Source organism: Hypomesus transpacificus, chromosome 13 (genome assembly GCF_021917145.1).
Source record: "Hypomesus transpacificus isolate Combined female chromosome 13, fHypTra1, whole genome shotgun sequence".
NCBI lineage: Eukaryota > Metazoa > Chordata > Actinopteri > Osmeriformes > Osmeridae > Hypomesus > Hypomesus transpacificus.
Genome location: NC_061072.1, coordinates 3,352,992 through 3,458,211, shown reverse-complemented (window position 1 = coordinate 3,458,211; position 105,220 = coordinate 3,352,992). Strand labels below are relative to the sequence as shown.

Below are 105,220 nucleotides of genomic sequence, written 5' to 3'. Positions count from 1 at the left end.
GATGAGAAGCACTGACAGATACAACAAGATCAAGATGCACCACTTGTCAGTGGGATGAAGAAGGTGATGATCAACCAAATGATAATTTTACTATTGGAAGCATGAATGTGACTGACACCAGTACTCATGTTAAGTTCCATGTAAGCCTTGACCAGGCAGCTTCAAGTGACCCCGAGCCTGTATCAGATTTCCTTATTAGTGCCAGTTTGGCTGGCTTAACCTCCTCCATGCACCATGGACACCTTTGCCCCTGGCTTGGTATCCTTAATTATGAAAGCCCATCACAGTTCAGATACTGGCTAATAAGCATTGCATTTTCAAAAATGTGATGCTTGGATCAGGTCTTCCGGAATCAAATGAAACGTCTGAAAGATTGGTTCTCTCTTGGCAAACAGCCTTAGGTTAAAGTCACGTTGTCGTTTGTGGATCATTTGTTGGAGGGATCGAGTCATTGGCCATCTTGTGATCTGTTTTTTTTAGTGAACCACTAACTGATCAGAGGCTTGTGTATACTCTGTATACTGTAATTAAAGGATCTTCAGGCAAGGGTTTCAGAGAATGTGTGTTTGCAGGTGAGAGCCACTCAAGACAACGGTGCCCCACTTCACGAATGTGCTGTACAGTTGCCCACCCACACACATGCTTTGTCTAAGCCCTCTTACAAATCGGCACTAGAGACACACTCAGAGACATTGACTTCACCTGCAGTCTTCACTATTATATTCCTGGGCTTAAAATATGTGGGCCTCTAATACGGTAACACCCGTATCCACTCTTTTCATACACTTTCACATACACTACCCTCTCAGCTAACTGCAACCCGTACAATTTAATCCCATTTGGTGGTTAACTTAAATTCATCCAATTTCACAGATTAGTAGTCGTGGTGTCCATGCAAAAAATGTGCTCGGTTATGCTCCCAAAGTCTCTTTTCTCCCAGGTTGAGTGAGACTGTCACAAATAGTTTAATAATTCAACAGAATAAAGTTAGTGCAAAGAATTGTTATGGCAGTATGCGTTACAGATGACCTACTGCAGTGCAGTAGGTGCGTGCTTTGCCTGTTCTCATTAAACTATGTATATATCCGATTTATTGTTACCTTTTTTCAAAATAAAAAGTTTGCTTGCGGAGGATCAAACAGATCTAGTAAATATTTCAGAGTCTACGCAATGCTTATTCACTGAAGCATACTGTTCCACCATGTATAGTTTCCATAACAACCATACAACACTGTGGACATGAAAATGTTTCCATAATTAGACCAAAATCAGTACACATGCCGAGGTGTTGCAATTTTGTGGGCTTACTGCAAGATTTGTTTTAAATCTGATGATGAAAAGTTTTTAGAAAGGTATTTTCATCATCCATGAATGGATGTAGTGGATGTGGATGTAAGAAACAAAATCATAATTGATGGCTGGGACACAAAACTGTATCATTTGGGGTGCAGATGGCAGAGCGGTTAGGGAATCGGGATATTAATCTGAAGGTTGCTGGTTCGATTACCGGCCGTGCCATTGAAGTTGTGTCCTTGGGCAAGGCACTTCACCCTACTTGCCTCGGGGGAATGTCCCTGTACTCACTGTAAGAATGACTAAATGTAAGTGTTTATCTGAAATCTGAACTGTTCTTAATTATGTGAATGTTGGTTGGCAGTAGGTGTTAGTATGACATCATTTAGATTCACTATTTACTATATTAAACTAGAACAGTGACAGGATTTCACCTTGTGCGCATGCTAAGCAAGTTTGTTAAACCACATCTAGATATTAGTCATGCTCTGAAAAGCTGGAGTAATTCTTCCAAAAATAAAAGGTAAATAGATATGGGTGGGTATATTAGTGGGTGGACAGAGAATATTAAACCACTCCTACCTCTGACAACATAGATCGGTCTTTTTTATGAAAATGAACACAGTGTGTTTTAATTTACTGACTGCATTAGCTAGCTCCTCTCCAACCAAGCTTGATGTTGTCTCTTTGGCAGCAGCAAAGTTATTAATGGTGCAATAACAGGAGGCAAGCCTGGGCACAGAATATTTTATTCACTTTCAGATTGTGTAATGATTTTCCACAGAGAGGAAAGCTGGCTGTGATATTTCACTGCAGTTTTTTCTTCAAAATGGAGAGGAGGAGGAGAAAATCGCTGCCCTTTAGCTTAATTGACTTATATCCGTCACGGTTGACATTTAAAAAGTAAGTGGGGGAAAAAACATCAGAAGTGTTATTCACATTTTAACACTACAGGTGTTGCATGAAAATGTAACATGCAGTAGCCTAACACCTGTATATACAGTGCACTCCAAAAGTATTGGAACAGTGAGGCGAATTCCTTTATTTTTGCTGTAGACTGAAAACATTTGGGCTTGACATCAAATAATGAACGTGAGACCAGAGATCAACGTTTCAGCTTTTATTTCCAGGTATTTACATCAGGATCTGATGCACAACTAAGAAAATATCACATTTTGTTTGAATCCACCCATTTGTCATGTGATCAAAAGTATTGGAACAGATATACTTAAAACATATTTAAGTGAATAAGACTTAATATTTAGTTGCAAATCCTTTGTTTTTAATAACTGCAGCAAGTCTGTGACCCATTGACGTCACCAAACTTTTGCATTCTTCCTTTTTGATGCTTTCCCAGGCTTTCACTGCAGCCTCTTTCAGTTGTTGTTTGTTTTGTGGGGTTCCTCCCTTCAGTCTCCTCTTAAGCAGGTAAAATGCATGCTCTATAGGGTTTAAGTCTGGAGATTGACTTGGCCAGTCTAATACCTTCCATTTCTTGCCCCTGATGAACTCCTTTGTTGTTTTGGCAGTGTGTTTTGGGTCGTTATCTTGCTGCATGATGAAGGCTCTGCCAATCAGTTTGGTTGCATCTTTCCTTAAATTGGCAGACAAAATGTTTCTGTAGACTTCCGAGTTCATTTTGCTGCTGCCATCATGTGTTACATCCTCAATGAAGATTAATGAGCCCGTCCCACAAGAAGCCATGCAAGCCCAAGCCATGACATTACCTCCACCGTGTTTCACAGATGAGCTTGTGTGTTTGGGATCATGAGCAGTTCCTTTCTTTCTCCAAACTTTAGCCTTTCCATCACTTTGGTAAAAGTTAATCTTTGTCTCATCAGTCCATAAAACTTTGTCCCAGAATTTTTGAGGTTCATCTCTGTACTTTTTGGCAAATTCCAGCCTGGCCTTCCTATTCTTCTTGCTAATGAGTGGTTTGCATCTTCTGGTGTAGCCCTTGTACTTTTGTTCATGAAGTCTTCTGCGAACAGTAGATAGTGATACCTTCACTCCTGCCATCTGGAGGTTGTTGCTGATCTCACTAACAGTTGTTTTAGGGTCTTTCTTTACAGCTCTCACAATGTTTCTGTCATCAACTGCTGATGTTTTCCTTGGTCTACCTGTTCGACGTCTGTTACTTAGTACACCAGTAGTTTTCTTCTTCTTCAGGACATTCCAAATGGTTGTACTGGCTATGGCCAATGTTTCTGCAATGGCTCTGATTGATTTTCCATCTTCTCTAAGACTCACAATTGCTTGTTTTTCACCCAAAGACAGCGCTCTGGTTTTCATGTTGTTTTCACCTCTGAATACAGTCTGCATAGACAAAACCTATCTTACCCAATCTGAACCTGAGTGTAGACATTCAGTGGTATTTATTGATTGAATAATGTATGTAATAGGACACACCTGGGCAACAAAACACACCTGTCAGTCACATGTTCCAATACTTTTGCTCACGTGACAAATGGGTGGGTTCGAACAAAAAGGTGATATTTTCTAATTTGTGCATCAGATCCTGATGTAAATACCTGGAAATAAAAGCTGAAACGTTGATCTCTGGTTTCACATTCATCGTTTGATGTCAAGCCCAAATGTTTTCAGTCTACAGCAAAAATAAAGGAATTGGCCTCACTGTTCCAATACTTTTGGAGGGCACTGTACCTCTAACATACACCTTTCAGCTGTACAGTAACATGACTTTTATTTATGATATGGAGGTAAGTACAGTGAAGAACTCAATGTCAAATATGTCTCATTGTAAAACAGTGAACGGAAATCAATTTCACCATTTGAATTCTTCGTGTTAAAATGAGAAAGTTAGGGATGTAGTAGTACATGAATAATGTAGAAGTTGCCTACAAATGGCTTTTTACACATTCATATTTCAATCTGGAGGATATTTACCATCCTCCTGGTCTGTAGAGAGGCCATGGAAGATGGTCAGAGGGCACAGGGAAGCTTTGTACGGTGGCCCTGAAGTGTAAAACACAACGGCAAATAGCAAAACACAACGGCAAATAAAAACACAATGGCAAATATTAAAACACAAAGGCGAATAGGAAAACACAACGGCAAATAGAGAAACACAACGGCGAATAGGAAACACAACGGCGAATAGGAAGACACAACGGCAAATAGGAAAACACAACGACATTAACTTCTGACGGAAAAGGTAGGGTCTATCTAGCAGAAGACGGACTCTCCAAATTAGACAGACTGTCTTTTAACAGGAAGGAGCGGTGAAAAACACGAACAGCATATGTTTGAATGGTTTTCGACGGGACAGACAGCACCACCATCTCGATTTAGTGACATTTTCAGTATACTAACACATAATATCAATTGGTTACTGGTGTGTTGCATCATGTATATGTCTCATACTTTATTAACATTCATGTATTACATGATTAACCTATAACAATAGGCAGCCATATTGTGAAGCAGAGCTATAAATGGCAATGCTAGCTGCGTACTGTAGCCTAATGATTGAGGACTAATTGTTCTACTGAACATTTAACTTTCGACTGTTGAAGTAAATGGGACTTGTTAAACATGTTTTATTATTCATCAGTCCACTTACAATTTACCACATTAACAACATGTGTTATGTTCTGTGTACTTATATGTTATGCCAGGTTGCTTTGCTTCTTGTCCTAAGAATTTCCGTGCCCTGTTGGACCCTGTGTTGTTCGGTGCACCTGACAATAAAATACTTGAACTTGAGCATTTATATTTGTAGTAGCCTACTTGATGAAAGTTGAATCTAATCTAGATCAATCTCACCAGCAACTGCTCAATTTAAGACAAGAAAGGAGTTTGGTAAATAGAACAGAATATACAAGGCAAGCAATTGCATTCATTAAAACATTTTATTATACAATATGTCCAGTGAGAGGGTAATTGTTTTTAGTGCGTGGACCTGAAATTTCTGCCGAGCGTTGAGAGCTAGCTGGACGATAGGAACCCTTTATCTGCAATTCATTGTTGCTAGCTCTAATCACTAACTACGCTAATAGAAGACTAACTTTGTATGCCAACGAACACAGATAACTAGAACTAATTTGACAAACGTGACTTCAAGTGCTTATACTCATCCTGATGTTGTGATTAGTTGACAACATATTAACTATCACGTGGTATGTAGCCTATGCTTTGCATCAAAATCAATAGGTGCGTTCGACATGACCCGACTTCATGCAGCGCTGCAGCCGGCTGACTTGAAATAGTGAATTCTGTTTAGACTTTTTGTCCGACTTGAGACGGTGCCGAGGACACGTCACTGTGACGTCGCCACCGAGGTACCGTGAGATCGATTCGAGAACTGCCGGCTGTGTAGCCGAGCGCATTTTCTCAAGAGCAACTGCACGGGTTCAAGTGACGCGTGTTTTGTAATATTCGGACACCTTCAGTTTCGCCAAAGCTCAAATCCGGACCAAACTGTTGAATTTAATAAAAAATGTATGGAAGATAGGGTTTTACTCCGCCTCTTCACTAACGGAAAGATTACGTTTAATTATAAATAGAGTAAAGTAAGCAAACAGCGCTTAATCGTCCGTGACTGACGTCAACGCAGCATACCACGAGAAGCTGAAATGTCCGACTTCACAGAACCGTTTTCAACTCCTCCCCGACTGCAAGCGGCCACTCTCGCCGGTCGTTTCATGCAGCTGCAGTCCATGTCGAACGCACCTATTCTTAAAAATAGCAAAAGTATCTTAGAGGGATTCATGTTTTCAAAATAGGCGTTCTGCTTCCTGTTAAAAGACAGACACTCCGTCTGACGAGCTCTCCCTCACGGCCCACATTGCTGCGGTCTCCCAGTCCTGTAGATTCACCCTCTACACCATCCGGAAGATCAGGAGATACCTGTCTGAGCACTCCACCCAGCTGCTCGTCCAAGCACTTGTCCTCTCCAAGTTGGACTACTACAACTCGCTGCTCGCCGGTCTCCCAGCACGCGCAACCCGCCCTCTTCAGAGGATTCAGAACGCAGCGGCCCGCCTGGTCTACAACCTACCTAGACGCTCTCACGTTACCCCGCTCCTCATCTCCCTCCACTGGCTACCCATCGCGGCCCGCATCAGATTCAAGACCCTGATACTGACCTTCCGAGCAGTGAACGGGACTGCACCCGACTACATCAAGTCTCTCCTGCAGCCTTACACCCCCACCCGCCACCTACGGTCTTCTTCAGACAACCGCCTGGTGGTCCCACCACTCAAGACTGCCCGGTCCCAACACAAGCTCTTCTCCTGCCTTGCCCCTCAGTGGTGGAATCAACTCCCCACCTCCATCAGAGACACAGACTGTCTCTCCACCTTCAAGAGAAGGCTCAAGACGCACTTGTTCAGGAAGTACAACGGTACTTAGGAATGGTTTGCTGAACCCAATGCTAGTTTCCCCAAGGATCACAATGACTCTTGCTTAGAGACTCGTTGCTCTTGTTGGTTAGTGGTAGCTGATTCAAACTGTTGTATTCTATTTTAGTTAATCTTATTTTTATTTTACTGTTGCTTGCTTTTCTACAGGTACACTTGCACTTACAGATTCATGTTGTTTAAATTGTAACTTGCTTAACTACATGCTCTTATGGTTTTTCCCTTTGGCACTTATTTTTTGGTTGTTCACAATGTGTGCTTCTTGTTTTGGCTACCCGCAATGCTTTGGGGCTATCTTGTTGTTATTATCAGTGACCTATACACTTTGTAAAGCTCTCTCTTGGAAGTCGCTTTGGATAAAAGCGTCTGCTAAATGAATAAATGTAAATGTCCAATCAGGAGGGTCCGTCTTCTGCTAGATAGGCCCTACCTTTTCCGTCAGAAGTTAATGTCGTTGTGTTTTACTAATTGCCGGTGTTTTGCACTTCAGGGCCACCGTAGCTTTGTCTGGGGAAAGCTGAGTTACGGGGCACATTCAGGCTGGCTTATTGCCCAAGATGTTTTATTGGTTGAGGAGGCAATTCTTATGAAATTATTTTACCTTTATAGGATTTGTTATGTTTTATATTATAATAATCAGCCAACTATCTTTCCCTCTCATGATTAATGGTCAAAATCATAGAATATTGTTTAAAAAGGTCAAACTACATAGGAAATGAGCTGATAGATTGAGAATATTATTCCACTAACTCGGTTTTTCTCCTCTCCTTTCTGTTGGTTTGAATGACCTTTCTTCACATTAAGCATTCGAACACACTTAGCTACATCACCAATTATCCAATCACACACGCTATCACAGGTAAACATTCTCCCTGTGCTCAATATAATTTAGATGTCACTGGTTATGAATCAATACATTTGTGAGGCACTCCAGCCACAGGCCTTATTATTGATTCCATGTATTAGCCTGTGGAGCTTTTTGGGGGGCGCTTAATTGTTTTCTGGATGGAGGTGTCCTAACATTTTATCCTAGCTTAGTTAGGGTAAGTACTATAGTATTGTGCTGTGGTAGGAAAATATGACACGGTAGGACAAATCAACAGAACAGTAGCTGCAATTGGCTCTTACAGTCCAGCAGACAGCAAAGCTCAACCTTAATGGTTTAGCTGTGTTTTGGGGCAGGTACAGTGGTGTGAAAAAGTGTTTGCCCCTTCCAGATTGTTATTTTTTGCAATTTTTGCCAGAAAATCTCATTTTTGCCAGAAAACATCTTGATGATCCCCAAGACTTAGGAAAATACTCTGTGGAGTGACGAGTCAAAAGTTGAACTTTTTGGAAGGTGTGTGTCCCATTACATCTGGCGTAAAAGAAACATCACATTTCAGAAAAAGAACATCATACCAACATTAAAATATGGTGGTGGTAGTGTGATGGTCTGGGGCTGTTTTTCTGCTTTAGGATCTGGAAGACTTGCTGTGATAAATGGAACCATGAATTCAGCTGTCTACCAAAAAATCCTGAAGGAGAATGTCCGGCAATCTGTTTGTGACCTCAAGCTGATTAATCATAGAAGTATACAACAAGAAATCTGGAAGGGGGAAAACACTTTTTCACACCACTTGTATATGGCATTGAGGTACAGTTGGTGACTTTTTGTCTGAGGTACAGTTGGTGACTATTACTCTGCTCACACTTGAAAGTACAGAATTGACAGTGGCCTAACGATTGCTGTACTCTTATGGTGTTACTCCAAAGGTTTCACTCTCCCATTTGCTTTTGTTGTTTTTGTCTGCACCTGCTAGAAGAGCACTGAGTTTAGATATTCTTTCCTGAGGATACGTACATGTCAGCGGATTCCATCCTGCTTCGTCCAGCTAGGCTTGACACTGCAGTGACAGCACAGCAAAGTTTCTTCCCCCTGTTTCAGAACAATTTACTGCCAGCATGTCACAGGGAGGCTTCACTGTGCATCCAAATTCTATGCCCCCCTCCCCCCACCTTCAAAAGATGACTCTCTTGTTTCTTTGCAGCCCAAGGGACTCTCTCTTACTTTCTTGACAGGAAGTTACAGCTGGAAAATGGCACACATGGGGACATGGTAATTGTATCACCTGCTAAATTACGGTTATATATGTCAATATGACACATGTTTCAACATGTGTCATATTGGTAGCTTACATATGGCTGAGCCATTTCTTAACTGCATCACTTAACTGCACCCCCCCCCCCTCCAGGCACATAGTGAAGAAAGGGTAGGGGGGATTTGAAGTCCTTTTTTGAAAAGGGCAAAACTACAAGCTTCCTGATTCTGTTCTCCTGCATGGATTAAAGCTGTGATGTACATGTGAGAGTGGAGCTGTCATGCCACACACACCAGGAGGATCAGAGAAACAAACAGGCCAGATTCACTTATCACACACACACACGTACACACGCACACACACACACACACACACACACAGCAGCAGTGCACACATGGCCGGTTGAGAGACACTGTGTGTTAATCAAAGTTGAACAGCTAAACACATTCCATGCCAAGGAGGAGGAAAGGAGATGTGCCTTAGAATACCTAATCAGCCCAAGGAGGTGGCTGTGTACATCTACACAAATGCTCATGCACATTCAGCCTACCACATGCACATAGTAGAGTACATAACTATACAGTGCATCCGGAAAGTATTCACAGCACTTCAGCACTTTTCCACATGTTATGTTACAGTCGTATTCCAAAATTGGTTAAATAATTTTTTTTCATAAAAATTCTACACACAATACCCGATAATGATAAAGTGAAACAAGTTTTTGTTGTTGTACATTTTTGCTAATCTATAAAAAAAAAAAAATGAAAAAATCACTATTCATTAGTATACACAGCCGTTGCCATGACACTCAAATTTGAGCTCAGATGCATCCTGTTTCCACCGATCATCCTTGAGATGTTTCTAAAACTTGATCGGAGTTTGGTAAATTCAGTTGATTGGACATGATTTGCAAAGGCCACACATAAGCGCAGCTAGTTCAACAGGGCAATCGGGCAGCGAGCGTCATCCGCTCATTACCACACCTGTGTTAGCCAGCACAAACCCATTGGGCCACGTCCAATAAGACGGCATTAAATGGCAGAGCGGATACGCACACACGCACACACTCACAACGGTTTTTGTATGATCAGTGCTGCTGCTGCCGTCCACCATCCCCTTCTCACCCATGCTGTCTGTATGTTCTATCCATCAGGGGGATTATATCTCTATTGCTCCCTTCGTCTATTGTCATGTATGTGCATCGAGAAGGCAGGGAGTGCTTCCCTTAGATCATCCACTCCGCCAAAGTCAAACCTATATGTCCATGTCATGTAACAATAAATGCTAAAATCTAATACGTGATTGTTTTGACTGAACTGTCCAGATAAGGTCCTACAGTTGACAGTGCAAGTCAAAGCACAAACCAAGCCATGAAGTCCAAGGAATTGTCTGTGGACCTCTGAGACAGGATTGTTATGAGGCACAGATCTGGGAAAAGATACAGAAAAATTCTGCAGAATTGAAGGTCCCAATGAATGACAGTGGCCTCCATCATCCATAAATGGAAGAAGTTTGGAACCACAAGGACTCTTCCTAGAGCTGGCCATCTGGCCAAACTGAGCAATCAGGGGGAAAGGGCCTTAGTCAGGGAGGTGACCAAGAACCCGATGGTCACTCTAGAGCTCCAGCGTTGCTCTGTGAACAGAAGAAGGACTTCCAGAAGGACTACCTTCTCTGCAGCACTCCACCAATCAGGCCTGTTTGGTAGCACGGCCAGACGGAAGCCACTCCTCAGTAAGGCACATGACAGTCCACCTGGAGTTTGCCAAAAGGCACCTGAAGGACTCTCATACCCCTTTTCCAACAACGCATTTTGGGTGCCGGTTCGGAGCCGGTGACTAATCGCGAACCAGTTCTTCCTCTTTCGACAGACTGGGAACCAGAAAAGTGGTTCGTACGTGGTTCGTACGTGGTTCGCAACGAGCACCACTTCGGAGCTGGTCTAGTTTACGAACCAACAAAGAACCGCTTGGGGCGGGGTTACCGTGACCAAAAAAAACGCTTTGGCCGCCATTGCTCTAAGTTTTCACAATTCATATTTCAGCTAAACGGTACTTGTAAATCAGAATCGGAATGAAAATGTATCGAGAAGGGGGCAGTGTAGTTGCTGAAAATGTGCTTATTTTATTGATGAAACTGCTAATTTGTAAATTTGCTCCGACTTTTATTATTCTCGATTGTAATGCAAACTTTTGGGATGTTCGCGCAATGTGGCTGCAGAAAACCGGGAAAGGATAGCATTTTTAATGGCAAAAGGACCACACGGATAATACAAAAAGTTAGATTTAAAAAGACCAAAAAGGTCGAGGAGGACAGCCTTTAAAAGAGAAAGCGATTACCCATTGATCTGTCGCATCAGAATTTTGATTTGGGTCACGAAAGTCTTGAAATCTGAGTGATAATGTCGCCCGGTACAGACCGCATAGTCGAGCGGCAACCATGTCTTTGTCATGTCACTAACTTCATAATTTTACAGTTTTACAGTCAATTTTACATTTTAAAAGTCGACAAGGACAACTTTCAAGAGATATGGGAATTCTGCTTTTAGCCAGCTGGTCCGATTGTTTTTCTGACTTGTTCAAACTGGCAATCTGAGTGAGACTGCGTCCCCGTTACACTGTTTTGACGTTAGCCTCAGTCAGACTCGCTCACTGGCAGTGTGCACAATGTTGTGATTCACTCAATTTTACACCAGAAACGTCAGGGAGGACTGCCTAATGTAGATACGAGCCTGATGAAGATAGCCAGCATCTCGGATTTCTTTAACCAAGCCTGTTTAATTCGTCATTTGCCTGAGAAAGCGACCTCCTTTAGCCAGGCTAGTTTTGGCCGATCACTTGGTCAGGCTATTTAAGGGTATTGGGGTCAAGTGAATTTTGTGCATAGACAAGTGAAACGTAAATGTATTTGTCCAAAGGCCAAGAGCCTCAAAAAGTTAATATCAAGTCCTGCAATCCAGTGGCCAGAGATATATGATGACCTGATCGACACTCCAAGTGTAATAGACAGGGGAGAAGTTCGTCTTTTACAACCGACATGCGCAGTTGAGACTGCTTGACAGTTGTGTGACGTAGGGTGATAATTGGTCTATGCAAATGGCAAATTGAACAAACACGTCGGATGCGCCGTGTTTGGATGCCGATGTAGGTTCGCAAAACCATGAGCAACAACAGCAACGAAACGTCCGCCATTGTTGATGTTGTGTTTGGCGCTACCGCGCTAGCGTTGCTGGGAAATATGAGACGTATACAGTGATGTAATGACGTGGTTCTGTGGTGGCTCTCGCCCGTGGAAAAGCAAACCGGTTCTTAGTAAGCTCCGTTCTTGAACCAGCTCGGAACTGGCTCTAGCACCAGCTCCGAACTAGCTCCCGGTTCACTTTGGTGGAAATGGGGTATCAGCCCATGAGAAACAAAATTATCTGGTCTGATGAAACAAAGATTGAACTCTTTGGCCTGAATGCCAAACGTCATGTCGGTAGGAAATCAGGCACCGCTCATCACCTGGCCAATGTCATCCATACAGTGAAGCATGGTGGTAGCAGCATCATGCTGCCAGGATGTTTTTCAGCGGCAGGAGCTGGGAGTCTAGTCAGGATCAAGAAAAGGATGAATGCAGCAATGTACAGAGACATCCTTGATGTTAACCTGCTCCAGAGCGCTCTGGACCTCAGACTGGGTCGAAGGTTTATCTTCCAAAAGGACAATGACCCTATTCACACAGCCAAGATATCAAAGGAGTGGCTTCGGGACAACTCTGTGAATGTCCTTGAGTGGACCAGCCAGAGGCCAGACTTGAACCTGATTGAATAGAGAGATCGGAAAATGGCTATGCATCCACCCTCCGCATCCAACATGATGGAGCTGGAGAGGTCCTGCAAAGAAGAAAGGGAGTAATTGCCCAAAAATAGGTGTGCCAAGCTTGTAGCATCATACTAAAAAAGACTTGAGGCTGTAATTGCTGCCAAAGGTGGTACAACAAAGTATTGAGCAAAGGCTGTAAATACTTACTTCATAATTTATGCAAATCTATAAATAATATTATACAAACGTTTTTCACTTTGTCATTATGGGGTATTGTGTGTAGAATTTTGAGTATTATTGTTTTTGGAATAAGGTTGTAACATAACAAAATGTGGAAAAAGTTAAGTGCTGTGAATACTTTCTGGATGCACTGTACATCATTCATTTTTGTTATTATATCATTATTATGATATAGTTATCATAGTTATCTCACCCATACAGCGCACAGAGTTTATCTAATCTAACGATAAAGAACATGGTGTGTTAACGGTCAAATCTGAAAGATCCTTTGTGAACAGTGACAGTGACAATGTCTAATTGGGTATAAGCTCCCTGTGACTTACTGCAGAACCTCGTCCAGGCCGTTTGCTGTGTGTCTTCTTCGAAATATAAACAGCACAAATGAATAGCAAGGCTTTCACATAATTTTGGATTTTCTATAGACTCCTCATTGAATGACCAGATTCCTATTCATTTATTGAAAACAGTCCTGAGGATCTGCTGTTATTTTGTTTAGTATCCGCAAATCAATGAACACAGACATTCATCCCTTCCCGACATGCAAAGCAATCCCCACCATTCGATCGTCTGGTTACGTCTAATGAAAGACACTGACATGAATTAATATGAGTTGGAGACAAGAAAGACAACCATTTGCATTGCATGCAGTTGATGTTCTCAAACAGGGACAGAGGTTCTGAAAGGGGCGCGTTTCAAATGTTCTTTCAAAAGCTTTGACCTTATTACATCCTTTGTTTCCTTTGTATGGCTCCCCTACACAGATCCTGGCACATGTCCAGGTTAAAGGACCATGATGTGCGGAGTCTTGACTCACTCGTCAAGCTCTTAGAACCCATGGTGGGTGGAAACTATTAATACACTGCAGTGGGCGTTTTGGAGTATGTGAGGTTCAGCTAGCTTGTCATCATATATGTTCTTACCTTCAAACAGCCAAGTGCAGGATCTGGTCTGGTACTAAATACCGCATCCTGTCTCCAGACCACAACACACAAGGTGGAGGTTATGGAGGGACGGGGAGCAACTCTCATGATCAGATAAGCAAACCAGAGTGATCAGAACACAGGATGTAGCAGCTGAAACCAATCCCACATGTACACCATGTTTGCGAGGAGATGTTACACAGGAGATAGTGGTCTGCATGATGCGTGGGAATACAATGTGTTCGCGAGGATTTTCTGTGTGTCCACAGTAAAATGTACTGTGAAGTGATTGCGGCCATCATAATGTGGTAGTCCATTTGGATTGAATATAAATGCACTCAAGGTCAAAGTAACAAAGCAGTAATATTATTTTTAAACATATGCCCAAATAGTCAAAGTGATTTATTTGCTGACATTGTCAGTAGTTGTGCTTTGTGTCTTTTACAAAGAAACCACTATTTCCAGCCTTTATAGGGTGTTTTACCCCCCATCCCTTCCAAGGACGAAGTGCAGACATGGGAGATGACTGCAAGTAATCAGGCTCCATCCTGTTGTCTCTGATCTGTGGAGCACAGTGGAATGTACATACTGTAGTTCATTCTCAAACACAAAAAACCTACCTGTGTGTGCACTCTACCCGTCACTCTAATACTCAAAGCATCTTTCGCTTTGCAACAACCCCACTCTCAGGTTGGTTGCAGTTTATCAATGTGTGGCTCAGCCCTTCTAGATATCGCTCAGAGTCCCTTTCACACACACTGACACAGAGAAAGACACAAAACATGGGAGCAATTCATTTTTTGTACAACAGGACTATTCCCCCCAGGCCCATCCCCCCCAGACCCCCTCCCCATTACCTTCAGAGTAGAGTCACAGTGGGGCGTCACTATGGCCCAGACTCGGCCTGCTCTGGAGCTCAAGTTCACTGTAAAATTCAGACTAGAGCTGGCCCAGACTCGAAACCACCACCAGTGTTCCAGACCAGTTTACCTCCCAGCAGGCACCTGGAAAACATGATGGAGGCAGACATCAGGCACTGGAGAGAATCACAAGATCTTACTGAGCTGGACCGCAATGATCTCAGCCAATCACATCACTATCCTGTGTTCAGATGCCATAGGAACACTTTCATATACAGTCGGCCTTCTGTGAGAAATATTCCACATTGGCCAAAAATTCCACTTCCATTTGTTCTGTAGCTTCCATGTGCTGCCATGCTTGTGTTAAGATCATTCTGTGTTATTCAGAACAAACAGCAGCGTGCCGGCTTGACACCAAATGTCAATTCAATATACATATCTTCACATGAATCATCACGTAATCATAAATCCATTATTATGTAATCATCATGTTTTGATGATTTGTCAATCTATTGGCAACAGAGCAAGATTCCCTCCTTTAATTATGTGATCAAGTTGTGGGGAGAATATTGCTCACTGAGGAAACATCAGTTGAAGCAGCTACTGTGTGAATTCAAATTGATCAAGGCTTCTTATCAATCTTACAGAAAAATGTAAACATCTGTATTATTCTGACTACCTTGTGGAGTGGCATGGTGGAAATACCCTTTAAGCAACAGAGCCACAAGACTTGATCTGTTCACCAGAAAAACATTTGGATTGGTTATTATCTTTACATTTTGACATTTTGTTTTTCATACAGAGAGCAAAGACATATTCTATTAACTGGCTTTTTCCTATCTCCTTACATATATCACAAGCGTGGAAATGAAACTGCTCTAGCCAAGATGTAGATGGATAGATGAATATAAATGCGGAAATATAATAGACACCCCCCCACTGCCACCACCACCACCACCACCACCTTCCTTGTTTAACCCCCTCTATTTCATACATTGATACACCAAAGGGTGAATTATGACCAGATACTATGAAACACAACAAGAAATGTCCAGATCTATGTCCAGGACCGTAAAGAACAATCGCATGCCAGGGTCATCATGATGAGATACTAGATTAGCATTCATGAGGTGCTTTGCATTGACATTGCATTGTTTATGGTTAAAAATGGGCGTGTTCAGGGCGGGGTACAATGCTGATTCACGTACGCACACTTGTGGGTAATCTGTGATTTATAAAGGGAACATTGCGTACAGGTGTCCGTACGCACGGTTTTGTAAATCTGAATTTCTGTGTGAAATTCAGTGTACATTTTTTGTAAGAATCCTACGCATAGTTTTATAAATGAGACCCCAGGACATTCATGCCTTACTAAATCTAAAACCTATTTGCTTACGGCCATACAGTTATGCCCAGGGTCTCTTCCAACCAATACAATATAGCTTGGCGAGCTTGAGGAAAGAAAGGATAACCAACCAGTGACTTGAAACAAGCAGTATTTGTAGAGCATTTACCTACTGAGAAGGAATTTAAAAATGAACTTCTGGGAAGGATGGATCTTCCCAGTGACAGTTGGCACATCAACCCAACAGGGGGGTTGAGGATGCATGACTCTTCAGAACTTTGTCTTTAACCACTTAAATGGTAGTAAGAACCACACAGACTGTTGTTTCTGAACTTCTCATCGACTTTTAATACAATACAGCCTAATCTGTTGGTTCAGAGGTTTGTTAAGGGTTGTGGGTTGGATTAGATTTCTTGGTTAACATTGCTGGCTGGATCTTGGATTGCTCCCAGTTCTCAGAGAATGAGAGTGAATGGATAATTTCTTTGGACTAACTTAAACATCAGCCATCTCTCCCAATGGCTGAGTCTTTCACCTCTCCTATACATCCTGTGCACTAATGAATGAGGTTGAAAACCATCAAATTGTAAAGTTTGTAGATTATACATTTATAGTGAGACTCCTGAAAGGATAAAGTGTCTAATAGTCCGTTGTGGATAATAAAAGAAATGTTGTCAAGAGTCTTTTTGGAAATGTTATGTGACAAAGGTCTGTTGATTTTAGATATCATCACTCCAATCCTTTCAAGCTTACATGTACTAGTTAACCTCCTTCCTTTCACTCCATGTTCCTCCATTTTCATGATTCCTTTAGTTTTTAACTCCATAGTCTTTTTTTTTTCTTTTAAATGTTGCTTTTTTCAATCTTAAACTGAAAAATGCAGTAGCTAAGGGGATCAAGGTCTGCAGTAGTACTCAGCACAGGTACTCAGCAAAAAGTCTGCCTGAATTATTAGCAGTTGTTTAAGAAAGCATTATCCATCCTGTTTGACAACACCCACCATCTGCACCTGGAATTTAAAACCATGCTTTTGGTTTCCTGCTTCAAATATCCATTTTCCAAAACTTACAGATAAAAACACTCTTTCATACCCTCAGCTTTATCACAACTAAACTCCCGTCAAAAAAGGTAATCAGCTTAACCACAAAACGCCTCGTCGATTAAATATTGGTTAAATCTTTTTTTAATTTTTTTTTTTTTTACTGATATTATGTGATATTGTGGGTGTTGTGATATTTAGTTTTTTTGTTTTTAATGCACGATTTTGTTTTTACTACACAATCAACGGCTCTTATGGGGACAAATACAGTTGTAATTCACTTCATTTTACTTGTCTTCTATCTTTCTTTCCCTCCATGGCTCTCTTTCTCCCTTCTGTCTCCACCAGAGTAAACACAACCGTTTTATAGTGAAGCAGTTGTCAGATGCTCACAAACAACCACTCATCGATTCCCGTCCCCTTTGCCTCTTCCCTGAGAGATAGCACTACACCCTACACTAACCAGATTGACCCTATGCTTTGACACAAGAGTCTACAGTTCAAATCCCAGCCCATAAATCCACACTCCTCCCTGAGGACTGGCTGACATTTACTCACGTTGACATATCACATCCTGGTCCTCTCAAGCTGCACATCTCTATCTCTCTCAGTTTTTTTTCTCTCTATTTGCTGCTGTCACTCTCTCACTCTCTTACACTCTGTCTTTCTTTCTCTCTATCTCTTTATCTTTCCCTCTTTCCTCTCTCTTTCTCTCTGACATAACGGCACAGCAGGTGGGTGTTCCTTAAATACACACAGTATCACACCCTATTAGCTCTGCTTATTGATTCGAAAACAGGACTCTTAAGGTTTGACAAGTAAGAGTTCAACAATACAGACTGGCTTGGCGTATAAACAAAACACTTAATTGAAACAAGTACCAGCTTATGAAGAATTTAGACTTGTGTTTGCTTTCTTCCCTTAATTATAAATCCCAGCCCATGATGTGAAGATATACTTTAATGAAGATGCTGGGTGTGGAGGGCTTGATTAAGTGTCTGTGAGTGTGATGCTGATGGCTGCAGTGATTGCCTCAAACAGGTCTTTCTCTTTTTCTCAAGGTTAGGGATACGATCGCAATTAATTTTCCATCTGTAGTTTATGGAAATTGGATATTGTTCGTAACATTTAAGCTTTCGATGTACTACGAACTAGAATGCAAATCATAAGTCTGCAGAAAAAGTAAACAGTGACTGTCCACAGACGGACAGAGAAACAATTTGAGACAAAAATACCCCTGACGTGACAGCGAGTCAACAACGCGACACAGCTCCCACTTCCCAACACGGCAACAAGCGGATTAAGTAAGTTCCCCTTTGAGAAATTAACTGCAACGTAAGAGGGAGATAAAACAGAGAGAGAGAGGAAATAACAAGGCCTGTCTGCCTGTTAACTGGGTTTAGTCATGTATTAAAAATCATAGTTTTAAGCTCCTTGACAGATGCTAATGAAGGGATGTTTACATTTTTGAATCGCTGCCTAAACAAAGATAAGACATGCTCTCCCTTAAAAATAGCCGACTGGCAATCCTAACACATCCATTGAGCCTGTCACCAACGACATGACAGCTTTCTTCCAAACTAACAACAAGGGGGTCCTCATTTACATATTAATGAGAATTTAAAAGAGATTTGGGGGAGTCGGGGGATGTTTTTGCTTGTTGTCTTGGCACCTATTGACAAAGTCTTCAAATAGGTTGTTAATGACCAGTACAAGACACAGTTGAGAGAGCAAGCACATGAGTAATCCTATCCACATGTTGTGTACTTCCGTCATGTTGCCCCCCTTTCCCAAATAGGCTCCTTTCTCCCTTGGTGATTGTTGTTCCATAAATGCTTGGGCCTGGCACCCACACATTGCGCAAGTACGTGCACTCACGCTCAAATCCGCATGGATGCACGGTCACACACACACTTTGTCTCTCTGTCTCTCTCTCTTAATCGCTGATGCGCACACACACACACACACACTGTGGTTAAATGGCAGCCGTCTCTTACAAAAAGGAGATATCCTCATCCCACAGGAAGCAGGCATCAGTACACCCAAAGGGTAAATACACAATTAGCAGCTTCAGAGTACTCTGGGGCTAATCTGAGAGGACACACAGCATCTGTTAGGATACACACATCTACTCCCAATAACCTTTACAGTTCATGTCTGTTACTGGAACATTGTCTCTTTTGGTTCCTTCTAGAAATGACATGTATACAGTACAAATGATTTTATACACTATTCTATGGTAGATCAGCTTTTCTTCTTTTTTTTCATAAAAACCATTTGGAAATGTATTTTCCCTTTCTGAGGAAACACTTTCTATCATGCTCTTGTACTCTGTAGAGGGTTTAAATGATCCAGGAATCCCTCAATCTATTGAATCAGAGGTAGCATCTTCAAGATATAATATTCAAACCCATAGTGCATGTCATTAGCCTCCTAAATTATAAACATCATTACCGGAATTGATTCAAGTTTGCCTCCTGGGGGGGCTTTAGTCTTGCTCTGCAACATGGCGGGAGCTCATTTGAGTGCGATGTCAATCCTATTTTACAAGTTCAAGCAGACCCAATGGGGGTCTCATGCCATTCACCCCTTTTCTCCCGTTTAGACTGGAACCCTGCCTCTTCATGAGTGAGGGGTAGCGTGTGTGTGTGTGTGTGTGTATGTGTGTGTGTGTGTGTGTATGTGTGTGTGTGTGGGCATCTGAGCAGGAGAAGGGGCGTTCTCATGGTAAATTAGCACCTCCTGTACACCCTAAATACAGCGGTGTAAACAGCTGGGTACTGTGCCAAGGTGTAAATTATCTTACAATCAATTATCTTTGAAAGAAGAGAAAATGAAGAGTTTTCAACACCAAATTGGTGGATCACACAACTAAGTAAATGGAAATAATAAATATGCTAGAAAATGTTGCAAGGTTAAACCTGGAAGCAGCTGGGCAGGACAGTGCAAGGAAAATGTGGTTGAGTTTGAATGTGAGTGTTATCTCAAGAGACTTTGGGGGTTGCATTACAGGGATTGACAAATTGAGAAATGACTGTGTTAGTCACTTTCACAAAGGGAGCAAAGCTTATAAATTCAACAAATTCATTGCTGAAATTCCATACTGAAAGTGGCTGAGCACACTCTCTGTACATGCGGTAATTTGTGGTGGGGTAAGAGCGTGCTAGCGGTGCAGCGCTCTCAATAATTCATCTGAGATTGATAGATGTTTGTCTCCAGGGAGACGAGCATGTGTAATACTTTGCCTTGGCTCTCCTGAGAGATGCTTTGTGAAGTCTGTCTGTGAATTTGTGAGTATGGAGATAAGGGTCAGGGGTCAACATAAAAAGGTCTAACACTGTGTTACGCTGTGCCCATTCCTTGGCTAATGAGATGCAGTATGTCCTTCCCTAGACCTCCCTCTCCTATCCCTCTCCACATAGAGAGACTTGCCACTAATACTACAGCATCTTGAATAGGTATTGGCATGTTGTCACAAAGCTATTGCATCTGTATAAGACCAGCACAGCTTTTGTTTGGAAGGCAGTTCTTGTTGCTTTGCTTCATTGACAGCACGGTCAAATTGCTTTATACTTTCCCCCAACCACATCGTGCATGTGTCTGTTAAGGATACAGTGGTAAATCTATCACCAAATTGCAGAGAGGGTGAAAAGAAAAAAAGATGTAGGCTTAGCCTCCGTTGAAAATGATGACTATTGAGTCATGCATTATTGTTGGCAGTGGCTGAGCGAGAGATCATGACATAAGAAAACAGAGAACACTCTTCACAAGCATAGAAGGAGAGGGAGTGGCAGGGATGTCTGTTTTGATTCTTCAGATAGATTGAACGGCCCCTTCAGTGATTCTCATTGTGTGTAGGCTTATATCAGCCAGCCTAAGAGACTCACTGGTCTAAACGTCAACCCCCCAGTTTTTGCTGAGTAATTATTTTTAAATGAATGTTTGTGCAAACTCATTTATCACAATGTGCAGCCTGGGGTTTTATTCACAGGCAGGTCAACAAACAAACTAATCAACACATTTCAGAAACTAGAAAACCCAGATGATATTACAATGCCATAGAACATTCAAAGGCATTTTGTACTTTTTTAGACATCAAGTGTGCTTTGCTTACAGTTAGACGTCTTCCAGAGTTGCTAGAAATGAACCCATTCATGTATATTCACGGGCCATGTTAAAGAAAAATCTTGTGGAGGATTTCTCTCTGCCTTTGTGCAGTAAACTGAGCACCCCCCACAAGTAACCATTGGTCTGATGAGAGGTGGACAATGGTCGATGGACAAATCAATATGGGAGCATATGGGGCCTACGCTTGGTACAGAAATGAAAAGTGGAAAATGGGATAGCCTACAGATAATTGAACTCACTGAGCACCCTCACTGGCATTACACAGTCTGATTCTTGTTACGTGAGACCTCTATGTGACAACAGCACAGAAAGGACAGAATTATGGGTACAAGAGAGTATTACGTAAGAAAGGGCACACAAACTGACCTTTTGCATCTCTTGGTTTTAAACACTGTCTTTAATCTAGCCAGACAACGTATTGTATTTGTATTTGGTTGGGGGGAAAGGATGTTGCTAGTATTACCCAAATGCGTTCACCTACTGACTCCCAGGCAGGTTACCAGGAACTCTCAAAAATGTAATCACTGATGTAATCTGTAAAACCCGCCATTTGGAAACCGCCAAGTCATTTGCATTGCTACTGTGTACAGAACAACAATAAATACCAAAATTTCCAATTCATTGCATGTGAATAGTTCTCTGATAACTCGAATTACAAAAGTTAAAGGTATATCTGCTAATTGCTCTCTCTAAAAACCCTAGCTCTCAACAAGTAATGTTGCGTACATGCATTAGATAGTCGAGGGACAATTATTTTGCCTACAGCCGTTCTGTGTTGCGGCATAGTACTCGCTCAGCCCGTGCTAATCCAGGGAGAATGCTTCTGTGTGAATAGAAGTGGATACGTGTGGGGGGCGAGGCTGGCTCTTATAGGTTTATGTCATTGGTTTAAACGACCCAAGACCCCGCCTTGATAAAAAAAAAGAGAATGAGGGAGACTGTGACAGAGAGAGGGAGAGAGAGATAGAGAGAAAAAGAGAGAAAGGGGGAGAAAGGGGGAGAGAAAGAGAATAAACCACTGAAACTGTTAGATATCCACTATTCTTTGGCGTCTGTCTGAGACCGTGTTTTATGAGAGCACATGGCTAACCCTTCAACTAATTTGTTCCTATTTAATCGCGTCTTCATCTCTACTGATTACTCTTACCAATCGGAGGATTAAGTTTTGCCATTTAAAGGTGGACCAGTTTTACTAATTCATAAAATCTTTAGGACATTTTTTTCTGAACCGGATGATGGTTGTCCTGTGTGCATAAAGTCGGCTTCTGAACTTGCATTAAACATCATTTATCCAGGTAAGATGTGAATAGAAATGTATGAAAACTGTATTTTTTCATAATCCCGTAATCGATTAGTCTCAAAAGGTTGTGAAATGTTCGATTTTCATGTCCGTACAAGCTATGGCCATGTGTGTTCACCTTTCTGCGCCATGAAGAACAGGAATGGTCGAGTGAATTGAATGCTGTGTACATAGTTGACCATGTAAAACCACAGTGTCAACTGTCAACATTTGTAAGCATAGCCCCAAGATAATCCCCCTTTTACGGTCTCTCATCCCCTGAAAATGACTCCTGTAGACAACTCACATGGGTGAAGATTATTTTTTAAACGGTGTGAGTGCTAGTTGGAGAAAATAGGAAGTGCTTTATTTTGGTCATAGTTGGCGCTGTATTTTAGCTAACGCTGTGTTCCTTGTGCTGGCGTGTTTTTCGGAATATTGCCATAAAATAATATTCGCTGAAGCCTTACTAGAGGTTTCGAGATGCAGTGCTTCAAAAAAGACATTTGTAATCGCATGCGCTACTAATGCTTCGACACTATCTTTACATAAGTGATTACAATGTGGCATTTCTGCTGCCAGGATGTTTGACTCCGCAACACCAACCAATAACCTTTTTTGCGAGTGATTGCGCCTGCTATTGAAGAACTGACATGAGAGCGTTCGGCTTTTAAACTTTAATCAAACAGCCTCGTTTGGAAGCATTAAAGGTGCTATTAAGGTCAGTTCAAATGTGAGATTACAGGAGTTTACGTAGTAACTACGTTTACTGTAGTCAAACAGTGTTGTAAATTGAACGGACATTGTCCATTCTATATCTATATCTAACAATATTATTTTTCAAACTTGTTTTAAAAAGTTGTAGGACAAGTTGTGCCCATATTAATGGGCTATCTTAGTAGCTAGACTACAAAAGTTGTCTAATCAAATTTACAGTAGCCTAACCTATGCTTCACATCACATTTAGCTAAATCAGAAATTCCACCTGAGACAGATTGTGCAATGAGACAGACATCTGTTGCTTGTTTCAAATCAAGTCTGTTCAAACTAGGTTGGATACAAAATCTTTTTTATTGTAGGATTCTAAAGTGGTCATGAGATGATTTAGTTAGTGTGTGTTGAATAATGAATATACATCTTCTGTGTGAAATGCTAAACTGATACAGTATTGCTATGAGAAGAAAAGGAGATCTTTTTCAGATTTGACTGATGGATGTTGCAGCACTGAATAGAGGACGTCCTTGGAAAGCGCCCCATTGTGTGGCAGGGAGGGAAAGGGCGGGAGTGCTTTGCCTGAAGGAATAAGGGCTCTACAGATGTGTGCAGCTTGGACATCTGCTCCTTCTTTGACCATTGTCAAGGAAACATTTAAAATGGTGGGCAGCTCAGTGCAACAAAGCCCCCTTGTCAGAAAAGCCCATTAAGCTGCAACAGTCACAAAAGCTGGCAAAACATGCACTCGTAACTCCTTGAGAGACTAAGTCCTCTCCTGACTTCTCAGGTATGTGACAGACTCTAACTTAAACAGAGAGACAGTAATCTCCCATGCATTCATTTAATAAATTGATTAAATGACCAATTTCTATCTGGCAAAAAGTTCCTTGTTAGTCTTAACTTAACTTACCTACTGTATATACCCCCAAACATTGGCCAAACACCAAACAACATTGACAGTGTTTGAAATCACCCCCACTTTTGGTTTTGGCTGGTCAGGGGAAGCCTCAGGAGATAAGATGTTATTCCCATCACTTTCTTGAAGAGCCTGCTTTCTCTACCATTTTGCTTGTAATGGCAAGCAAAGCTCTATCACTCAAGGCAATATAACATCTCAGAGGGGACCTCTGTAAGCCCCTGCAATATTTATTACCATTTATCATCCCCAGACTCTCTCTCTCTGGGTGAATAACAGGCCTCTCTAAGCCCCAGGTTAAAAAGTTATCTCGCCAGTAGCCATTACAGGGGATTTATGGCAGGTCTCCCTCGAAGCAGGAAGGAGAAGGCAGGTGTTTGAGAGTCACAAGCCTAGCCACCAGCCCAGTACTACAAACATGTGAGTGAATTTAGGAGGACAAGTCTGGTACAGCCCACGTGGGGCAGCTTGAGTGGGGTCCAAACATTGTCACACCCAGTTCTTCAGAGTAGAGCCACATTCAGTCTCTTTGTATCTCTATCTACTTAATTCCAGTGACAATGGAAGCTTTATCTGTTTGAGTGATCTGATGCGTTTTGTAGCCTGCTGCTCGTATGGTTGTGACACACTCACATCATCCTCTCATCTTCTCCAGTTGCTCCTGATGAGACATATATCTGCCCTTTAGAGAGAATTTACGGAGGACATGTATCTGTAATGGAAAACCTAAACAAGATGGATATTGTTTGTTAGCCAATAAGATCACTAAAGATCAAGAACACAAAATCCCCTCTCCAAAAAAAGGAATTTTGATGGGAGTGGAACTACTAGCACATAAATGAAACCCTGACAGTTTCATTTGGGTCCTTTTGAATATGTGGTTTTTAATTGGACTCAGTAGGCCATGTCATATATTTTTTCTCTCTCTTACTATTTTTTGTGTGTAACACAGTCACACTAAGACTTTTGAGGAAATACAATTATTACAAATGATTTCCTAAAAAGTCTGTGTAAGTATGCTGTGCTCTGGAGTCTCAAAGCAGAGGGGCTCATTTGAAGCCAGGCTTACATGCTCATTATCTCCCACCAAAGGCAAGATTGATTCAGCTGAAAGCCAGACTAATTTGCAGCGACACCCCTGCTAAACAGCGAGGCTAAGCTGTAAACTGTCAAAGACCGTGGTTTTTGCAAAGTCCCTTCAACTGCCCTCCCATGTTGCTGACCAGCGTCAAGCCGGCGTAACCATACAATGCTGTCGCCTCCTTCCCACCCAATCAAAACATTCTGTCCATGCTCGACTGCTTAAGGCTTCACCCCTCTCAGAGATTTACTCTCATAACTCCGCTTTTCCCCTTCACAGCGTGGGAGATATCTAATACCCTTTTATTTTAGTGACTCACTCCCTTCTCTTCACTTTCTATCCTCCAAGGCTCTTCCACGTCTTCATTTCAACTGGTGGAGGGAGCAAAGGAGGGAGGGGGTGTGTGGGGGAAAAACGAGTGCTGTTGCTATCTTCTTTCTCCTCTCACTGCTGACTCCTCCATTGATATTATTTCATTTTACAGTGGCAGTGATACTCTTCTCCCAGCTGCAGCAATAGAGGGGAGAGGCGTACCGTAATAACTCCTCTGAAGCTACCTTTTCAGGAAGTGGCTGAAGTTAGTTGGTAGCCAGATGGGGGGAAAGATGGAGAACCCCAACAACAGACTGGCTCTCAGAGAGACTGGGCAAGGATACCTGCGCATTTTCAAGAGCATCACAGAACACACTGGTTCGTAAAGAATACAACTTGTGTTCCTTAGTGATAACTTGAGTGTGATCATGTCTACCAGTTATTATCTTTGACAAATATTTTCTACATTCTGTAGGCGTGTATCACGTGGGCTGCAATGGTAATAACACAGGCTGTACACTACCATAGGAATTCTTCTTCTATAGCGGATGGTATTGGCGCTGTGACCCTGGGTGGTGAAAATCAGGTGTAGTCTTGTTAGAACAAGGTATGATGCCGTGTGTGAAGTCAAGCAAGGGGACCAGTACAGGCAATTAGAGTTATTAATTATTTTCTCACAACTTAATACTCTGTTCGTTTAATGCGTATTAATTGATGTACTCCCGAATTCACACTTGCGTAATCCACCAAGGATTTCTCAAAGGCAAGGCACAAAAGCCTCTATTATCTTAAGGAGAAAGTGGTCTTCTGGGATTGTAAGGAGACCCCTGCTCAATTGTGTATTGCATTATGAAACAGACATGAAGTGAAATGAAATTACAACGTATCACGGGCACAGTGAAGGCTCCTATTGAATAATTACCTCACTACCGCTTTTGTTATATTGTCTGTCTTTTGGACCCTTTAATGATTGGGGGGAGGGAGGGGGATGTTCATGAAGTCTAATGTACAGAGTAAGAAGCAGTTTCAAGGTTAAACCTGTAAAGGCCAAACGGTTAGGGGAGGTGTGCGTGGTTGAGGCGGTTGGGGTTGGATTAATTTAATGTCCCGTAATGTGATTTGGAATATCTCCTTTCTTTATTGCCCTTGGTTTTCCAGAGACTCTACTCCTGATGAGTGGTGAGGGGTAGGAGGGTCTCTGTAAGGAGTGTTTCAGGAAATAATAAACGGAGTTAAGAGAGATGGCGTGTGCTTACAAATTCACTATCGCCCTCAGCTTGTGTCTCATTACGGAATACAAATTCTGTGGTTACCCTGCTAGTGTGTTCAAGGAGAAATTAGCGCGAGCACACACATGCACAGAAACACACAGGGTGGGGTGTGTGTGCGTGCGGGGGGTTCAACAAACACATCAGAGTGCATAATCTTTTTCAGGGCAGGCTTGGAGATGGAGGGCTGAGGTCCACCAGACAGCTGTCTGTCTATCTTAATCTTACACGTATATATCTTCAGATGTATAGAATCACTGTATAGCTTGCCAAAAAGAAGCATGTCACCTTATCACACACAAAGCAGCTATTATTCTTCACTTGTAGTAACTACAGAACTCCATGAAATATTCATGCATATGAAAAAGCTATACATTACATCCTCGTTGCAGCTTGCAGCAACCGTATAGTCAATCATAGTATTTGACTAGCATGAGGGCACTTCTGAGGAAAAGGAATGGGGGGGAGGGCGGGGTACATTTCCCTGCTCCTACATCAGCTGCCTGCTTCAGAGTGATGAGAACTGAGGGATCAGATTATCCTCTCTTGGGTTTCCTATTTGTTTGCATGTCATCTCTCCCTCTCCTTTTCCCACTCTCTCTCTCTACCACACTCTCACTGCACCGGCTGCGCAACCCTTATCTCGTTCCTGGTGAAACGGGCGGGGAGTGAATTAATAACATGCAAATGCACCTCCAGGTGTGGGTTTGCAACACACCTCGCTGTTCCGAAGCCCCCCCAAAGCTTTCTCTCATTGGTTCATACAGCATGCTTACCCTCTCGCCTTTCATGCTGCGTACGTGTACACTTGTTCATAGGTTATGTTGAGACTCTGCTTACCCTGCATGATAGTGATACCACCCGGCATTGTTTGCCACTTGTTGTTTCTTCTGTTGTCTTTTACTTACTGCTTTGGTTCTTCTGAGGAGCCCCATTCATGGTTCTTTTCTATTGCCTTGCTCTAACCTCCTTATGTAGACTGTAACCCCCCAGATTGACCAGGTGGCGCTAGTGTACAATGTCATTCTTGGCTTCTGTAGATTGTCCATCATCACAACATGATGGCTGACAGAAATGGACCAAGCCTGTTTTTCTGTGTTTTGCGTGCCTGCGCTGCTCCCCCTTCCCCCTACCAACTCCGACACACTATTTTTCTTGTGATACACCCAAGTGTGCGACACATTTATGTAACCTCTCTCTAAACATTTGTGCGGCATTAGGGAAGTGGGCTGTGCCAAAACTGTGCAAAACATCGGCAAGCGCAACCCCCCGCGAAGGTGGACAGATGGCGAATCCTCGTTCCCGGCCTTGTAATAGAGGCTGTGACAGGAGCTAGACTGTGCCCACACAGCTAAACGAGGAGGACATGAGGTGGCAGCCCTGTGTCCTGGTAAAAGCTGTTAGGTAGATGATACACTGGTTAATGCCCACTTTGGCAAGTTGTATGGTTTACGATAGTTGATGGTAAAATAATCCATTGCTTAAATCTTTGTGTGTTTATTTGACTTGGGCCGATCCACCTGGGATCCAGTTTGCAGCTGTACTCGGAGTTGTGTAGGAAAGCCATCAAATGCCTACATGGGATTGCCCACCTGCACTTTCAGAGGTGGCCCCTGTCCATTAGACCACTGGCTAGTTTCAGTCTATGGAAAGCAAGAGAGTTATATTACATGACAACAGTGACAGGAGTCCCAAGTAAATAAATAAAGATACCCCAGTTTAACCCACCCACATACACACACCCAGAGGTGGGATCAAATGGTGGGTGAGTGATGATGAGGCATGCTTATAACTGCCACTTTATTAAAGGTGAGATCCTGCTGTTGTCTGATGAACAACAAGCCTTCAAAGTGGTTATATTGGAGACCTGCTTTACTCTAAATGACTGGTCATTTTCGATGAAACACGGTCTAATTGCTCTTGATTACAAGGGGGGGGGGCATGCGACAGGAAAATAATTTAGTTCGGTATTGGCAAAAAGACTGGCCTATGGAGACATTAGCCTCTGTTGATTTGAATAAATCCCGCAAGTCTGTATAGTCACTCATTCATCCCCTCTCTGTACTGTAATAAAGGCCTAGTTATGTCCTTGGAGAATGATTCTGTAAGCCCTTGCTCCCTCGCCGATTCCTCTCCTACTCTTCCCAACACATAGCAACGCCTCCTCCAGATGTCCCCCACAGCAGGAGGCTCTGAAACACTAGTGCCAGGCTACCACCACACTCTCTGTGTCACCTTCTGCCTGGACTAAAATTTTTATATTAGCTCTATTTTTTTAAAGTTGCTAGCTATATTTTTTTAGTTGCTAGTGACACAAGTGGTCAAAAACACTACATTTCTGAGGGGGGATTGGCCAGCGGGGAAAGGATTGTGTGTGTGGGGGAGAAAACATCTCAGAAAGAGAGTGTTTTGGGAAACGGCAGACAATGTACCATCTGCACCCGGCGGGGAGTTTGAGTGACACTCGGCCACTGCTGAGAGGAACTATTGCATTGTTATTAAATGGCTGCTGCCACACTGGCAACCATATTAAAGCCTCCAGATCCTCAGCCTGATGCAAGGGGACGGAAAGGGTGAGGGGGAAAAAAGCCTTAAAAAGCCCCCCTTTCTCCAAAACAAGCCTGGACACAATATGCAGCTGCGATGGCACAGATTAGATGGCAAATACAAAACTTCAAAATGAAAAGGCAGTTTCTTTACTCCCTCACCCACACTCTTTCTCTCTTCCCCCTCGCACTTCCCCTCTCCGCCCACCACCTCTATTGGCTCAGCATCTTAGGCGAGGTGCAGCGAGAGGACAGCTTTTTGTTCATCTTAAGAAATGCAGATTTAGCTGCACTCGATATGTCTGTGGATCTGGTCTTGCAGGATAAACTCTTGCTTTTTAGTAGGATTGAGCTCTTGGGGAAATGTTTCTGCAGAGTGTTTTGAAATATTCCATACTTGTTCATTTAAGACTTGTAGACATGCACCTATGTACGGAGGGAAACTGTTCAAGGCTTTTTGGGGTCAGATTTCCCTTCGCGCAGTGCCCTCTGCACTGAATCAGTGGCACAGAGAACCCACCATGGCACAGCAGACTGTAGGGGCTCCTTTCACTCGCTCTCACTCATGCTTAAAGCAGTGAAAAAGGCTCCAGAGAATTTGAATAATTTATGATTTAATGCATCCCACTCAGCTTGACTTTAGTGTCCCTCTAATAACGGGTGCAATTTTTTTCCTCCACTCAAGCCTGGCATAATTGCAAATATATCCCCATTTGAATACCTGTAGCAGCAACTCTCAAGCATTAATTTGTTTTTAGAGTTTTAACCTATCCAATTCTGTATCCAAAATATGCATTGGACATAATATTTATATATATACAGTGCCCTCCAAAAGTATTGGAACAGTGAGGCGAATTCCTTTATTTTTGCTGTAGACTGAAAACATTTGGGCTTGACATCAAATAATGAACGTGAGACCAGAGATCAACGTTTCAGCTTTTATTTCCAGGTATTTACATCAGGATCTGATGCACAACTAAGAAAATATCACATTTTGTTTGAATCCACCCATTTGTCATGTGATCAAAAGTATTGGAACAGATATACTTAAAACATATTTAAGTGAATAAGACTTAATATTTAGTTGCAAATCCTTTGCTTTCAATAACTGCAGCAAGTTTGTGACCCATTGACGTCACCAAACGTTTGCATTCTTCCTTTTTGATGCTTTCCCAGGCTTTCACTGCAGCCTCTTTCAGTTGTTGTTTGTTTTGTGGGGTTCCTCCCTTCAGTCTCCTCTTAAGCAGGTAAAATGCATGCTCTATAGGGTTTAAGTCTGGAGATTGACTTGGCCAGTCTAATACCTTCCATTTCTTGCCCCTGATGAACTCCTTTGTTGTTTTGGCAGTGTGTTTTGGGTCGTTATCTTGCTGCATGATGAAGGCTCTGCCAATCAGTTTGGTTGCATCTTTCCTTAAATTGGCAGACAAAATGTTTCTGTAGACTTCCGAGTTCATTTTGCTGCTGCCATCATGTGTTACATCCTCAATGAAGATTAATGAGCCCGTCCCAGAAGAAGCCATGCAAGCCCAAGCCATGACATTACCTCCACCGTGTTTCACAGATGAGCTTGTGTGTTTGGGATCATGAGCAGTTCCTTTCTTTCTCCAAACTTTAGCCTTTCCATCACTTTGGTAAAAGTTAATCTTTGTCTCATCAGTCCATAAAACTTTGTCCCAGAATTTTTGAGGTTCATCTCTGTACTTTTTGGCAAATTCCAGCCTGGCCTTCCTATTCTTCTTGCTAATGAGTGGTTTGCATCTTCTGGTGTAGCCCTTGTACTTTTGTTCATGAAGTCTTCTGCGAACAGTAGATAGTGATACCTTCACTCCTGCCATCTGGAGGTTGTTGCTGATCTCACTAATAGTTGTTTTAGGGTCTTTCTTTACAGCTCTCACAATGTTTCTGTCATCAACTGCTGATGTTTTCCTTGGTCTACCTGTTCGACGTCTGTTACTTAGTACACCAGTAGTTTTCTTCTTCTTCAGGACATTCCAAATGGTTGTACTGGCTATGGCCAATGTTTCTGCAATGGCTCTGATTGATTTTCCATCTTCTCTAAGACTCACAATTGCTTGTTTTTCACCCAAAGACAGCGCTCTGGTTTTCATGTTGTTTTCACCTCTGAATACAGTCTGCATAGACAAAACCTATCTTACCCAATCTGAACCTGAGTGTAGACATTCAGTGGTATTTATTGATTGAATAATGTATGTAATAGGACACACCTGGGCAACAAAACACACCTGTCAGTCACATGTTCCAATACTTTTGCTCACGTGACAAATGGGTGGGTTCGAACAAAAAGGTGATATTTTCTAATTTGTGCATCAGATCCTGATGTAAATACCTGGAAATAAAAGCTGAAACGTTGATCTCTGGTTTCACATTCATCGTTTGATGTCAAGCCCAAATGTTTTCAGTCTACAGCAAAAATAAAGGAATTGGCCTCACTGTTCCAATACTTTTGGAGGGCACTGTATATATATATATATATATATATATATATATATATATACTCATGGTTTCCCGCAGAAAATTGGTTAGTTAAGGTGGATGGAAGGGTCACGATTTGGAATGAAAGGGAAAAAACAGGACAGTAACACAGCAGATATCGCTCATAAACAAAAGAGGCGGCAGGCGTGTGTTGCTTAGGCGGCCGCCTTAACTGCAAAGTGCCGCGGGAAACCCTGATAAAATATATATACTATAATGTAACAATATGCTGTAAATCTTTATTCTGGGATAATACTCAGATCCTGTACTATGCCTATGATGCTGACTGATGTCCTACACCAGTCTCCTTTTGCCGGGCCGAGCAGCTATCCTGAGCGTTGTCAGGGTAGCTGAGCACTGCTCACCATGGTGGCCTATGCTTAGCCCTCCACCGCAGGCATATTGTTGACAATAAGTTTTTTTAACAACATGGCTCCAGCAGTACACTCTCCTGGCGTGAGTAGAGAGATGAGAGGTGGTGGTGGGGGATTCTAGTTAAAAATCTCTTCAAAAGTATTTTTTGGGGTGCTCAATCCTCTCTCTAGCCTGGGAACTGTGTAAGAGGTGAACCAGCCGTCGTCGTCGTCGTCGTCATCTGCCGCTTGTCCGGGGATCGGGTCGCGGGGGCAGCGACCTAAGCAGGGAGGCCCAGACTTCCCTCCCCCCGGCCACTTCCGCCAGCTCTTCCTGGGGGACCCCAAGGCGTTCCCAGGCCAGCTGAGAGACATAGTCCCTCCAGCGTGTCCTGGGTCTTCCCCGGGGCCTCTTCCCAGTGGGACGTGCCCGGAACACCTCACCAGGGAGGCGTCCAGGAGGCATCCTAATCAGATGCCCGAGCCACCTCAGCTGGCTCCTCTCGACGCGGAGGAGCAGCGGTTCTACTCTGAGCCCCTCCCGGATGACCGAGCTTCTCACCCTATCTCTAAGGGAGAGCCCGGACACCCTACGGAGAAAGCTCATTTCGGCCGCTTGTATTCGCGATCTCGTTCTTTCGGTCACTACCCATAGTTCGTGACCATAGGTGAGGGTAGGAACAGCAGTACACTCTCCTGGCGTGAGTAGAGAGATGAGAGGTGGTGGTGGGGGATTCTAGTTAAAAATCTCTTCAAAAGTATTTTTTGGGGTGAACCAAATACAGGAAGAGGATTAGTCCAGAGGTGTCGCGATAGCATTGCAGTTAATTAATTATCTGCCCCTTTGAGTTTTAATCAGTCTGACAGAACCAAAGCACGAGAATGAAAAAAGATACCAAGACAAAACTAACTAATAGTCAAAATCCCTGGCACAAAAAAAAGTCAAGTGGTTCAGTCAGATCGGTTGCTCAGGCAATCCTCTCTCTAGCCTGGGAACTGTGTAAGAGGTGAACCAGCCATGGTTGGTTTTTTGAGCCACTCTTTGTCTGGTCTTTCACCTGGAACCTGTTTGCCTTGGGTGACCCTACCAGGGGCATGAAGCCCCCGACAACATAGCTTCCAGGATCACTAGGACACGCAAACCCCTCCACCGCGGTAAGGTGGTGACTCAAGGAGGGGAACCAGCCAGTATCCATAAATATGCATAAAAACCTCTGTTTTTCCTCACACATTTTCTGAGGGCCCTTCTTTGAGGAAGCCGTCATCTCGCTTGACGGAGCCTGACATTTGGAAAGGTCTGTAAGGAGGATTTGTTTGTGACAGCTTTAAATTACAGAGCAGGAGGGGATGGGGAAAATAGAGAGTGTGTGTATGTGTGTGTTGGGGGGGTTGCTAAGAAAATGGCTCCTGTCTATTTAAATGTCACCTCAGCAGAGGTGAATATAGTGTTTATTTTTTTTTTTTTTACCATTACATGATCATTTCCCACAATGAGAGAATGTTTCCTCCCACCTTCTCCACACCCTTCTCTCTTCTATTGCTTATGACGTTTATGGAAAAGGGCCAAAATTTTACAAACAAAAATAAAACATAAAATGTTGGTCTTTAATTTAGGTTACAGTATTGGTGAGTAAAAACAGACCAATCTCTTGGATCCTACAAATATAGTGGACTTTTGTTTGGACTACATTTATTTGACATTAAAGGATTTTTGTACTATCTTTTTACATTCTGACTTAGTCCACTCTTGCTGTGAGTAAAGGACAGAGAGAAGGAGGCAGGACAGATTGATTAACCACAAAATAGAATCCAGGCTAGGGAGCTACAGCGTAGTACTTGTGCGCACAAGTAAAATAACAATCTTTTTTAGGGACACAGAGTGGCGATTTCTGTCAGTTTTGAGTAATTTCCTTAATGTAACAATACATTTCCGCCCCATCCGCACTAAACTAGTTATTTCTTGTCAGTACTTTGGTGCACTTAAGAGAGCACAAGGGTTTGTACCCACCATTGACCTTTTGCTGATAAGACTGTGAAGGGTCACTCCGATGTACAGCAAAGAACCAACAATAACACTGAGGATCGAGTGTGGCGCGTCCCTATTACTAAAAAACATCTCAAATATCAATTATTGATCTTATGTTAAGTATAGAGAACTGGCTTGAGAACTGGATTTCTGGACAGGTTTCAGCCTACTTTGCTTTCTGGAACAAGCTAGACATAGCTGGATTCTGCAAATGGAGTTACAATAAGTTCAACCGATTAGTTTAAGCGAGGCCTGGTTCTGCCAGCTTCTGCAAACATAGCATCAATTTTAACCTAGGCATTTCCCATAATTAAACTAATGTATTGGAAAGTATACCGAACAGTTCCACTGATTAATAGAGCAATTACATAATCCATTACACAAAATTATGAATGTGGCGATGATGAGCTCATTTTAGGGCTAATGACTCCGGGTGTTTGCCTGTGTGAGAAATTGTCTGGGTTTGCAGATGCTACTCACATTACCAGAAAGGAAAGTTGGGAAGATGGCAGGAGATCCCTAAAGAGATGGCCCTCTCCGATGGTGGAGGAAACGGTCTCTGTCACAGACAGAACATTCAAGATCATCTTCTACGGTGATCATTCTTATCCATGAAATTCCAAAATCATACTATCATGGCGATGTGAAATACACTTTTTTCAGGCGATTATATAGATATTTATGGATGGTAGCATATCCCTCCCGACAGATGGTCTGACGCTTTACTGACAATTGTACAATTTATTATAAATCCCACAAAGAACGCAAGAGCTGTGTAATAAAGCACAAACAACAATCACGTGTTAGCATCTCCTTGCCGTTAACACCACTGAAGTAGCTTATACACATAGCTAGCCATTAATAATGCTGTTGAAGAACAAATACACAGTTATTATAGTTGTTAATTATTATATCTATTAAACAATGACAAACCTTTTACCTCTTTGGGGGGGGGGGCACTGATACGGTAACTATGTCTTAACTTTTTAAACAGTCGTATTCTCTATTCCTTTTTCTATCACCATTCTCGAGTGCACAACTCTATTACCGTTTTTAACCTGGAGCCATCTTCAGAATAAAAGCATTTGACTTACAACAGGAAATGCATAACGAAAATAAGAAAACAAGCAAAACATGTAACAAGGGCAAAACTTTCATAGTAGTGCAAAATTGGGTTAGTTACACTCCCGCCAAATTATGAATGCTTCATATTACATCATATGAACTATGAATCATTTCAAATTAGGAACTTCAATGATCTTTAATAATCATGACCTTAAGAAGCCTCTACCAACAGAACTAACTTCTGCACCGGTCGCTCCATTATGGAGAGATTTCTATGGCACTCACCCTTATTGTTCAGTCTCTTATCTCCCACTGAGATTATAACTCTCCTTACAAGTCCATCTTTACCACTGACAGTCTCTACGACTCTTGCGGGTCTCTATTCACTTCTGGGCAACAGTCCATTAATGTCCATCACTATGTCACCGAAACACAGATTTCTCATTAGTGTATGCCAGCGCTAGCCTGGCTCTGCCCTCCTACGTACTTCCGCTCAATTTGGATTTTGCTTCTGTACTAGGTCTGGGATGTCGGTTCTGAAGTCGGTTTCCAGAAACACATTTTTTGTAGGTCCAATCAGCGAACAGAGGGAGTGGCTGAGAACGATGACGTTAATGTCGTGCACTTGTTTGAGTAGTTCAGTAATGGCGGCGGAGAAAGATGCGAGCGAAACTATTCTGCGGTTGTGGCAACGCTGCCGAATATAGGTTAAAGCCGGAGCAAGAACATTCCTTGCTGAGTTTTGTTGGTGGCCATGATGTTGTGGCCCTCCTCCCCACGGGGTTCGGGAAAAGTTTGATTTTCCAGCTACGGCAGCTAGCTCCATTACAGTAGTGGTGAAGGAGTTGGCTAAGGCGAACGCTTGCGATCGGTTATGGCAAATCAGAGTGGCTCTGGGTGGATCCAATAGTTTTAAACTTCAACAGAGGACCCGCCTTCAAGGAAGTTAACGTTTGTCAATCGAGACATCCCAGACCCTCTGTACAAATGAAATGTACGAGGGTCTGGTTAGGACCAGGCTATGCCGGCGCTGCCTTGTGATGATGTTATGAAGAAATTCCCGTTTCCACCAACTCCAGAACTGCTCGGCCAGATACTGCACGCGACGCCATCTTTTCACTCCGTACAAATCCTCTCAGGGAAACGTTCCAGGTGGCGGAAGAGATATTCCAGATTTCATGTTGATCAGATGATTGGGGATGAATGGTTCCAGACTGTTTGGAGTGTTTAAATTATCCACAGTGAGGGGTTGACTATAGCCATAGCTTCATAGAGTAGAGTACGTAATGCAGCATCGTTGAGTCTGCCATGAGTAAGTGTTAGCATGGAATTCAGCACACTCCTGACCGTCTTTATTTGGCGCTCCCACACGCTGCCTGCATGACAGGAGTGGGGCGCATTCATGATGAAGTCACACTGCTTCTGTGACAGAAATGTATTGAGTCGTTGTGCGTTGAGCTCTTGCAAAGCTGCCTTAAATTCATTCTTTGCACCAACAAAGTTAGTGCCTTGGTCGCACTGAATTTGACGGACTGCACCGCAAACTGCAATGAAACATCGCAGGCCGTTGATGAAAGCATCTGTAGACAAATCTCGATGTGGATGGCCCGTGAGCAGAAACAGGTAAAGAGTAGCCCGTATCGTTTATGCTGTTTCCTTCCGTCTGTAGTGAAAAAAGGACAGAAGCAATCCATACCACAATACTTGAAGGGTGGGGAAGACTCAACACGCTCTACTGGAAGGTCGCTCATCTTTTGGCCTTCCGGAGATCTCATGAGTCCCCGACAAGTCACACATTGGCGAACATACGTTGCAACTGCTCGGCTCATTCCAGGAATCCAATAGCCATTGGATCTCATTTCATTAATGGTGAAGTATTTTCCTTGATGCTTTGTCCTTTCATGGTTGTGAGCTAGTATTAGCTTTGTCACATGATGCTCCTTGGGGATGACAATTGGATGCTTGAATGAGTCGGCCAGGGTCTTCCTCCACCTTGAGGATACCGTCTGTGACCAGAAACACGTCTAAGTGGTGCAGTTTGTTGCAACGCTGTAGCTGACTACCTTTGTTTAGCAGCTTAACACAAGCCCCAAGCAATGTTTTTTTATGTCTGATCTCGGACTGTCTGGACTCGGTTGGCAACAAAGGTGTGAAAGCGCCTTGCATCGTTATTGATGTAGCCTAGGACTACCTTTTGAGTCTGTCCAGAAGTACTCCTGAGCATATTACTGATGGTGACTGAAACTACTGCCGTGGTTAATTCCAGCATTGGTATCGTAGTCAACTTTGTGGGAGAAACACGTGCCTTTACCATCACTAGACAACAGTGAATCTCACCTCTTTGGTACCTGACTCGTGAATAAGAGCATTGATCGTATCCGCTGGTGCTGGCATCTGAAAAGTGATGAAGCTCTGTTTCCACAACTTCTCCAAAATTATCTGGGAAGTAACATCTAGCTTTTCTTAGTTGGCAAAGTCCTGACGCCAGCTCTCCCACCGTGGCTTCAGCATCTCTGGCAGAGAATCATCCCAGCCAGTATCTTGGCGACACATTTCCTGTAGGATCCTCTTCCCCGTGAGAATGTATGGTGCAAGGAAACCAAGAGGGTCATATATGGAGGCGACGGTAGACAATATGCCTATGCGTGTCGCTGGTTGCTCTTTCAAGGTGTTATTGAAACTGAAGCTATCCTTCTCTAGGCTCCAGTGGATCCCTAACGCTCGCTCAGGTGGCATATCGTTGAAGGTCAGATCCTTGTTCTTGGCATCTATAGCACACTCTGAGGAGGGAATGCTCTGTAGAACAGCATCGTTGTTAGATACGAATTTGTGAAGACTGAGAACACCTTTGGCACATATCTCTCTTGCCTCGTGAGCCAACTGAATGGCCTCTCCCACAGTGTTTGCACTTGTGACTCCGCCATCCACATAAAAGTCTCTTGCCACAAACTGGGATCCTATTGGATGTGATTGACTGTTTTCCTTGGCTAAGTACTTCAGTCCATAGTTTGCGCAGTCAGGAGATGACATTGCTCCGAAAAGATGTACCTTCATTCGATATTCCTGAGGTTGTGTGCTTGTATGTCCATCTTTCCACCACAGGAAGCGCAGGTAGTTGCGATCTTCCTCTTGGACGTGGAACTGGTGATTTTTTTTCTTTCAACATTGCACATGAGAGCAGTAGGATGTTTTCTGAACCGTATGAGGACACCTGTTAGATTGTTCCTCATGTCTGGTCCTGTTAGAAGGTGTTCGTTAAGGATTGTGCCGCTGTACCTTGCAGAACAGGCGAACACAACACTTAGTTTTTCAGGCTTTTTAGGGGTGGTGCACGCCATGATGGGGAATGTACCATGTCTCTTTCTACTTGTAGACTCTCAAACTCAGACTTCTGTATTTCTAATTCCTTCCTATGGTATTCCTCCATTATCCTTATTTTTTCCTTCTGCTCTCTTTCTTCTTGCTATGTTTTACACTGAGCTTCCTTTGTAGCGAGCTCTGCGGCTGCATCAGTCCTATTTGCAGTTAGTATCGTTGACTCAGTGTTGACTGGCACATGACTGAGAAGCAGTGCCAAATACGGAGTGAGCATAGTCATGGGCATATAACTGATGGAGACGGTGCCTTTCACGTACTGCATCATAATCGCCATCTACTGATAAGCGTTCATTGACTATCTTATGAGATCTTTAGTCACTGCCTCACATGCATCAACCTTGTGTCTCATCTCAGTGGATGGTGTGGCACGCTCTCTTATTTCACTGTAAACTCCCATTACATCGTCCATTCCCTCTTTAATGTTGTCTCCTATTTTGGCCAATCCGGTGTCTGATATGTCTTTCTTTAAATTTTCTTTGGATGTTCTGATTTGATATTTCCATTGATCATACAGGTTTAAGAGCCTTTTTGTCTTTTTTCCTCAGTTCCTCCTGTTGGTAGACAAGCATTTTCTCTGTTTGCACACCACAACGTTCTGATCGACGCGGTAATGCTACATTAGCCTCATCCATTTCACGTTGAAGCTCCATTAGTTGTTCTTCCTTATATTCAATTTCCTCCTTTAATTCTTGTTTCGACACAACTTCATAATCCTCCAGATTTAATAAGCGTCTAATCTCTTGAATTTCCGTTTGTAGTTTAGGCATCTGATCCTTTATAACATCCATTGTAAACGTAGTTTTCCTTACTGCCTCAGTTGACCATCACGCTAGCTGCTGCAACTCACTGCTCTGTGGCCGTGTCATCTTTGTTCCACAAACAGCGGGTTTAGCAGGTAAAGGTGAAGCTTTTACTGTGCATATCCCTCCAGACAGATGGTCTGATGCTTTACTGACGATTGTACAATTTATTATAAATCCCACAAACAACGTAAGAGCTGTGTATAAAGCACAATCAACAATCACGTGTTAGCATCTCCTTGCCGTTAGCACCACTGCTATAGGTATAACATAAGTTATACACATAGCTATCCATTAACAATGCTGTTTAAGAACAAATACACAGTTATTACAGTTGTTAATTATTATATCTATTAAACAAACCTTTTTTACGCCACTAATACCGTAACTGTTTATTTACTTTTTAAACAGTCGTATTCTCCATTTCTTTTTCTCTCACCGTTCTCGAGCGCACAACTCTATTACCGTTTTTAAACCCGATGTGAACCACGAAAAGTCTTTTAGAAAATTATTCCTGCTCCACAGTCTGGCCTCTACACAATCTTTAGCTCATAAAAAAGAACAAGTCGTTCCAAAAGGTAGCAGATTTTTGTCAACAGAGTGGCATGATTGATGGATATGGTTGGAACGTCACCTGGATGATCAGAAATACGGCCCCTGACAGTGTTTTGCATGTGATACACTGCGGCTGTAAAAGTGCCTGATAGACAGGCAGATGTTTTATTTTTTAATTTTTTTGCAGGACTGTGTTGCAAAAAAAGATCAGCCTGTCTATGGAGCTAAATCAGGGCCAAATGTTTGGTTAAAAACTAAAAGCTTGACATAAAAAATGTACGTCTTGGTCGAAAACTTGAACAATAAAACCATGTATTCAAAGAAAAAATAAGTGGACCATTTTTTTTCAGGTTGAATCAAATTTCGATGACATTTTGGAATCATTTTGAATAAGTTATACATTTTCATTTTTCACTTTCATATTTTCAGAGTTTCACATTTCCCGTTTTCAGATTCAAATTTTTTTTTTACGGCTTCATTTTTATTTTTTTCAGACTTTTGGCCCTGATTTTGCGTAGGGGGCGTGGCTTCAACTCAGAGGCGGGAATTATAAGTGACACCCTAACAAGAGGCAGAAGACTCCGCAGTCGGCATGGCGTCCGCTCTGTCAACACAGTCTCATACTTTTGCATATCTATGACACGGGTTTACACATCTATTTTGCGTGCCATATATACGCCAAATCGCTGTTTTGCATGCAGTTTATACTCAAATTCCTCCCATCATTTCTATCAACAGAAAATCTGTTCTGTGTGTCTCTATCACACGCAGAACTTTATTAACTCTTTATCCATTATACGTCATCCTTCAGACTCTGATTTTACGGAGATTCACGATATCGAAGCTTCCAAATGTATTTTTTATACGTTTTTGTGGGGTAATTTTCACCTAAACCACCTTTAAATAACAACCAATAATTATTATTTGCAACCAACACCAAGCAGCATTCTTGTAAATATAAATAAGAAAAAAAGATAGGCACACAGGAAATATAAGATGTAGTCTATACAGGCCAGGTTCTTGCCAGCTATGTAAGGGTGGGCTGTGGAGATTTTTTTAAATGATTTCTGATTTAACTCTTCATAACTCGAGACAACTATCATCTCAATATTTACCACACACGTCTAATTAGTAATCTCCGATTTGGCGTATATATGGCACGCAAAATAGATGTGTAAACCCGTGTCATAGATACGCAGAAGTATGAGACTGTGTTGGCGGATCGGACGCAATGCCGATTGCCGAGTCTTCTGCCGCTTTGTTAAGCGGTCACTCATAATTCCCGCCTCTGAGTTGAAGCCGCGCCCCCTACGCAAAATCGGGGCCAAAAGTCTGAAACTGAAAAAAAAAAAAAAAACATTTGAAGCCGTAAAAAAAAGTTTTGAATCTGAAACATGAAATGTGAAACTGTCAAAATATGAAACTGAAAAATGAAAATGTGTAACTTATTCAACATTGTTCCAAAATGTAATCAAAATAGTATTCTGCATAAAACATACACGCATCGACAATCATCTGGAATTTCAGACTTGCAACAGGAAATGCATAACGAAAATTTAAAAAAAGAACTAAACATGCTAGCCTGGCTGCCAGCCCAACTTGGCCCCGCCCACAAAAAAAATTGGTCGGGAAGTTGGGTCTGGGGTTGCTAGTTTTGGGAAAAAGTTGCTAGTTTTGGGAAAAAGTATGTCCAAACAGGAGCTGTTCGGACCAATCAAATTGTCAGGGCGGGCTTTATACCATGATGGACAAATGATCAACAGTAATCATCCACGTCACCAAAGAGCGCTTGGGTTGAATTTGTTTTCAACAAACAACATCTTACGTTGTTCTGATTGGTTGTAGGTCTATCACATTTAGCGAAGAGGCATTTTTTCCAGGTTCGGTTGAAACACGCCCCATACTCACAGCCCAACGGAGCGGTTTCAGACTCATATTCTGACTAGAATTATTACCGTTACACACTTTACACGTCTTCAGAGCAAGACATGTTCCTTTTGTCTGTGGACCTTGGCCTAGAGTCATTCTGCAGCCCACCTCTTCAGAAACCGTATGAGGAGCATTGCTTATGGGAGAGCAAGAGAAGTGCTGAAAACTGAATATTTAAACAGGCCAAAGCCCGCCTCCAGGTTCCTAGAATGCCGTTCTGCTGCCATCTCCCTCAGGCTAGAGCAACACTGTACATAATATACATGTATTTCTGTCCATATCTCAACTTGGTGGAGGAAAGTTGAACAAAGAACCTTCTAGAAGGTGTCCTGGGGGTTCTGCTGTTGAGAAACAGCAGTTAGAGATATTTTTTCTCCTGAAGAGTAGAGAGGTTTTCTCACAAATTAGCCTGTGTTTTAAAACTTATTTTGCACACCAATAGTTTCCCACTGTAAATCCAGGGTAAATTTCTCAAAAACATTTTGCATTATTATCAATCAGATTTTTGCTTCTTGTTCAACTTCCCAATTACAGCATCAATGGCCCAGTAGTTGTCAGTTGTTCAATTGGTGTGTAATATGAACTGTATTCAGGATGGGTGAAAATAATTAATAATGTATAATGTGTTAAACCAATGTTTTCTGTAGCCCGCCCCATTTTGAAGTTTAGCCTGTGGAAGCAGCAAGATAAACAAACAATCCTGGTTGAACTTTGTCTACATATTTGCATCCTCTCCGTCAAAGAATGTTTAACCCAATATATCTGCCAGACAGTTCTCTGCTGAACTCTACTGGGCTATTTTCTGTATTAAGTGTTTGGCTTTCTTTGAGAGTAAATGAAAGGGTCGAGACACACTGTCATTAAAGCAGTTTTATCATTCGCTTGTAAAATACATTTTGCAAGTGATTTATGAGAGGGAGGTTTTATTTTGTTTATAGTTGTTTTCAAATTAAGTGGGGAAAGTGTCTTATTAGTGGAAAATAATGCCTTGTCTCCAGGTAGAAGCTTGCAGTGCTTGTTTCACACGTTTGGTAAGAAAATGATTTCCAGGCAATATACTATTCCCAGATTTTCTTTGCACTTTGCACCAGATTTTCTCTGAGCGTGCATGCATGTCCATATAAATGTGGGTGCGTGCCACTTGCCAGTGTGCGTGTGTATTGCTGTGTGTGTCCAGCTCTCTGTGTGCTCCTTTCTGCAGTTCTGGGGCTGGGGAGGAGTTTGAGAAGCCTTTGGGGCCAGGGAAAGGCAGTCTGCCTGGCCTGGTGAGAAATGTGATCAGTCAGCTACATTAGATGAGTTTGTGACTTCAGAAAACAAAAATGCTGAACCCCTGGATGCAGTAAAAAGGGGAGGATTGTTCAGACTGGGTGTCCCAGTTGCACTACCACTGGGACCAAGGCCATTGTCTACTGTTTAGTTTGTAGGTGTGTGTGTGTGCACATAAGTGTGTTTCTGACGGGAGCAGCAGTCACAGCCAGATGGTAAACCCCCTCATCCACCCAACCTCCTCACAGATGTGAGGCTAGAGATGTGCACAGCTCAACAATCAATGACTCCTATAGGAGCTTTTTAGGTCTATCTGCCCTGGCCGGCTGGATGGGATGTAGTTGAGAGATAAAAACGTGGATCTCAGAGGTTATATATAGATAGAAAAGGGATCTGAGGTAGTACGTGGAGTCAGGGGTTATGGAAGACTGGGTACTGGAAGCTTCCTAGAGGTGTGAGCTGGCCTCGGTCCCCCAGCCTCTTTTCAGCACATCTGCAATTAATTCTCCCATGCAGCTTTGGGGGCCTATCCTGGTGCTTGTTATTGTTTCTCCCAAGCAATTTAACGCTGAGAAATGGATTTGTTTGTTGGTTGCCCATGCCAAGCCTCCCCGTTCATGAAAAATGGATAAATGTCACTGCGACGGCCTCCCGTAACGATAAGGACAAACACAAAGAGAGCAGCTGGAAGCGGAGGGGAAGAGCACCCTGTGGAATCTGCATCGTGTTGCTCAGACTGATGGCCCGATTACAGGGGAACATCAAGTCCCACAATGCAACAGCAAGGAAAATTGTGTTGTTTGTAATCGTTTAGCGAAGGTTGCACGTTTTGGCGAACGACCGTGGGGCTGTTATTGAGTGTGTGTGTGTGTGTGTGTGTGTGTGTGTGTGTGTGTGCCCCCCCCCCCCCCTCACACACGCTCGGTTAGGGTGCTGAGTGAAGCGGGAGACGCTAATATCTGCCTCTGCAGTCCTACCTGTCTCACTTTTGCATGGGCTGAAACAGGCCGCCTGTCAGGGTCTGCAGCTCCTGTAATTAACCTCAGCTGGCCCAAAACGAGCGCCTCCTGAAAGCATTCATTAACCTTCAATGGAGAGAGGTCACCATTGTCCTCAACCCCACAGAACTCACACAAAAGCCCCGCTCCCCCTCTACCATAGCTAAGAGAAGCACAAAAACACTGTAAAAACACAGCCTCAATTCTTGAGGGAAAGTATAAGGTCCAAAACTAACCCTTCTCTTTGTGTGTACATTTTATTGTAGTAAGCTTGGCTTTCCTGGTCTAGATTGCACACAGTCAGAATATGGAATCCTGGAAAGCCTTAGGCCAAGGGATGTGTGTGTGTTTCTGGGCTCCTCAGGGCTCTCTCTACACACACGCACACAAAAAGATGCGGTATCCAGGCTGTGTCTCCCCTGTACTCTGAACACCAGCATGTCCCACTTCTGCTTGGCTGAATAGACGGCAGTTTACATGGAACGTCCTCAGAGCTGCTGGGTCTCATATGGGCACTTTTCTCTCTCTGCCTCTCTCTCTCTGCCTCTCTCTCTCTCTGCCTCTCTCTCTCTCTCTCTCTCTCTGTCTCTCTCTCTGCCTCTCTCTCTGCCTCTGTCTCTCTCTCACTCTCACTCTCTCTGACTCTCTTTCTGTTTCACCCTTTTGCACTATGTTTCTGTGGGAGAGCTCGTAAGGTCTTTCTGTTACCCATAAATCCCACTACATGTATGTAGACTACCCCCCCCCCCCCCCCCCCCAGGGACATGCCAGAACATGGCATGTCCCAGGTGAGCTGCAGGGCAGATGGTGCAGGCCCCCAGCCAGGAACTAAGACAAAGACTACAGAACCACCTAGCATACGTACATCTAGGTCACAGGAAGAGAGAGAGCGATCGGGATAAACAGAGAAAGAGAGAGATCACATCACGGTGACTCAAGGGTCCACAGAGGTCCAGGGGTAAACGGTACCCCCCTCGTTTACCAGAGGACTAGAGTATCTGACAATTTGAGCTTCCGAGCTTTGCAGGAAGTTAGCGAAGGGCCCTGAATTTTCTTTGCATATTGGGTAAACACGAAGGGTAGGAGTATTGCTCGGAATCAATCATTGTGTATTATTATGTGAGGAATAATAATAATAACAGATCCCATTGCCCCTGAATCAGGAACCAGATCTTTTTGATCCCACTTGAGATAATAAGCAAAAAGGCTGGTCCCAGGCCAGCCCATTACTGGTTTACTAGGAGATGGAAGGACATCATGTAGGATACCTCCTCCCTTCTGCACCGACCTCCCCAGACCAAGCTGTGCCTTGTGACCACACGGTGAAACATGTCTAGCCAGGCTGCATTGTTTGTATGTGCGCTCATTAAGCTACAACCTCCTCCCCTCCTCCCCATTTGCTGTGATGGAGCCATTGACAGGGTGACCCACTCCTGCTCTAGGGCAGTCAGCTGAGGTGTGTGTGTGTGTAGGAAGCCAGCAAACACTTAAAGAATGTGTCGGACGTGATTTAGCACAAGACGCTGGCTTCTGGAGTACCCAGACCCCTCACATGGATCACAGGATCACCCAAGCCCCCCCCCCCCACACACACAGCCCCACACACACGCAGCCCACATAGCCTCCAGTTGATATATAGTGTGTGCTCTGTATATCAAACCTTCTTGTGCCAAACTGACTGAAGAATAAAAGGCCAAGACAGAGGTGGTAGAGCAGCAGAATGATTTGCTGTTTGTTGTTGAGTTACTATTGTATTGCGATAGCACAAATGACTCCCCACCAGCAGAACGAAAGCCTGCAACAACAACTGCATTGAGCTATCTGTTATTTGAGTATATATAGTGCAGAGTGATGGAAATCCAGTTTACTGCAAGATCAACTGATTAAGAGAGAGAGACTTTTTCTTCCTAATTTTTCCTCCTAAATTAATTATTAGCTAAACACCCCTCACCTCTCCTGTCCATTTTCAAAAAGGGCAACCAAGCTTTGATCTTCTGGCCCTTTGAAATTATCTGGGGATAGAAAAGAATGAAAGGAAGAAAGAGGGGGCAGTGACAGGAAGCCGCATCTACAAAGAGAGGCGTTATAGGTACAGGGAGAGGAGGAGGCCAGGGGTCGAGGAGTGAGCGTACAGGGGATGAAGGCTTGCCTGTATCTGCCAGCCAAACCCCATGTTGCAGTGTGAGTGGTAAAAATTAGTTTTCTGACTAATGTGACTGGGCCTTGTACCTTAGGCTGGGCTAGAGCACCCTCCACAGCGCCCCGGAGAGAGCGAGTGGCTGGCTGGAATGGCTTATTACCGGAAACCCAACCTTTTCTCCTCTTTTTTGCCTCCCCCCTTAACAGTGGGTTTTGTCTGGTAAAACACATAATGTGCTGCTTTGTACTCTCATGCCCCCCCCCCCACCCCTCCGCCCCACACACACACTTCCTCTGAGGGGAGTTTGACAAGTGGGAAAGTTGGGTGTTTTCAACCTGAAATTTGATCCCTTGTGCCGGTTATTCTGTTAGAGAGACAATACTATTTATCTTGCCCTCAACTGTACTTTTCTACATTAAGTCTTTTTGGAGGGTTATACAATGTTCCACCTTGTAAAAACAGCTGGTATGATGAAATAAGGGGTGAAGCACTTAGTCCTTTCCCACCCCCTCAATCATTCCCCTTAGTTTTATTAAAACAAACACTCACATATAATAGTGTGTGTGTGTCCTCCCATGGTTATAATGAGTCTCAGTTGGCAGAAGTTTGATGTTCTCTGCTAATTAGACATGCTTCACTTAGGATGAGTCCCTCTCACCAGGCAAAGCCCAAATCATGCATTGTCCTGATAAACAACCGTATCTCTCTCTCTTACTCACTGGCGCACACACACACACACACACACACAAATAGAACAAAACAAACTTGAAGACTTCCTCAGGACTCTGTCCTCCAATACATGCCAATCAATCATCGTAGTTTGTCAGAAACAACCAACAAACAATTTTGAATTGTTAATGGCTGACAGGATTAAGTTTCCTTAGTTTTTACATTCCGGCACTGACTTGAGTGTCAGTTTATTAAACCCGCTCGTAGCCCTTCCACCCTCCACCTTGCAGACACACACACACATAGCAGAGATAAAGAGAGGAAATTTGAATTAGCCTTTTTCCTCATTCAGGAAAGAAGACGAGAGGACCAGATTTTCTCAACTCACACGACTCCCTTGTCTGCCCCTGTGTATTCATGACAGAAATGTTAAAGGGATTTTTAGCAGCTGTATGTTTATTTATGGCCATTAAAGTCCACTTCTCACCAACACTGAGCCCCCATTTAACAAAAATACTCAATTTAGTTTAGTGTAGACGGCCCACCCAGCATACACACCTGACACCCACCCATAACGGTCACTGCCACGGTCAACTAAAACCTCTTCCACCCAGCAACCTCCACAGGAAGCTCCATTTGTTGTCTCACGGTCCTGTTGTCTCCCAGAAGCCTCCAACTGGATGTTACAAATGGGAGTGACTAAAAACAGGGTAGCACCCTTACCCCTCCTCTACCCCTGTGATTGACAGACAGCTTGGCTATCTACTGCAATCTGATGCAAATACTGGCAGCCATTTTCTCTCACCCATCAGAGTGCTTCATCTGCAGTTTGTGTTGTTGTAAATAAGCTTTACATGCTCTCCAACAGGCCCCGCTCCTTATTTCTACCCCTGCGGCCCCTGATATCTTTATCCAAATGAAGCTACTGTTATCGGACACCTTCAAATCTGTGGAACTTACTTTTTAGCGTGAGCTGATAATAAAAAATATTGCTGACGCCAAGTCTTCGGAATGCGAGCTGCCTGGTTTTTGTTGTTCAGTCGCACGGGCTCACGGCAATACACCGTGATTAATCGAGCTAATTACTTCACTGACAAAAGCAGGCCTTCTTTAAAATTCCATTATTGGAAGAGCATGCTTCTTCCCTTTCATTTTTTGCTTTCGCCCGTCCGGCTTTCAGGTATTATTAGGGAACTGTGTGTTAACTGCAGTCAGCGTTCTTTTCGTTGCCGCTATCTCATTACATTTACAGGGGAAAGGGATGGAGAGAGCCACAAAAAAATGTAATTGGAGGCGTGCGATAGTTAGGACAGGAGCGGGGCAAGGGCGGCATAAATCTGCAGGCCGGCTGACAGCTTTATGCGGCTGGTGAGAGAGAAGTGGTTAACTTTAATGGGAGGAGATATAAATGTTCAGTTACTTTTATTTATTTATTTCCGCCTGCTCTCCCTGCCAATGGCGTTGACACTAAAACACTCACACTCAAACACACGTACGTATATACGTACACTCACTCCATTCCCCACTTCCACCCCCCCTGTTTAGACTAGGCTTGATATATAGAGTTAATTCAGCATGGCTGATGCAGTAATTCATGTGTTTCATACATTTAATGTCACACACTGACACTGCATGGTGCAGAATTGTTAATTTTCTGTGCAGATATTGTTGCCCCCCCGCCTTTCTCCTCACTCATTTTCCCGCTCTCTCAGCAGCAATCCCCTGTCACCTTCCAACTCCCCACCCCCACTCCCTCCATCCTCCAGCCCTGCTCCTCCACTCCCATCCCACGTTGTATTTTTTCCATTACCCTGTGAGTTAATTTGGCTAAAAGAGGGTCTACTCTAGGAGGTATTTCATGCTGCATCAGGTTTCTTGTTCCCCTATAAAAACGTCCCGCTTGGTCGAGCCCACCACAATAATCTCTCCGCCCTCCCTCCCACCACTTCTGGAGTGAAAAAGAGTTTAGCGTATCTCCCTGGACAATACCCCCGCCCGGCCGCCTGACATCCAGCCAGCACTCTACCCATGACCCCGGGGCCACAGGGGTCACCGTTGGGTTCAGGGTCGCGAGGCCGTTCCCACTGCTGTTGGAGGTCCTGTGCTTTTAATTGGGAGCCTGACGTTCCACTGGAAGGGCCTGTGAGGGGGTGATTCCTGAAGCAGTTTGGGGTACAATGAGGTGTGTGTGTCTTGGGAGGGAGGTGGGGGGGGGCAATAGACGGGGTCACTACGTCTCGTAGGAGGACAAGAGGATATATGTGTGAACATATCAGATATCGTTTCATAATATGCCAACTAATATTATCCAACCAGATCTACAGAACAGAACAGCACATTACTGTTGTTTGCTCATCGGATATCACCTAGAGGAGTAATTCTTCAATAATAAGATTGTAATCTGCCCGTCTGAAAGCTAAACTGTCTTCTTGCAGTCAGGTTGTAGATAGTTCAGGCTCAAAATAACTCCCGTCATGTTTGTTTCGGACCTGCAGCCCTTAATTGGCTTCTGAGTTCAGGAGAGAGGCAAAAATGCAGAAATGATCAACTTCCCTACGGGACAACAATCTTGCAGAGCTTGTTTTTTTGGTGGGTTGGGGTGGGGAGAGAGGCAGCACACAGCTTAGGCCAAAGAGATCAAGTAAAAAATTGAGAGCTTTTTCCCTAAGGCGAAGAACAGAACTCCAGATTAGAGTTGAATACATCACCTTCGGTTTTCTCTGACTGAGCCAAACATCGTAGAAGAAGAACATTTTAACAAATACGTGAACTTGTGTTTGTGGTCTGGTCGCAAGGCTGAAAATATTGTTTTAGATGATTTAGGCAAATTTTGGGTTAGAGTTTATTTTATAAAAAATAATGTCTTTGTTCTTCAGATTTTGCAGCATTAAGCTCTGGGAGTTTGCTAAGTCGAACAGCGATTTAGTATCAGGAGAAATGTTGTGGCAGGCAGGGGGCACCAATTTAGGGCTGTGACGGGATTCTCACTTCCATAAAAGGCCTCGGTGACCCCCTGACCTTGCCTGAGTTGAAATCAAGGACACCACCTACTCTCATGGCCTTACTGAAAGAACTGTCGCTTACACCAACAATATCCGCTAATAAAACAATCAAGAAAAAAGCAAAGGGAGATGTCAGTTTCTGGTTCCTTGTTAGGGGTCAAGAAGAAAAGATCACATGTGGAGACTGTGTGAGTGTGTGTGTGTGGGTGGGGGGGAGCGCCTCTCTGTGGCACAGACAACAGCTTTGACCTAAACCCTCGGGCCCTCAATGTGTTTTTCAGCGGGATACAATCCCATGATTCATGTCCTTTTCATGGCGTTTCCTCCCCACAGGGGCAGGGAGTGTACTGTCGGCCCCTCGGCCCAGTGACGCTGCCCGCTTCACTGAGCTCTGTGTTGCTCCTGTGTGACAACCAGAAAGCCCTCTGTTTGGCCAGCACACACAAAAAATACTGTCTCTCACACAGGCAGTCACAACACAAGCCTGATCTATACACACACATCTGGATGCTGATGTGAAGACAAGCATACTGGATGAATCTACTATTGTTAGCTTTTGAATATTACTATCTACGATCACACTCTCATCACTTTCATCTTTCTTTAAGGCTAAGATATCCTTAGATACTATACAATGCTGAAAAGCTGCAATTCTAATTAAACCGCTGGTCCTGCAGGAGAGGTACTGAAGCTGAGCTACAGGAGTGGCTTAAGTGCTAAAAGAAATTTGTACAAACGGGACCTTCTTCCCATTAATATTTTCTTTAAAAGATTTTCAGTTATTTGACCCCGGGGGCCACGGTGAGATGATGTCTGTCACACAGCAGCGCCCTTCCTTTGTTTACCCTTGAAAACTGCACTAGCTGCAGAATCCAGCCTCAGGGAGGGGAACACAAGCACAGCTTTCATTAAAAAAATTACCTTATAGGTATAGGCTAGTACTATCTCTCTCCGTCTCTGTCTCTTTCTGTCTATGTGACTACGTTTACATGCACTGAATATTAAGTTTCTGCCCTTATTCCAAAAAGAAAATATTCCTCATCTGTTTCCATGGCAAGTAAAAGTGTATATTCCACTAATATTGCCATTTACATGCACCTCAGACTAGCTGAGGTGTAAAATGCACAGAGCTGACTGTGAGGCCATGTGTCACAAACTGCGTTAAAAAAAGACCGAAAGTGCTGTATACAGTACCAGTCAAATGTTTGGACACATTTTCCCATTTGTGTCCAAACTTTTGACCAGTACTGTACATGTCCCAAAAATACTTGTAAAAAACTAATGCCATCGGCATATCCCACGTTTTGCAATGCTATATTCAAAATATGTACATACATATACAGAAAATCCAAACCAACTATGCTGTTTACAGGATCAAATTTTGAATATTGTCATATTCTGAATAATAGTGGAATGTTAGTGTGCATGTAAACATACTCAGTCAGTGGCGGCTGGTGCATTTATTTCCAGGGGGGGCTACAAGTATATTTACTCCCCCTTACCCTTTCCCCCTAGCCTAGTATCTCGCCTTGCTGGGGGGGTCCGGGGGCATGCCCCCCCGGCAGCGGTGTGTCCAGACATTTTTGATAGGGGTGGCACCAGGGGTGGCCCGCCTCTGACTGGGCATATAGCCAATCATATATCGGGGTGGCCAATCAGATTTCAGGGGTCGCCTGTGCCACCCTAGGCCACCCCCTGGACACGCCCCTGCCCCCCGGAAGAAAAAAAATGCTATCTCAACACCAGAAAGCAGTATTTTGGTGCATTCCTTAATGTATTTACTAATTTGTCAATTGAAGTGATGAAAACGACCTGGTGTATTGTCTTCCCCTGGCATTCGACTGTTGCTGAATTAATAGACCAATTTTGTAAACATGTTTGTAAACATTCGGGATGCGCGTGCAATGTGGCTGCGGAAAACTGGGAAAGGATAGCATTTAAAACGGCAAAAGGACCACACGGATCATACAAATAGTTAGATTTAAAAAGACCAAAAAAGTCGAGAAGGACAGCCTTTAAGAGAGAAAGCAATTCCCCATTGATTTGTCACATTAACATTTTTATTTGGGTCACGAAAGTCTTGAAATTTTAGTGAGAATGTCGCCCGGTACAGACCGCATAGTCGAGCGGCAGCCATGTCTTCACGTCATGTCACAGTTCATAATTTTACAGTTTTACAGTCAATTCTACATCTAAAAAGTCGAGCAGGGCAGCTTTCAAGAGATATTGGAATACTGCTTTTAGCCAGCTGGTCCGATTATTTTTGTGATTTGTTTAAACTGGCAATCTGAGTGAGACTGTGTCCCCGTTACACAGTTTTTGACGTTAGCCTCAGTCAGACTAATCGCTCACTGGCAGTGTACACAATGTTGTACTTCACTCCATTATACACCAGAAACGTCAGGGAGGACTGCCTGATGTAGATACGAGCCTGCTGAAGATAGCCAGTATCTCGGATTTCATTAACCAAGCCTGTTTCATTTCATTTCATAATTTGCCTGAGGAAGCGACCTCCGTTAGCCAGGCTAGTTTTGCCCGATCACTTGGTCAGGCTATATAAAGGTATCGGGGTCAAGTGACTTTTGTGCATTGACAAGTGAAACGTAAATATACTTGTCCATATGACAAGCCTCAAAACGTTAATGTCAGGCCCTGTAATCCAGTGAACAGAGATACTGTATATGATGACCTGATCGACACTCCAAGTGTATTTTACCCGGTAGAAGTTCGTCTTTTGCAACCGACATGCGAAGTTGAGCCAGCTTGACAGTCGTGTGACGTAAGGTGAAAATTGGTCAGGCCGATCAGGTCCAAGCTCCTTCCGTTTGAGCTTTTCTTGAACATTTCTTTTTTCAAAGGGCGTATTTTTAAGCGACTTGCCTGAATTGCAAGTTTCCATCATGACGTTAGCTAGCTAGCTAGCCAGCTTTATAACGTTAGAGCTATGGTAGCTACAAGTTCTGTTATGAGAGAACACCATGACAACGTAAATAAACAACTTCTTAAATGTGTTGAGTGATGTGATTGGATGTGACAGACATAACGGGCCCTATCATAATGTATTTGATAAGCCCTCTAGTAAATCAGCAGTTCGGGGCGCAGGTGTTTTGCGCCCCAGCGAGGTCCTATCTCTTACATTGAGAGGAGCGAACTACGCATGTACAAATTATAACGACAGTCAATGGGGCTCCTCAGCCGGAAATACGTAGCCTATCAGCTAACTTTAGACAACGTAGATTTTTTCTTACAATTTTTTTTGCAGATTTAATATTCTATTAGCTATATAATATTGACTTTACTCATTAGACATGTTTTCTTTCTTTTTAAGTCTTATTAAATTAAGTTTCAGGTCGGAATGTGATGCAGCAGTGGTGGGGCGGCGCCCTCTATGAGCCGGCCGCTGCTCTTTGTCTTTCTCCCTCTAATACTCTTTTTAGATGGAAGCAACTCCCCCCTCTCAACCCCACCCCCCAAAAATAGATATTTTTTCCCTATTTAGCATGCGACGGTCAACATTGGTCAAACTCTCTTCCAGGTCAAAAGAGAGATGAGAGGTGGTCCCCACCGGTCCCATCCAATAGTTTTGTCTGTTTTTTTTGTTGTTGTTTTTTCTGACGGTGGATATCTGGCCTAATCAAATCACAGAGAGCAGCCTTATCAGTGGTGCTGCCAGGAGTCCCACACAGCACAATAACTCAAGGAGGGCATTTGAGTTCCTCCTCAGTTTGATCCGGTGCCAGGGTGATGAATAGCCGTTTTTTGCCTCTTTTGTTGGCGATCAGCACTTTTATTCTGCCGTTAATCCACAAGGCCACGCACAGTTACCCTGCGGTGATTTTTCACCTTGTTGTGCAGCTTGTGCATGCGTGTTTTAGGGCAGGCCGAAGGAATGTGATGAGTGTATGAGGTCCAGTTCATATTTTACCTGACCTGTCAACCTGGCCTTGTTAGCACAGAGGGGGGGGGGGGGGGTCAGGTGATAAAAAGAATTGTCATATTACATAAACTGATGCAGGTACGACACTTACCTCACTGCCTGTTATGGAGATGAAGCCCCTTCCAACATGCTTCCTGGATTCTCTTCCATCACCAGTGGCATGTCAGCCATCTAGGAAGATCCCTCTTTCTCTTCACTACTGGCAGTACAAGCTAATGCTGTACAGCAGCCTACCGAAGAATAGAGTGATTGTTTGGAGTATCAAAAATCCCCAGCTGAGAGCTTATCTTTCTTTTATCATGAGGGATCTGGAAGGGGCCCTATGGCCTACAGGGGCATGTTCTCAGTCAGAGCCCCCACAAACACACACGTCAGCTCTGTCTCAACCATTCTCCCAGCATCCACCTCTCTTTCTTCTCTCCTCTACATCCTCTACTCTCTCCCTGCTCCCCTCCCCTCCTCCCCCAGAGGCCTGTTCTACATATGCAACACAAGGAGCAGAGCCCCTCTCTCTGTCTGCTGAGACTCTTCCACCATTTATCTCCCAGCTGCAAGGTTGGGCTTGGACTAATTGACTGTGCCCTGCATGTGTGTGTGTGTGTGTGTGTGTGTGTGTGTGTGTGTGCGGTACTCCAGGTCCCTGGGAACAGTGAGTATAATGCAGCCACGGAGGACAGGAAGTGGAGTGGAGAGAGAGGGAGGAGGACCAGCTCTGAACCAGCTCAGAGGGGTTTTGATAGCAGCTCTCCTGTAAATGCAATCAATTGGCTCAAACAGTCCAAAATAAAGCCAGTTAGAAAAACATTCTGGGACTGGAAAAATTGTGATGAAGTGTGTGTATGTATTTGTGTGTGTGCGTATGTGTGAACAGGTTCCCTGTATGTGTGTTTGCATTCCTTTGTGTTTCTCTCTTACTGGTCTGTACTTTATCAACACATTGTTTGGCTTGGCCCCCACCCAATGTAAGCTGAATTATGGTTGAAGTTGGCTGTCTCACTGTCCAGTGGGAGTAAGCTTTTTGGGGTGGGGTGTGTGTGTATGACAGGGTCTGTATGTGTGGGAGGTGTGCGTGTGTGGATTGTGTGGGCACGAACAAGGAGTGTAGGACCACCGTATTTCTGTTTGAGAGACAGGAAGCTGTGAATCATGTTGGCTCTTCCTGGAAGGACCCAGAGGGAGAGAGGTGGGAGGGACCCATATGGGGCCTGCTTGTACCGGGCCTGGCCCTCTCTCTGATAGCACACTGGCAATCACATTCCTCCAGCCTTCCCTTCTAGGCTACAACCCCCCCCCTCCTCCACTGCCACACACATACTGTATAAAGTACACACCCTTTCAAGCTCACTGCAGGGGAGATTAGTATTGTGGACACCCCCGCTTTGCTTAATGTCTGCTATGTCATTGGGCAAATGTATATATTTTTTGTTTGTCTATGCATAAACAAAGGGAGGTTGGTCAAACTATCTACAATGTACAATTCTTTCCAATACTAGTTTTGTACAAACATATTGGATATAATGATTTGTATTCACTCGTGGCTGACAAAACAGCGTAGCACTTACTATTAAGATAAACAAATGACTGTGTCACAACAATACTGGCCTGCCCTCTCAACCCCTTTGACCACTGTCAGGAGTTTATCAACCACACAATGTACACACACACCAGTAATGCACAAACAAGGGCTGCCTAAAACATCACTTCTAAATGATCAAAAACAGACATGCATAGGTATACACACACGCAAACAAGAAAATGATTTACAGCACTCAATTTTTGAACAGTTTTTTAACCAAAAGCCTGAAGGCTGAAGAGTGTAAGCTGATATTAATAGTATAGTGGGGCCTTTTTCTGTGGATTGTCTTAAACCTTCCTGTTATTTTTTTCTCATTTCTCTCTCTGGCTGATTCTTTGTTTTGGCTCGCCACTGACAGATTTACCTTTGGAGTAACTGCTCAGATGATGGAAAAATGGCCTCCATTGTTCCAGTCAAAAGGAAATGGACAGTGTTTCTGAGTAAAGCAAAGACTGGGTTTCAATATTAGATGTAAAAACACAACCTCGATATTGAGACACTTGTTTGTTATTTCAAAGCCATAACGTCAAGACAGTTTCTTTTTTTGTCTCCAAGTGGGCTCTTTCTGTTGATAGTGTGTTATAGGTGTTAGTGTAGGCTTGTTGTCGCTCTTTGAGGGAATCTCTTTTGCTCCTCATTGGGGGCCCATGGCAGGCTGTTGAAGTCTGACTGCCTGGTGATAGGAATCAGGCAAGCGAACAGTCTGATAACAGCGTTGTTCTGCGTGGAAGGAACAGAAAAGGTCAAAGATATCAGAAGCGAGAGGGATATCGCCATTGCGCCGCGATAATCTTAAACAGCATCAGAAAGTAACATCTGCTTTTAAATGTCACAGAGCACTTTTGATGTGATTCAGATCCCGAGTTGCACTTTTAGCTATATGAAATTGCCCATGTTAAATCATAACATATTTTCATGATTTATATTTTACATGTAGGCTATTTAACTGTAAAACCCCTAAGCAACATACTTCTTGTGTCTCAAACACCTCTTTGAAGAGGGGTGTCAAAAAAGACCCCCAGGCTTAATGTCAAAAAATGTATTATTGATTTAACCCAATTAGTTCAAACACTGTGTTTGAGGTGAAGTATTTCATCCCCAAACGACATCCCTGTGCATTTTTGGGTTGTACGAGTACAGAGGTGTTTGAAAGATGTGTGTCGGTGTGTGTGCGCACGTTTGTGAAGTGAGGCACAGCAGCCTGTCTGACCTTTTGAATTATTCACTATCGCAAACTAGACGAGAGACACTATTTAAGTGAGAACCTTCTTTACATGGTTCCAGCTCTCACCATGGCTCCTCTCCTCATTCTTCTTCCTCTTCCATCCCCTGGGCTGTCTGAGAAACCACTCCACCAATCTGCCACATGCACATTGTGCCAAACTAAACGGATTTGAATCGGAGAACCCTGAAACTATAACTAGGGTGTTTTTGACAGTTTGGAAGCATCTCCTTTTCAGCAAAAGCCAATATATCAATACCCCCCCTCCCCCCCTTAACAGCATCAACCCACCCCCACGGCACCATGGTGACGTCTAATAAAGTCAGTAATCAGTTCCCTACTAATTAGCGTCTGACGGGGGCGGCTCTATAACTGCTCACCAAACCAAATTATTCTCTTATTTCAGCTAAGTCAATTAATCACATCGGAGGCAATTCTGTTAGTCTCTCTGGTCTTCCAGCAGGAACATGGATCGTGCTACAGTCACGTTATCTTTGCGATTTATCCTATTACAAGACGACTTACGCAAATTAATTTAATTTGACTTGGGGATGTTCATTTTTGTATGCCAAAAGTCTTAGTGTGTTAAAACCTGGTTTAATGGGAGGCTGGTAGAGAGGTCAGCGAGCTACTGTAAGTGGTCTACAAATATTATTATAAACGGTAGTGAACAGAGGGGCTAGTCATGTTGCGGCAGTGTGTTGAAGCTGGTTCAGGTTTTGTTCAGGACAGTGTGTCTCTGTGGGTTCAGGTTATTTTCAGGACAGTGTGTCTCTGTGGGTTCAGGTTATGTTCAGGACAGTGTGTCTCTGTGGGTTCAGGTTATGTTCAGGACAGTGTGTCTCTGTGGGTTCAGGACAGTGTGTCTCTGTGGGTTCAGGTTATGTTCAGGACAGTGTGTTGATGCTGGTTCAGGTTATGTTCAGGACAGTGTGTTGATGCGGGTTCAGGTTATGTTCAGGACAGTGTGTCTCTGTGGGTTCAGGTTATGTTCAGGACAGTGTGTCTCTGTGGGTTCAGGTTATGTTCAGGACAGTGTGTTGATGCTGGTTCAGGTTATGTTCAGGACAGTGTGTCTCTGTGGGTTCAGGTTATTTTCAGGACAGTGTGTCTCTGTGGGTTCAGGTTATGTTCAGGACAGTGTGTCTCTGTGGGTTCAGGTTATGTTCAGGACAGTGTGTCTCTGTGGGTTCAGGACAGTGTGTCTCTGTGGGTTCAGGTTATGTTCAGGACAGTGTGTCTCTGTGGGTTCAGGTTATGTTCAGGACAGTGTGTCTCTGTGGGTTCAGGACAGTGTGTCTCTGTGGGTTCAGGTTATGTTCAGGACAGTGTGTTGATGCTGGTTCAGGTTATGTTCAGGACAGTGTGTTGATGCGGGTTCAGGTTATGTTCAGGACAGTGTGTCTCTGTGGGTTCAGGTTATGTTCAGGACAGTGTGTCTCTGTGGGTTCAGGTTATGTTTAGGACAGTGTGTCTCTGTGGGTTCAGGACAGTGTGTCTCTGTGGGTTAAGGTTATGTTCAGGACAGTGTGTTGATGCTGGTTCAGGTTATGTTCAGGACAGTGTGTTGATGCGGGTTCAGGTTATGTTCAGGACAGTGTGTCTCTGTGGGTTCAGGTTATGTTCAGGACAGTGTGTCTCTGTGGGTTCAGGTTATGTTCAGGACAGTGTGTCTCTGTGGGTTCAGGTTATGTTCAGGACAGTGTGTTGATGCTGGTTCAGGTTATGTTCAGGACAGTGTGTCTCTGTGGGTTCAGGTTATTTTCAGGACAGTGTGTCTCTGTGGGTTCAGGTTATGTTCAGGACAGTGTGTCTCTGTGGGTTCAGGTTATGTTCAGGACAGTGTGTCTCTGTGGGTTCAGGACAGTGTGTCTCTGTGGGTTCAGGTTATGTTCAGGACAGTGTGTCTCTGTGGGTTCAGGTTATGTTCAGGACAGTGTGTCTCTGTGGGTTCAGGTTATGTTCAGGACAGTGTGTCTCTGTGGGTTCAGGACAGTGTGTCTCTGTGGGTTCAGGTTATGTTCAGGACAGTGTGTTGATGCTGGTTCAGGTTATGTTCAGGACAGTGTGTTGATGCGGGTTCAGGTTATGTTCAGGACAGTGTGTCTCTGTGGGTTCAGGTTATTTTCAGGACAGTGTGTCTCTGTGGGTTCAGGTTATGTTCAGGACAGTGTGTCTCTGTGGGTTCAGGTTATGTTTAGGACAGTGTGTTGATGCTGGTTCAGGTTATGTTCAGGACAGTGTGTCTCTGTGGAGTCTTCTGACACTGTGAGGGGAGGCATCCTTAAGATGAGAAAGAGAACCAATCACAGTTATGGATTCCTACATTTACCCAGGCCGACACACACACACAAACATTTCTCAAGCCCCACTCCCCTCAGCCTTAGGCAGCATTTTATTGATCATCTGACTTTTAATGCTTCTTAAATATTAAGATTCATGTATATGACCTTTGTGTTTGGACTGAGCTGAGGAAATCCCATTCTAAATCCCCCCTCAGGGCTACGCTCTCTGATCCCTGCTCTGCTGTTCTTTATATATCGCTCTCTCTGTCTCTCTCTACCTATCCCTCTTACAGTGGGATACAGTGGTGCTGGTGAAACACATTTATGCGTATGGTCATTTGGGGGAGGGGTTGTGCTGGTTGGCTTGTGTTTTGCAGTTTTCTTTCCAAACTACTTTTCTCTGTTACTGCCCTGCTCCTCTCCATCTTGGAGAGGGGCAGAGGGGGAGTAGTAACTGGTACTGCTCTGGCTGAACCCATCTCGGAGAAACAAGGTGGGGCATAAGGAGAGAGCAGAGAGAGAGCCTTCAACCAGGACCTAATCTGGTCCGTATCAGGGTTGGGCATGTTAGCATGTTAGGCTGTTATCTGGGCCCCGCTCTCGCTCTCTCTCTCTCTCTCTCTCTCTCGCTCTCTCATTCTCACTCACTCACTCACTCACTCACTCACTCACTCACTGGGGGGGGCGTTAAAAGAGAATATTGAGAGGGGTGTAGGGGGGGATTCAGACCAGGCTAGCCCATCCCAGATAAATCAACTCTGATGAGTGGAAAGGTTGGCCCACTTTCAGGCCAACAGATCAATCACAGATTATAGAGGAGTCTGCTGTTTGGAATTAGGGGTTCACTCCCATCTAAAGGCAAACTACAAAGAATTTATGGTGACTTGGAGTTCGTTCTGGGCCTGTTTCTAGACATCTAGTGTCAGAACACTCAAGCTGTGGCTGAAACGATTTTTATAGTAAAATGGTAGCCTTTATCTTGCTTCAGTAAACAATTTTTATGTCAATAAACTCCATAGGTTGTATGTTTGGTTAGCTACCTAATAATTGATTGATTAATTATCCATATCCTGGTTTATCTCTGTAAGAATTGAGAGCTTGTGTCATTGATGATGTGCTGAACTCTGTGTTTACTGTATTAGAAGTTGTTACTACCCTCTAAAGGTCAGAAGGTGTCATTACAGCACAGTCTTAATTGACATCTATGGCACTAAATACTGGAGATTTGTCTCAAACTTCCACAAATGTCTCAGTTCCTGTCGTCTGTTCTGTTCTTGTGCTGGTGTTGTGGTTTGGAAACAAAACTCAGGAAAATCTCTCTGAAAATGTAATATGTCCAGTGTGTCCTCTAGGATTTTTTTTTTGCAGTGGAGGCAGGTGTGTCCGAACCATAGATTTACGTGAGCACGGGCAGCTATCGCTATCGAATCAACTGATGTGCAATTTAGCTAGGAGGGGAAGAATACAAACAACAAAAATCACGAGTTAACTTGATTTAAATTTGCAAGAACTATAGACGTATACAATAACAGGCTTAAATGAACTGACAACATAAGTTATACGACTAAATCGACCTTTACAGTTCTCAAGGACGCACACACGCAATCTCATCTGCGGTGTCAAGCACGTGTCCGTGCTATTCTCCGACATGCACTCTAACAATCACTGCTGATAGACGGCCCTGTACAGCCCTATTTCTGATGGCGGCAGAAATGTAGCAGTGGCGGGCCGCCGGCAAAATCAACATAGAGGAAACACTAATGTAAGATAGAAAAGTTTTGAAGAGTGAGAGGTAACCCACAAAGCTGGGCAACAACGAGGTAAAGCAACCTGAAGATTGACAGTTTAAAATCAACATTGCTAGGTGTGAGTTCAGTAGGGGGTGGAGGGGGAGGTAGGAGGCAAAAACACACTTCAGAGCCAATAAAAATAGGAGCTTTGTAGCATTGAATCTTTGTTACCTTTTTAGCAAATAGGGCACTTTTGTCACCAAAGGCATCTTTGTGAGTGTGCGTGAACATGTGTGCTTAAGATGTATGTATATCTGTTGCCTGCAGCATCCTGGATTCTTTGTCTGCCCTGCTTTGTGTGACTTTGTTGTCAAAAACCCTTTTACTAAATCTCCATGTCTCTGCGCGTGTTTGTGGCTGTATATCAACTCTGGCTGTGCGCTTTTCGATGCGTAAGACCTTAGAGGAAAGACATTGATTAACCTGTTTTCTTATCTTTCTCTCTCTGTCTTTGCATGCATGTTTGTCTTGTTTGCGTGTGTGTGTGTGTGTGTGTGTGTGTGTGTGTGTGTGTGTGTGTGTGTGTGTGTGTGTGTGTGTGTGTGTGTGTGTGTGTGTGTGTGTGTGTGTGTGCGTGCGGCTATGCAGGTGTGTGTCAAGGCGTTATGCCCTGGGGAGGACTGCGGACAGTGCTCTAGGATTCTCAGCCCGCGCCCCCTCCCCCCTCCCCCTCCCCCCCCCCTCCCCACCCTGCCTGGCTTCAGCAGAGGACATGTCTCTGACAGACAAACACAAAGTGAAGAGGCAGCGACTGGACAGGATCTGCGAAGGTAGGCTACCCCAACCATTTCCCTCCCTCCCCTTTGTCTCTCTCTTGTCTTTCTCTCACTTCCACACACTCTTTCTTGCATACACGCACACACACATACACTCACTCTTTCACATTTCACTGCAGAACTGACTTCCTCATTTGCCATTTTCTCTCGGCTCCCCTACTTGCATAAGCCCACCTCTGCCACCTTCTTCAGACTGGTTCCAGAACCAAAGTCCTTCCACTGTGTTCCCCTCTTCATTGTCCTTATTGTTAGCAGCACAAGCAAAGACCTATTGATAATCAATGGCTATCGACTGGGATAATCCTCTACTCACCACTAGTTGTCTGTTTAAGATGTTATGGGCCTGTATAAATGTCTACCTTATCACCAAATCATTAATCTACATGAACATGTTCCTGCCCCCCCCCCTTCCTTTATAAATTCATAAAAAAGGGACCAGAGCATGCCAGGGGTGGTACTGAAGGTTTTACATACAAAGTCATACTGTAGACAGTCACAGAATATTGTGTTGAGATGGCCTGTATCCTGAGACAGTCATAGACTTCACTATGAGCATTGCAGAATATTTTATTGTTTCCAGCCCCCTTCCTGCACATCCAGAATTCCACTGGTTTTGTCCAGCTGTTCTAGCACATCTCAGTCAAGCAGCTGGACGTCTGTGCCTGCCTGTGGGTATCCTGGCTGGTGTTCGCTGGTGTGTGTGTGTAGGAGCGGGACAGGGGGACATTGTGTATACATATCCTTTATGTGTGTATACTGTGTGTTTTTCTATGTGTGTCACATACAGCATGTGGGTGTTTTTGCAGTAACAGGTGTGACTGTGATGCGTGTGGCATGCTGTGGCAAGCGTACCTGCACAGTCTCAAGATTCAAGCGCGTAGAAAGGGACAGACAGATGGCTGCCACTGAGGATCAGTCGGCTGGCTCGCAGGCAGCTATTGTGAGGGCAGAAGGGGGGGAAAAACGCACTGTGTGATTTGTTTTGCCAGTGACAAGGCAAAGTTTTCCCATTGATCGTGTGTAGCACCATGATAAGGCTGCCATGGTGATTGTCTGTGTTGTCTTAGCCAAACACACCCTGTGAGTTCACCTGTGTTTGGCCAGGCCTTACTTATCCTCCTCCAGACATCCACTTCACCCAGACTCCAGCAATCACAAGCCGAAAGGAGAAATGCACAATTTGTCTCCAATGTCCTCCATCATTTCCATCGCCAAGGTTGTTTTTTTTTTTCATTTTATTTTGCATATTTCTGAAATGCCAAGAGAAGCTTTGGCAAACTCGGTGGTGAGGCTGTGGTCTGTGTTTCCATTGTCTTACTATATGTGAGACTCAGTTTCTAGAATTGGGTTTCAGAATGTGTCCTTAGGACAGATGGTCACAACTGCACAAGCCAGTTCCCTTTCAGTGAAGTTTCGTCCGTCCCCTGTCCGTCCGTCCCTCCTCTCCCCGTTCTTATGTGTTTGACTCTGCGGCTAGATGGTTGGTCAGATGAACTTGTTCAGCATAATCTGGCTTGACGAAGTGCATGTTTTTGTATTTACTTACGATCAAGAGCTTTTAGTTAACCTAATCTAAGCAACCCTGGGGACTGACCCTGTCTTTCTCTCCGCACCCCCCCCCCCCCCCCCCCCCCCCCCCCCCCAACTGCTGGTGCACTGAAACCTCTCATAAACCCGAGGAAGCAGACATTCCAATCACAGGAGGAGCTGTGTCTTAGAAATCTGTTCCCTGGCCTCAGGTCCTATCACGCTCTCTGTCTAATGCTGAACCCACATCCCACCCCACCTCCCCCCACTGTCACTGGTCTGTGTGTTCCAAGCCTCTCTTCACACTTAACACTACCCGTGTCCCATCTTCATGAGGGACCTGGACCCGGCTTCATCGCTGGTCTTTCTGGTGAAGGGATGATAAGGAGAACAGCTTTTCCCTGTAGGTCTCCCAGCCTCCCTCTCGGCTGCATCCCCCGCACCCCGTCCGTCTCCTCCAAAAAACCAAGCGGGCTGTTGCCTCTCCCTTCTGTCCACCCATCTGTGAGGCAGTATGGGCACTGGCTAGAGAAAGACAGGCAGGATAACAGGGCTGCATGACACCAAGGAGAAAGCATTAAACCAAATAAATTGGAGTATAAACCTACCAAAAGATACAAAAGCAGTTGAATTACCAAATTAAAATGGTTTTCAGAGCTGGTGTTTGGCTACTGTTAACTGTCCTTTCTCCTCCCTCTTGCTCTCTTTCTTTTAATCTCTCTTTCCTTTTATCTTTCTCCCTGAACCTGCTGTGTCATGCCTCAGACTGATGCATGATGGGAAGGGTGACTGCTGGTGGAGGACTTGATAACACAGCAGATGTGGACCCTCAGAAAGTCATGAAGCCTGAATTGGTACCATGTGTTCCCTTTCCTCTTTCTCCTCCCTCTCTTTTCTCTCATCCCCTTCTCTAACCAAGACTGTGGTGGCAGGATAGAGGAGGGGGGGTGCCTGGAGGCTTGTTAAAAGTTTAATATACTGTACAATCACAGTAATTGACTGGAAATGTTCAAGTTCTCCCGTCATGGTTTTAATTTATGAAGTCCCCATGAAAGTTTAATGGGTGAATGGCACTACAGTCAATTGAAATCATTCCACAGCTATCTCTCCTCCAGCTTCTCCTCCTCTTCCTACCACTGCCGCTTGCCAAGTGCTGCCCTGCGGCAGCCCACGCCCCAGAAAGATGGACAGATTGCTCCATAGACATGTTGTTGGATGTCTTTTCCCACCATTCCAGGCTGTCAGGGAAGGGCCACTCAGCACTGAGAACTGGTGGGAATAGTTTCTGCTTCGTCGCCCTGGCTACATCCCCCTCCTCTGTCATGTAGATGTAGTTTATTTTATTTTGTAGTTTTTATTTATGACAGTACTAAATTGAAACTAAACCTTGGTTTCTTCGTCTTTCTATGTCATATGTTGGGCTTGAACATGATGTGTTTTACTTAATTATAGAGTCCCCCCCCTGCTCAAGAAGATAATTTTGCTCTTGTTGAACTTAGTCGGTGCCTTGGTGACACGCTAGATAGGGTGGCAGTCTGATTGGCCAGGCGTTATTTAGCTAGCCCATAAAAAAACTCCTGAGAAATGTATACATTTGCTTCCTCCTGCGACGGCAACATTTGCCTTCTTAGTTCCTAGGTGTCGTGGCATTCATAGGTCCCAGCGGTAGACCTGAGACGTGTTAATATTTTGGCAGGACGTGGTGAAGTGAGTGACACACGGCCAGGAAAGGGGATTATTAAAATAAGTTATTGTTGCCGGTCGCTGTGGAGTGATGAGACACTGTGATTAAGGGTGTGTTTTACAGCAGACACACTCCCCGTAAAAAAAAAAGAAAAGTGCCGGATCGACCTTCCCCTCTGTTAAATAAGCTATGGATACACAGTATTATGACAGTTATATCAGTGGGCTGACTGCTAACACACAAAAGCAGATAAAAGATTACTTTAATGTTTTACATTAATTTGATAGTAAGGGTCCAGAATACTTGTTTGCTGCCTATTAGCATTGTATATGTCTTGGATTTCATAACTTTTACGTGGAACCTGTCATGTTCCATTGGTTACAGGGCAGTTTGAAGTTTGACATGAGATAACATTTTCTGACACATACAAACAAACACTAGTCTCAGCAGTAGCCCTCTGCAGACCAGCCAGGGATAAATAGCTTCTCTGTATCTCAGCTCCTTTCCAGACGATGTCACTGGTGACTTGCGAAACAGAAATCCCCCAAATCTCCCGCCACTGCTGCTGAGGAGCTGAGATGGGGTGAGAGAGGGGAGAAAGAATGTAAGAGTGAGAGACAGAGAGACAATGGGAATAGGGGGAGAATAACTGTGATCCCATCTTCACAAACTACTGCAGTCCACTCATATCTTTCCTTCCCACCCCCTCCCCTCCTTCTTCCCCCATCCCGCTCTGCCTGGCTCAGCTCAGCTCTGTCCTTGAGGTAAACGCTCAGTTGGTGATGTGGGGATCTGGCCTCCAGCCTTATCTGCCCAATTCCCAGCATGGACTTATAACAGCTGTGTTCTCTTACTGGTTCCCTCCTGGTTGTTTACCTTTTTCTTGGATCTGAAAACAAACATGGGACGCTGTCTCTCCCCATGCACGACAGCATCTGCTCATGTTGAATAAACGACATTAATTATATTGTTCATACAGTTCTGGCACGTGTAACTGATATTCATGTGAAGCACTGTATAGGCCTGAGGATGGCATGTGTTTGACTGTTAATGAGATCAGAGACATAAGGCAAAATATATTGTGAGTGTGTGTGTGTGTGTCCGGTGTAAAGTAGGAGGAGGTTTGGCTCCCATTTGACACAAGCTCGTCCAAGGGAGACCTATCGCGAAAGCCACTCCCCAAAACGGCTTTGACCAATCCTACCTTAGCTACCGGTCACTACTACGCATACACAGACACAGACATACTGAACTATGACTTGCGATATTTGCAAACCACGCACTTTGAACACTCAGGAAACTGTCATTTCATTGATGTGCCATATTTGATCAATTTTATTCTGACTGTATATTTATGTATTTTTCTCTCTTTTTAGTGTTTTTTATTGTAATTATGTGGAAGGAGGACATTGCACTATAAGAATTTCATTGTACGGACTAACTTTGTTAAACCATATACATGACAATAAATATCTTGAATACTTAAGAAGCTCCGTCAAGCTTTCGGTCGTTAAGGCACAAAATGGCATACTGAACATATAAATCCTATAGCCAGTACCCCAGGAGTTGAGAGTCAATTTTCCACTTATCAACAAACATACTTTTGTCTGTTTCATTAGCAGTAGTTAATCATACTTGTAAGTAATAATTTAAAATCCAGTTTTGTGAATATTGTCCAACGTAGCGTTAGCTATAACTCGACCATGACAACAATTAACTAGCCAGCTACACTCCAGCAGTATATATTTAGCTCTAGTAAGTCGGTCTCCCTTACAAAAAATAAGTATATGAAAGTATCCTTGTAGTATACTAAAATATGGATAGTATCCTTTTAGTTCACTTTTGATATACTTTTAAGAAGTATGCTTAGAAAATAGTTCACTTTTGATATACTTTTAAGAAATATGCTTAGAAACAGAAAATGGTATACATTTCTTCTGGAATAGGATGTACGTTTTCTTTTATTATACAGCAAAAACAGTAAGTACATTACAAGTTAAAATGTTTTGATCCATCTTGTATATTCGACTTATTCATGTCTAGGAAAATATATTATGCGTTGCACGTTGAATCTTTTTTGTTACTGAAGCTTTAACCTTAATAACTGCCAAAACATTTTGAAGCCGTATACTCTTATACTGTACTAATAATTATCAGTATTAATGGAAAAAACGAAAAAACTACTTAAGAAAGAAGCAGGCAGAAGGTTTGCGTTATGCATTTGAAGGTTCCCAGGTAAATAAAAAATATGCTAAGTATACTAAATCTTAGCATACTTGAGTATACTTGAAGAGTGATTAATCACCAGTACTTAATATATTTAAGTTGTAATTAAATTGTACTAAAGCACAATTTAAAGTATATTAAGTGCACTTTTACGTGCTAAAGTGGAACAACTTCAAGTATACTTAGTACACTTTAAGTATACGGCTATGTCCATATACTTAAAGTGTACTAAGTATACTTGAAGTTGTTCCACTTAAGCACATAAAAGTATACTTAATACACTTTAAATTGTGCTTTAGTACAATTTAATTACAACTTAAATACATTTAATACAAAATAAGTTGTTCCAAAATAGCACACTTCAAATTAATTAATCATTCAATAACTTAAAGTATACTTTAACTAATTAGTCTTCAAGCATACTCGATATGCTATGATTAAGTTTCTTCACATTTACTTTCTTTACCTGGACCCTGGAGGGACATTTCGTCAAAGTGAGAGTACGAAGCGCACTGGAGTACAAGTGGCACTTTCAATGCAAACGTGCCATTGTTTAGCTAACGTTGAGCGAAAGCAATTCACATGATGGATTATTTGCAGTTGCACTGATTGTAACGGATGGCTATCTAACTAGACAACATTTACAATCAGGGTGAACACTCAAATTATCTAAACTATAGACCATAGCATTACACATATCAAAACAAAACGAACACAACAATAGAACTCCAAACAATGCTTATTTAACCAAGCTAATGCCCTTAACTTAGTAGCTTTTCATCTTGCCGCAGGGCATTCTGGGTACCAAGAGCAATGCACGAGTGTCGGCGATTTTACAGCATTGTGTAACATACTTCGGTTGTGGATACTAGTATCTCCAGAAATAAAGCCAAGTCACTAATTTAGTGGAAGAATCCATTGTTATGTCTACGAAATTATTTTTGTTCAAGTTTAGTTAGCTACCTTGCAAATCATGAGGATAGCCTATTGTAGCAGACCTTTCTATGTGACAAAGGACAAGGGTGTTTTGTCCCTCGGAAGTTGCTTTAGGCTTGATGCTGAAACTAGTGATGGGAAGTTCGGTTCTTTTTACTGATTCGGTTCTTTGAATCTCGTTCAGTAAAATGAACGAATCTTTTTTCGAGTCATTTGTTCATTTCAGGAGGGGGGGGGGGGGGGGGGGGGTTGGGGGCTATACGTCCACTGCAAAGGACGTATAGCCCCTATACGTCCACTGTAGGTTAGTGCATGACATGTGCACCAGCAAATACTATTTCAAAATAAATTCCTGCATTAAAATAATGTATCATGAGTTTGTATGATTTGGTCATGTATTATCACACTAGTATTTAATTATCACGTCAAACACTGCACTAAACTGTAAGTGTAAATGTAGAGTGAAAATAACAAAACCAGTCAGTATGATGACTTGAGCGAATATAATTCATTCACGTCTTACTAAAACAGCGGCCACGCGAAAGGGAATAAGGAAACTGTTTCCTCTACTAAAAAATACAATGCAGGTCACGTGAAAAAAGGATCCAAAGACTCGTAGAAAGACCGAGTCGGGGAAGGAACTAATCATTCGTTTCCTCTAGCTACAGAGCCTATGCAGGTCACGTGAAAAATGATCCAAAGACTCGTAGAAAGACCGAGTCGGGAAAGGAACGAATCGTTCGTTTCCTCTTGCTACAGCCTATACAGGTCACGTGAAAAATGATCCAAAGACTCGTAGAAAGACCGAGTCGGGAAAGGAACGAATCGTTCGTTTCCTCTAGCTACAGAGCCTATGCAGGTCACGTGAAAAATGATCCAAAGACTCGTAGAAAGACCGAGTCGGGAAATGAACGAATCACTCGTTGAGAGGACTCGTTACTCCCGAGTCCTTATAAGGATTCGTTCAAAATGAACGAATCGTTCACGAACGACACATCACTAGCTGAAACCATTAGTTCACGTGAAATCAGTGAGGGCTGTTCGAATGGTTATGTGAAGAAGAGCAGTGGTAAAATACAAGTTTTGAAAAGATACCGCGTCCGTGTCTAATGGTCCACACGATCATATACAATTATATCTAAAACGAGCTTACAAAGAGCTTGTTTACACTACCAAAGTTGAATTAGTAATGTTAGCGATGCTAGCGTTAGCTTGCTAGCTAGCCTATAACATTTCACTGGGTCTTGCAGCTGTTTGATTAACTGAAATTATTATGAAATGTTATGTTCTACTAGCCATTTGCCTACTTTAGCAAGTCACTGTATTTCCAAGCCCTGATAGTGCAACTGAGACGATACCGAAAATAATTCCTCAAGTAATAAGCCCCCGTTTAAGTGTTGAGCATTAAAAAGAGATCTTGAAAGAAGCCACTTTTTTGTTCTAAAACCGGACTATGAGCCACTTCGAAATAGAAGCCGTACAAGCACAATAAAACTGTAAAAAAAAAAAAAGAGGTACTTTACTCTACTACACACTACAGTACAGCAAATGTATACCAGTACACTGAAGGCTGAATTGATCAAGGGACTTCGAAAGTAACTTAAAATATCCTAACATTTCAGCATATTAAAATGTTTATTTTTAAAGTAAGCTTTAAGTGCATTGTTACAAAGTACATTTTTAGCATGCATTTTAAAATATACAAATAATATGTTTAAACACAAAGTTCCAGTTGTACACTTTAGAAATTACATATACGTTTTACTTAAAGTATATTTTTTTATAATATATTTACTAAAAGTGTACTGTAGTACAATTTTTTAAAAGTGTGTTCAACGTATTAACGTTAAAATTGGTAAAAGCATGATGGTAGTATACTTTTTATATATTCACAGATAGTACACTTTTTCTTAGTATATTAAAAATGTACTATTGAAAATGTGAATATGCTTGAAATACTCAAGTATACTTGAAGTATACTTTTTTTTCACCTGGGTTATACTGTCAAACTGACTGAAGAACGAATTAACGACGTGAGAAAATTATGCAAGGCAGTAAATAGTGTTAAAATTTGCTGATAAGTTTGCCGTTTGTTTGAAATAAAAATGTAACTTCATTAATTTTTTTTTTTTTTGGTGTCTGCTGAGAATTTAGTTTTGTTGCTTGGTAATTGTCATTGTTGTGCTGGTTTACCATTGTAACCATGAGTTAACTGACTGGATTTTTACAATGTGAGTTCATATGCAGTAATTAGCTTCTTTCAGATAATAATCTGCAGTGTCATTTGATGTTTGAGAGGCCCCTAAACATTTAAATATATAAGTAAGTCATAGTAAATTGACATTTATTAGGTTTACTTCTTGAAGTATTTAAATTTATTGAAAGTGCACTTGAAAGTATTCCAAAGTATACTTTGAAGTACTTTAGGAAGTATACTTCATAAACTTAAAGTGCACTACACAGGCTACTTTACAGTATTCAAAAGTAAATACATTCAAATGCACTAAGTGTACTTTAAAGTGTACTAAATGACCTAAATAGTGGGCCAATTCAGTTTACTTCGTGCAAAAATAGTATATAAATAAGTACATTGTTAGTATACTTTAAAACCTGTTTTCGGTCCTGAGGCGCTCGCGGTACAGAAATGCTGCGCCCCCCCTCCCTCAGTGAGGATGCACTCAATTCCAAACATTTTTTTTTTAGACTGCTACACATATGATACATCGTTGGAAAGATACGATTCTTGTGCTTCCATTGAAATAAACCAATTCATGCTCAACTCGCAACAGCAAGTACCGTCAACGTCTTTGTCCGGTGACCGTTCCTTCAACAATGCCAGAGAAAAAAGTTTTACTTACCTACCATTACTTTGGAATGTTCCAGGTATGCACACAACTCATCTGCTTACATTCCCAAAGGTCCAAAGTATCTAACCATGTCGAGTAGTTGTCCAAACAATGAATTATAGCCACGATCTTGTTGCTTCATTCTTCCTCCTTCGTCAATCTTTATTTTTTTGGTCTCTCACGCACTATCGCTCATAGAAGGAGATGTGGGTCGAGTACAAACGCGGACGTAGTCTTAAAATGGTCGCCCCCCCCCCCCCCCCCCCGCCCTCCTCTACACAATTTTTCTAACTGGCTTCGACTGGCTCTGAAATTAACTAGTTATCCTTGTAGCTTAGCGCTAGCAGTAAATGGCGATACCCCATTTGCTAGGTGTTGTGGAGCCTGTTGACAGTGTTCTTTGTGCGCCAATCCTGGGAATCAGATAAAGCACTCCAATGCTTCAGTTTTTGTGTTTCAGTAATACTAATGAGGGATTTAGCTGTTATATATGATAGTTCTAAGTACCACCTTTCATTAGAGATAACAATGATACCTTTTTATCCTAAGAATTTGACCTTGGTGAGAAGGGTCATTCTGGAGTCTCCAAAAGGCCCTTTTAGAAAACGCCTGGATGTACTCTTATAAAAACGTGTCAAATATGAATATATTGTGGTATCATGTTTGACTTTTGATCTGAATTGGGTAAGGCTTCAACCTGTGGTCCAATTCTGTCTTCCAGCTAATACCTACCACCTCTAGGCCTCTTCAGGCCTCTGTTTTCAAAAGAAAATCTAGGCGGAAATAGAAACTTTCACTTTCCTTGTGTTCAAGCTTCTATTACTCAACACCAGTAGGACTGACAGGGGTCCTGACAACAAGGAACATAACTTCATAGTGTCAGCTTTTTAAAGAGTCCATTTACATGCATGTACTCCAAATGGTTCAAGAACAGCTGTCAATTTACTTTGGGTATGCTGTTTAGGCGTTTTTAGGCACATAGAACAAGAAGAGGTTTTTAAGTACCATGATAATAGTATACTTTTTATACTTAAGTATACTTACAAATTAAACTTAAATTATACTTCTTTTTCATAAGCCTGTGCTGGAAACGTTGCCTACTTTTAATTCAGAATCATGGATTATAAACTTGAACATAATGCCATAACAACCAATTATGCATGAATTAGCTTTAATCACTGAAGCAGTTTAACCTTGACCCTCTGCTAGTACTACTGTACTGTAGTACAGTATGCTTTGCTTTAATTATTGATATGTCCCCTTCCTTGTTGATTTGAATATCATGAATATATGCACTGCATATTGCAATCCGTTTCCCCTCAATCAGGAGGTATTACTTGTGTAAAAATCACTTACACAAGTAATGCACACCAAAAAATCACATGAAGAATCCCTTAAGGCCAAATTATGCTACTCCAACTCCATTAAGGACAGACAGACAAACGAAGTCGGAAGGATTCGTTGAATTTATAGTACTCCGAAAGCTGTGGGTGTTGAAAACAATTCACCGCCAGAAAAGTAGGTGGATTAACGTTTTTGAAGCCTGCCACATGGGGTCTTTGTGTGTGGAACCAATTGGGTGGACCAATCACAGCCAAGGGGTATCCATAAAATGACCGACTAGCGGACGGATAGTCAGGAAAATCAGGAGGTGCACATAGAGCTCTTCGAGAGGCTCGGAGAGGGCATTCCACATTGGAGAGGGCGTTCCCTGTGTTCGTCTCCGTGAAAACAGAGTAGTATATTTCGGCCTTTACACTGACCGGTACAGTATGCTACTTATACAGCAGTTTACAGTAGAATCTGCTTACAATGAAACAACACTATGACCGACTAACAACGGTAACTAAAGTGGGCCTGGTTTACGCTAAAGGTCAATTGTCTACGCTGCACAAACTGGTTCAGATGATGTCACATGGGCCTGTGGAATTAAGCAGGGTTTTATTTGGACTGTAATCCCCTGTGGTGTAGTCTGTAGGCGGGTGGTTGGGGTGACAAGGGGTGTGTGTGTGCTGTAGCAGGCCTGCCAAAGGAAGGGATCAGCCCTACTGGATTACCATGAGCCCTCCCCCACTCCTCTACTGCCCTCCATTGTATGGTGTGGATTTTTTCTTTCTCTCTGAGGATTTTTTCCCTTATGAGCATTTTCTGCCTCAATCCTCAGTCAGATTTAAGAATGTGAAAATGCGGTCCACTGCACAAGCATGCTCTCCAACGCCCACCATACATGGAGAAGCGGCAGATCTCCAAAGGTGCGTTTTGGTGTTCTGGACTTGCCAGAATATGTTTGTGAGTGTGTGTGTGTGTGTGTGTCAGTATGTATACTCTGAATAGCAGTCTAATGTTTCTACAGCTGAATTATTTAACGTTTTCCTGCCAGCAGGGTGCTATATGATAGCACAGCCTGAAGGAAGGACAAGACACCAACCACCTTCCATCTGCAGATCAGGTGAAAGGATACCTCATCACGCTTCACCTTTTTTCCTCTCCTCTCCTCCTTCCATCCCTAAACCCCTTCTGTCTACCTGTGGAGGTAGGTGCGTGAAATCGGAGACCTGAAACATGACACCGTCTCTTTTGTCCCCTCCTTTAAAACTGTCTTTCGTAGTCCGTCCGTCCCAATGCCCGCGCCAGGAGAGCAGTCGCGTCCGAACCCCTCTCTGTACGGCAGACCACCGGCATGGACTGAGGGCCCGTGGGACGAAGGTCAGACAACCCGTTGTCGGTTCTGCGCCACCATTGCGGGGCGCCGGAATTCCGTGGCGGCTCTGGGCGGAGAAGAGGGCAGCGAGGGGTGGTATCAACTGCCGCCTGAAGCACACCCCCCACCGGTGGGCAGGGCGAAAGAGGAGCCGTACCCCACATTTACGTACCAGACGTACCCTTATCAAGCGCCAGGCCCCGAGAGGCCCCTGCATAGGCTGCACCCACTGCTGAGGAAGAGCTCTGTGCCCGAGTTGGGCAGCCTGTACCTCCAGCAGCTGATGGCGGGCAGGGCCTCGGCACCCCCACAGGATTACTACCAGGCCAACAGCGCGTTGTCTGGCCAGCAACTGGAAGGGCCTGGCTTCTATGGGGCTAGCCAGCACCTACACAACAGATCAGCCCATCATTACGGGCTGTCTGGTGTGGGGGGAGAGGGAGGAGACGGGGGAGGAGGAGGGGCGGTCCGAGCTGCCTGGGATCAAGGGCAAAGCAGGCCCTCCCACCTGGCCTCAGCTCTGGCCCCCTTCCCTCCTCCTCCACCTCCCCGTCCTCCCCCGCCTCCTCCCCCCCCGCCTCCCCAACCCTCTCACGCTGAGCTGAGCCGTTTGTATAGGGATCCGCTGGGCACCAAGATGATCCCAGACGTCCAGCGCGTTGCCGGCAGCTCTCCCTCTCCAGCCTGCTACGGGATCCAGCCCCCGCTACCCATCTACACGACCGAGCAGCCCGTCCTCTCCTACTCCTCGGCTTGCCTGCCCTCCTACACCGGCAACCTCAACGGCCACCCCTTGGACCCACGGCAGACTGCTGCCACCGCCTTAGTGGTGGACCCGGCTTCCCAGGGAATGGAAGGATCTCTCCCCCGAGGCTACGGTGCTATGCCAGCCCAGCGGCTGCCCTACGACCCGGGCTACGACTCCAGCTCGGCTATGGTGGCGTCCACGGCGGGGCCCTTGAGCGCTGGCATGTCCTTGCACCACCCCGGAGCCGACCCCAAGAGAATGGCAGACCCCGGCTTCCTAGCATACCTGCGCTCGGAGGGTCTGGCGGAGAGCACCATCACACTGCTGCTGCAGCAGGGTTTCGACTGCACCGCCATGCTGGGAGTCATGGAGGACCACGATGTGCGCTCTGTAGCCTCTAACCTTGGCCAGGCCCGGGTCCTGTCTCGTGTGGTGCTCAACTGTAAGGGCGGGGCAGGCCAGCAGGCAATGCGAGGCCGCTCAAACAGCTTCAGCCACCGAACCGACATGTACATGCCACCCCAAAACATGGCCATGGACCCCCACGTCATGCAGCAGCCCCCCACCACGGTCCAGACCTTCTCCCCCAGGATGGGAGAGTTCCTGGGAAGGAGACCCAGCAGCGCCCCCTCCCAACACCTCCTGGAGACCACCACCTACCCCGGAGCTCCCCGGCCCATGGGAGGAGTCTACCCCGTCAGCCAAGGGTACACCAACGCTGTGGCGGTGACCCAGCCCAGACCCCTGTCCATGTACAATGCCCACACTGGCATCGCCATGTCAGCAATGCAGCATCAACAGCCTCCCGCCCCTGGGACCCCTGGAGCGGCCCCGAAGACATTCTCTGGCTCCTACTCCCCCATGGAACTGATGAAGAGGGCCCCCAACCTGCCTCCTATGTCCCCCGCTGCCCAGAGCCCCCTGCATAGCCCCCAGCTCCTCCGGAAGGGGCCTGCAGCGACCGAAAACGCTGTGGTCCCGACGGCATCGTCCTCTCTCCAGGGGCAGGCCCTCAACAACAACAAGATGGTGGGGCGTCGGACTGGACCACCCGTCATTGTCTCAACCATGGCATCGCCTGACACAAGTAACCGCTATAACGTCCCCTTCCTCCCTTGTTCTCTCACTCTTTCCCTCCTCCCATCTCTCCTGGCTTGCACGCATTGTGTTTTATAGGAGTCCTGGTTGTGGATGTGGTCAATTTTTCAATGTGTTGTCTGCATCGCTTTTCTGTCTTGTTAATTTAGTTTGGTTCATTTAGCAATGTTTGCACTAATGTCTGTGCTTTGCTCTCTTGTTAACATCCATAGCCTGCAGTATTATACATTGTGTGCTTTGGATTGGGTTAAATGCCAAACCATATTCGCAAAAATGTCTTTATGGAGATGTTTGCATTTGGCATGGAGTACCATTTTCAATGGAGCGACGAAATAGCATGTGATATATCTGACATGTTAAGCAGCTTTCACTAAGAGGTCTGTTTTTAAATTGTCAACTATTTATACATTCGGCGCAGCAATGTTGTGTGTGCAATGTGCCTGAGGGATAGCATTGCTGTGATCCCTGTTGAACTGTTTCCAATGAAAATAACCCCACGAATGAGTGTTGCCTTTACTTTACTTCATAGAAATATGGGTCAATATTGCCAATATATTCACAGCTTATCCCCCCCCACCCCACGTCCCACACCTAGAAAAAAACAACCCTCCACATATTGTTTTGTGTTCATATGACAAGTGGGATTTGTTTACATGTAAGACAGCTGGACGCAAATAAAGAATGCCTACGAGAGTAAAAAGAGAGTGTTGGAGAAACATCTTCAGTGACCAAACTGATGGTTCTGCTGTTTTCCCTTTAATTGACCTCTTGAGACACTACTTTTAATCAACCTTTTTATGTTTGGATTTGTTTGAACCTACAGTATGTAGAGACATTTGAATGACAATAAAGGTAACTTGGCTGTGGGGTTTACAGTTGGAGGTGGATGGAGAACCACTGTCACTCTCTACTTTACACAATTCTTTCCCTAATCTGGGACTTAATATCCCCCCCAATCCAATTACAGTAATTGGATGCGTGGCTCTTCCATGGAGTTGATTGTAAGAGGTAGCTAGCTGCTTTTTTTAGACATCCTGCACACTGGCCAAACAATATCCGCCTGGCTTAGCAGATATAAGTCAGTTTCATTATGTAGATTTTGGTCTTGGACCCCAAATGTAATTCTACCACCCTCAAGCAGGGATACAGAGGGTGGTAGATTCTCCTACTTTCATTGAAACTTAAATTTAAGGTAAATCTCCATAGCTATGGGAATGTGTCATGGGTTCTCTAGTAGCTTTCTCTAGAATATTCCACAGTGAAGGCAGTAGAATGTCTTAAGCCACACAAGTCGCCTAGTTATTTCCCATCGAAGGTTTGAAAAGCAGTCTTAAATCCCAATTGATGCCATGGAGTGCAGCAAAGAAACAGGAGTTTACTCATTTCACGTTCTTGTGCATGTCTATTTAGACAGAGTTGTTAAATTGCCTACAACTGTTCATATTCATCATGTTCTCTGCGGGTATATAAAATAAGTGATTTTGTGGATTGGGAGACAACTATCTGAAGGTCAATAGTGTAAGCTTCTGCAGAAGATGTCTGTGTTCAATTTACCATGATAACTTTTGGGATATACCCTGTGTTGTAAACAATGGGCTTGAATAGACACCAGTACAGCTAAAGCTATTCTCCTGATGATGAGATCTGATGGGCTCAGTAAGGGTTTTAATCCTGTCACCTTGTGTTTTGGCCGAGCAACCCAGACACTGAGCTGGCTGTGGAAATCCGTGTAAATGGTTCTGTGTTTTTCTGGTTCCAATAAAGGGATAATGGGTCATCCTCCTGCATTTTTAGTTTTTATTCTTGACTTGTGTCAATGAAATCGAAGGTAAGGAAGCTAGGCCAGGTTATTAGAGAACTTCTCTTACATTCTACTCTCCTGCATTCCCCACTCACCCCACAACCCCTTTCTGTCTTCACGCACACTCACAAGGTCGCCTTCAAAACGCATTATTGGTCCTCAAGAAAGAAAGAAAAAGTTTGTCACGTCAATCTAATTTGCATTTGTCTGACATTTGTTGCTTAGGTAATTTCATCTGATAATGGCCAGCCCCTTGCCTCACATCTGAAAGCATGCCCCTTAATTGTGTGTTGCTAGGCAACCGGAGGTTTTGGTGGTAATCAGTGCAAGATTATCTTCACATTTAAGAAACGGCAGAGACGGAGAGGTTCTGAGCTGGAGACCTGCGCGGCGCAGAGAAATTAGCATTGTGTAAATGTTTGTGTCTGAAAAAGCCTCACTTGGTGAGAGACAGAGAAAATTGAGGGAAAATAACAATGTGTTTGTGCGGGCCACTTGGTGAAAACACCAGCGTCTTTCTCTGAGCGCCGTCTCAAGAGATTGCCTTCCTTTTTGTGTAAAGACAATCACACTGTTGAAAATCTCTCTTATTACACGCATTGTGTTTTAAGATCAAACATGCATATTGACACTGCTTTTTGCTGAGTACACCAAAGCAGTTTTTTGGTAGTGTTCCTACAGTCAAAAGAAACAACCATTTTATCCTGCTACATTGAAGATGGCAAACTCTACACTATATTATAACATTGTAGTAGATTCAAGTATGATGTATTTTACATATATTACTGTGTTATTAGAACAGCCATATTTTCCTTATTTCCAAACAAAAGATTTTGAACTGAGATCTTCCACTCCAGCTTTATGTAGGACGGCAGGTGGGAGGGCCCTTCCGTCTCCGTGGGCCTCTCTTGGTTGGCTGAGGCCATAAGTAGCATTAATAATGGCATTAAATGGTCAGGCTAGCCTCGTTGGCGGCAGTTCTCTTTCTGCCCAATGTAGGGAGAGTGCACTGGTGCCCGCTCTCGCATTGGCCATGGAGTTGTCTGTCAGTGGCGTACCTCAGAGCGCTGCAGGTCGGTACTCGTCACGTGGAGTAGCCTAGCTGCCGTCTTAGCTGACGTGTGTGTGTGGGTGTGCTTGCTAGATTAGTTAGGTGGGATCGCCATCTGTGTAAAGTGCACATGGCCCGGCACTAAGGATAATCCAGCATGTGTCACGAGAACATCTTCAGATGTGCTTTTTCCGGGACAGAGCCTTTGGAGGCTGGCTGGGTTGGCAGGAGAAGGGAGGGGGAGGAGCTTTGCATTGAGTGAGGGTGACGAGAGTCGGGACCCCACAGGGGTTGCCGCAAAGCTTGATGGGATCTACAAGGTTTGTAGTTGATCTGTTAATCTGTGTATCTTGTGTCGTGTGTGAAAAAGAAGGGGTTAAAACTGTTCAGATCCCGTTCTCCCGAATGTGTGTGTTGGGGGGGGAGCTGTTAAATCTCTTGGTTGACAGTTACGTAACCTTCAGAGCTCATGGTGCCCTGAGGGGGCCTTCAATGGGATTTAAATTTTCCCCGGTCCAGGTTTGGAAGGACAGTCATCAGGATGCATGCTTAATGTGTCCTCATGTCCTTGATTGGAAGGGGTATGCGCAGGTGTCTGTGGCTGACATTGATTCAGATGTGCTATTCTTGAATGTTCTTTGTGTTGGTGTGTGTGGGTGGGATGGGGGTGAGAGGAGTTATCAGGAGGAAGGAAAATAATTTTTTCGTGTGTTGTAAAGTATAACTTGAGCTCATTGTGGAGGCTTGCCTTATGTTACCTGTCCAGAAATAGGTAAGGGATTAAAACAAGAGAGATCCCAGCAGCCATCTGTAAGTGTGAGTGTAAATGTTTGTGACCTGAATCTATAGACAGCAGGGCTGATCTCTTTAGCTTTAACACACACACATACAGAAATACTCGTAGAATACAGGTGCTGTAACTAAAGTTTGGTGCTGCAAGGGTGACTAATGAAAGGGTGCTCCGCCATAGCAACAGTCACTTGATAAACGAATCATAAGGTCACTAGTCCATTGGGGAAAAAAGAGATGTTATAAATGAAAATACACTGACGATGGCTTAGGCCGAAACGCGTCTGACATCTTAATAAACTGGTCAAAAGAAGCAACGAGCAGGCTTGAGAGTGCGTTTTTTTCTACTTTAAAATAAATGAAAAGAAGTCACTTTATAGTTATGTGTATATATATAGTATGGCCGGGTAATGGCGAACATTTGCACCTGTAATGTCAGTTCTTCCATCTCAGTTGAAGTTGGCTTATGATCTCGAAGTGTTCACCAGTACAAGCAAATATTTACAATGCATCCCCTGTACATGTCACTACGCTTGTGTTTTGTTGCACCTGCGTGTGTGTGTGTGCACGTTGTATTGCTTCAGAAAACGTAATATGCGGTACATGGACTGCCTGTCGATCCATCCCGTCATGTATCTACATTGTTTGCACCCTGGGGAAAATACAGAAAAATAATTATATTTTTCCACAATAGTTTTTCTCAGAACTGTCTGTTCACTCTCACGTTAATCCTTCCCCATCCCATCACTGTAGGCTAGCATGAGGAGTAACGGTTTCAGTGAAGCCAGCCAAATAGGAAATTGCCCTTGAGCTGTACAGGTACCCTTCCCACCCCAGTTACCACTGGAGGGAGGAGGGGTCAGGTGGTGATGGGGAGGAAGCAAGAAAGAGAGCCAGAGAGCGATAGAGAGCCAGAGAGCGATACAGACACCCATCCACCCACCCTAAAGGTCACCCCCAATCACTGTCAATCAGGGTAGGGGTACAGATTTGCAAGAAGGGTTTCGAGGATATTGTGAGACCACAATATATACATGTATATCTATCTACATATATCTATATATATAGCTGTAGAAATAGCAATAGATATTTAGATACATACTAGACTTGTGAATTGTTCAGGGAAATACCGCCTTGTCACACGTGGCAGTCAGGAACAGTGATGTTTGTGGATGTTTTGTTTACAGCAAATCGCTTATTTGTGTACTGCTGTGCAGAAATAATAGCGGCCCCTTTGATGTAATCTCCTCAATTATCTGTCCTCAAACGCTCCGCTTATTAGTGCCACAGCCCCCCCCCCCCCCCTTGGTTCTGTTCAGAGAGGAAGAGAATGGTTCCTGTTTCTATCAGAGGAACAGCTGCTAGCACATGGACAGCTATCCCTCCACGCTTTTCCAGCCTTCTTATGCCCCACCACCTCTTTTCTCTCTCTCTCTCTCTCTCTCTCTCTCTCTCCTCTCTCTCTCTCTCTCTCTCTCTCTCTCTCTCTCTCTGTCTCTCTCTCTCTCTCTCTCTCTCTCTCTCTCTCTCTCTCTCTCTCTCTCTCTCTCTCTCTCTCTGGTGTACAGGTCACCCTGAATTATTCATCAGTGTGAAATGAAAAAGCTCATGGATATTGAATATCGGCCTCTGAAGTGGCCGCCAACCTCGTATTTTCATTTTTTCTTCTCCCCCATAACAGAGTGAAGAGCAGAATATCTCTTTGCCTTAGTATTTCACCTCCCTCACATATTTACTTTTCCTTCACTGTGTGAAAAGGAAGTAAGAAAAGGGATGGGGGGGAAGAGAGAAAGCGGGGAAGAAAATAAATTGTTAGCGTTTATTTCCAGAGTAGGTTGGGGGGGGGGGGTTGGTAGAGAGCATTGGAGCGTTACCTCAGTTGCGACATCTTGACACGCGTTTGTGTATCCTCAGTACACCTGTTTGCTGTACCAGCCAGCTGCTATGCAGGAGGAAGAGCCCAGTTGTGGTTTTCGTTGTGGTCTTTCATCTCAACCGCTCACTGTTCTCTGGGCATGTTAGCTCTGTTGGTCCCTTTCTTGTTCTCCTTGTATTTCTTTTTTCTCTCCTGGCATGGATCTGTAGTCACATGGCAAATCAGTGCTGCCTCAGACCAAACAACCCCCAAAAATGCTTTAATACTGTATGTGTTAACAAAAACAGCTCTCCTCTACCGCTCCAGTCAGTGCCTGGTACAGTGCCATGTCTCAAGGATTCAGCGTAGTGAAACATGCAGTGCATGTGAGTCACCCCGGCAGAAAACCTTATAAATAAAAAAATACAGGAAAAAAAGAGAAACTATACATTAATTGTCCCTGATATGATGGGCATTACCATGTTTGCGGGAGAGCATTCAGCTCTACACTGCTCATTACATGATTGCAGCTGTATCTGTTTCTGGCCATTTCCCATTTCTAGTTCCGGATAGACAATTATCCAGGAATCCTTTTAACGGTGCTCTGAAAGGCACGCAGGACACCAAAATGGAGTCTCTCCTGGAGTCATGGGGACAGAAACCGCCAGGTTTTAGAGTTTTAGGGTTGCTACTCAAAAAACACATACAATCAAATTGATCATGTGTTGCAAATAAAATTACTCTTGCAATCCCTGTGCAGTTTTTACACTTTGCCACGTTCTTGTGCGTATATGGCGAGAGGGAAGGAATGAAGTATGAGGAGGAAGCTAGGAAGGAAGAGGAGGAAGCAAGCAAGGAAGGAAGGATGGAGCGAGCAAAGGCTCAGGTAGGGGTGGGAGCCGATAGAGTGGCTCATCATGTGGCCGTCTCCAATTACAGTCGGGGGGGTGGGCCAGAGCCCGAAGGCCACAGGAAGTGTGAAATATCATCTGGCAGAGGAAGAAGATGTGTGGTCGGGGGGAGTGGGAGGGGCTGGGTTTTACGATGATGAAAGTGGCTGTAACTCTGCGTCGGCGTGGTAGAGGCGGTCCTTTAGAACACTCTGTAACGAGACACGGCGGTGTGTGTGAGGGCTGACCCACCGTGGACAGGAGCCCTGGACCCTGGTGTATTTTTTATAATGGAGCACAGCTGGCCCAGAGCTGACATGGGTTAATAGCCATGTGACAACTTTGGGAGAAGGGGGGGGGTTGGGTGGTTTGTGCGTTTATGCACCCTAAATATGCATGCCCGTGTGTACGAGTGTGTGTGTGTGTGTGTGTGTGTGTGACTTGCCACACTGTTGGGTTGCGTACGGGGGCCCCAGCAAGAGGATTGTGTTCCTTGTCCCCGCTCTCTCAGCCAAGCCAGATGGCTCCTGCCAGAGAATGGAGGGAATGAGAGAGGAGAGAAGAGGAGGGAGCACTGAGTCCCCCTTAACACTGCCAGAGTGGCCCTCCCCAAGAGACCCCACATCTGGAGCCCACCTGCAGCAAACCCCCCCCCCCCCCCCCCCCCCCCCCCCCCCCCCCCCTCCTGGCCTCTTCTCCATCCTTCTCCAATGCTCCCTCCTTCATCCTGCATTCTCTCTCTCTCCCTGTCTCTCCCTCTCTCTGAATCACTCTTTTTATTTTTCAATAGAGGGAAAGGAGGGGGTTGGTGGGTGTGTGTGCTTGCGTGCAGCAGTAGGCTGTTTGGCTGGGCTGGGATTTGTGGCAGTAATGCCCATATTTCTGCAAGTTTAACATGCCTCCAGGTTGGGTGGGTGAACACAGGGGGTGGGGGAGTGGGGGGAACAAGAAGCGTAGCAAAACATCATTTTCTTTTATGACTGCGTCAGCCTTGGTGGGCTGTGTTTTCTCCTTCCCCTCCCTCCACTGGTTGAAATGAAAGATGAGGGACGTTCCTTTCCACTCCCTGTGCAGAGCTGAGCTTTTCCTTTTGCTCTGTACGCCACCCCAGAGGCCAAGGGGGTCCGTACCAACATGCAAATCAAGCCCGCCTCTGCATGCCTCGCTTACTCCAGCCCAGCCGAATCACGCTCATTTGCATTCTCCCCTGCGTGCTCTAGCCATCATCTACTGCAATCCCTCATCCCTCCATTTTCTGTCCCATCAGGAGCAGAGCATGGAGGAGGAGGTAGAGAAAACAAAGCGATAGGGAAGCTGTAATGTTGACTCAGGTCTGTTATCAGGCCTTGGTGCCAGAGCAGTGGGGGGCGGGTGCTGGTTACAGGTTATGCCAGCCAGAGGGCTTATTTACCCTGACCCCTGGATGCCACCACACAGGTGACTCTAGATCCGTGAACTGACCCTCCCCCATAAAAATATAGTCACTATATAGTCAGCCCCCCTCCCCAGAGCTGCTGAAGCCATCTCATTCTCCTACTCAGGTACTGTTTATAAGACTGGATGTGGGAGGGGAAAAACAGAGCTAGACAGAGAGATGGAGAGGAAAAAATCTAGAGAGAGTGAGCTAGGTAGAAGAGGTCGATAAGTATTTCTAATAAGAAAACCTATATCCCTTATCAGATGGTGTTGGTATCTGTCGCTATCTCATTGAGCCATGTGTTAATAAAATAAGGATAGGGAGGGAATTAGGGGCACTTAAACCAAGACACTCAGAAAAACAGCATGACCTTTTTTTTAAAAATAAGATTACAGATCATGAAGCATTTCTCCGTGCTAAGAAGATGGTTGTTTCTAAAGAGATGGCCCCCAATTACACCAACAGAACCTGGTCACTCAACGGCAACCACAACAGTAGCGCCAGTAAGCTTCTCTGTAACCGGCACCCTGTTATCAGTGGGCTAGCGGCTACCCCAACAGCTAACAGTCCTGGCGATCAGAACAGACATCAGACATCCACATAAATCTGCTCAGTTTTCTTCAGACTATGACGAATAGTAGATCTGATATAATCAAGTGTGATGAAGGTATATTCAAGGGGGTTAAGTGTGGAGGGTGTGTGTGTTTTAATGCTGCGTAAGCATGCGTTCCAATTGCATGCGTTTGAATTTAGATACATTTGCTGGCAAGTGAATGTTGGGGCTGAAGGAGGAACAGATGTAGCTCAGAGTGCTGGTGCTGGCCCAAATCTGGACGCACACTGTCAGAGGGACGCCCGCTGTTCCAATCTGTTCTCATTAGTGTTTATCTGCCCCCATCAAGGTGCACCAATATGAGAGGACACACACAAACACACATACACACTTCTCTCCGGAAGGCAAACCTTGGCAGTGTCAGGCAGGTTGTACCCGGCCTTGCCTCTGAACAGGATGACTGCTGCGACCTGCCTGCTCTTGCACTGGTATACTTAGTCAGTTACACTTGGGGGAGAGGGGGACTTGTGAGTTTGATTTAGGTTGGCACTCTATATCTACAGCTTAGCAGATACCAGTTGATACCAATTGGTCATTTGACCTCTATGGCGGAGGTCTTTTGTGTTCTATGGTGCCTTTGACAAATGACTGGTAGTATTGTGTGGTGGGTGTGTTTGTGTCTGTGTGTGTGTGTGTGTCTAGCAGGAACACGCTGCTGTCAATCAATCAGCTGGTCTCTCCTGTGGGTTCTCTAATGGCTTTGGGGAGGGGATGCGTAAAGTGTGTGTAATTATGTATTGCGTGGAATGTACAAAAACCGCCCCTGTTTTTTGCGGTGAAAATTCTGGGCCTCTTAAGAGCAGGTGTAAACCAGGATGCGTGTTTTCTCGTATATGCCTCCTGGTGAAATGGCATCAGTAATCTGAGTATGACGAATACATAGGCCAAGGAGACGAGCTGAAAGGATTTTTGCCACAAGGATCACACTTGTTCAGTTGAGTGAACACGAAATCTTTACGCGTTACAGATTAAGCAGCCATGCAGTATTACAGTTACTGGAATTTGTAATTTTGGTCCAGATGGCATTTTTTTGTGTTGGTGTGGAATTCTGGCCTTGTATAATATTTTAATTCGCTGTTACCTCATGAACAAGCACATTAATTTCGTTATCAATAAATCTTTGTTTTCGCTGTTTTCACTTCCCTTACGAAAAAGAAGTATACTTCAAGTTTAATTTGTAAGTATAAAAAGGATATTATTATCATGGCACTTAAAGTATACTAGCAGTGTACTTATTTATATACTAATTTTGTACTAAGTAAACAGAATTGGCCCACTATTTACGTAATTTTGTATATTTTAAAGTACACTTATAGTGTATTTGTTAATTACTGTGTATGCACTCATGTCGTGAAAATCCAGCTCTTCTGATCAAACGTAAGTCATTTATCTCATGGTTACAATGGTAAACTAGCACAACATGACAATAACCATGTAACAAAACATTACATTCTAAGCAGACACATTTAAAAAACAAATTTCATGAAGTTACATTTGTATTTCAACAAACGGCAAACATATCAGCAAATTTTTACAAAATGTACTGCCTTGCATCATAGAAATTGACCAGCCAATGAGCCACACTATCTTCATTTTTTCACGCCGTTAGTATAACCTTCAAATGCATAATGCAACCAGTGGCGGAACCAGACTTTTAAATATGGGGTGGCCAAAGGGTGGCCAGGGCTACTTTAGGGGGTCCACAGACCATGACTTCCGTTGCTGGCGCTGTATCAGACGCTGGCCTAGTGATTTGTGACTGATTGGTGAACTGTGGAAATATGCTCGATTGTAAAAATGCGCTGCCAGATGTCAAAAGAAACGCTTCTTTTAACAAGATAAATTAAATGTCAATCAGCTTTCAATTGCCAGGGATAGCGAATGACAATTTGGGGTGGCCATGGCACTGATAACGCTATGTTTGCATAGTACGTACATGAAGGCCTGAGTTTTAGGGAGTGGTGTTCAGTGTTTCCCCTATGTTAGTGGTGTTCAGTGTTTCCCCTATGTTACATACACACGGTTACAGTTCTGCCGCCACGGTATCAGAATTAGAGCTGTACAAAATTTTAGGCCGTCTATCAGCCGTGATTGTTAGAGTGCATGTTGGAGAATAGCACAGACGCGCTTCACAGAGCAGTTGAGATTGCGCGTGTGCATCCTTGAGAACTGAAAGTCGTATAATTTATGTTGTCAGTTCATTTAAGCCTGTTATTGTATTAGTCTATAGTTCTTGCAAATTTAAATTAAGTTAACTGGTGATTTTCGTTGTTTGTATTCTTCCCCTGCTAGCGAAATTGCACGTCTGTTGATTCGATAGCGATTGCTGCCCATGCTCACGTTTGTATTTTAGGTGCATTATTATGCTTAAGTAGCCTAGTTTTAATGAATAAATAGTGGGTATTATGTTAGTATTTGCTACAGAATACTTAGCCTATCAAGATCAAATGAAGCAGACAGTGTACATGCTTCCGAGTGGCCTACCTTAATCTGTAGGCTAGGCCACTGCATTTACAATAAATTGTTACGTCAATTATTAGGTGGCAGCATTTATGCCATTTAGAACATACTGTAAGGTGTCTTTAAGTATGCTAATTTTATTTATTTAGGGGAAATAGGACGAAGATATGTGCAATATTACATTAGCTATTAGACTATTATATTAAGCTGCTCCGAAATATAGGGTTAGCACTTTGTTTTGGCCGGGGGGGGTGTTAGACCTGAACTGCCCCCACTGCTAAAAAAAATCCTAGGGGAAACACTGGTGTTACCTGGCTGATTCTCTGGCCACTTTGTTGAGTTAACTTATTAACTGGCTAGCTTGTTTTATTAGTGGTTTCCTGGTTTGTTGGCTGGCTGGCTGGCTGGATTTTTTGTTTGGGCTGCTGGATAGCTTGTTAGTCGACTGTGTGGGGGGTTGATTGTTTGGCTGGCTGGTTGTCTGTCTGTCTGGCTGCTGGTGTCTTTGATGGTCACGCTGTGTCAGCACGTGCCAGTGCAGGATGCCATGGTCGGCTGTGAGATGACATGGCGTGTCTGGCCATGGCAGGATCGCTAACCACCGAGAAATGACAGTCACATCCACTCACTCACACATTGCACACAATATGAGAACAAACACTTTCTCTAACATCCAAAGGAGAACACACTCATATGCCCACACACACCCATCCGAGCTATCCTAACTACTAGGGCCGTTCCACCTCTCCACTTTGCTGTCTGGGATAATCACTTTGGGCGTGTGACTGGGGGCCAGACTCTTTGTCTATTGGTTGTGCCTGTCACCCAGATGGTGAGATGAGGTGTGTGTGTGTGCGTGCTGTGGTCTGGGATGAGCGACTCGGCCATCAGCAGAGTTTACTCTGCATTGTTATTCTAAACAGGCAGTTAGTCAGCCACTCTGTCCCCTGGACCCCCCAACGCCCCATGCGCCCGCCCCTGTATTTAGCCGGGGCTGTCAGTCTCCCAGGCTGTCAGTCTTGGGGCCCAAGCCATGAACCCAACACACTCTCTATATGAGGACTGTTGGTGCGAAACCAAACACACATGGCCCCACATCCCCTGGTGTTATTGCTGGAATGGTCTGAATGTCCCATTGTTCTGCTGTGAAAGTGTGTTTTCCAGTGTATGTGTGAGCATGTGCACATGTGCGTGCTGGTATTGTAGCGGATTGCATGTAAGTATTCCAAGCCTCTCCCTGGTAACATGGAAATAGTGGGGGTTGTTAAGCGCTGATGAAGTGGGGATGTAGGGGAGGAAACGCAATAGTTGAGGGGAGGGAGAGGGGGAAAATGGGCAGTCATTCTTAAAACACTGTGGAGGCTGGATAACAAATAAAGCAAAAAAAGGGGAGGGAAAAAATTGAAGGGTGGGGGATGAGAGTGCGCAGCGGACGCAGACAGGACTCGTTCGAGCTCAGCTCCCTAAAATTTAAACCAGCATTTTTTGTCTCTCTCTGTCTCTCTCCGTCCACTTTAAGCTAGAGCTCTGTTTTTCACGGAAGCTGAGACAAAGACTAGAGGAAAGAAAGGAAGAAAAGAATAGAGAGAAAGACCCAGTGGCCGGGCTTTGCAGGCTGACAGGGCTATAAGAGTTTAGCAGCAACCGTGCCTCGCCACCACCGGCTTCTCTTCCTGGAAGATTAAAAGGGAACGACATCTTCTCCCGACAGTGTTGCTGTCCCATCGCTGGGTTGCGCTCATCTCCGTGCTCAATAGAAAGAAAGAAAGAAAGAAAGAAAGAAAGAAAAGAAAGAAAGAAAGAAAAAGGGAGGGAGGGAGGGAGGAAAAAAGAAGGAAAGAGAGAGTGTATATGTGTGTGCTGCCTTTTCTCTTTCCTCTCAAAGGGACTGGAGGGTGTTGAGATGGTGCTGCCAGAGGCAAACTGTGGGCTTGTGCCCATTCTTAGCTGAAGAGGGGGGGGGCAGAGGAGTGAATAGTGGGAGGGGGGGGAGGAAAAAGATAGGAGGAAGAGGACTTGGACTTACCCCCCCACCCCCCTAAATACTAATTTGGAGAGACTCACTTTTTTTTCTTCGTGTAATTGGAAATTTGCATTTTTTTGTTTTTACTTGTTTTCTTTATTTGCTGTCATGCGTAGTTATTAAGCAGAAGCATGTGGAGACAACATTTTCCAGGCAAGGAGCATGTTTCCTGTTTTTTTTCTGTAATGTCTAATAAAGTGCGGCATGTGGGGGAGGGAGGCAGGTGAGGGGCGTGTGTGTGGGTGGGTGGGTGTGTTGTCGACTGACAATGTTCTCTTTTAGACAGTCACATGTGCGCACTGGCATTTTTTTGTTTTGTTTTTCCTTCTTGCTGTGCATAATCTGTTAGGCTTGCACCTTTTAGAGCAACGAGAAAGTGAGAGAATTGAGAGAAAGAGAGAGAGAGAGGGAGAGAGAGAGGGAGGAGAGAGAGGTCCAGTGGGGGTGTGTGTGCCATGGCCCCGGTTGACGCCTGCTTTTGTCCTGTGGATAGTGTGGGCCTTTCCTGGGCAGCACAAAGGCTGCCATTTACACAGAGGCAGGCACGGGGGGCCAGGCATGCTTGCATTACCCTGGCCTTTTTTTTTCCCTGGCAAAGGGGGAGCTTGGTGGGGCTGTGGCAGACAGCCGGATAGTGACAGAGGTGGGGCGAGCACAAACGGGACAAGTGGCCTTTGTATGGTCTACCCTTTTTTCGTGGGTGTGGGGGGCAAGGACAGGGCTGCCAACAAATGGGATTTACACCAACACCCACCAGTTCCTGTGTAGTGACCTTGCACCCTAACAACAACTGTTTGTGTGTAATTCCAAAGAGGTATTGTAGCCCCCCCAGAACAGTGCCTCAGGGCAGGCAGCGTGCCAGCAGAAAGGGAAGAAAGGCCAGAGTGTTGTGTGACCCGTCAGCACATCTGTGCTTTATGCCAAAACAGTCTATTACTCCACAGTCATGCCCCTGGTGTGTGCATAATACTATGTGTGCGTGTATGTTTGCGTGTCCGCATGCATGTGTGCTGGCTGCTTTACGCCCACATGCTTGTCGTCACACACACTTGCATCACACAGATCCATACCCAGATCCATATGATAAATGCACCAGCTTCAAGTGCACTTTCTCACGTACAACCCTACTGGGAGTGTGGTGGGCCGGGGGAGTTCTGGTTAGTGTCCATACGCTGGCATTCCCTTCAAGGTGCCGGAGAGTGTGGCCAGTTCCAGCCAGTCAGGAGCTCCAGACAGACGTCTGTTGTTAAGGAACCTGCCACCCCCGCCAACGGCAGCTTGAGGTTGCTAGGTAACCAGGCAGGCAGCTGTCGGCGGAGGGGTGGAAGGCTGGTCTGCTCTCACTGGTCACCAGTTGACAGTCTGGAGGTTCTCTCTTCTCAGTAGAGACCATGCAGCAGCAGCTGTTCTAACTAGGGACTTCCACCACAGCATGGAAAATCTGGCTGTCTCTACTAATCACTACTGTCTGTGCTGCCAAAGGGTGACAGAGAGGCAGCTAGTTTCTAGCTAGGCTAGCTAAGCTCGTAGATGTGCAAGGCCACTAAGCCACCAGGTCACTAGGCTAGCTCCAACAGCCATTGTTAGATTACCCCTCAGTGGAGTGACAGTTGAGCTCAAACCATGTTCTATAAGTAAATTCTGCTAGTAACACCATATAATCATTGCTTTTTTTCTATCGGTAGATATCTTGCATTGTCTGCTGAATGTGTGTGCATCCTGTTGTTATGGCTAGAAATAATGAGAGTGAATTGTCCTCTGTTATTCTTGACACGTACCATGTTTTTCTATGAGAATGGAGCTATTTGGTTGTCGTTATGTATTTAATAATAAGATAGACACACACACAGAGAGAAAGCATTGGGATATGAAATATGGTCAAGGTAATGGCAGTCCAGGATATAGAGTAGAGCATGCCTCTGGAGTGCACATCATTACACACATCAACAGTCCTCCAAGTATATGTGTGGCTTTGTGTGTGTGTTTTTTTTTCCAGTGTAAATGTGTGCGTGTGAAAGTGTGTGCGTACATGTGTGTGTGTTCCCTTGGAAGGTAATAAAGCAACAACAGCTGCAGCCTGTTCAGTGTCTCTCCTCAGCCCTTAACACGCAGTCTGAGGACTGGAGAGCCAGTGAAGAGGAGGAGGGCACAAGAGGAGGAGAGTAGATGGGCGGGGATTCATTAAAGGAGAAGGAAATTAAGAGGGCCTCGTCTCGCAACATTCGGACTAGCCCCCTGATTTGATGGAAGGGAGTGTGGGGGGTTCGTTTGATGTGCTTTTTCATTGATGTCGTTCTCAGACAGAGAATGAGAATGAGCCCAGCCAGCCGCTGCCGTTGTCCAGTAGAGAGAGGGAGAGAGAGAGAGAGATAGGGCGAGACAGAGATGGAGGGGGAAAGAAAATCGCAGCCGTGAAGTGGCATTGAAGAAGCGATGATATCCTCAATGGGCATCAAGTCTGTTAAACATGAGCCCTGTCAAAACACTGTCCACTCTGCATGCTGCCTGCCTGCCTGCCTGCCTGTCTGTCTGTCTGTTTGGGTTCACACTATCACACTGTCACATTCATGTGTTTTCTCTCAAGTCACTCATTCCAGTCCTCGAAACCCATAACAAGTAATTCTAATCTTAGACAACCTAAATGGCCACCTACTTTATACCAGTTTCCATCTCTTTTGCTCTTTCTCCATCTCCTCCCCCTCCTACCACCCCCTCTCTGGTTCGGATCGCTTGATATCTTGGCCACTGGTCTATCGCTGAGGAAGTTTATCGCCTCCCATCCCTCTATTCTCCCACACTCGCGCCATCATCTTCTCTCCATCAAAAACCAGCCGAGTGAGAATCAATCTGTCACACCAGAGGAGACTGGAGCACCGGCTCTGGAGAGACTGGAGAGACTGGAGAGAAAAGAGAGAGGGAGCGAGAGGGAGGAGAAATAAAGTGTAAGAGCAAAGAAAAAATTGACAAAAAAAGAGAGAGTGGGAGGGAGAGTTATGGCCCAATAATTGTGAATAAAGAGAAAAAAGAAAGAGAACGCAAAGAGAGCAGAAATAGTGGTGGGGTAATGCAGATGCGAGACAGAAATGGTAGCATTGGGGGGCATGCAGGGGAGAGATAGACAAAGATGACAGAGAGAGAGATGGAGAGATACAGGAAGCAGTAACGGCTTGGTCTAAAAGGTCAGTGTGTGACACAGGCTACATGATTCACTCTCCTCTCACTATCTGAGGCTTGTGGGTTCAAAGCCTCCTATGGCTGCCCCCATCCCCCCCAAAACACACACATACACTCAACAGAACCACAGTCTACCTCCCCCTACTGTGCATGGGGTAGAGGGGCAATGTGAGGTGGAATAGCAGCGTGTTAGTAGGCGGTTGGGCGTGAAGATTGCATGTGATCAGGGTAAAGTCTTTACGCCCAAGTACAAGGGGAAATTAGTCTATATGCCTCCATTTCATGACTCACTTTTCTTCTTTCACTCGTAGTCCCTGCCAACCATCCCTGCCGGAAAGATCCCAAACACTCACACACATTGTCGTGCACACACTCAGTAAGACAGCCTCCAGGGCACCTCCTAACCTGCGCCTCCCCACACATATATAGACACACACACACACATACTGTATGTTCTCCAGAGCATGCATCGTCATCACCAACTTCCTCTTGGGAATATTTGCACTGTGAGTGCAGGAAAGGCGCATCCCAGTTAAAATATATTTTTATTATTTTTATATTCAGGGAGGTGGGAGACACAACTGGGCTTCTCGGTAGGGGCAGCCAATCACAACGCCCTCCTCGTGTCACCCTTTTTAGCAGGAAGGATCTTGGGAAAGAATGTGGTGTCATTTAGTCTCCCTAACGCCACACATAAGCATTATTTATTTATTTATGCGTTTCGTCCGTGCTCTCTCAGTGAAAGGTATTGTGGCCGTGCCAGTGAGGATTGGAGGGGCTTGCGGGGTTAAATGGTGCCCCCCCACCCTATCTCAACTCTCTCCAGACTCACCATCACTGAAAATTACAGCCCAGGCGAGGCGCCGTTAGGTGATCACCATGACAACATGCAGAAGATATAGATCACACTTTGGCTGTACTCCATCCCCTTAGAATACACCCGGCTGGACTGCTCTCTTCCGGTCCCTCAGCTCTCCATTCTTCTCCTCTTTATCTTCCTCCTCTTCATAGTGTTTGTGTCTTTTCAAGTCTCGAGGGAGCTCTGAAGCTGAGAACAACCACACTGCTGTTTAATCAGACTCATTTTTATCCACAAGCCAGACTCTTTTTTTTCTATTTTCTGCCTGTTGTGTTCTGCCACAGTTTATCAGAAGAAGAAAAAGAAGATTTGTTTCATTCTGCGTCTGTACAACTTTCTCCCCTTCACCTTTCAATCTCCTAATCTCACTTTAATCTGCTTTAACCTGACCCCATCCCCCTCTCATCCTGGGGAGCGTATAGCTAACCAAAGCATGCTCGCTCTCCTCTCTCTTAATCTCTCCCCAGAGTGCACGTGGGGGGGGGGGGGGGGGGGGGCTGACGTCAGTGTCTGTAGTCTAACACACACGGAAATAAACACACACCCTCGTGGTGAGCTCATCTGTACGCACACAGATAATGATCTTACTGACAAGCCACCTGAGACCCAACACATACACTCTTGGACACACAAAGAAAGCCACACGTACACACAAACACAAGATAAGGCAGAAGAATATGACATCAGGGTTGTTCTTGTCTCCTGGGGGACCGATGCAACCTAGCCAGTGTGTAGGCACTGTTGACAGGATCAGTGGCAGATCTATACCTGTAATTACCCCCCGCCCAGGCATGTTCTCCCTCTGGTCCTGCTAGTTATCTAGTACGTCGCCACGCTGTTGAGCACAGTCACTCTCCTGCCCGAACAACCACAATTTCTTGCGCGAGTCGCCTTGCTCAGCTCAGCCGAGCCTAGCTCAGCATAGCACAGCACAGCTCAACATGAATATTGATGTCGCCCAGCTTGTTAACACCGTAGGAAGCTTGCCTGGTAATTGTCTGTCCCTGCAGCGTGACACGTCTCCATCGCGGAGGTGTGACGAAGTCGTCCCGCCTGGGACCTGCCACTCCGCTTACAATAAGCGGGGGCTGAGATAATTCAACCGCTGTTTCTTAAGTTGGTGCTCTTTAAAGGGCCGTCTTGCCTTATAGCACATACACATATACAATACATGCAGACACTAGATCTCCAGACTAGACTAGACTAGATAACTTGTAATCTGTTCTTATAGTGATGTCACCATCAGCTTTCTGTCTGTCCTATTCTCTCCCATCTTTCTTCCGGTCTTCCTGTCAATCTTTTCTCTCACTCTCCGGCATCTCTTTCTCTCCATCTATCTCTTTCCCACCTTCTCTTCCTGCTCTCTCTGAACAGCAGCTGCTGCCTCTCGCGTCATTGCAAATGTAACAGGTGTAGTCGCGCTGCTCGTCAGTGACGCTTTCTCCTGAACTTCCCCATACTGGGATTCAAACTCAGGTCCTCTGACTCACAAACACGAATACGACCTTTACAAACAGCGCTTTAACCAGCTGTGTCCCCGAAAAACAAGGTCTTCGATGGCTCGGGTGGGGATTTGTACTGGGGAGTAGTTTGTTTTTGTTTGCCAAAACAAAGGCTGACAAAAGCTGACATCTTTCTCCAGGGTAGGGCTTCAGTCTGCATGCATGTATATGCTTGCATCAATTTGAGACGCTTGTACTGTGTCTGTACAAGCGTGTGTGTGCATATGGTTTGGCTGAATGTGTGTGTGCATGTGTTTGTGCATGCGTGCTAGCGCGCTCACTGTTGCAATGCGGGTGGCTAAGCGGACAGGGCCCCGGAGGAATAGCAAGGTGAGCTGCGGGGGGTTTCCGGTAAAACGACACTCGTTGGCTAATCCAGTCTCCAGTCAGCTCATTGAATTATCGAGCCGCGTTCGTTAGCTCAGCAGAGCCCTGTTCAGTACCATAACCTACACACTACAACACATGGAGAGGGGGGGGAGGGGGGGGTTCTTTGTATCGCTGTGTATGTTGTGTCTGTGTGGGTACTGGGTTCTGTTTGTTGGGTTATCCTTCATATATACTGTGTGACGAGGACATGTATTCATCCATTGATCCTGCCATAGAGACTAACCTTCCTCCTCTTCTGACCAGGTATCCGGCCCCAGATCATGAACGGGCCGATGCACCCTCGCCCCCTGGTGGCCCTGCTGGATGGGCGCGACTGCACCGTGGAGATGCCCATCCTCAAAGACCTGGCCACCGTAGCCTTCTGCGATGCCCAGTCCACCCAGGAGATCCACGAGAAGGTGGGACGCCATCCATGCGTGTACACCACACGCTTGCGATCGACACGATCAAGAACACGCAAGCCCGTGTGCAGGCATCCAAACATTGCACAAACACACACACACACACAAACTGCTAGCTCGGCATGCATATCCATACACCGACACACACACACAGTCTACCTCTACAGGAGCAAAGCTAGCTAGACAGACAGCTGAAACTCCGCCCTGCCGTCACTCACTCACAGTGTCTCGTTCCATTTTGCCCCCCTCCACTCCTCCGTAACATGGTGCTAATACATGAAGTGCACTGTATTGGCCTTTCGCTCTCTTCGCCTGTTAAAATAAAGTGGTCTCATTATGCTTTAATGTCACTTGGTGGCAAAGTGCGCGGTGCCTATAGCACTGCCATTGTTCTAACGGAGAGTCTCATAAGGGGAGTGCGGTGTAATTACATTGCCCCAGCTTGTAGGAGCTCTTTATTGCTTTTTATGCAGCGCAAGCGGCTGCTGAATATATATATATATATATATATATATAACTGTATAGGGCCTCAGCAACTCCGATGGGAATCTCCTCCAGATGCTATCTACATCTGCAGAGAGGGGGAGGGAGGGAGGGAGATTGACTCCCCCTCTCTCTGCCTTTGGGAAAATTGGACAGGTGTTAATGACATAAATAAATGAAATAATAATAACATACATTTGCATAATGTCTACAAGATCTACAGTATTCAATCTCATACCTTGGGGAAGAGGTGAGGGAGGGAAGGAGGGGGCGTACACTGTATACAGCATTGTTGTTCCATAGCGCATTTTCTCAAGGGTTACTGTGACAGGCTGGTCATTGTGGAAGACAGTGGCTACTGGGTCAGACGGTACTGTTTCATTTAGTCACTGACCACTCAACCAGAAAGGTCTTGAGATGTGCATCAATGGAGGAAAGGGCTCCTCAATGTTCAAAGAACAGACACACACACACAAACATGTTTATGTACCAGACCTTATGGGGGAGACTAACATGGTAAAGAGGCGAGCACCCAAAACAAGAACTTTGACTCCTTATTACTCCACCACACTCACTGCAGTGATCAGCGTTGACTTTGTATAGAAGTTAATGGTTTAATGTTCTAGACTACACTTCTACATTCCTTGTTAAATTGTTACAATATGTGTGTTTATTGTAAAGAGGCCTCTGACTCCCCAGTCCCTGTGTGCCAGCTGTGTTCAGACAGAGCTGGTGTAAATGTCATCTCTCACCCGGCTCTCTCCGTATCCCACGCGCTGTCATCCCGCTCCCTGGCAGGATGACATCAGAGCCATAGAATCCCTCCCTGTACACCATGGAATCATCACGCACCCACTCAAAAATGGAGGGCTCTGTTTCGTGTCAGTGAATAGCTCAGCCCTGTCTCAAACAATACTAGTCCGAACCTATAGGCTCCAGTTTGTGGACCAGGGGGGAAAAATAGGCAGATTAAGTCACATTTTCCCTTTTAGTAAACGATGTTCAGAACCAATTTCCCTCACAAAATCTTTAATTGGCCCAGTCGTTCGTCTGCAAGAGTGCTTTGTCTCTGGCAGAATAGAGCCCTACGGCTAGTTGTTGAGAGTGAAAGAGAGGGAGAAAAAGTCTACTTGTGTGTATGCACGTGTGTGTGTGTGTGTAAGACTGAGTGTGTACATCCACATGCGTTCCAAGAGCGCTATAACCTTGAATTAGCATTTATCAGGCCAGTGACACAACTCTAATAAGAACTGTATGGAGATTCAGTAATCAGCACTAATGCAGTTAGCCAAGCTAAGGATAGATGTGGACCCTAGCAGGCTGAATACGGTCTGGATCACAGACAAGATTGTCTCTTCTGGTCCAATCAGCAAGTGAGCGGTGAGTGACGCGTGGACTGGAGGTGACACCCTTGCTATCTAACGGTCTTGGGTTAGAGATTAACAAAGCCCATCAACATGGCATTTTCAGTAGTTCCAAGTGACACTGCTTAGACACGTGTTCTGGTTGTATCTTAACCCTTTTAAGTGTGTGGGTGTGCTTGTGTTTGGGTGTGTGTACAGTAACAGTGCAAGGAACTATTTTCCCCAAAACGTTGAATGTGTTTGTGTGTCACCAGGTGCTGAACGAGGCGGTTGGTGCCATGATGTACCACACCATCACCCTGACCAGAGAGGACCTGGAAAAGTTCAAGGCCCTGCGCATCATCATCCGTATTGGCAGCGGCTACGACAACATCGACATCAAGGCTGCAGGAGAGCTGGGTAGAAACCTCCGTCACACTCACCCAATCAACCCCAGCGCTTCCTAGCTCACCACACTAGTCAAACATATGGTCATGCATGCAACACTTCCAGTTGAAGCATGTACGTGTGGGCTGAGATCTGAGTGCACCGCTGTCTCTCTGAGGCTCCCTTCCTGTATGACTTCAGCATCAAAGCAACCCCCCCCCCCCCCCCAGTTGAACCAGTTCAAATGGACTATGTGTGCCTGAGGCAAGTTGTGTGTGTGTGTGTGTCTCGATGTCTCTGTGGTGACATCATCCAGCTTCGCCAAGAAAGAAAACAAGGTGAGAGAGAAGTTCAAACCCAATCTGAGAGAGGAAGAAAGAGAGGAAGAGAAACGGAGGGAAAGTGAGGGAAAAAGAGGGAAGGAGAGAGATGAAGGGAGAGAAGAGAAAAGCAGGACTAAAGATTGCGGAAGAGGTGTAAAAAGGGAGGAAGAGGGAAAGGGGGATAAAGAGAGCAGTGTCATACAGCAGGCTATGCTACCTCAGGCCAAACGGAATCTGCCATTGATGAAGTTCACGAGATGACATCATCACACACAAGGAAGATAGGGAGGCCTTGAACTACTGTTTTGATAAAACAGACTTTAGCCATGCCAATCTAACTTCCATGTGTCCTTGGCAGGCATTGCAGTGTGTAACATTCCGTCGGCAGCAGTTGAGGAGACTGCTGATTCCACCCTGTGCCACATCCTGAACCTGTACCGACGGAACACCTGGCTGTATCAGGCCCTGCGTGAAGGCACGCGGGTACAGAGCGTGGAACAGATCCGTGAGGTGGCCTCCGGCGCCGCCCGTATCCGCGGCGAGACCCTGGGACTCATCGGTTTCGGTAAGAAGGAGTGTGGGGTGGAGGACTTAAACAGGCTGAGCCACGCTCTTTTATATTTTTCTCCCGTTTAGATCTCTCCTCTACGTCAATCTTTACTCTGTCTGTATTGCCTGGCTTGCTCTCTCCTGTCTTTCAACTTTCTCTCTCTCTTTCTCTCTATGCAGCTCCCCTCTCCATCCTTCTTTTATTTTCTCCATGTTCACATGCCTTCTTTCTTGTCTCCTTTTCTTAAAAGGTTGTTCTCTCTGTCTCTCTCTGTCTCTCTCTGTCTGTCACAGATTATCTCAAGGTTGTGTCTTCTCTCCGGGGGCGGGGGAGACCCTAGGGTGGTGGGGGATCTCCATTCTCTTCCTCTCCTTTTTTCCACATTACTCCTCTATCGTTCTCCCTCCTTCATTCCCAGACATTCTTTTGTTCTTACCCTCTCTTTTTAACAGTCTCTTTCCCTCCCTTCTTCTCCCTCTCTCTCTCTCTTCCTCTTTCCCTCTCTCCGTTTCTCACTCCTTGTTCTCTCCTCTCTGCCATAACCATGCTTCCTCTGGCCAGATGTGTGTGTGTGTCCAACATGGGGCCGGCAGATGGAAAGGCCTGCCCCCTCACAAGCCTCTCCAAAGTGCACCTTATCTAACACACACACCTCCCTCCCCCTTAACCCCCCCACCCCCACCCCACCTTCACTTCCACCTCAACTCTCTGTTGGTGCCAGACGTCCCTGTGCCCAGCCGTTCCCTCCCAGACCAGCCAGAACCCCCAAACACACACACATACACAAACACACACACACACAGACGGCACAACAGCCATTGGAAGATGGGTGGGGTCTGGAGAGGAGGGGGGCAAGGGGGGTCTGGTGACACTGAGCTTCTCTGACGTTGCAGATAAACAGAGAACTCTGAAACACGGGCTGGGCTGCGGCCTATCACCACAACTGTTTTTCTGTGTGTGTCTGCGTGTCTGTGTTTTTGTCTGTGCTTCCACTGGCCCACACCAGCCCCTGAAATGCCAGCTTCGCAGACTGAGGGAGGGGGGCATGGGGTAGGAAGGGGAGGGAGAGGTATAGGGGATGGGGGGGTGGTGGTGGGGAAAAGTGCTCTGATGGAAGAGCGGTGAGTCACCCTAACCCTAAACTCTTTACAATAGGAATATCCCTGAAGATCCCTGTGCGAGGGGGCACACACACATGCACACACAAAAAAGGCCACTGGCTAATTTGAGTCTGAATTCGCAAATTGGGGTGTTTAGAAAGGTGTCATACATTAAATATCACATTCTTCATTATTCTGTAGTAAAACAAATCTGTAATTTTTCTGTATTAATTACATAATACCTAATATTCAAAGCATCCTGCTTAGGTCTGTACAGAAGCCTTCCCCTGTGACACATTGCTGAGTCAATACAGACAGTCCCATTGTGTCTCCTCAGAATCATCAGAAAACCGACATAGCAACCCAGTGTGAGAGGGCCAGAGAGAGAGAGAAAGTGTTGACGTGTCTGGTTGTGTGTGTGTTGGTAAAACTGTCTCCTACAGTAAGGTCTCAGCTGTGTGTGTGTGTGTGTGTGTGTTGGGAAAGTGTCCGCTGAAATGCTGTGTTAAAACGCCACCATCCCAGAGTGGACCTAGAGAGAGACTCAAGAGCTTTATTGATTCCTTTCACATCGCAGGCAGGCAGGCATTCGGGCAGGCAGACAAGCAGCCCACACAACAAATGGTGTGTGTAGGAGAGAGGGAAAGAATTGCCCCCAGCCATGCAGTACCCATTCTAACAGTGTGTTCACATTCTTTTGTGTGTGTGTGTGTGTGTGTGTGCATGCGTCTCCGTGCGTACATGTGTGTGTGCGTACCTCTAGGCCGGTCAGGGCAGGCGGTTGCGGTGAGGGCCAAGGTGTTCGGCTTCAACGTGATCTTCTACGACCCGTACCTGCAGGACGGCCTGGAGCGCTCGCTGGGGGTGCAGCGCGTCTACACTCTCCAGGACCTGCTCTACCAGAGCGACTGTGTCTCCCTGCACTGCAACCTGAACGAGCACAACCACCACCTCATCAACGACTTCACCATCAAACAGGTAAGGGCTCCACACACACACTGTGGGCCCAGCTGACTTCTCTGTCTCACTGTGTGGGGGTGTGTATGATGTACACGTGTGTTAACAAGCCGCAGTATACACATGTAAACAAACCCCATCTCCTTGAGCATCAAATTGCTTCAAATTAGAGTTGCTGCAGAGACACACCCACACGTAGTGAGACAGAGATGTCATCCTGGCCCAGAGCGCTGCTCTCTACACACTCTGTCATACACCACATCTATACTCTGCACACTGAATGCACAGTCTAGACATAAACTCCACACGCTCCCCTTCACTCTACATGGTGCGGTCTTTCTGCTACACTACAGGCTGCACACAGCCCAGAGCAGCAGCAACCCCCTTAGCTTCTTCATCCTAAGCTCCCCAAAGCTGGAAACAAATGTATTCCCCAGCTCTGTCAAATGCAATTAGCGCCAGCCCACGGCTAGTGCAAATATATCGACTAGGCTCCACAGCGGGGGGCTGAGGGCACCGAGGGAAGGGGGGGTGGATGGGGGTCTTTGTGTCAACTTGGTATACTGCCACCTGCTGGACAATACAGGACATTACATACTTTGCTTTGATCCAAGTATATTCATTGGATTTTTTTCTCATAACTACCAATTCTTAATTTAAAAACATTCAAGCAGTTTTTTCTTCTTATGGCATCTAATGTAATCATCTTACAGTCAGGCATTCATCTTTTAGGGTTCAGATTGGATGTAGACAACCTCCCCCCCCCCCCCCCCCCCATTCCATCAGGGATCAGACAGACAGGTCTGCACTCAGGTGTGAGGCCTTCAGTGGCTCACCGCTGTCTCATCTCCATCTCTGTCCCTATGTAATACCCTCAAAGGGAGATTGACGATCAATAATCCCACTGATGGAATCCTTACATTTCAAGGCTTCTCTCTCTCTCTCTCTCTCTCTCTCTCTCTCTCTCTCTCTCTCTCTCTCTCTCTCTCTCTCTCTCTGTGTATTTGTTGTGTATTGTTGAGTTTCCTTAAATCTGACAGTATCTCGTTACGTTTTCTTGTGTGTGTGCGCAGATGCGTCAGGGGGCGTTCCTGGTGAACGCAGCGCGGGGGGGTCTGGTTGATGAGAAGGCCCTAGCCCAGGCCCTGAAGGAGGGCCGGATACGAGGGGCTGCTCTGGACGTCCACGAGACAGAGCCCTTCAGGTGAGACACACACATGCACGGACTGACAGACGATTCACTCTGCGAAGGGGTTTGAGCTTTACAGTCAGAAATTACCTCAGACAGTAGATGTGTGGTTGGTAGTGGGGGTTCCTGCATTTCTGTGCTGAAGGGAATGAGTCGGTTGAGGGTAGAGAATTAAACGGGCAGACACAGCTCCCATCGGCCGAGCATCAGAAACGACTAGTGTTGATGTTTTGGTGCAGGCCTCTGTAAACTAGGTGCGGGACCAGACAGAGGACGCTCCAACTGCCACTGAGCATTTCATAACTGGTGTAGCCTGCAACCATACTGCAATACATCAGACACCAGGTCCAGGTCTGGCACGCTGGCAGTAAGCAAGCGAGGGAGGGAGGGAAAGAGGAAAAACTGCTGGAGCAACAGAGGAGAGGAAGGTGGGTGGAGAGGAGCAGATTTAGCAACTTTCTTTTTCTGTCTCTTTTTATACCCCAACCGCAGTTTTGCCCAGGGCCCTCTGAAAGACGCCCCAAACCTGATCTGCACGCCACACACAGCCTGGTACAGCGAGCAGGCCTCACTGGAGATGAGAGAGGCTGCCGCCACTGAGATCCGAAGAGCCATCACTGGTAAACCCCCCCTCCAACCCCACCCCTGCTGCTCAAAAGATCTTGTGATGGCTTTCTTAATTTTATGGCCTTTCGTTGCCTCTGCTGTAACTGTCACTTAATTCTTCTGTGTGTGTACGTGCGTCTGTGTCCTTGTGCCTGGGTTTTCTTCTCCCCGTAACAAAGGCCGTATACCTGACAGCCTACGAAACTGCGTCAACAAGGAGTTCTTTGTGACAACAGCACCATGGGCCGTGATGGACCAGCAGGGGGTGCACCCCGAACTCAACGGTGCAGCCTACAGGTAAGAGGAGGAAAGGAACCGTCAATTAACCCCCCTTCCCCTCACTTCAGGAATATTCATATACAACTCTGTCATTGCCCATTTTGCCATGATTTGCTTCAAACGGTTTCACCAAACGTCTCGTAGAATGAAAATATACTTGATAGACCTGAGATACAACAGTAAGAAAGCAACTGACTCAGGTGTATGCCTCTGCCTTCTAGACCCTCTCCTCCTGTAGTGTAGCTGTCGTTATGCGTAGATCCTTTAGTGACCCCCCCACCCCATATTTCTGGGCCCACTGATCAGTCTGCCCCCCTCCCCCACCCTCCATGTGCTTCTCTCACACAGCCAAGTGAACCAAACTCTTCACGCCATAACAACCGGTGTACCCCAAGACAAAATTAATGCCTAAAATCAGGAGCAGGTAACTACTCCCTTTAATTCAGATCCAGATTGACCCCCTCCCCCTCAACGGGATCTGGATTGACCCCTCTCTCTCTCTCTGTCCTGATCTGCTGTGTGCCATTTGTGTGCCCCCCTTAATGCACATGCTCAAATACCCTCCACCACTACCCCACCACACATTATACACCTATACACCAACCACTTAGTAAAAACAGTAGCAGGTGTGTGTGTGCCGGCATGACCCCAAACCATTTTACCATTGTTCTCTTGTGAAGCTTGTACTTACAAGCGTCCAATGGTACAGGTTGGTACAGGAGACTTGTAGAGCAGCTGTGGAGATGAAAGGGCAATACACCGACTGGTATCTGAGCCACTGGGAGGAACCCAGCTGGGGTTTGCTCACTCTCTGGGTCACTCTCTCCACCTGCCTTAACCCCCCCCCTCCCCTTTTTCCCCACAGGTACCCACCAGGGGTGGTGGGCGTGGCTCCGGGGGGCATCCCGGGGACGATTGAGGGCATGGTACCAGGGGGGGTGCCCATTGCCCACACCCTGCCCTCCGGGACACACCCTTCCCAGGCCCCGTCGCCCAACCAGCCCTCCAAACATGGCGATACCAGAGAGCACCTCACTGAGCAATAGCGGCACAGAGGAAACGGCACACACACACACTTGAACCCTCCGACAACCAACCCCATTTCCACTTGGGACCAAGAGACACACACAGAGGAGGCTGGCTCAGTTCAGCTCTGGGAACAGTGAAGTGTTCCATGGATATGTACTCTATTGTTTAGTTTCTACTCTCTCGTCTCCTTTTGGTTCAATACCTCTACTCTTAAATGCTGATGCTTTTTCATTCCCGTGGTATCCGGGGCTGAGTCCAGTGTTAGCCTCCACGGGGCAGTGCCCCCACCCCCTCCTCACCACCCCCCTTGAGCTAATTTGATTGGGCTCGCTTCTGGACACACAACCAAGGGGAGAACACAGGAACTTTGAGATTGCGTGCTACTGGACGTTGCCCACCCTCCTTCTTCCCCTCCACTCCAACCCACTCCCTGCCAGCCTCCCTTTCTTATGTAACTGTGTGTGTTGTTAGCTTTCCTCCTCAAGTCCATTCTGTACTGCCCCCCCCTCCCCCTCCCCTTGAGCTAAGATAATATTTTTCTTTTGATCTTCAGTGTGAAAGGCAAAAATGAGACTACAAAAAATATTATAAACTATATATATTTATCATTCATCAAACAAAAGGAAAAATCAAGATTGCTCAACAGTATCAGTAATCTAGTGAGTAAACTTTAACCCTTTCCTGACGAGGTAACCTATTGCTATTAATACAACGGTTGTAAGTTCAACAAGTTGGTCACCAGAGGGCACATTTAAACAATTGTTTGGTGTGTGTGTGAATCTCCTCCATTTTCCCCCCACATAGGTCACATTTTCAAACACATGTATTTGCTGAAAGCTGATCACTTAACACTGGCCAGGACTGAGACAAACCTTTGGCCTATTTGAATTGAGTGAAATACAAAAGTCCTGAATCATTGTCCAACTCTTTGATTCCTCTTGGCTGTAACACAGTTGGTACTGAGAAGCAAGATCATAAATTACTGGTGCAATAGAGTAAATATTGGCCGATACATTTGGTGTGTTGGTCCAGTGTCCAGTAGGCGGATACTCTGAATGTCTGATTGCTGTCCCGTGGCTTTGGAGTTAGAAAGAGTGAAGAACTCTGTTGTGGAGATGTTTCCTTTGTCTCTGCTACAGTAAGTCTGAACCTCACTCACACTATCTGCCAATAGACAACGTCTCATGGGTAGTGAGAGTGTGAGTCATGGGCCTGTCATCACACAAGGAAAGCAGACATTTTATGTGCAGCTGTCAGTAGAATATTGTTCGCTATCACAAAAGGGGATGTGTTCGACTGCGCCCCCCCCCCCCCCCAACCCCCCCAGAAAGCGGGTGGAGAGACTGGGTCTCTGCGGTTTTTGTTTGTGTGACTCCTCACGGATGCCCACCTATCCATGGCGACCAATCACCGTGTCGGGTGGTGGTAATTGTACCTTTGCTACGATTCAGTGTGAGAGGGAAAGGGTTAAAGAACACTTCATTCCTTAATGACTCAGGAAAACACCTTTTTGCAGAGAGTTCTTTTCCCCCAAAAAACTGTCTTGAGAAAGAAAAAAAAGCATAATCTGGTTAGTCTGTATCCCCCCCCCCTTCATTGTGGTATTTTTCTATAACACGATACATCCCATGTTTCTGGTGTTGGAAGAGTTTTGTTAGATTTGTATTGCCTAGGTAAATGTTCCTATAACCATAGTCCTATGTGATCCATCCCTCTCTCTCTCTCTTATATTTTCTTTGTTCTATCGAAGGCCAGGTTCTTTGGGGAGTCATGTACTCTGTAAGAGCAATAGCAAAACTCCTACTTAGTGTCCCACCAATAGCAAACGAAGAGGCAGCCAGCAGTATGTTTTTGTTTTTAGTGTGAGTATTTGTATTTGTTTCTTGTACAAGGTGAACATTTAGCATTCAGTGCAGTTCAAATAAAATATACAATTCTGAGAACCAACTGTCCGTCAGTTTCCATGTGAGAATAATTGACTGGGTGACAGATAACAAAATTAATACTGGACATTTGCACTGTTCAGAGAATTTCAACTGACTTCAAGATCATTAGGCTTAACTTCTGTCCTTGTGATATACTCTGTGACTGCCACTAGGGAGCACCCTGTGACAAATATTGAATCATTGCTGCTCCTCAAATGGAAAGGGTTTAGGTCAAGGCATTTATCTTGATATAGTTAATTACAATGAACAGCTCACTCCAAAATACAAGTCTTGGAAGTCAACTATTGTAGACTGGTCTGGCTGGTGAGTGTGACATGATCATTAATGGAAACAGAAGAATGTCAGAATGGTAGACCAGCAACAGGATATTTTTTGTATATTTACACATATATATAATATACACACACACTGTATTTACATGGTACTAATACAGCTTTTATTATATACAATGATAGTCTTTGATGGGTCAATGTAGCTCACGATTGAACTGTATGAGGTGCGGTTTCAGCACATTAGGAAGATGGATATACAACCTGGGTGTATGTGTGGCTTCCCTGTAGTCTTG

General features: G+C 44.7%; 1 protein-coding gene and 1 long non-coding RNA gene across 7 annotated transcripts; one reads left to right on the top strand and one right to left on the bottom strand.

Moving 5' to 3' along the window:
- Nucleotides 1–22,006: 22,006 nt before the first annotated feature.
- LOC124475659 (C-terminal-binding protein 2) lies at nt 22,007–104,661 on the top strand. 5 transcript variants are annotated; one of them, XM_047032435.1, is made up of 13 exons: nt 22,007–22,385; nt 61,285–61,466; nt 73,075–73,140; nt 73,300–75,227; nt 94,306–94,460; nt 96,565–96,709; nt 97,358–97,564; nt 99,413–99,627; nt 100,680–100,810; nt 101,288–101,415; nt 101,581–101,698; nt 102,029–102,104; nt 102,546–102,631. In XM_047032435.1, the coding sequence occupies exons 4-12, from the start codon at nt 73,313–73,315 to the stop codon at nt 102,090–102,092; spliced, it is 3,078 nt and encodes a 1,025-aa protein (XP_046888391.1). In that variant the 5' UTR covers nt 22,007–22,385; nt 61,285–61,466; nt 73,075–73,140; nt 73,300–73,312; the 3' UTR covers nt 102,093–102,104; nt 102,546–102,631. The 5 variants fall into 5 exon arrangements, with proteins under 5 accessions (XP_046888391.1, XP_046888390.1, XP_046888394.1 ...); XM_047032434.1 differs by lacking the exon at nt 102,029–102,104 and having other exon boundaries at nt 102,546–104,661; XM_047032438.1 differs by lacking the exons at nt 73,075–73,140; nt 73,300–75,227 and having other exon boundaries at nt 22,012–22,385.
- LOC124475662 lies at nt 65,136–70,744 on the bottom strand. Of its 2 annotated transcripts, none has more exons than XR_006956955.1 (2): nt 70,704–70,744; nt 65,136–65,256 (listed from the first exon to the last, which is right to left on the bottom strand). It is a non-coding gene; the product is annotated as an uncharacterized LOC124475662 (long non-coding RNA). The 2 variants fall into 2 exon arrangements; XR_006956954.1 differs by lacking the exon at nt 70,704–70,744 and adding an exon at nt 65,560–66,510.
- Nucleotides 104,662–105,220: the final 559 nt, after the last annotated feature.

What these genes read in the sequence shown, in the direction of transcription:
- LOC124475659 (XM_047032434.1), top strand. Translation starts at nt 73,313, where the DNA reads ATGCCCGCGCCAGGAGAGCAGTCGCGTCCGAACCCCTCTCTGTACGGC. An exon ending in CAAGGCTGCAGGAGAGCTGG is followed by an intron (nt 96,710 to 97,357) that starts GTAGAAACCTCC and finishes TGTCCTTGGCAG; the next exon opens with GCATTGCAGTGTGTAACATT. An exon ending in CTCAACGGTGCAGCCTACAG is followed by an intron (nt 101,699 to 102,545) that starts GTAAGAGGAGGA and finishes TTTTCCCCACAG; the next exon opens with GTACCCACCAGGGGTGGTGG.